Source organism: Chelonia mydas, chromosome 7 (assembly GCF_015237465.2).
Source record: "Chelonia mydas isolate rCheMyd1 chromosome 7, rCheMyd1.pri.v2, whole genome shotgun sequence".
NCBI classification, from domain to species: Eukaryota; Metazoa; Chordata; order Testudines; family Cheloniidae; genus Chelonia; species Chelonia mydas.
In genome coordinates this window covers 105913992-106058170 of record NC_057853.1, presented here as the reverse complement: position 1 = coordinate 106058170, position 144179 = coordinate 105913992, and the positions used below count along the sequence as shown (strand labels likewise).

Here is a 144179-nt window from a genome sequence, read left to right as displayed (position 1 = left end):
TTTGACAATTTCAGTTTCAGTTAACTGGTGACAATTTTTATATTGTCACTCTTCAGACTATAACTTTGCTTTCAAGAGCATAGCTCAGTAGAAATGGGACCCTTATTTAAAAACAGGAAAATAAACAAGCTGGAACATTCCCAGTATTTCAGAGAGACTAAAATGGCACCCCAAACCACAGCTCATGGCCTCTTATTTTAAAAAATTCCACATCTCTAAGTAACAACTATTTTAAAGTAGATGCTGAAATGTTTTCATTACAATGGGGCTATATGTTTTTCATTTCATTTTTCAATGAGAAAATAATGAAATAAAATATTGTTATTCAATCTAGGAACCCAGAGTTGGTCCTCAGAGGGGAGATGTGGGTTTGCAGACAAATTCTCTTGATTAAAACAAAAAATCACCTGTATCATCATTTTTGTGGTTGGAAGGTGTCCCTTTGCATGGCATTGATGTACCCCTAATCTGGCTGTAGGAAGTCTTCAGATCTCAGTCTTGCTGCCTCCCCTTTTACTAGTAGGAATCAGAGTTATTTCCCTTTAACTTCTGCTTATTGCTGCAGTGATTTATGCTCCAACGGGCACAGGACAAATCACAGTCACAGATCAATATTCCATCAATAAAAACTGTAGGATTCATACAGGGTTCATGCGCTTGGCAACATTCAGGGCACACCCGGAGTGTTGTGTAGGAGCTGTGCACACACAGCTCCTCTCAAGGGCATGAACCTTGGAATCTCGCCCAGATGACATGAACCGTGGGAAGCCTCCCAGGACTGGGCTCAAGGCCCGAGAGCAAGGAATGCGGTAGATAGAAATTGGTAAATAAGAATGTTAAACAAAGCCAGTGTATTCCTTTTATCTGTTGGAGAATGTAATGCGCGGGGGGAGAGAAAGAATAAAGGGGAAGGTGGAAAGCTGACAGGCAGAAGTCCGTTGGCAGACCAGCTCGCTTGCTTGCTAAAAGCTCTGTGCTGTCTTGTATTTGAACCGCCACAAAAAACCATAGAAAGAATGTGAAATCAAGGTTATCTCTGGGTTGTGATGGCATTAAAAACCTTCTGATACTTTTGCACCATAATATATCTAAGTTGTCATCAGTTCAAACTCCGGAGTGTGGAAATGGATTAATCTTATGCAGCAAAAGGAGACTGCAGTCTCTGGATGGGGGGAGCAGGCCACTGCAACTTTTGCCACTGGTGCACAAAGATCTCCACTGAGGTCTGGTCATACGTGTCTTGAGTCACTGGGGCCAAAGAATGGGGCTAGGGAGAGAAACATGTCCCTGAACATGGAAATGGGGCCTGGGAAATTCAAGAGGGGAGGAGAGCCTGAGCAGAACCAGAGAGTTGGAAAAGGGGGAGAAAAGCAGAATTGGGAGTAACAGGGGAAGAAGAAATAGGGGCAAAATCCTGGTCTTACTGAAATCAATGGAGTTTTGCCATTGACTTCAATCCAGCCAAGATTTTACTTCAGATGGGTAAATCTTGGAACTTGGATGAAACCCTGGTGTCCAAACAACTTACCCAAGATTTCAAGACTTTTGGGGGGTAAAACTAGGATGTCTGATCATGCAGCCACCTATAAATTTTAACTTGTTTCAGTTAACTAGTCTTTTATTTTGTACATATAAATAATGAATATTTTGTGTGCATTTATGTGGAATCCCCAGGTAAATAATAAATATTTGATATGAGCAAAAATATCCTGATGGTTAATATAGGCAAAAGATTGTGAGACTGGATCAGAAAGGGAGAAAAGGTTGAGAACCCCTGAAAAAAAAGAATAAAACACGTTAGCAAAACTCTATCAAGACAGTTTGATCATTACAATGCGGTTTGGTGTTTTACATTTTTCCTGCACCAAACACAATGTTGGAATAATCAGTTGCCCCTCACATTTATATCATCACTACCAATACTGAGGGAAGAGAGGGATAGATTATTGTAGGGCTGACTGTATCCCTCATAATTTGAGGGCATAGTTGTTTTCATGTTTCTACAGTCTTTTTTGGAATAGCAGTTTTCTTCTCTTTTCTCTCTCTATTTTTTCACAATAATATTTTAAAGAAAAACCTAGGTATAGGGGGAAAGAAAGTTTTCCATCTCTGAATTAATGGCAAAGGCAGCCTGATGAAAGAATAATAAAGCTGTATTGCTTACACAGGAATTCTATAGTGGGCCTAATCAAATGCATTTCAAAAAATACTTTTACAAGCATTTTACAGATACTGTAAATCTATGATACTGTTATAGTGCAACCTCAGTGCAGGAACCTCTAGGATCAAGTTACCTCTACCTCCATGTCTAATTGAAGTTCAATTAAATGCTCCCTTTAGAATAAATTAGAGCATGAAACATTTCTGCAACTATAACAGAAATCATGTTATAGTTATGGACGGCATCATTACCAGAAATGTTCTTTTGTACACAGAGACTGAAAACTCAGAGTAATGTTAGGTTCTTCAGTAATACTCAACAATAAGTAGGTAATCATCATAATTCCTTTGGTATTCATTGGAACAACAACAACATTAATTATGATGAACACATTTAGAATTAATCTGAATGTAGTACAGTTATGTAGGAATGCCCCCTTGTGTAGTTTTAATTGATATCCTCTTCAAAACTGCTATCCTCTGTGATACTGTGGGTATCCACAGTAGTACCCTTTATACACACTTATAGAAGAGAAAGTGGGATCTTTTGCCAACTTCACTGTGGTATTTGCCTACAGCGATATTGGTTTCTCATAACACAATGTTATTTGGCTTTCTCTACAGGGTCGCAATTGTGGTTAACAGAATAGAATTGAAGTAGCATCTGAGTATATAAATCACAGGGTGAGATTCTGCTCTTAGTTACACCAGAGTAACCTTCATCAATACCCATGAAGTTACTTTGTATTTCCACTGGTGCAACTGAGAGCCAGTGCTTCTGATCAAACACAGAGTCAAATTCTGCCTTTAAGTTACAACCATATAACTTCTTGTAAGCAAGACATGAGAAGTAATTATTCCACTCTACTCAGAACTGATAAGACATCAACTGGAGTATTGTGTCCAGCTCTGGGTACCACACTCTGGGAAAGGCATGGAAAAACTGGAGAAAGTTCAGGGGAGAGCAAAAGAAAGGATTAAAGGTCTAGAAAACATGACCTATGACAGTGGTGTGCAGCCCCCATCTGGGTAATCCACTGGCTGGCTGTGAGACAGTTTGTTTAAATTGACTGTCTGCAGGCACGACCACCCACACTCCCCAGTGGCGAACCACAGCCACTGGGAGCTGCGGGAAGCCATGCCTACGGACAGTTAATGTAAACAAACTGTCTCACGGCCCGACAGCGGATTTCCCTGACTGTTTGCGTGTGGCCTGTGGGCCGCAGGTTGCCCACCACTGACCTAGGAGGAAAGATTGAAAAAATTGACATTGTTTAGTCGGGAGAAGAGAAGACTGAGGAGGGACATGATAACAGTCTTCAAATAAGTAAAAGTTTGTTAGAAAGAGAAGGGTGATAAATTGCTCTCCTTAACTGCTGCGGCCGTGACAAGAAGTAATGGGATTAAATTACATCAAGGGAGATTTAGGTTAGATATTAGGAAAATCTTCCCAACTGTCAGGGTAGTTAAGCACTGGAACAAATTGCCTAGGGAGGTTGTGGAACCTCTGTCACTGGAGGTTTTTAAGAGCAGGTTAGACAAACACCTGCCAGGGATAGTCTAGATAATACTTTGTTTTGACACAGCCCAGGGGACTGGACTAGATGACCTATCGAGGTCCTCTCCAGCTTTCCAGTTCTATGTTTCTATAATTCATTGTAATTGTACAGCTGGAACAGAAGCCAGAATTGGACACTAGTGTGTCAGTCTAGCTATCAGTTCGACCTGTTCCAAAATCAACTAAAGCCAATGGAAGTCTTTCCAATGATTACAATGGACTTCTAATAATTGCCTGATACATTAGTACAAATCTAAAGTGACTGTTGTGAAATTACATCAGATTGACACCAGTGTAACTGAGTGCAGAACTTGGCCCAGTGGGCTCCATTGCGCAGTTACTCTGGATTTACACCATGCCCATGCAGTGTGGGAATCCCGGAGCGTATCTGTTGCAGAACGAGCCCAGCCCACACTCACCCCGCAGTGGCGCCTCCTGCTGCTCCTGTCCCCTGGGGCTGGGCCCAGTTCCCCACTCCTTACACTGTGACCTGGCACACAGGATCACAGCGCCAGCCAGGTTTGGCAGAGGGGTGGCTGGGCCAAACCTGAGGTGTGCCACGACTCTGTGTACCAAGTCACAACGCCTGAAGTCGGGAGTCGACTACCAGCCCATGGGACAGGAGCTGTGGGAGCTGCCACTGCTCAGTGAATTTTTCTTTGTATTTTTTTTAAGTACTTTGTCATTTCATTTCATATTATTTCACATTTGTGGGGGGAAAAAACGGGGCTCTACCAACACCCCAAAACAGGTTTTTCTAGCCTGGTAGTTTGCAAGATGTCAAACCTAAAATAGTTGTATGCAGGGTTGTTGTACCTATGTTAGTTCCAGGATAATAAAGAGACAAGATGGGTCAGATAATATCTTTTATTTGACCAGCTTCTGCTGGTGAAAGAGACATGCTTTCAAGCTACACAGAACTCTTCCTCAGGTCTGGAAAGGTACTCCCAGTGTCACAGCTAAATACAAGGTCAAACAGATAGTTTACCATAAGTAGTTAGCACATATTCTAAGGGATGGCCTGTTAACACCCCAGTAGTCATAGGACAAAAAGAGGGGGGTTAGTACATTACAGATTGTTGTAATAAGCCATAAATCCAGTGTCTTTATTAAGACCATGATTTTCAGTGCCTTCAAACAACCCGCCTACCTCTCCAAGCTCATCATCAGAAGCAAACTTCCCACAGATCAGGGCATTCTCATTCAAAGAGGCACCAGACCCTGCCAGAACAAACAGATGCAAAATCTGCAGCCATATTTCCACTGCTACAATAATCAATACCCCCCACATTACATCTTTCAAGATCCATAGGTCCTACACATGCCTATCACAACATGTGGTGTACCTCATCCCATGCACTAAATGCCCCAACAACAACAACTATGTGGGTGAATTGACATGGGAAAATGATAAAAGACAAAACCACCATATCACCTGTGGGTGAACACTTTTCTCAAAATGATCATTCTATATCTCACCTGTCAGTCCTCATCCTCAGAGGAAACCTGCACAACACTTTCAAAAGATGAGTCTGGGAGCTTAAATTCATAACTTTGCTAGACACTAAAAATCATGTGACATTCCAAGACCTGAAGAAGAAGTCTGTGTAGCTCAAAAGCTTGTCTCTCTCATCAACTGAAGTTGATCCAGTAAAAGGTTACCTGATTCACCTTGTCTTCCTGAATTTAAAATATTATTCTTATTACACTCTGTGCCTTTACTCCCTTCAGTTCAATTCTAAAGTGGCCACGGTCTCTCTTTCTGTAGATCAAGAGCCAATCATGTATGTCATCTGAGAACTAGTAATCACAGTTTTCAAACATTATAATACATTAATCTCTAAGAGCGTTGGCTGCTAAAAATCTTTCTGGCATTGTGGATGGGAAAGCAATCACAATGACTTGACTTTAAAAAGAGTGGATGTCATGTAATTTACTCCATTATGTTGTTTCTGAATTTTAATTACATAAAACTTCACAGTACTTTAAAAATATAGAGAGAAATTATTAATAGTTGCACTTGAGCCTACATTCTCTCTTTCAGCAAAGTCTGCTTCTGTTCCATCATAAGAATTTCCTATCTTTTTTATCCGATAAGCGCTACAACTGCCCAGTGAAATAAAAATCTAAATCTGGATCATACCCAAACAGTGGGCTAGATCCTCAGCTGGTATAAGCTGGCGTAGCTCCATTGAAATCAATGCCAATTTAAGCCAGTTGAAGATCTGGCATAGTATTTTCTTATCCATATTTACCAGTAGCTGTTACTACTTTCGGTATATTTGGGCAAGACAAGCAAACTCCTGCTTAAATTCTGAAATATATTTGTTTGCCAAATTATTTACTTGCTGATGCAAAAACTGTAGGATTATCAGACAATGGTGTAAATTTGTAGTTCTGCACATTGTAAACAACTGTGGATCAAACTGACTAATGAATTTAACTGATGTGGAATAAGAAGCTGCTTTGCATTGTCAGCTAGAACTATACCAGATCATTTACCGAAAAAGCAGCCTTCACTTTGACGAAATGCCATAGGTTGTAGGAAATTACCAGTAACACTCACATAAAATCAGTTGTGTAGTCTGTTCCTTCGTCTGCTGTCTTGTTGCATCCTTTAATGCAGGCAAGACAAAGGCAAAGCAAAAGAAAGAAAACGCTGAGGATGGCACACTAATGCTAAAGCAAAAATAAGCACCATAGTCTTACAAGCATTTCTAGGCTACATTACAGGGAATAACTAAATTATTAATACATTTTCTGGGCATCTAATCAGTAATATCAAATATATGTCTGAATACCATCTTTATGTACTATGTAGTCTGTGTCTGTTCAGAGAAGGCAAAGCTTATGGGTAAAACAAAACAGTAAATATTGGAAATCCTTGTTATTAATTCAGTCCTAATCCTCAGCAGTGTTGTGCTCTGCCTGATCCTGGCCAGCTGTGTGCCAGTCATGTCCTGTAAGTCAAGTCAGAACAGCCTAAGGGTTGCAGCATCAGGGTTACACTGGTTGCTAATGGCCCCAAAGATTCATAGAGCAGCTGGAGATCACCAGGGTTTAAAGAGGATCTGGTCACACCTCCTTTTCCCAAATCACACCCCATATACCATTTGCAAGGAAGGGTTGGTATAGAAACCATAATGCTGGCCTTCTACCATCAGGGAATCACACTAAACTAGAATAGTTCTTCCATGGCTGACTATGCCAGCTCTAGGAGCAATTTGTTTCAGCAGAACTGGACAGGGGGGAATCTGGGCCTTAGTTCAGAGGGATGCTTGTTTCTATAACTTATTTTATTTCTACAGTGTCCCCTTCCCGCCACCACCTGACAAACACTGGGAGTGCCAAACAACATCACAAAGGCAAATTAAAATACAGGAAAATACCCTGTATGAGTCAAAAAGTTACAACCAAATAGGAGGGACCAATATGGAAAGCTGCTGCAAAAAGTTAGCCACAATAAAAAACATTTTGAGTTTTAAAGTCATCAAGTGTTCTTTAAAGGTGGGGAGAGATGGACAGAGATGGAGTTTTGGGGGCTGAAGGGGAAAGAATTCCTATCACCACAAAGGGAAAAATCACCTGCCAATTTTTTGAGTATTCAAGTTGCATGAACACTTGGAAACAGCACAAAAAGTGTGAAAACTGGCCTTCACCACAGTGACTTTTTAAAAGAGCTTTCATGGGGTTCTTTACTATGCATAACATGTTATCATGTACCCTTAATTAATTTCATGAGAAGCCAGCCGGCTCTGTCCATCTTAAGACCCACTCTGACTTCTGCATAACTATTGGGAATTCTAGTGCTTATTTAACCAGAAGGCTCTGAACGAGACGAGACATCCAGGGAAACCATAGTATAAAATACTGTATTTTTACTATTTTAAAAAACTTGATTAAGTCCTAACTAAATAACACCAGAACACCACCACCATCCCTCTTGAAAAAAATAGCCCACTTGCTCTAGTATACTGGCTACATAATATCTTTTTAAAATATTGCATTATTATTATGATTATATAAATCGAGTTAGAATCCAGGAGCCTTAGTCATGGACCAGGACCACATTGTGCTAGGTGCTGTACAAATACAAAAGAAAAAGGCAGACTCTGCCCCAGAGAGCTTACAATCTAGTATACATATTCAACCAAAGAATCTATTTCTTTAGCTGAGATGGCTGAATGTTTACAAAGAACCATCTTGGATGTTTGGCAAATAGTAAACATTCTGTCATCTTGAACACATGTTCTTTAATTCACTGCAAATACATTAAACACCTAAAACCCAGGAAATTCAAAGATTTCAAAGTAGGTTTTAACAACTTGCTTCCAATTTTGCAGGCACAAATTTTGCACTCATAATTTGTTTTGAGTGAAATATTACTAGTGAGATGCCTGCCTATTCATAGCTAGCTTGAAGCACTAGCTGAAAGGTATCACACAAAAGCATCATAGAATAAGACTGAGAAAGGTTGTGATGCCAAGATGGTCCTTTGGAAAGAAAACCCTGCAACTGGAGACTGCTCCTAGCTCTACTAAAATCAAAAGGAAGCTCTGGTGTGGCAAATCCTGTGCTCCTATATTGTGTGATCTTGGGCAAGCCACTTCACTAGAGATGGACCTGAATTGAAACATAGATCTATATGCAAGTGGGTAATGGGTTAATTTTTAGGACATCACAGAGAAAGCAAGCCACTTAAGTCCTGCATAAAAACACAATAGCCAGTCTCACAAATGTTTCATTATTGCAATGGCCAGACCTATGGCTTGCTATTACTTACTGTACTTTTTGGTTACACGAAGGAGTTTCAAACAACTCAGGTCTTCCTTGATATCATCACTGAGTTATCTTGTAACCGGCACAATGCTATATCTGGCCCTGTTGTAATACTACAAAACAATCATGAAGATTTAAAAAGTAGAATTTCCCAAAGCCTGGGGTGTGACGACCCCATAGGTTATGTGAAGGAGTAACAGTGGGAGCATTGACAGACCTCTCAATTGTTTTCCAATCTCAGCTTTCATTTTAAAAAGTCAGTATCTTGCTGTTCTGATTGCAAAGAAAACCTTAGAAATGTGACCCAAGTGGCCCAAGATGCAGCAATGTCTGCACAGAGCCTGGAACAATACCTCTGATAGGTGCACTCACGGTCTCATTTGTGTTGCTCATCAAAACGGTTTAGAAAGGAGAGGATGTACCATGTTATGAAGATGTTCACCAGCATCTGCATTTCCCCAAGTATTGGGGGTGTGAAGGTCTAGTCAGGGGAAGGAGGGAGTTGTATAAATTAAGATGTGCAGGTCTTTAACCACCCTGGGCAAGGTTGCAGGGCAGGGATGGTTTTTTAAAGGGACCTTCCAGTTCAACAAGCAGAAGGCTCTACTCACAATACTGCAAGCTGGGAACTTGCGGCTTTATTCAACTGCATCACAGAACAGAGTGGAGCAGGAAAAATTCCCATTAACCAAACAGTTAACCTCATTAAGGCCACTTTACTATAGGTGGGAGTTATTTCCTGATGGGGACTCAGCTTTTAAAGGGTTGGGAGCATTGCAGGAAGTGATCTACAGACGCTCACATGGTAACTGAACGCTACATAGACAAGTAAACAAATGCTTGACAGCTTGCATGCATCAGCTTATCGGTTCTCATTCCGTAAGCTACCAAGGCCTTTAAATAAACAAAACCTGCATTTGCATATTGGTCTTAATAAAGATCACATTAATTTATGCTTCATCTCCCAGGGCATTTCTGATGGTTTTACCATCTCAGATTGTAGAGCTAACTGATGTTGCAAGATGGCAAATTCACACCGGTGCCTTATTTTTCTGGTGCAAGGTTTCCTTATGAGGGATGACAATATTAAATATCAACTAATAGAAATCTGCAAAATCTGTCCCACACTAGTCACTTGATAAAATTACATGAGAGTTATGGGAGAAAACAATATACTTACAGATTAAATAGGATATTTTCATTTGTTGAACTCTACATTTTATATGATGGGTCAAACAGCAGTGACCTGTACATTTGTATACAAACCCGTGTATTGTGTTCTTAATGAAGCAGCAGTTCTATCTTCTGAGATGGAGGACACTTAGATCAGATTTTGCCACCTTTGGCACAAGCTGTGTGTGACATCAGTTAACAAGACTGGGTTTCCAGCCTAATAAGATCCCCTTCACCAGTGGTCTGAGAAGAAAACTGATAAAAAAAAAATCAGAACACCTTCTGTGCTCTGTCAACTTACCCCAGCGGTTCTCAAACTTCATTGCACCATGACCCCCTTCTGACAACAAAAATTATTACATGACCCAGGAGAGGGGGACCAAAGCCTGAGCCCATCTGAGCCCAGCTGCCCTGGGCAGGGGGCGGAGGCGGAGGGACAAAGCCAAAACCCACGGGATTCAGCCTTGGGCGGGGGAGGGGAGGGAGCTGTAATCTGAGCTCTGCCACTCAGGGCTGAAACAGAAGCCTGAGCCCTGCCACCCAAGGTGGTGGGGCTTAGGCTTCGGCCTTGGACCTGGGCAATGGGGCTCAGGCTTTGGCCCCGGGCCCCAGCAAGTTTAACGCCAGCTCTGGCAACCCCATTAAAATGGGATCACAGCCCACTTTTGGGTCCTGACCCACATTTTGAGGACCACTGACCTACCCAATATGTCTAACAAAACATCATCTGCATGTCCCTGTGGTCGATACAAAATAAGTGCACCCTCTAACAGCTGCAGCTTGTGAGAAAAGATTCGCTCTGCTTGTTCTGGACACAGATAGATGCACTGAATCTGACAATGACCTAGGAATTTCAATTAGGAAAGAACTTTCCTGTTAGCATTGCCTGGTCCCTGCTTTTGGAATAGAATTCAAATCTTATTCACAGGTGCTCAAAGCTTAGCAACTCCGGTTGTCACAATTACCCAGCATAGAAGCCTCTCCCTCTGTCCCCCACATTATCACTGACACATTCTTGGGTGGTGGAAGCCTGTGGAATGATAATGTAACATGATTCACAGTGGGAAATCCCCTCTGCACAGTCCTTCTGCAGCTTGAAGGTATGGTTGCATTGAATACAGCCATAGCTGCATATTTTAATTTCTTTCAGCATTGTGAAGGAGTTTTACTGTGCATTTAGAAGTGCTATTGCTAACCAGTCAGCCTACTCGGAGTGTGCAACTAAGGACTTTCTGAAAAGTAAGTACAGTGTATTGGACCAGGTTCGCCCCGGTATAACTCAACTGAAGTTACACCAGAGATGAATTTGCCCAGAGACTTTTCATTGAGAAAATATTACCGCTTCCCTTACTGTTATTGTTACAGAGGCTCCTGGCATGGGTAGAGGAATATTATGAAATGTCAAATCAAGATCAGAGCCACTGCATTATCAGAAAAGAGGAATCCTCGGGGTATGATTTCCCCTGGCATCATAACACTCATAATCCTGGCTTTCCTGAATGGAAGATGATAAAAGGCCAAGTGTGGCATCCATTAAGTTATCAGAACTCATCCCTTCTCATGTCTTCTGGGACTAGTTCCAAGTAGAGATGGGACAGAACCAAGGCTCCAGATCTGAACAACCAAAGTTCTGGGCTACTCAGAATCCAAGACTCAGATAACTTTTATGAATGGCCCCTTGCTTTTACAATATGCCAAAAACACCCCAGATCCAAACTCTCAGGGGTTCAAATTTTGCAACTTGTTTGTATTTCAAGAGGTAGCCATTCCATTGTATTGTTATCTCATGGTATTAGCATTATTCTTTCTTCCTCCTTTAATTCCACCCGAGTTTTACATTTCCTATTTAATGTAACTTTGTTCCCTGGAGGCCAACTGTCATTTTTCACCAAATGACCTGAAGAAGAGCTCTGTGAGCCCGAAAGCTTGCCTCTTTCACCAACAGAAGTTGGTCCAATAAAAGATATTACCTCACCCGCCTTGTCTCTCTCATTTTCAACAAAGTGAGTTTGCTAATCGAGGGTCAGATTCTGATACCATCACACACTTAACAGCATCTTAATGCACAAATAGCTCCATTGAGGTTATGCTGTAAGGTTCGACTAAGAGTAAGGATATCAGAATTTGGCCTCAAGTGAGATTTCCCTTTACTACCTTGGAAAATTGATATAGTTTAACTTGGAATTACAATAACTGCCAACGACAGGTGTCAGAGTAGCAGCCATGTTAGTCTGTATTCACAAAAAGAAAAGGAGTACTTGTGGCACCTTAGAGACTAACCAATTTATTTGAGCATAAGCTTTCGTGAGCTCCAGCTCACTTCATCGGATGCATAGCTCACTTCATCAGATACATTCCGATGAAGTGAGCTGGAGCTCACGAAAGCTTATGCTCAAATAAATTGGTTAGTCTCTAAGGTGCCACAAGTACTCCTTTTTGCGAATAAGTGCCAAGAAGACAAAATGGTTGCATCTTGGGGGACAATAGATAAAGTACAGAAATGCAGCAACAGTGAAGTCGTAGAACAAGTAAAATCTCATTTGTACCTAGGAAGCTTGATCAGTGCCGATGGCTCCATCAAGGATGAGGTATAGAAATGATGTGCGTTAGCTACAAAGGCTGCAGAGAAGCTGATGAAATTATGGATTGATAGAAACATTACATTTGGCACCAAAGTGAAAATTTATGAAACCCCCTGCTAACAGTATTACTCTATAGTCTGGAAACAGCTGCATTAAACGAAACAGACATCAGAAAGCTGCAGGCAGTAGAGATGAGAGTTCTTTGGAAGATGGCAAGTGTAAAGTGGAATAATATTAAGGCAAATGAAAAAGCTAGAAGGTGAGTAGGATGTGGGTACAGGATTGGCTTCAACCGAGAAGATTGTGGCAGTGTGGACACAATAGAAGACAGATGATAGTATGGCCAAGAAAATAATGTGAACACAACCAAGGTCAATCAGAGGCTGGCCACTGATTAAATGTCAGGATGTTGTATGCAGGGACATGACCAGGCTGGAGGTAATGGAAGAACAAGCCACGGACATAAATGAATGGTGACCTCCATCTGTAAGGATGCTTTGTGATGAAAAGTGATTCTCCTATTACATACAACCCTATGAATACTTTAATATAGTTCACTGTATATTATTGTTACAAAAGTAGATTTAACACAGGTATTTGGGATCATTAATTGGTTTTATGAGCTGTAAGATCACAACAAAGTATGCAGTACATACCGTACTGGAAAACCTGCTGACTGCAGTGCCATAAATAGCCAAATGGCTCTTAACAGGATATATGCATTGCACCATTTAGCTCTAGCTGTTTTGACTGGCGTGTAACTTAAATGCAATTGTTGTAGCCTGAAAATATATCCATGTCCATCGGGGCAAATGTGGAAATACTGTTGACCTATTTCAAAGCTTTTATTCCAAAGACAGGTGAGAAATGACAAAGTCCACTGAAAATAATGTTACACTCTGCTGGGCTTTGTAATTACGGGAATGTATAGAGCTTACTTTGTTGATATAGTGGAATGTAGCACTGTTGTATGTGTTAGTAAATTTTCTCTGTGTAGGTAGATGCAGTGAGTAACTATACTTACTGCGGTGTAGTTCTAGGCCACAAGATGGCTCCAAGCGCATGCATTCAGGGCCTAATAAATTTTCAGCATGTGCACTTGACATGATTTCATTAAATGAGGAATAGTGAAATACTTTAATGTTCAGAATAACTGTCTAATTAGACATAATCATGAGACAACTAGAGACATTTATACAGTAACTAAAGAGAAATGTTAACAATTGTCTTGTATAGAGATTTAAATATGATATTCATACAAGATAATTACATCTAAAGACTGTTTGTAATTCTTTTGAGCTGCATTCTTTGAAGTTTCTTTTGCCCATTAGAGCCCTCTTTAGGGTAAGAAACCATCACCAATGGACAGAATAGTAGTTATTTAGGCACCAAACCCTCAATAGTTGCACTCTGCATATCCAGACCAAAAGGCAAATTCCATCTGCCATGTGCATCAAAACATTTTCTGCCTTGATTCTGGTTCCCTGTACAAAAGTCCTTCATGACCAGGGTAATGGAAGAGAAGTTCTAAGGTAACATCTAGGGTTAAGGGTTACATAGTATGCCTGTGCAATGCAACGTATACACTCTATGATGTGGCAGTGGCAATTAAGTGTCTCTACCTGCACAGGCTATTCTTATTCCTAGCAGGAAAAAACTTTGTTTGGGGTAGTGGTAGAGTTACAGCCAGAATAGAGGTGTTTTTTCAGTGATGTGCCCATTTCAAAACCATTTCCATAAGAAGACAGCTATCCTGAACTATGCAAAAATGTATATACTGCAAGAACATGCAGCCCAAGGAACAGGTCTTGTTGGCAAAATGTGCGTATTTTATGGAAAATTAATTTGCTAGATACATACAGCAGACAAATCACCTAATGTCTTAAAAAATTCTGTCCTGTGGAAATTCTGTAACTACATAGAAGTCTTTAGCTAATTCAGTGGGCTAAATCCCTCAGTAACATAAACTGTGGAAGTCTGAGATACAACTTGTTTGCTGCCACTTCTCCTAGAACAGATCCCTAGAGATCCTTCAGTCCTGATTGCCACACGTCAATCAGCACTGGAGGGTGTGATGTCAGGATGACTTCTTGAGTATGTACAGGGAATCCTAAATATGAGGGGTGTGTGTGGGGGGGGGGAGAGAGAGAGAGTGAGGTTTCCCTCAGTGGCTGCTCAGGGTATGTCTTCACTACCCACTGGATCGGCAGGCAGTGATTGATCCAGTGGGGATCTATTTATTGCATCTAGTCTAAATGCAATAAATCGATCCCCGAGCGCTCTCCCGTCGACTCCTGTACTCCAGCGCCGTGAGAGGCGAAGGCAGAGTCAACGGGGGAGCGGCAGCAGTTGACTCTCTGTGGTGAAGATGCCACAGTAAGTCGATCTAAGTACGTCGACTTCAGCTACGTTATTCACGTAGCTGAAATTGCTTAACTTAGATCAATCCCCCGCCCCCAGTGTAGACCAAGGCTCAGAATCGATTGGTCAGGCAGCCATCCAGAAAAGAGAGTGAGGGACAGTAGTCCCCAAATTAAAGAATGAATAGCTCCAGTATCATTGAAGGCAAGAAGCCCAGGGAGAGAAGGGCTACAAAATAATGCAGTTGAAAGATGTGAGTTCGGTTCATTTGGACATTTTCTTTGTTTCTAATCTGTCTGGGCTCACCCCAGCAATTTTTTGCTTTGAGTGTCAGATTCAAATGGACCTAATACTCAAAGAAAAACTCACTTTGCATCAAAACTGTTAAGATTTGTTTGATTAAAATGAAAAGCTAGGCCCAACTTCACTGAAAATATTTTCAAATCTTAGCAAATTATTTGACAAACTTGGGCTGAATGAAAAATCAAACTAGGTGAGACTTTGGTTTCAGACTTCATTCCAAACATCTTGCATGATTTTGATGGAGAATTGATATTCTTGTCTTTTGAGATATTTTTTGCTCTGAGGTATAGAGGTCACTTATAGGTAGCAGCAAATAGGGCTGTACGGCAGGCTCTCTCAACAATGGGCCCAATTTTCCCTTTGTGAAAGTACAGTTTCCATTGCCTTTAACAGTTGCACCAGTGTAAACAAATGTAGAATAAATTCAGCTCTGTTACACCAACAACAGTGACTTTCATTTGATGGCTTCAGCTGAGTGAAGTAATTCAATGGAAAGGCTTATGTAAATGTGGCATATTTTCACTAAGTGCAAGATACAGCAGAGCATGTCCCACAGGAAGCAAGATTGTCTCAGATATTCTAGTTGTATTTGCCAAGTGTCTCAATATCTAGGCTTGGCTTTCCACTCTGGAGGACATCTTTGATATCCCATATGCTCACAACTAAATTATACTTGCAAATATTGTATTGGTCATTTTTTTCTTTTAATTAACAGGTGGTGCTGGCTCTGGCCCACTTTCTATGACACAAATGTGTAACCATATACTTTTTCTCTTCACAACCATCTGAAACCATACCTCAGTAAGTATGCTTTCTCTCTATGACCTTATATAAGCAAAAATACAGGTTAGTTCATTCTGGAGTGAATTTTAGTAACTAAGCAATGACTTATATAGGTCTGAAAGTTCTCCCATGAGATGATTGTCCATAAACATAAGGATTTAGCCAGAAATAAATGGCATGAAGAAACGTATTCCACATTTTCCATAATTTTCACTGCTTATAGTTCTGGTTTTGATAAATAACCTGAAATAACAGATGGTACATTGTGTTAGGCTATGGGACTTTTCATCTACAAGGCTATGCACAAAGTTCAGTCCCAGGCTACGGTGACAAAATTGTTCTAGGATGCATGTGAAATGAGTTGGTGGCGGCATTCCAGTTCCTAAAGCCTGGGTATTCACATCACCATCTCAGATCCTGGTCTTTCACTGAGAAGGTGTGGGTGGATTCCTGTGGCCATACCTTGACTTCAAGGCTCTGGGTGGACACGGGGGTCTGCCTGCACAGTTCTCAATGCAGGGTCAAGGTCTCAATTTGCACTTTTTGGTAACCTTGTTGGCAAGCTCACATTGGAGGCCTAGGGCAGGGTTATGAAATCCCTCTTACACTTCAAGATGGTCCCTTAACTTAAGGTTCAATCACATTAGCAGGGCAGTTTAAGGAAATTTACACTGCTACTGGCCAAGCAGTACCAGTTCCATGTATAAACTGGCCTTGAATTTCTAGTGCTATCAATCCTTTTCACCATCATTAAAATCACTAACTGTATAATGGGAGAGGAAAAGACAGAAAGTAGACTGGAAAAATGCTTAATCGTCAGACTACAGAATTTTTCAACAAAAAGTTTTTATTAAAAAATGCTGGCTCAACGAAACCAAAACTTGGCATAGTAAAAAGGACAGCTTTTGATTAATTTTTTTTCTAAAAATTTTCACAGAAAAGTTTTGAAGTTGTTAAAATGTAACATTTTAATGTTTGCAAAGTGAAAAGTCCAGTTTTCTTGGTTCAAAATGACTTTTTGTTTTAAAAACCAAAGTTAATTTACAGTTTAAAAAAGTGTTTCAAAATAAAAAAAGGTCAACATAAAAATGAAATACTTCTATTGACCCAAACCTATTTGTGTTTTTTGTAGAATTTTAGTTTGTGAACGTTTTTGAGGTTTTATAGTTTTGTTCCAGTTTGGGATGGGATGGGATGGGATGGGATTCCCCCCCACCAAAATCTTGAACATTTTCCCAGAACAGGAAAATAGTTTCCCCATCCAGCTCTACTTAGGACATAGTTCCTCAGATGAAAAAGCTTTCAGTTATAACCTCCCATGTTTATAGCCCCACAGTGTGGCCAAGGGAGGTAGTAATTTCTATTTAGAGGTGGGATATTAGCAGAAACCATGGGGTCAAATACAGGAACAATTCAACTGAAATCAATGAAATCTGCTTACAGCAGGGCTGAATTTGGCATATGAACTTTAATGACAACCTTGTGTTGTTATCCCAAAATCAATGCTAGTGGAATCTGACAACCAAACTTTTGGCATTATAATGAATGATATCAGAGTGTGTTTAAATCCTCATCACATATAACCGCGATACTCTTAAAGAACTTCTGTGCATGGTAGAAAAGTCAATTTACTGAGAAACAACACCTTGTCAGCTGCAGAGATGTGAAGAGAGAGAGAAAATGCAAATCAGAGTATTTGCATAGCCCTCAATTGTAAACAAGAGTATCCTTTTCATTTTATTTATTTGTTTATTGTTATTGTGACTGATTTGACTGTTTTTGATTCTGCTCTCAGATTTGGGAAGATAAGGCAAATCCTCCCCTGACTGAGCCCAAATATTGATACCTCAAATCTCCCTCTCCTGAAGATAGATTTGGTGAAACCACAAGGAACTGCTGGGAGCACAGCACTGCAGCAACAATATTAAAGCAAAGACTGAAAGAGCTGTTTGATTTTGACTCCCTACGTCAGTTACAGCAGTTCGTGTTCCGTTGGGGGATGAACTACCTTATTCTTGCTTTCTGCTCAAAGGTGATTTTTTTTTTAAAAAAAGTCATTATTATTTACTATTTACATTGCAGCAGCACCTAGGAATCCCAGTCATGGACCAAGACTCCACTATGCTAGGTGCATACCGAATAAAAATATGGTTCCTGCCCCAAAGAGCTTCGAATCTAAATATAATCAAAATCCACAGAACAACTTTAAATTATTCAAGCATGAAGAAACAAGTCACATTTCACAGCATAAGATATTTTTACTTAGTTACCACCCCTTCCTTTTCCAACCCCATTTTGAAACTATAAAATGTGTAATCCCCATTCATTTGATTAGCCATCCTTTGTTTTCAGTACAATAATCATAATAATGAGTCACATCATGGCATAAGTTTTAAAGCAGAAACCTGTGGTCAGGCACAATGACAAGGAAAATACATTACTCAAGAAACCACTGATAACTTGAATGACTGTTCATTCTAAAGCAATGTGTACGGTCCTGATCCAAAGCCCATTCCAGTCAGTAGAAAGACTCCCATTGACTTCAGTGGGCTTTAATTCAGGCTCTCAGGCTTTTACTTTTTTGCAATGATGTGGAGATAAGAGTAGCTTTGAAATAACAAACTTCATTCAGAATTCTGGGTGCTCTGATCTATGATTCACCTTGTTACCCTCCTTGCCTCTGGAGACAGAAAGATTTGTTTGTGCTTGACTGGATGTCAGCTCCCTGATATCACCAGTTTGTTAGCCACCCAACAACCTCCTCAGGGCTCTGCCAGCCTTTACTACTGTTAGCCTGCAAGGCAAAGATGAACTTTAGCCCCCGAGTCCTTCTGAAAGCAGCCCCTTGTCGTATCTAGCCCCGTGAATGGACATTCACAGAAATTACCATGTTTGCTGTCTCCAAGAGACCAGTATATACCCAACTTGGGTGGTACAACTCAGGATCAGGTCCTTTAAAACATCATAGCACTGAGATACTAGTTATAATGAAAACAATCATAAGTTTATTATCAAAGGCTAAGATTTAAGAGATAGTAAATAAGAAAAATAGAAGCAGAAATTGTTACATATAAAACAAAAACATCAAACGCAAACTTGAGTCTACACTTATTAGTTATCTTTCCTGTATTATAAATCAGATTTTCCCCCAAGGATTCAGTCTTTCATGGAGCTAGCTGGTTTTCAGTTAGCCAGGATTCATGGATATCAGTGAATGGATAACAAAATGTTTTTTTGCTTCTCCTTTTTGTCCACAGCCAGCATGACCCTCCCTCCCTACTCCATGGTTCCATTTCCGGTGCGCTGGCTCCAAGTTGCCGTTCACATTTTCATATTGATCCCTTATGCAAAAACAGGGCTTTGATTGTGTTGGTGTACTATGAACCAGGGCAGACAGGCGATTCTACATTCCTTTGTCAGGCAAAACCTGCTTGTCTGCCCTGCCTAGGACATAGATTTTAAAAATCTTTTCAGTACATATACACAACTCCTTAAATATCATCTGTACATACATCTCACAAAAAGAAAAGGAGTACTTGTGGCACCTTAGAGACTAACCAATTTATTTGAGCATGAGCTCACGAAAGCTCATGCTCAAATAAATTGGTTAGTCTCTAAGGTGCCACAAGTACTCCTTTTCTTTTTGCGAATACAGACTAACACGGCTGTTACTCTGAAATACATCTCACAGCAATTATGAGAATTGGTACCTCACAGGATATTCTTTATAGATAAATACTAGGAAAGTGGTGTGCTCGGTACGGTGAGTTTGTCAGACCTGTTGGGAGTTGCTGACACAGAACAGTGAACCCTTTACCAGCTGGCACCAATGGGGCTCTGTCTCATAAATTCCTTTGGGAATCAGGAATTGCCCAACTGTGAGAATGTAGCTTCCAGTTCTTCATGGAAAACAACTCTGATTTTCATCCGTCAAAGATCAGGGAAAAAATTTATATCGATTATCCTGCAGACTGGATAATCTTCTTGCTTCTCGTTAGTTATTGTACATGGCAGTGGTTTAATTCTCCTCTGGCACAGAAAGTTTCAAAATATGTAGGATGGTGATGGTGTTGTTATTAAATAATCCAAGCATAGTAGATCTATGGTTTGCTTCTTGACCTACATAACTACCAATGTGTAATTATCTAACTATATAAGAGCAGAAAAGTTAGATGTTCTACCACCTTTTCAAAGGATCTCAAATTTCTCTGGGCTCCATTATAAAAGAGATAAACCTTCTAGCCATCAGTCCACGAAAGCGCTAAGGGATGCAGAACTACTGCAGAGCCGAGGAATGAGTCAGACTACATTGTATTACTGAGAGACATTTACTTTTTAGAAGCCCAGGAATGTTGCACTCACTTAGGTCATGGTCAGCAAAATGACTCTGTAAAACTAGGATCTAGATGGGCCATGTTAAGGGCTGAACTGTGCTGGGCCTTGTGTAGGTGCACAGTTGCAAGAAAGGCACCAAGATCCTCCATCTTTGTGCCCCCAAGGAGGAGCCACGTACAGTTAGAGACTGCGGCCATTCCTGAGCAAAGGGACCGAGTGTGGTGAACCCTGTTAAGAGCACCAGTAGCCTGATAGCCACTCTAAAAGAAGGAGAGAGAAGTTGGGATCTTGACCTCATCTCTACACCTTGCTAGCTCGCTGAACAGGGCAGCCATTGAGAAAAGCACATGCTGCACTCCTTTTGAGGGGTTGGGCAATGGCCAAGCTCCCACAGAAAGTTGAGGAGCTCCAAGAGGCCTAGTGCCTTTCAGAGGCACAATGCCTGTAGGAAAATTCTGCTGGTGCAGGGGGCTTTGCACCGCTCCTAATTCAAGGCTGTGGCTTAATGACTCAATGTCAACTTTATTATATTCCCCACCAATTGTCCCTATACCTAGTTTGCGTGACTGAAAAGTTGAAAAGTCAGATCAAGTTAAATCCAGATTCTAGCACTGCAAGTTCAACTTGGTAACAGAAAACCAATCTGAGATATTTAGCTGTAAGGATTTTGGAATCAGACCTTAACAAAAAGATAATTGCCATAGGACAGCTTTTATTTCATTTTAAAATTGTTATTTTATGTTCAAGTAAAGGTTGACTAACCCCAAATGAAGACATATAGTTAATACGCTGGTGAGAAAAAAAGAACTCCCCCAGGCAGTAACGAAGGTAAGGACAGGAAGTAGCTGCAGGTGAATGAGATAAATATGTTCAGTTCCAAATATTACAAAAGTGGCGGGGGGGAGAGAAGAAGAAAGGAAAGAAGAGGAAAAAATAAACTTTTCTTCTGCCCCCAAATCTTATATACTTCAGGACAGATCTGAATTACAGCTGGTGTAAATTGGTATGACGTTCCCCAGAGGTACCCAGGGTGTGAGACACCTCACTCCCACCAGCCCTTAGGGTGAGGAAGTCATGGCTGTGCCTGCTGTGGATCAGTTTCCTGAAACCGCCAGCCTCTGGCGGCACAAGCACTGCCTTCCAGGCCTCGTTCTCTCTGTACAAGCCATGATAAGCACACATCAACCCTTGAATCCTCAGAGCTTTCCATGCAGGGTCCAGCCTCTTTTCCACTGAACAGTCACAGAATTACAAGCCTGTTGTTACCAAAGGAAAAGTAGCTTGTAAGATTCAACTCAGGATCACCACTTAGCACTAGAGCACTTTGACATATTTACAGTGAAAACAAGACTGAGTGTATTATCAAAAACAGAGATTCAAGTGATAGTGAATAAGAATAATGGAAACAACTGGTTACATATAAAACAAATCATAACATGCTTTTTAGATGCTAAACTAACAGGAGTTACTCTTGTATCTAAAAGCAAGCTTTTCTCACTCAGAGAAGGTTATCTCACCCAAAGTTCTCTCCAGCATTTTCAACCAAGCCTGGTAGCGCGTTTTCTTCATGAAAGAGGGCACTCAATCTGTTCACTTCCTAGCAGAAGGTTGACAGGGTGTCTTCTTTGTGTCCCAGATATACTAGAGCAAATCTTTGATATGCATCTTAAGATAGCATTCTCTTACCCCCTTCCAACCCCACCTATTGTTTGTTTCTTCCTGTTACTTTTCCTCTCAAGTTTTTCCACAATCCTTCATTAGCGTTCAGTTCGGTTCATACAGGTGGGAAGAGACCCATTGTGAAATAATACAATACTTAACTGACATGTAAACAACCAGATAAACATGTCTTGTCTGACAGAAGACCTTTTCTTCACCTTTGCTGGTGACCAGTCCCTAAAAAAATAATTTTCAATGTATATACGTGACTCCTTAACCAACATACACACATGAGTTTCACAATGATATTGATGACCGGAGCAACCCCAGTTTTTCGTTGAGACCTCACATGACAATCTTTGGTGAACTAGAATGTACACGACAGACTAAGAACTTAGGCTTGAATAGAGACTGGGAGTGGTTGAGTCATTATAAAAAGTAACCTATTTCCCCTTGTTTATTCCTCCCCCCCCCCACTGTTCCTCAGACATTCTTGTTAAAAACCGTGGATTTGTGCTGGAAACGGCCCACCTTGATTATCATACACATTGTAAGGAGAGTGATCACTTTAGATAAGCTATTACCAGCAGGAGAGTGGGGTGGGGGGAGAGAAAACCTTTTGTAGTGGTAAACACCCATTTTTTCATGGTTTGTGTGTATAAAAACATCCTCACTGTATTTTCCACTTTATGCATCCAATGAAGTGAGCTGTAGCTCACGAAAGCTTATGTTCAAATAAATTGGTTAGTCTCTAAGGTGCCACAAGTACTCCTTTTCTTTTTGCGAATACAGACTAACACGGCTGTTACTCTGAAACCAATAAGAAATCCCTGTAACTCCTCTACGTCCCCTTGTCAGTTGGCATTAAGAGGTTCTTGTGTCACAATTAGCTTAGCTTTGTTGAAGTCAATGAAGCTGTCCAATTCCCATCACCACAGTTTGCGTGGAATTGTAGCATAGTCAGGAAATATTACATTACAATCCTGTAATCTCTTGCTTATCTGAGTAGTCTCACTGGAGTTGATGAAAACTATTCACATAAGTAAGGATTAGTATAGTATGGCCATCCCAACATCTTGATGGATTAAACAAAACATGATGAAATCAGTCAGTGGTGCTTGACAGTAGTGTGGGAGAAGAGCCCAATGCCCGAGCGGCAGACCTTCCCACAGTGGCTACAGGTCCACTCGCCAGATGGAGGTTGGAGCACACTCTGCTTCCTGGTTTGTCTGTGGGCCTCAGCCTGGGCTCTCTGATGGCTCTCCATGGTGACCGCACCAGTCTTAACCCAGCTTCTCTTTTTTGAGACCTTGCTTGACTTTGTTGCTGTATCAAAGCTTTGGCCTTCCTCTGTGTCGCAGGCAGTTCTTGAGTTGGCCATAGAGCACAGCCTCCAGCAGATGATCTTGAGACATATGCTCCACATGTCCCCGTCAGTGAAGGGTGTGAACATCCAGCATGGTCTGCATAGACTGTAGGCCCGTTCTCTCAAGGATCTTGTTGTTAGTGGCCCCAAGTGACTCCAAGGATTTTTCTGAGACAGTGAAGGTGGAAGCTGTTCTATCTCTGCTCTTACTTGACCCAGCTTTCACAGCAGTAAAGGAGGATACTGAGGACACAAGCCTGATAAATGGGCACCTTTACATTCAGGGTTAGCAGCTTGTTGCTCCAGATACAGGAGGTAAGTTTGCCAAAGGTGACAGCTTTGCCGATTCTCATGTCAAGTTCTCTATCAAGGCTAAGAGAACTGGTTAAAGTTGAGCCAAGATAGAGAAGTGATCCACGTTGTCTAGCATTTCATTATTGACATAGATTTGAGGTGGGATGTTGGTGCCCTGTGACATGACTTCTGTTTTCTTGATACTGATTACCATGCCGAACTTGATACATGCATCAGAGAATTTATTCATCAGGCGAGTTAAGAGATGAATGAAGCGTCATCTGTGAAGAGCAGATCCCGAACAGTGAGTTGGGTGACATACTTTTTGCTCTGAAATTGTCTGATGTTGAACAAGCTGATGTTTGTCCTCGATTCAATTAATGCTCCAGACTGAATGTTTCCAAAAGCATACTTAAGAAGAATAGAGAAAAAGATGCCAAAGCCATTAGACATAAAGACATGGTCTTGCTTTATGCCAGTATCAATGCTCACCTCATTGCAAAGAATTCTAGCCACGTTGAAGGCCTTTTGAAGGTCAACAAATGCTACATAGAGAAGTGCCTGTGGTTCATGGCTTTTTTCTTGCAACAAGTGCATTGTGAAGGACGTCAGTCTTGGAGTGTCCAGCTCTGAACCTGCACTGACTCTCAGGATAAATTCTCTCAGCAAGGACTTGAAGTCTTTTCAGCAGGACCCTTGCAAGCACCTTGCCGACCACGCTGAGCAAAGATATCCCTCAGTAGTTGTTTCCCCTTTATTTTTGTATAAAGTAATTGTGTTTGCATGTGGCTTTCTTCCCAGCAGGTGCAGAGAAGTGTAAGGATGTCGCTCACAAGCTTTTTCCCCCGCTGCCTTTAGGAGTTCCAGAGATATCTGACCAGATATGAGTAAGGATTAGTCACATGTTCCACCAGCAGTGATGCACATACACAACAGGTAGTATGTTATATACACCAGTCATCTAGGAGCGAGGTTAGAAAAGGCCCAAATGTTTGACAATGGAAGACATGTCAGTTGAGACTTTTCAATGGAGAGGGAGATGAGCTTCATTTAAAAGGACAATCGGGTAAAGAGGCCTCATTGGGGCTACTCATGTACTTATAATTAAGCACGTTTAAATATCTTGCTGAACTAGGGTCATAATTATTCAAAAAACAGGGAATGTGGAAGGCAAGCCACTAGACCCAATTTTGCACATGTGGCCATGCAGGGGACACGTTCTATCCTTAAGGTAGACCACATGCTTCTGAAATTTATTTTATGGCCCTAGCTGCAGCCTCTCTCAGATCTGCACAGCTCGCTTAGTTAGGCACAGGTGAGCATATTATTAGTTTGTGCAAGGACCAAAGATAGAAATGGGAGCATAGTGCAAGTCTAATGACGTATCTCCACCCAAAGCAACTCTGATTTTTATTGAAAATCAGTGCATGCCACAAATAAACAATAATAAAACATGAGGTGGATCTTAGCTAAATAACAGAAATGTCTTTTCAGTAGCTATGCTGATGATGACAATAAAAAGTGATTTCTCCCAATGGGTCAATGTTCCAAATCAGGACTGCCACGTGCACTGTGCTTCAACCACTCTTCTTAGAAATGCAGCTGTTGTGCATTTAATCAAGTATATATCAAATTACTACTTATAATATGTTGATGTGGCAATTTATGTCTCTCTTAGGCCTGATCCTCCACAACTATAGATCAGTGGGAGTTTGGCTATATGGTAGCTCATACAGAGCCTTAAGAGGGGGACCTGATGTACAACAGCCACCTGAAATGGGGAGGCACTACGAAGAGGGACATACGTATTATACATGGACCTGCTAGGGTAAAGATCACAACATAGATATGAATAATCCAGAGCATACAATTAGTCATTAAGTATGAATATACCGAAGTGAGTTGGTGCCCACATGTTGCAATGATGTTTGCTTTGTAACTGTGTGCAGTAATAACAACCATGTACACTTTCCAAAGAACACATTTTTCAAAGGCCATGAGAGTAGGTTGGGAGTTTATGTAACTAAATGTGAATTACTCTTTTGCATTAACTGTGGTGATCCTGAACTTCCAGCACAATAAATATGCTAAAAATAATTCAAGTCCCAAGTGCATTCAGGAGAGGGGAATCTAAGTGAGGTTTGTGTTTGTCAGTTTGCACAGGGACTTTGAGCCAAATACGCACACATAAATCTAATCTCAGATATTAGTTGGAGACCGTCCACATGCAGAAGAAATGTAAGTCTGAGAACACACCCCATTCCAAAAGCTACAAGAGAAGAATTCAGACAAACTCTCTGCCTTGGGTGTACATAGAGATCCATAGGCAATAGGGAAGTTTGCCTTGGATCAATTTACAAGGAGGATTTCCTCAGTGAAAAGGGGTCAAAGGAAAACTGCTGGGTCTAGATTATCACAAACTGAGATGTGGAACATGAATTTCATTGCTCAAAAAACAGAACTACTGGTTCGGAAAATGACCACACATTACCAACTGCTTTATGGAACTGAGATACACATAATACTCTATTACTATCATGGATGTTACAATGGACATAATGGAATACATAGTGGAAACAGCCTCATGTTGCATCTCTTTGTCTGTTCATTGCCTATATGGGGCCAGATTCTGCCCTGCTTGCTCTACAAATCCACTGAAGTCAATGGGGCTACTCACTGAGCAAAGGCAGCACAATTTAGCACTTAGATTATAAATACAGGAGTTGTCTTTTTACATGTCTGTAAAGCATCTAACACACTTTCAAGTGCTATATAAATAATAATAATATACATATGATCAGAGATTAAGATGTTACTTGCACTGACAGCAATAAATGTGGTTTAGAAAAAGACATCAGTGCCTAAGCTTGGTAGAAAACCCTACTTTATATGCCAAGTATGGTGAAGAAAGTATCCAGACACTGTTAATCCATTAGGCAAATATTATCCCATAATGCTGCCAAGCACAGTATCCACATCAGTTGTTTGGCCTGTAACTGCCAGCTGCACAAGTTACAGCAACAGTAGCCTTTCCTCTCTCCCCCTGCCCCCCTTTTTTGGGAGGTGCACCATTTCATATTGCAAACTCCTTCTTTATGAGCCAGTTGCAAGCAAAGAAATTCAATCCTGCTGAATCCTGATCTTAGATGCTATTTATTGAAATTACACAGTATCAGAGGGGGAGGTCAGGTGAGTCAGCCTCCTGCAGCTTGTTCCATGAGTAGATTCCCCACCCCCCCAAATGGCAACACTCTATGATAAAGGCCAAATTGTTAATTTCTTTCTCACTGAGAATGCAGATTTAAACTGAGAAGTATTGTACCTTCATTCACTTACTTCAAGGCAGTACGACTATACAGGAGCGTTCTTGCCAGGTGTTACCCAAATACTCAATACTACTAGGGGGTGGTTCCATGATTTTGAGCAACCTTCACTGAGCCAGTCCCACTCCTAGCAGGGGCGGGGGATTTGTACTAGCGTCCTCACCGAATATTCATTTTGATTTAGACCTAACAGCCCAGTGTGGAATCCCGTGCGAACGTGAAAGTCCCTAGGCCCTCCCTTTGCAGAGCTGTCCCTATCCACCGAAATGAGCCGCTGCTCCGAGAAAAAAAAAAAAAAAAAAAAATCAATCTTTCCTGACCGCAGCGGAGTGTCCTAAGCACAGCGCCTGGTGCATGACTCCAGGTGGGTCCAAACGAAGGAGGCTTTGCAGGTGTCTGGGAGCTGGGATTCGCCTTTCCCAAGAAGCGTGGGAATGCCCAACTTCACCGAACCAGCGGGAGAGTCTGAGCGAGCGAATCTAGTCTGTCGGGCACGGTAAAACCCCCCTTGGGGGAGGAGGGCTGTCTGGATAGGCAGCGGGGCGTGGGCGGTGACATTCTTGCTCATCAGAGACCAGGGGAAACCACCGCCAAGCCTGGGAGCTGCAGGCTGAAGGGTGGGGTGAGCAAACGGTCTATAAAGCACACAGCTAGCTGCGGGGGGGGGGGGAATGAGTTCCCTGGGGCTGCTGGGCGGAGCCTGAACAGCCAGAGGCAGGCAACAGATAGTTCACCGAGTAGGAGGGCAGGGAAGGGGAGTGGAAGTCCCCGGGATTCTCCCCCGCCCCCGCCTGGAAGTTAGTCCCGGGGACCCTCCCCCTCTCTGCGCTAGGGCACCGGCGGATCGATAGCCGCCGCCGCCGCCGCCCGGGTGGATGTGTCAGTCTGGCGGCGGGGGCTGGCAGTCAGCACCGCCCAGCGCCAGGTGCCTGCAGTCCGGCCCCGTTGCTCCGCGGGAAGAAGGTTGTCCGCGTCCAGCAGCTGCAAGAGCGCCGGCCCCGCTGTTGACCCTCAGCCCGGGCGGGGAGGGAATGGACAGGGCGGGTCTGGGGCTTGCTCGGGCTGTGCGGGGCTGCAGATTTCCCCAGCACGTTCTTCCCGGCGCGGGTGGGGAAGGAGCCGGCTGCTGGCCGATCGCACGCCCCGGATTCCCCCCAGCCCGCTCCGCCTGGTTTTGCGGATGGAATTGAAGGCGGGGTGCTGAAGTTGCCGAAGCCTGCCTGGATCCTCCCCTCCGCCAAACCATGCGGGATCTAGCTATCGAGATCGGGATACGAGTTCTGCTCTTCGGTGTCTTCGTGTAAGTACCGGACCGAGGGAGAACTAGCTCCTGACCCTCCCAGCTGGCCGCCCGAACTTTTCTCTGCCTCCCCTTTCAGTTACCTGGCTCTTGACTTTCTTTGGTCACCCCCCTTACCTTGATAACTACCCCCCCCCCCACACACACACACTCTCCATCCTTTACACCTCCCCCCCCCCCCCCAATCATTTCTAGGGATGAAGCCAAATCACGCTCAGTGCCGATGGCAGGTTAACGGCTTAACGTGTCTGGGCTGGCGTGTTTCCTCCTAAATTCCCTCTCTGCCCCCTCGCCCCATTTGATTTTTAAAGCACAGATTTGATCAACTGCGGCAGGTGGGATTGGGATGGCCCTAAGGAAAATAGGACTTAAGGGGCAGGAACTGCAGGACGGGGCTTGTACATGCATGCCAGGCGCCTGGCAGTTCCCCTGTCCGTCTGTCCTTCCTCCTGCCTTTGTCCGGCTTCCTTCTTAATACGCTTCCGGCTTTAGCTGAATGTCGAAGGTGGGAGGGAGGGGGAGAAGTGCAAAGAGAAGAGTTAATCACCCCTATCAAAATCGATGCATGCTCCTAACAACGGTTTCCTCACAGCCTTACTAGCCTTTGACTGAGAGCTGCAGTGTTGTGCTTGTAAGGGGGAAGCATTCAGTCTATCTGTGCATGGTCGTTTTCAGCAATGGTTTCTGTTTCAGTGGCACACACTGTAGCTTTAAGCAAGTGGATAACTGTTGCTATTCGCCGATCTACGAAAATAGGACCGCAGGATAGTAGGGACCGGTGGTTCGTACCCCTCTCTTGTCAGACGTTTTTGAAGGCACCAAAGCTGCTGCAGTGAATTTCATTTTGTCCCGAGGATAATCTTCTGTAAAGAACATGAATAAAAAGACAGGGATGCCCAATCTATGCTGGGACAACAGTGATGTGTCAAGGACCTTAAGACGTTTGCTATAAAAAAAATCCCAAGTTGTGTCTGAGACAGTGTGTGTGTGTGTGTGTGTGGAGTTCCATCAGGTATTATCTTTGTTTAGAGCAGTGTTATTTTTAATTGCATAACTAATGTATCACAGACTTGAAACAACTAGCTGGGTGTCATGTTTCTTTCAGAATCTTCAGGGTGCACTCAACATTCCAAGGACAGGCATTCATGAGAAAAGAGCAATATAATGATGTCATGTTCCTAAGACAGACATGAATATCAAAATATTGTAGTTTACATTGTGAAGCATGTATATGTTTGTATAAAGGAAGCTAAGGAGTTGGAAAACTGACTTTTAAAGATTCTGAAAGAAGTACAAGTACTTCTATACCTACACTATTTCTTTAATTCTTATTCCTTGTTAAATAGTGCTACTCTAGTAGAAAGTCATACAAGAATTCTCTGTTTAAGTTATGCATCAACTATCAACCCAATAAAATTTAATCCTTCCCCCCCCCCCTTTATGGTAGAATCCTTCACTCTTTGGACACTTGAACAAATGAAAAACTTATGTATTTTAAATAAGTTCATATTTCAGCTGCTAAACATTTACAGATTTGTATTCTCAAACTTTGATCTCTCTGCTGTGCATTAGAAATTGCAGCAGTTTCTTTGATTGAATGAAGGTTACTGCCACCGGATGGAATTTTTAAAAGCCCTGTTTGCTTCTTACCAACTTAACTATGGCTCTAGTTTGACACAAAACAAATACAAAAACAGTACAGGGTATCCATTAAGCCATGACACTGCCTTACAGCTAGTAATATTTGAATCCTTTGATTTTATTTCTATCTGGGCCTGTCATTGCTAGTGAGTCATTTGCCTAATATACTTCTAGCTGATATTCTTCAAAGCTCTTTTTTAAAAATATTGAGGCAGATCTTTTATTAGAAATGGAGCATGTTTGATAATGTGACATCTTCATTTTGATCTAAATTCTGATACTTTTCATAGACTCATAGAAGTGTAGGGCTGGAAGACACCTTGAGAGGTCATCAAGTCCAGACCCCTGCACTGACGCAGGACCAAGTAGACCTAGAACATCCCAGGGCAAATGTTTGTCCAACCTATTACCACCAACCTCCAGTGATGGAGATTCCACAACTTCCTTTGGAATCCTATTCCAGAGCTTAAACTACCTTTATAGTTAGAAAGTTTTTCCTGCTATGTGACCTATATCTCCCTTGTTGCAGATTAAAGATCATTACATCTTATCCTACCTTCAGCTGACATGGAAAACAATTGATCACTGTCTTCTTTATAACAGGCCCGAACATATTTGAAGACTATCAGGTCCTCCTGTGAGTCTTTTCTCAAGACTAAAAATTGCCTGTTTTTTTAATCTTTCCCCATAGGTCAGGTTGTCTAAACCTTTTATCATTTTTGTTTGCTATCCTCTGGACTTTCTCTAAGTTTTTTATATCTTTTCTAAAGTGTGGTGCCCAGAATTGGACACAGTACCCCAGATGAGGTCTCACCAGTGCTGAGTATAGTGTGACAATTACCTCCTGTGTCTTACATATGACAGTCCTGTTAATACATCCCAGAATATTATCCTTTTTCTTAACTGCACCACATTGTTGACCCATATTTCATTTGTGATCCATTATAACCCCGAGATCCTTTTCAGCAGTACTGTCACCTAGCCAGTTACTCCCCATTTGTAGCTGTGAATTTGATTTTTCCTTCGTAAGTGAAGTACTTTTCACTTGTCTTTACTGAATTTCATCTCGTTGACTTCAGACCAATTCTCTAATTGATCAAGGTCATTTTGAATTCTAATCTTGTCCTCTAACACACATAACACTTCACAGTTTGGTATCATTTACAAATTTTATAAATATACTTTCCACTCCATTATCCATGACATGAATGAAAATATTGAATAGTACTGGACCCAGGTCTGACACCTGTGGACTCCATTAGATATGTCCTCTCAGTTTCACATCTGATCATTGATAACTACTCTGAGTACAGTCTTTCAACCAGTTGTATATCCACCTTATCGTAATTTCATCTCGACCATATTTCCCTAGTTTGCTGATGAGAATATCATGTGGGACTGTGTCAAAGCCTTACTGAGATCAAGATACATCACATATACTGCTTCCACCCCATTCACTGGGCCAGTAAACTTGTTAAAGAAATAAATGATTTGTTTGACAAATCCATGCTGGCTATTCCTTAAAACCCACTATTATCCTCTAGGTGCTGACAAGTTTATTAATTTGTTTGTCTCCTTTGGGGTATTGAAGATACGTTAACTGTTCTATAATTCCCTGGGTCCTCTTTGCTCCCCTTTTTAAAGATAGTCTTCATCTACCCTTCTCCAGTCCTCTGGGACCTCACCCATTCTCTGCGAGTTCTCAAAGATAATTGCTAACGATTCTGAGACTGCATCAGCTAGTTCTTAGGATGAATTTCATCTGGCTCTGCCAACTTTAATATCTCATTTAGCAAATGATTCTTTAACCTGTACTTTCACTAGTTTGGCTTGCATGCCTTTTCTCTTGTTATTAATATTAACTGTGTTGAAAGTCTGGTCACCGTTTACTTTTTCTAGTGAAGACTGAAGCAAAATTGGAGTTAAAACACCACAGCCTTCTTAGTGTCATCAGTTATTGGCTCTCCTTCCTTGCTAAATAGGCATTCTCTTGCTCCTAATATATTTAAAGCCTTTTATGTTCTGTGCATTTTGTGCTTTAGCCTTTAAGGTTTTGTCTTTGCATGCTTATGTTCCTCTTTTATACTCCTCCTTAGCAATTCATCCATGTTTCCACTTTAACGATTTGAAAATCAAAAAGAAATCCTCAAAGTACTCCTGATGGAGCCATGTTGGCCTCTTATTATTCTTCCTATCTTTCCATCACAACTGACTAGTTGGCAGTTGTACATTTAATACTGTCTGCTTGAAAAACTGCCAGCTGTCCTGAACTCATTCATTCCTTACATTTTCTTCCCATGGCACCTTATCTACCTGTTCTGAGTTTGTTAAAGTCTGCTTTTTCAAAGCCCATTCTACTTATTCTGCTACTCTAATGTCTTCCTTTCCCTAGGATCATGAAATTTATCATTTCATGATCACTACCCACCAAATTGCCTTCCATCACCTTAAGATTTGCTATCCTGTTGGTCAGAATCAAGTCTAAAATGGCTGTCCCCTGGTTACTTCCTCACCTTTCTGAAATGAAAAGGTGTCCCCAATACATTCCAAGAACATGCTGGAAATTTTGTTTTTTGCTATATTACTTTTCTAGCGGATGTTTGGTTAGTTAAAGTCCCCTATTGCTACCAGGTCTTGTGTTTTGGACATTTGTTATTTTGTTCTAGAAATGCCTCTTCCTGGTTTGGAGGTCTATAATAGACTCCTACCATGACATCACCCCATTCCCCCCACTTTTATCTTTTACCCAGTGACTTTTGACTCATCTGCTTCTGGACCTCAGAACAAGCATATCTATTCTTGATGTATAATGCAACACCTCCCCTTTTCCTTGCCTGTCCTTCCTGAACGACCTGTACCCCTCTATACTATTATTCCAGTCATGAGATTTATCCAACCAAGACTAATGTCAATTAAGTAACAATTTAGCTTATGTATTAATACTTCCAGTTCTTTCTGTTTATTCCCCATTGTTCTTGCATTTGTGTATAGACATATAAGATGTTGAGCAAATTTCCCCCTGATTTCATTCTTGCAGTTCCTATGACTATTGTAATTTTCCATGTCCCTCCTCTGCCCCCCCAACATCTAGCTTTCTGTCAAGGTCACCGTTCTTTAATGCTTATTAGTGGGCTTTTGTCCCTAGTTTAAAGCCCTCCTCGCTAAATTGATGAGTCAGTGCATGAAGGTGTTCCTCCCCTTCTTGGTTCGGTGGACCCCATCTTTTCCCAGCAGATTTCCTTCCCACAACAGCATCCCATAATCTGGATTCAATAACTCACAGCTTTCAATGGTGGAAAGAAATGAGTTATGTAAAGTCACCAAAACTCCAAATGCTTAACTTAACAAGTCTAGCACTTTCATATGGCTAGTCTTCCACTCTTGCCTTCTGGAGATATATACACATTATGACACTCTAGTAGGTAATTTTCAGCATCTGTTTGGCAAAGAAGAGATCATGACTTCTAAAAGTACTGAAGATTTTATCATTTGCAATTCACATCTGGGTAGATATTGTTTTATGAAAGCTTGTACATTAGACTAATAGTTGTAAGGATACGATCCCTGGGTTGAATGAGAATATACTGACTTTGTATTCTGATAATCTTAGCCTCAAGCAGCTCTTTGCTGCTGATGTACAATATTTTCCAATCTCTGTTTTTCCTTTCTAAGTTTTATTTTTTGCAGTGAGAGAAGGGGGAATTATGCTTTTGAAACTTCCTTCGTTCATACAGCTTTATATTCGTTTTATGTTACACCTTGTTTTGTAACACAATCAATGGAGTTATTATGGGGATGGGAAGATCTTTCTGATTTTTATTAATAATTATTCTACCAGTGTTAGTGAAATCTGGCATATTGACAGTCCTCTGGAGTCTCAAGCCCTCTGTCTATCCTGTCAGCAGCAATACAAAATTATCCTATGCTATTCCACAGTCCTGGCCTGGAATAACCATCTAGGATTGAGAATCTTTAGGATTGGGAGGGCTGTGTGGTCTCCATCCTTCATTAGGGAAAGACCCCCATGTGCATTCCGTTTACAAATATGCTGTTGATTTTGTATCACTACCAATTTTCACAGAATTAGAATGTTGACTTTAGGAGAAAGGTACTAAACTATGGAACCGATCCTGAGAGCTGTTTGTTCCCCCCCAGATGGCTTTTTAGCTTCAACCTTCTAACTCAAAATAATATACTGGAGCATTTTTCATTATGAGACACAAAAGAGAAAGATGCACTTTCTGTACCATAACATTGGCTGATGATGAATGTCACATTTCATAAAGTGCTGAAATATGTATAAGTGGAATATTTAATATCATTCGTGTAACTTTGCTGACAGTTGTTGAAATCCACTGTATTTCCAGTTTGAAAATACACTGCGACAACTGTCTCTCCTGTACTTAAAAGACTGGCACTTTTTCTTTTTGCGGTGGTGGTAATCACCATCTTAGACTCTTCTGATGACAGCAAAAAGAAATTGTCTTCTTGAAGGTTTTGAAAGTTTTTTGATCAAATGAATACCACAAACCACCATGATTTATGCACCTGTTTGACAGTTCTGTATTAGCATGGAATAGGAATAATTCTCAAGTCCAGACTAATAAAATAATGAGGCAGTCTGAGAAATCATTTAAGTTGATATCTTTATCGATGCTTGATAAATAAATAATTAAGGAACACCTTAACTATTAAATCAAATAAAACTCCTGTGCCTTTATAAGGACCATGTGCTGAAGGTTATTTTACTCCTCAGGGTTTATTGCTACTGAAGCAGAGAGGAGTTCAATAATAATTATTTGAAGATCTCTGCCTGCCTACAGTTCTGAGCCACAACTTACTAAAGTGTTTAAAAGGAAAAAGGTAGGATGATGCACACTTCCCTGGAAGCAAGGATACATTTCCTTTGAGTACATTCAGTGAAACAGCCCTCAAGCCATAACTGCAAACAGAAGAAACTGTAGTGTTGTTTTGTTATTCTGTACAGTTTTTCCTGGTTCTCATCTGATTAACTAAATCTCTTTCCTTTTTTGAAAAATATTCAGGATCATAAAATGGGCTGTCTGAACCCATCCTTCTATGAATGGATGTGATGACTTGCAGGCAAAGAAATGGTTTTAACTGTAGGAGTTCATCAACTTTATAAAATTTAAGTGTAGGCAAATTTATATATGGTTCTACAAAATCAAATACCTTTTAAAATCAAAGTCAACCAATTTATCTTCATGATGCTTTAAGTTACTCTGTATTAAAAAGAGATACCATATTGTGTTTACTAGGAAAGATTTTTAGGGTAGTGTAGGATCATTGTTTGATATAACAATCATAGGAGTTTAATCTTATTCTTTCAAGAATAAAAAAATAGTTTGAACAGATCCATGATCTGAACATATTTTGTGCCTCATGCATTTTGTAGTTATTCCTATGACTCAGTATTTTTGATAGTGCCTGACTGATGCTAAAGTATATTAAATTTAACCTTTCAACCATGTGACGGGGTCAAGACTCACCACCGCTGGCGCCTCCTGCTGGTTGCTCTGGGAATTAGCTCTGTCCAGTCATAGAGCACCTTTTGCATGTGGTGCCTTGCCCTTCGTCTGCTCTGCTGCTTTGGGGACCTGCATTGCTCCCAGCTCAGCGGCGTCCTCTTCAGGACACTGCCCTCCAGCAGTGCCCACTGTGCATTGGAGGGGTGAGGTGTTATCAGCAGTCTTCGATCTACACCAGCTCTAGTGGCCAAATGCAGCCTCAGAGTCTAGCTCCTTTGTTGCAGGGGCCAGCCACAGCTTGTATCAGGCCACGCTCCTCCTCAGCCAGGTGTAGTACACAGGGGAAGGGGGGACCCAGGTCCACCTGCTACTCTGGGTCCAAACCCAGGGACCCTCTAGCCGGCAGCCTCTCTGCCCTCATCAAACTGTTGTCCCTGGGCCGCTTCCCCTTCAGCCCTGTGCACCTGCTCAGCCCTTTGTAGCAAGGCCTACAGCCTGGGGTTTTCCTTGGCCGGAGCTCCCCAGCTCCTTCTACCCTTCCCCAGCACTGTTCTGTCCAAGGTGCTACCTTTCCACTCAGGAGCCAGTCCTCCTCCCTTGCCAGTCAGGGAGAGACTACCATGCATTGTACTAGACAGCCTTTATATAGGGCCTACCCTGGCCCTGATTGGCTCTCCCCAGGCCTTCTCTGATTGGCTGCGAGTCTGCGCAGCCTCTCTGGCCTGGATCAGCCCTTTTTCTCAGGGGGTGGGGCCCCACCCCACCCCACCCCACTACACAGTGACTGTGACTTTTGCCAGTCATTGGAGATTTGATCAGGCAGACCTGACTGACTTGACAATTAGAGCAAACTAAAAAAACATCTCAGGTCATATTTGGTCTTTCACATAAAAAAGGAAGTGGTACTGGCAATGAAATATGCATGGAGTGTGCTATTATACTTTAAGGATGATTGCAGATAGGAGTTAGCTAGTAAGCTAGTTAACAAGATCAACCTTCAGTCTAAGCTATATCTTGAATGGGGGTCCTTTTAAATGTTTCTTGGACATTTTAGAACATCACAACATTGTCTTAAAGTGAGGATATGAGTACTGGTGTCCATTGTTGAAGGTTTAGCATGGTGAGTTTTACATGTCTCCAATGATTCTAGAGCTGCTTCTAACTGATTAAAAAGAAAGTCTTTCAAGACTGCTTCATCAAACCTTGAGCTCTTCAATGAATGTGATGTAATTACAATATAAATGCCACTCAAGATAATTGGATATCTTTTCGACAGCTCAATCTTGTTAATAACATCCCTTGAAGATAAATGTTTACACACAATGCTTCCCAAACTATTGATTGTGATCCACTTCTGAGTCATAAAGGATTTACAGTGGAAAGTGTCAGTGTATTCTACGTTATGTTAGAGCAACTGCTTCAAAAATTATCTGAATGCCACTGTCTTCATTGGAGCAGACAAAGTGGCCAAATCTTTTGTGGCACTTGTAATGTATTTTCAATAGGTTTTCAGGTGTCCAGGATTTTTATATTCATGTTTTGGGTTTTTTTGCACTCAGATAACATCGTTTAAATATCCTGTATCTGGATGTTAGTGTGGGAAAAAGAAATCCCAGACCTGGATGCATTTGAGAATGCTTATGGGATCCAGCTAGGTGTATTTGGGATAGCACATTTTCTCTAGAAACAATGGGCTAGATCCTCACTCAGTGTAAGCTGGCATATTCCGATTGTCTTCCAGTTTATCTGGCTTAATATCTTCATAGCCCATATTGGGAATTATTATAAATAATACATTTTATTCTTGTAGTGCCCAAAGCACTTTGTCAGGGTGGGTAAGTAATGCTAGTAGAGATTGGTGAATAGTGCAGAAACTGAATTCTGAAAGGTATAGCCATCTTACCCATGTTCAGACTCCTTTTCATTCACTATTAACGAGTCTCTTTGTACACAGTGTCTTTGTTCACACTGAAGTCTGCAGAATGGCTAGTCTTGGTATACCTGGATTTGCTTGTGAACAAGTCTGTTTGTTCTTTATTAGGCTACTCTTTCTATCATTATATGAGGGAGCAGAAATAATACCATGTGATTAAGGTGACTGATTACACATCATGAATAATGAAGCATGACTCCTTGAAAATTGTTGGCCAGGTCTAGGAAAGAGATGGACATAGCTACTTTTATGTTCATTTCTCCTTAGCTGAGCTTGAAGTCCTTATGATGTGGGACTTTGAAGAAGGGCAGAAAGGGGGCAAATGGTGGAATGTTGTCTCCAGTATGTAGAAAATGTAGTCATTAGAGCAGATGATGCCCCTGGACAAGCTGTCAGAACTACACAGCTCCTTCCAGTTTATTAGGATTGGGTGAATGGAAGCCAATTGCTTGAGTAGGCAGAGTTCTGTTAACACAGGAATGACTCTTGAGGCATTCCCTTTTTTGCTGAAAGGTTGTAATGGATTCTATCTAACCTATCTAGTCAACCATCCCCTGCAATCTGTTTACATGCATTCAGGGGATTCCCTAAACTGCATCAGTATCTTATTTGTTAAAGTTCACATGATGTTTCTTACAAGGCTCATTCTGCTGGTTAACATTTACACCATCTTCTAGGGCCAAGTATGACACAATTGGTCACTGATTCTTGACATGGCATGGAGTCTACCTGCCTCTTCCCTATTAAACAGAAAATCACGCTTCTGATCTGCATTTTTTGTGTAGCAGAAGAGTGGAAGCTGAAGATGTAATGACATCACTAAGCCTTTTCATTCACTCACATAGTTATGGCTGCGTTCCGGTGAAAGCTACAAAAGGAAAATGTTTTTATAGCCCCAAAAAAGAAAAACATAAAATAACACATTCAAAAGGCTTAACGTGCTTCAGCAGAGCAAACTGTACAAAGATCAGCTGTTTGCCTTCACAGGGACCTATATAAAAATGCAGATCTCTCCTTCAGTTTTGATATCTGCATGTTGACGCCACCTGAGTTTTGAAACTCACTCAAAATTTTGTCCTTTCACTTCACACCAAAACCAAAGGAAACCACAAGCCATAGACTGAAAAGCCCTAAGCCTCAACCAATGGCTCAAACTTGGCATGCAACAGAAACAGATCAGCAGTGGGACCCAACACAGTTCCTGCCCCAGCATCAGTGCCCAGCTATTGGATTTTAAAGAACTGACACAAGAAGGGGGGTGGGGGCGGTATGTATCAGCTTAAAGGTTAGCATGGAGATGACGGTGAAATACAAAGGGACCTTTAGCAGGGAGGTACTGAGAGAATGAAAGGAAGAGAGAAGGAAAAGTTACGGTCACCAGCAGAAACTAAATATCCTTGTTTATCTTCCCTGTTTTTTCAGTTTCTCATTTTATAGCCAACAAGATGACAATATACAAGTAAAGTTGGAGTGTGCGCTGTTTTATCAAAATATCTGTGAACATTAAGCAAATGTTCTAGGGAATTCTGAGAGTAATGTGGTTGAAAACAAGGACTCCTTGATGTGTAAGAAAAATCAAACATTAAGAAGTCTCAACAATAAAACTTTTTGGCTGTCAGCAATATATTTTGATTAATGATTAGTGTACTTGTGTGATTAAGTCTATAATATGAATTATGTTTTTCAGTTAGTTCTGAAGAATAGAAAACTGCCTGCTTTGAATTAATCCCCTGGCAGAACAATGTCTTATGAAATCTTCTACTGCTGTGTCAGCATTTTAACTACTTAGGATTGTGTTTATTCTTCACAGAGATTAAAGGGACACTGTTAAGTAGTTTAGGCCCCCAAATTAAGTTTTGTCCATAAAAGAGTATGTGGGCAACTGTACTTAGCATAAATTAAGAATTGATGCATAGAATGAAAAATAATTTAATAAAAATATTAGCTGGTAGGATGAGAAATAAGGTTTCACTTTCTTGGTATCTGTGCTACCACAAGCCTGCTATTATTATTATTTCTGTTACACCAGTGCAGAAATGATACATTGGGCTAGGTGCTGTACATACACATGGTGAGAGAGAGAGTGCTTGCCTCAGAGGGCTTGCAATTAAACAAGACAAAGGGTCGGAGGAATTATGATCCTCAATGGCTGAACTAAAGCACAGAGCGATTAAGTTATTGCATCGAGTCAGACAGGAAGTCCATGGCACAGCTAAGAATTGAACCAATGTCTCCCTGAGTTCCACTGCCACTCTTCCTCCCTATTAGCAGGTCAGTCATGCACAGAATCTTGTAGGAAGGAAACACTAAACAAGACCTAAAGAAAAAAAAAGCCTTTGAGGTTTTCTTTATACATTGTGAAAACAAGCAAACAAATAAACAAGAAGGCACAGACTCATTCTCCCTCACCCACTTTCCAGGTCATGGGCACAACTATACCTTGATAAAGGTCCAGAATTAGGGATAAGTGAGTCAGTTTGGGTAAAATAAGAAATAACCAGAACTTTTCCTGTAAACTTTACCATTTGCTTGTTTTAATCTTTGCCCTCACTTCCCATTTGTTTTCATTTGCACCTCTGCTTTCCCAGGCTCTCGCCAGATCTGGAAGCAGAAATGTCAGGAGTAGTCTTAGAAGATTTCCAGCCTGATCTTGTTTACTTCAGATATGATGAGAATCAATATACAATCAATATACAGTATAAATCTGAACTTCCGGATGCTGTCCCAAACCAAACCTCTGAACTCTTCCCCCATCAGGAGCTCACGCCCCTCTCAAGACATACATCCTGCTCACATGGGGCATGCGGCTTGTGGCTTATTGGCAATTCAGTGGGTACAGATATATATCCCTAATCAATAGGGAGTTTTAATGTTCCCGACTCAGGTACTTGAAGGATGAGGGTTATTTTGTTGCTTGTCAAATGAGCACTACATGTTTGCTGGAGGAAGAGCTAAAACCCCTTTATGAGATTTCAGCCCATTGTCCTGTTCCTTCCAAGTTTTAGACTATAGCCCAACACAGACCACCTGTTACAGAAAGGAAATGAGATAGCTATGGGCTATTTATTGCTGTCAATTTTCACAGTGGATCAGTCTATCCACAGACAGTCTATCGTGATTAATCTCAGATGTTTCTTGCAATTCTGACAGTTGGAAAACATCAGATGTTTGACAGACTTTAGAGCTACACTGTCCCCTGTCACGTGTTTTGATGTTAGGACTCTGGACTAGATTATAAAACACAGAACAGTCGATGATTTCAATTTACTAAAGCATTTAACTCATATCATCCCCATAATGTCTGCTATTAAGCCCATTATTAGGCAGCCACAAGCACATGAAATTATATTATGTATCACCTGATCAAAATTAATTTTAATTATAATTATTATTGTAAAAGGGGAGCGATGACTGTTCAGAGTCCATAATATATTAACTCATCCCAAGTGCAACTCAGTTAAGAATTTTTGCAGATATTTAAGGTACTGTAGTGGCTCTCAACCTTTCCAGATTACTGTTTCCCTTTCAGGAGTCTGATTAGTCTTGTGAACCCCCAGGTTTCACCTCACTGAAAAACTACTTGCTTACAAAATCAGACATAAAACTTCAAAAGTGGCACAGCACACTATTACTGAAAAATTGTTACTTTCTCATTTTTACAATATAATTATAAATCAATTGGAATATAAATATTGTACTTACATTTCAGTGTATAGTTTATGGAGCAGTATAAACAAGTCATTGTCTGTATGAAATTTTAGTTTGTACTGACTTCACTAGTGCTTTTTATGTAGCCAGTTGTAAAACTAGGCAAATATCTAGATGAGTTGATGTATCCCTGGATGAGCTGAATGCTCACATGGGGATGTTTTTATTTTAAAATGATTCTTACATATTGAGTTGAACAGGAAGCAAATGATGCAAAGACAGAATTAAATAGGTTAAAAGAAATTACATTTGAATAAAAGAAGCAAAGAGAACCAAAAAATATGAGAATTGGACCAGTTCTGCAGTACTTTTTCCTATTTCATCATAATCACCCTGTCATCTGCTACCTTGTTCAGAGCTGTGGTGTAGCATTATCCAAGTTCCCCCTTCTTCTTCCTTTTCACTTTGATCATTATCCTCTAAAAGGGTGAGACAGTTACGAAAAGGTCCAAGTAAAAGTTGTCTAACTCCCACATAAGAAATCTCTTTTGCTTTTCATTGAATAGAGGTTTTCATGTTCCAGTTGTTTCCCTTTGTACACACTGGAAATAATGATACTTAGCAAGATACAGTGCTATTCATGTTCCATATGTTTTACCAAACATTAGCTAATTAATAGGAAGAGCTTCTAGGCTTTAGGATCTCAGATTCTTTTGGCACATGTAAAAGAAATGTTAGATCCATGTCAGTGAAATTATCCTGCTGTGTTTATCAAACGTACTTGTGTGGTTCATGCATGTTCAGTTAACCATTGCCTTTTCCTAACATAAGAATATTTCCTCTTAGGCTTGATAGGACTGTATGAGTTAGTGCAATCATGTAGTCAGATTGGAATTGTATTCTAGGGCTTGAGAAAGCAGCAGACTTGTAACTTGGTGTTGAGAAACCTCACACTGAATTATTAAACTTCCGGCTGACATTCTTTCATAAAGATTTCAGACAGAAAGAAAACTCAGCCATTCACCTTCAGAGCCTTATTTGAATTGAACTTTGCCAAAAAAACCCAACAACATAGAATGCCCTCTGAAACTTTCCAACTCCCATTCCTTCTGTGTTTGTGTAGGTGCGTGTGTATAGCAGGTCCTGAGACAAAAGATCCAATCTCCAGGCACAGATCTAAAGGCAGATACTTATTATCATGTATCTATTATCTTATGTATCTATTATCTGCTTAGCACCAGGAGGCCCAAACACCATATCAGGACAGGCCCAGTAGCTAGATACTGATGATAGATACAAGAATGGGGATCAAAAACACCACCATCATCCACAGTCTGAGAAAGAACGCCATCTGGGTTGCGTTTCTGGGATAGTCTTCTTGCCCAGTGCTAGTACAGCTCACTCCTATTAGGCTACTCTGTGAAACAGGAGACCAGACAGTGAAAATGAGGGGCAATGGCCATTGAGATGTAAAAGATGCCCCATTCCAAAACATACACCCGGTATGTGAGTTGAGGGACAAGGCCAGTTTGGAAAACCTGCTGATAAGACTCTCTCAAAGTCCCATTGTCTTCCTGCCCTAGTCCAGTGCTTAATTTGTGCCAGGGCTTGTCAGGGCTGAGGCCTGGTACCTCTAGGCTTGGCAGTTCATAGCCCCGGCACCTCTGGGCTTGCCTCATCAGTTATGAAAATAAAAATCTTGCTTGAGCCCCAGCACCTAATTGCTTGAGCCCCGGCATCTCTTTCATTACAAATTGAGCACTGCCCTAGTCCAACAATCACCTCCTTCAGACAGTTATCAGGGCATGCCTTTCTGTCCATCTGGGAGATGGGACAATTGTAATGATCCACATCTAGCAATTCATGGGTTGAGTGAGCTTCAGAGGGCTCTGATAGCTGAGAACAGTGTCTAGCTGTAGGATCAATAGACTCGTAAGACAATACAACCAACTGCTTCACATTCCACATCCATTGAAGCACTAGTCACTATCAACCTCACAGATCGCCTGTGTTCACAGATAGCTCACGTCAGCTAAAGCGTAGGGGTAGGAGATTAGAATGATGATGTCATAAGGCCCAAACCAGATATGACTGACAGCAGCAGAAAGTCCTGTGGTTGCAAGCGGTTCCAAGAGTCCCACCACTGACCTTGCAAACTGCCGATCAGTGGAGATGTCCTAGAATGTTGACTAATCAATCCAGCTTGCCTGCAATGATTCCCAGGCCCTAGTCATAGAAGTTGGTGGTGAACATGACACCTGCCCTGGAAACATTTGACCCAGTTAATTTTCTGTTTCCCAATTTAACGGATACTCTATAACCACACACCAAACATTCTCCTCTCAGCCACAAAATGAAAAATGGAATAAAGTCATCTGTGTTACCAGCTTTGCCCATTACTTTGTGGTATGGTCATTTATTAGGGTTACTCTTCTGGGCGGAGGGGTCTGTACTTCTATCAATGTACTAATTGTGTCACTTGTGTTCTCATACGGAGCTCTACTTCTCCCTGCTGCAAGTTCCCTCCCAGTGGAGCCATTCTGCAGGACCTACGTTCCCCAGAGCTTGGTTCTTTAGCCCCAGAATCAGACTCACACACATTAACAGAGTGCATCTGAGAGGACCGGGTTAATAAGCACTCCCAAGCTGACCCCTTATATGTCCCTGGATTCAGTAGGCTGGGTCAAGCGGCACTTCCAAGCTGCCATCCTCATATGTCCCTGGTTCAGCATGTCTCTTTCCCCACTTTCACGTTATAATTGTCTGGTAGTAACCCAGCTGATGAGCAAATCCCATAGGATTTTTGGGTGTTGCAGGGATCTTGTAGCTTAGGTATGAGGAGCATTGCTGCAGAGTGAATGAGGAAACCAAAAAACGGCCCATGAGGGGGAGAGAGAGAGGGAGAGAAGCAACCAGCTTAATCATGAAAGTTATTTATTGCCAGGTAATAGCCATAGGGGAGCCAAACAAACAAAACAGTTACAATATTAAATTTAACTTAAATTTGAATATAAAAGCCAGGTTTACCGAACTATAACTGATCACACAAGTCAGGGTTAGAAGGCTATACCTAGAGAGAGAGAGAGAGAGTGAGAGCGAGCTGGGTTCTTACCACTCCATGAAGCTTGAATAGATTGGGGGTCCCAGGTGGTGGTGGTAGCTGAGAGTCTGGAGTGCTGGAGACAGGCAGAGCCCCCAGCATGATCAGTCAGGGAAAGATGAAGTTCCAATGGAACTGATGCAGATTTTGGATCTCGGCATCAGAGCACTTACTTGAGCATGGGTAGGGGTTTTTGTAGAGAAACAACAATGGTTCAAGTGAGAACACTAGATTTATTTATGTGTAAACAAGGGAGAATACCAAAGTTGTTTTGTTCAGGCTAGACCATGGGATTCCTGATCATTTCTGGCTTTGGGCGGTGTTCCTTGGAGGGAGCTTACAATGCAATTAGGGAGCTTCACTATTTTGGATACCAATAAAGGATTTATTACTAGAATTGGGTCCGATAACTACTGAGCTGGATGTGTGCAGGCATGGATTCATTAACATCTGGAGCAGAGATCCTCCATCATACAGTGCTTCCCTGCTTTTCTGGTCCCAGAGTTCCGTGCAGTTCTTGCCTTTGAATCTCTGTTCTCCATTCTGTATGCTAATGGAGATGCCTCCCTGTCCCATCTTCGATGCAAATGAGGCTAGGAGTGTTTCCTTAATTCTGTTATCCTTATCCCAAGGGTTTAGGTATGTCTCCCATTGCCTTTTCATTGCTTTTTGTAAGTCTTTCTTCTGATGCAGATTTGGTTCAAGCTGTGGGGGGGCCAGCGGGGTCTTTCGTAAGTCAGACAGGCTGGGTACTGGACCCTGGTTCCCCAAGAACACAGAGCTGCTAGGTAATATCTGCATTCCCTTTTTAATGTCTGTGTGGTTTAAAACTCATGTTACAACTGATTTTAAATAGGATTTTAATTAAAATGAGGTTCCATAAATGTCAAGGTCTAGTGGGGAACTGGTGTGTGCACTGATTAAATTTAGCACGACCACCTCTGATTTAAAGCATTGAAAAGTCTTTGGCATCAACTGCAACCTATTTATCCTAGCCAGATCCACACCTTGAAAACCAGCATTCTGATTTTCAGTGGCATTAAATCAAAATATTCCTAGCAACTCTCTTACCTTTCCATTCTTTGATTAGCATAGGAACAAATTGCTTTTATGGCCCTTTACCCCAGTCCCCAATTCATTTCTCTTTTGGTTCATAATTATTTGATGCTTTCTCTATTGATTTCCTTCAAACATCTCCTGGGCAAAAACATGCTGAATTTTTGATGTTTTAAATGGAGCAAACTTTGATGCCACAGAGGAAACACTGTTAATTTTGTATAAACACTAAGGTCACTGCAGCTTATTTATTCAAGATACCCAGGAGAGTGTGAGGATTGCAAATTATTGGGAGGCTGAGTAAACACAATTTCTCAGTGATAAAAGATCATCTGATCACGAGTCCAGGGCCACAGCTTAGAAAAATTAACTGGTCTTGAAAACATCTGCACTAGTCTGTTAGCTATATTCCTGTCACAAGGTACCAGGGAGCAGTGCTGCCTAGCCCATTGTCGTGGTGTCTCCAATTAAGCCTACCTCCTTTTCTGTGCTGCAGCAACCTCAGTGACACAGTGCCACTGCAACTCTCTTTCCCACACGGTTTTAGCAGCTAATTGTTATTATTTATTATAGAGCTTGTCTTATTGCCCACCATATACTAGGTACTTTCTGAGTGCGGAAGAAGTCACTGTTCCTGCCCAAAGAGCATATAGTCTATAAAAAGAAGGACAGTTGAGCAGGGTGTGGGGAGAAAGGGATGCAACATGCAGAGGGCTCTGGGTGATGATAGGGACACAGCTAATTATTTACAAGTTCTCCTCTCCTCATCTTCTCTCTACCACTATGCACCTTTCAGTTCAACACAACAATCCTCAGAGTCAATTTCAGTGACCTTATGGCCCTTTCATACAACATTTGACTCCTTCCTTTCACATAAATGAACCATTCAGTGGTATGCAGTGCTGTAGCTATGGCGGTTCCAGGATATTAGGCAGACAAGGTGGGTGATGTAATATCTTTTATTGGACTAACATCTGTTGGTGAGAGAGAAGCTTTTGAGCTTACACAGAGCTCTTCTTCAGGTCTTAGAAACTTACTCGCACTCTCCGACCGCACAACCCTAGTTGTCACCTACCGCCCCTTACTGGAACCCATACAGGGGATCATCAAACAATTACAACCTGTACTCATTGGGAACCCCATCCTGAAAGAAATTTTGCTGAACCCCCTCTTCTGGCCTTCAAACAACCTCTCCAAGCTCATCATCAGAAGCAAGCTCCCCACAGAATAGGACACACCAACTCAAAGCGGTACCAGACCCTGCCAGAACAACAGATGCAAAACCTGCAGACACATCTCAACTGTTACAATGATCAATACTCCTCACAACATATCTTTGAAGATCCATAGGTCTTACACATGCCTATCACAACGTGTAGTGTACCTCATCCAGTGCACTAAATGCCCCAATAACAACTATGTGTGTGAAATCAGACAATCACTGCTCTCAACTGAACTCCCAAAGGAAAATTATAAAAGACAAAAATACCCTAACACCTGTGGGTGAACGCTTTTCACAAAGTAATCACTCTATATATCTGACCTATCAGTCCTCATCCTCAAAGGAAACCTGCACAACACTTTCAGAAGATGAGCCTGAGAGCATAAATTCATAACTTTGTTTGACACTAAAATTCATTGACTGAATAGAGACACTGGACTTACGGCTTATTACAACAATCTATAACCCACTAACAATCGCTCCTAGCTCCTCCCCACCTCCACTTTCCTTCCTATATCTGAAGGGTTGTTAATTCACCATTTTATCTTGAATGGTCCCTTGAAATATGTGTTAACTACTTATGCTAAACAATCTGTTCCATCTTGTATTTAGCTGTGACACTAAGGCCTGGTCTACACTGGGGAGGGGGGCGGGGGGGATCGATCTAAGTCATGCAACTTCAGCTATGTGAATAACGTAGCTGAAGTCGACGTACTTAGATCTACTCACCGCGGTGTCTTTACTGCGGTGAGTTGACTGCAGCCGCTCCCCCGTCGACTCCGCCTGCGCCTCTCGCAGCAGTGGAGTACAGGAGTTGACGGGAGAGCACCGAGGGGTCGATTTATCGCATCTAGACTAGACCCCTGCTGGATCAATAGCTGCCCGCCGATCCGGTGGGTAGTATAGACATACCCTGAATAAGTTTCCCAGATCTGAAGAAGAGCTCTGTGTAAGCTCGAAAGCTTGTCTCTCTTGCCAGTGGAAGTTGGTTCAATAACAAATTTAAAATTTTTATTAAAGCCAATGTTAAAAAAATTATATACTACATAGGTTGAGCAAAGAGTGCCTGTACATCTGGGTATATAGTGCTTAGATTATCCACATATTATCTCACCCACCCATTCAGTGGTAGACAACTGAGATAAACAACTAGGTGACCTAGCCGAGTGATTCCTTGTTGGCATCACAAAAGAAGTGAATGTTTGGGAATCCTTTAAAGGGCTCAATCCTGCAAGATACATTCTGGCCCTGATATACCAAAGCACTTAAAGATGTGCTTAACTTTAAGCTTGCACACCATTTTGTTGAAGTCAATGAAACTACTCACATGCTTAAGTGCTTTGCTGAATTGGAGCCAGAATTCTTAATATGTTTAGGGGTCGAGCCCTAAATAGGGAAAAGGGCTTTGTGGACCAGCTCAGGAAAGGCATTATGGTTTTGATACAACTGCCATTGACTTCAATGCAAGTTGGATCAGGCCTTATATCAGTGTTTCTCAACTGGTGGGTCACAATCCCTCAGCAGATCATAAAAGGCAATAAGGGTGGCCACAAGGCATTGCACATGTTATTATAATCTAAAGCAAAGAAAATCATACTGCCCTGCTCTACACACAGCCTTTCCCTTCAAGATCAAATATTCTCTGTCAACCTCTTGAAACACACATAGAAATAAGTGGAGTAAGGGGTCGCCAACCTGAACAGGTTGGGAAACACTGCCCTGCAGGTATTGGTAGAAGCATGGAATTGTGGGAGAATCAGAACTGCTAAGTTAATGATAAAAGGAAAGGGCATAAAGCAAGCATTTTGAGCTCTGGCTGCTCACAAGATATAGGACCTTAAAAATACAATCAGCCTACCCTGATTCTTCAGTCTCATGCTGCCCTATTGGCCATTGATCCAAGATTGGCTATAAGCAGTCCTGTACTTTGTAGTAGTGTAATTTCCGATCTCTTTTTTTCTGTTGCTGTCCCTATCAGTCAGAATAAATACCAGCCCATAATCACAGGGTCACTATGAATAAAGGGAAGCACCAGGCTTATCATTTCGGGAACAATAAAAACAATTTCTGAATACTCTTCATACAGTGTTTCTGATTAATATTAAATTGCCTGTGTCCCTCAGGACAAGCAAAGCCAGTAAAGTTGCACATCAGGATTATAGACTGTTAATCAAAAGTGAGAGTAAACATTGCATATCACTGTATTTGGAAGTATATAATGCAGCATTTTAGCTATTAAAATGAAGGAGACAAAACTCCCTTTTAATAAATATAGCTGTTTCTTTATCTCCTTTCAGTGCAAGTGGAAATTTGATATTTATTGAACCTATTTGTTCCAGTGCAGCTATAACAACCTTCTATCAAATAATCGCACAATACTTCGCAAACATTAATAACTGAATCCTCACAAGATCCTTGTTAAGGGATAGATATAATAATGCCCCATTTTATAGATGAGGAAACTGAGACACTGAGAAGTTAAGGCCAACGTTTTCATACTATGATACCTGTCAGTTGTGGATACTCCACATCTGTGAAAATTAGAGCGCGTGTTGGGGTGCCCAAATACGGACTTGGGTGCTTAGGTTTATGCACCGAACTTTTGGCCTAAGTGACTTGAGCAAGGTCTCACTGCAAGTCAGTGGCACAAAGGGAAAGGATCCCAGATCTCCTGACTCCCAGTCCTGTGCTTTAATCACTAGGCCAAGCGCCCTTTTCGAACTAAATAAAAGTTTAATTGATTTAAGATTTAATGATGGTGTCAGGTTTCTTTTAATGAGATTACAGATCATCAGTGATAATAAGACCTTAGTCTTTTCATTGTACTTCCAACATATCATTTTCTTTTCATTTGCTTCCAGCTAAGGAATTCTTAGTCTCCCAAATGACTGCATAAAAATCTAATTAGAGGCAGAGCTCCCTCCTGAGACTAACCTTTATGCTAATATAAAGCCAGGTTATCTCCCCAATGGTGACAACTGTTCAGTGGCATTTTAGTAGCTTTGATAGAATTGTTCCAGCTTCCATGTGGCGAGCAGAATAGCAGTGATAACCACAGTCCTCACTACTTATCTTGCCTTACCACTGCCCTGCCTATCGACTTCTGCTCTGTGAATGCCGCTTTACACCACAGCCACAGTCCATCTCAGGCATTTAATATTTGCCCTTTATTTGCAGAAGTCCACAAAGTAACCAACCCTCCTCCCAATAAATCCCCAAACGCCTGTTTCCTTGAATAATATTAAATGCATAGAAGACATGATATTTTGATACCATGAATGAAAAAATCTACAAAGTTATTCAGTAGGGAGGTGGACTGTCATAAATATAAAGGGAAGGGTAAACCCCTTTAAAATCCCTCCTGGCCAGAGGAAATCTCCTCTCACCTGTAAAGGGTTAAGAAGCTAAAGGTAACCTCGCTGGCACCTGACCAAAATGACCAATGGGGAGACAAGATACTTTCAAAAGCTGGGAGGAGGGGGAGAAACAAGGTCTATGTGTGTCTGTCTATATTCTGTCTTTGCCGGAGATAGACCAGGAATGAAGCCTTAGAACTTTTAGTAAGTAATCTAGCTAGGTATGCGTTAGATTATGATTTCTTTAAATGGCTGAGAAAGGAATTGTGCTGAATAGAATAACTGTTTCTGTCTGTGTATCTTTTTTGTAACTTAAGGTTTTTTGCCTAGAGGGATTCTCTATGTTTTGAATCTAATTACCCTGTAAGGTATCTACCATCCTGACTTTACAGGGGGGATCTTTTTTTTTTTATTTCTATTTACTTCTATTTCTATTAAAAGTCTTTTTGTAAGAAAACTGAATGCTTTTTCATTGTTCTCAGATCCAAGGGTTTGGGTCTGTGGTCACCTATGCAAATTGGTGAGGCTTTTTATCCAACATTTCCCTGGAAAGGGGGGGTGCAAGTGTTGGGAGGATTGTTCATTGTTCTTAAGATCCAAGGGTCTGGGTCTGTAGTCACCTAGGCAAATTGGTGAGGCTTTTTACCAAACCTTGTCCAGGAAGTGGGGTGCAGGGTTTTGGGAAGTATTTTGGGGGGAAAGACGTGTCCAAACAGCTCTTCCCCAGTAACCAGTATTTGTTTGGTGGTGGTAGCGGCCAATCCAAGGACAAAGGGTGGAATATTTTGTACCTTGGGGAAGTTTTGACCTAAGCTGGTAAAGATAAGCTTAGGAGGTTTTTCATGCAGGTCCCCACATCTGTACCCTAGAGTTCAGAGTGGGGGAGGAACCTTGACAGGACAAATACTGTAATATCAATACCTTTTAAATTACTATTTTGGAGGGTACAGGGGGCTATATGTTGCACTTGGAGGAGATGATTTAATCATCCAAGCCTCATATTCAAATCCTGGCAACTCATTCCTTACAATGAAAAATAGAGTTCATTACAGTTTAACAACATAAGGTTCCATCTGCTATGCAGACATTAAAGATCCCAGGGCATTTTTTTTAAGATTAAACATTTGCCCAGTGGTCTTTGGCCAGCATTTTCCTCTCTCCCCACCCATTGCCCATTGTACATGTATAAAGAACATACACATATCCTGTAATCAAATCAACCCATACAAAACCTCCTGGACTCCCCCCACCTGAATCCAATTGCAGTATCAAGGTTACAGTTTGCAAAACAGTTTGAGGTTAAAGATGTGCTCTAAATGCTTTTATTATTACACTCAACTACTGAAATCCACAGTGGTTGTGAAAATATTCAGGCAGAGAGGTGTCCATATAATACCTAATTCACTGAAAAGGTAATGAGTCCAGTACATTGCTAGTCTTTGTCAGTGAGGTAAATATTGATAAGTTAACTCATGCTGAGAGTTCTGAAGAATATTAGGTAGCCAGCTCATTTTAAAAGAGTGAATATTTTTCTTTATTTAAACTGAAATTACTTCAATTTCCATTCTTTTACTTTAAACAGCCTTCTTATGTTTTATATGAGAGCTTCATTGACCTTTATAATTTTGCTGTTACCTCTCTGGTATTTAGTAAGGCGTATAGGGAACTATATTCAAAGCAGTTGCAGGCTTAGATCCACTTGCCTACAGGTATTGCTTAGAAGAAAGGAGATCTAGTATCTTGGTATTTGAGGATAAAAGATTCATCAGCAACAAAGACCTACCATAACCACACCAAAAAAAAAAAACCCAAAGGATCCCTCCCCATTTTATTTTTACATTACTCTATTTCGAATGTTCTTTCTTTCTTTCTCACTTATATGGTATCTGGCTGGACTTCCTTTTGTTTCTCAGCTATTGTAGCAGGCCGGGGCTGAGGGGTGGGGCGGTCAGGGGGGCGGGTTTGGGAACCAGATTGCATCAGGGAGGGAAAAGAGGAATCTGAACACTCCAGTTCAGTCACAAAATAAAGGCTTCAAAGTAGAGACAAAAAGGCTTGTGCTTCTTGTGGCTCACAGTCAGTAAGGGGGAAGCTTCCCATGTCTTGAAGTACACGAGTGGCATCTATGAGTAGTAGACCCATCTGGCCTCCTCAAATTCTCAGGAGCAAGCCCTTCAGTCTCCTTCCTGCTGGGTTTATATCCTCTGAGAACAGGGCTACCCACTGGCAATTACCATCCGGGGCATAGCAACCTAATTGGTGGGAGCTGTGGGAGGTGCTTGGGCCAGGATCTTAACCTCTAATTTGCCAGGCATCACGTTGAGCCCATCCATTCTCTCAGAGTTACTATTACTAGTTTTATATATACTGAAATATATGATACTACCCAGAGGGATACCATTTTGATGACACTATTTTATGATGTAGACACCTCTCTGTAATTCCTTTCAGAGACTACACTTTATTTCCTGATATCCAATCACGTTATCGCGGGTCAGGGTGACAAAGGTCATATGACAAAACAGTTCCTTCTGCTTTGGCTTGTTCAGCTGCTAAGATTGAACTTGGGTTTGCTTCTCTTTGTATTATGCTTTGTTGGTTACTCTGTGGGCAGGTGTTAGTTGTCTCAATGTAGGAGCACTGCCAATACCAACCTGGGAGCCAGTGTCCTCACATGACTGGGATAAGTATCCATTGCCTCAAGTGACTAACATTATGCTGTCCATTAAGAACTGGACTGAGACCAGCAGATTCATTTCACGTAATTCACCAAACAGCACACAACCACTTTCAGTAACTACCAATCTGGGCAGAAAGAGGAGCCAGCTTGGTATATCATTTCTAGTCTCTTGGACCAAACACTCCTCTTTCACCTGAGCATTTTTTTTCTTGCCAGGTGGGTGTGAGAGACGAGCTTGGTCCAATAAAAGATTTTACCTCACCCACCTTGTCTCTCTCTCTAATATCCTGGGACTGACACGGCTACAACTACACCTCATACAACTATAGGTGGAGTTTGACTTGTATATTTGGGGGAGGGGCAGCTCAAGCCAGGCCCACTGCGGGAATTCCACACCTGCCCGAAGCTTGCAGTTTGGGTGGCAACATCTCCCACGCTCCCCCAAACTACACCCACGCACACATCATTTTTTCTTGTGCAGTTTATTTGTTTTAAATCCCTCGGCCTTAGTCGATATCTCTTCATTATGCGCTTCAGATTCCTAAACTGTGTTTTCTGGTGGCAGTTTTTTCCTGGCTCCTTGTCTCACTATGACTGATGGCAGATGCTGTCCCACTCCTTTTCTGTTTCTTCCTCTCTTTTTGTTTCCCTCTACTTTCTCGTCCTTTTCCTTTTTCACACCCAATTCTCACTTTCCATTTTTCCCCTCTCCCAGTTTCTTTCTCTTTCTCTTGTTATCCATGTTCTCTGCAACCTCCGTTGCTAGTTGTTTCTCTTGAATTATGCCCTCTGCCTCCAGTCCCTCTCTCCTTTTCGCCTGCTGTCCTTCTGACTTCACATTGGAGTCACTCAGCTGGACATAGCACCATGGGCAGAAGAGTGGGAACTAATATGTCACTTTGTCTTCCTGATTGACAGTGGGCAGTGTTCACCTGAAACATGTTAAGCTCAACATCATGCACGTTCTGCAGGATCAGTAAGTGGATGATAAGTCCCAGGTTTGCAATGGACGCATGATTTTAAATTGAAGTTGGAGGGGGACCTATTTCCCCACCCATTTCTCCCTTGATATGAACTTGTTTGCTGGCAAATAAAACTCATTCACCTTTGTGAATATTTAATTCTTCTGGAGTCTTAACTCATGTTAGTTTGTGCACTTATCCATTCAGAGTGGGCTCCTTTCCAGTACACTGGAGTGGAAGCCTGGTCTTGTGGTTAAGCTACTACAGTGGGTGTCTGGGAACTAGGTTCAATTCCTGACTTTGCCACAGGCTTCCTGTGTGCTGTTGGGGACTCAGATAGGGCTTGATTCTTCACAAAGTCAAGTGCCTCAGTTCCCATAGAAATTCAGTACTTTTTGAGTTCTGGTCTGAATTCACAAACATTTAGGGGATGGAGGTTTCATTTCCAAGAATGTTTGTAGAAAAAGTTTAAACCATGCAAATGCCAGCAGGAATAAATATTTGCAAATATTCTCAGACTGGAAGAGTTCCCGCTGGCCAGTTTGCATAGTTCTTTTTATTCCCAAGAAGATTTAGACAAGTGCTTTTGATTTATTCATTTTGTGGGTCATTAGCTTTGGTTCTATGGGTGAGGAAGCACAGCTAATGTTTCTAGTATTTTTCTGGCACACAGGCATTTTAAAAATTGGATGTATGTATTGATTATAATAAATAAATACAGAAATAAATATGAATAGTCGACAAATTCCTCAAGCTCTTGACCAATTTGGAGGTAACGGACTCCTCTTGTTTATAAAGCTTAGGTTGTTGAATCAAGGAACAGAAAAAATAACACGGGGAAACTTTTTAAAAAGCACCTAAGTGACTTAGGAGCCTGACTTTCAATGGGTAAACCATCCAGGGATACAGAATTAACCAAACTTCCTATGGGCGTCACAAAAATACCCACAAGGAATCTGGGAATTGTGCCTCCTCTGTAACAACTGCTTCTGGCATTAAAAACCACAAATGAGGGCTAGGGTCGCCACTTGATGCATAACCTTTTATTGTTTCAAATTGACTGCGTAGGCTATCTGCAATCATAGAATCATAGAGCTGGAAGGGACCTTGAGAGGTCATCTAGTCCAGTCCCCTGCAGTCAAGGAAGGACTAAGTATTATACGCGTTGGCATTCAGCAGTGTGAAGTCATAAGGAACCAGGGACATCAGAAAGTGGCTGAGATCAGAAAGAGTGGAGATAAAAGTAGAACAGAAAGCAGAAAAACATCTCAGGAGAGTGACAGCGAGTGCAAAGGCAGAGAGAGATCAAAAAGAGCCCAAAGCCTACTAAACTTGTAATAATGTGTGGCTTCTGCTACCCAAATATTAATTGTGTCACACAGGGACAGAGACTGCATGTTTTAGTATGACATTACATTTAAGAGGGCTAAATGTAAATGTATACATCAGAGAACAAAGAATATAAGCCATATTTAGAGTATGGAGGACTCTATCCTGGCAAGTAGTGACCCTGAAAAAGATTTGAGGGTCGTGGTGGATAATCAGCTGAACATAAGCTAAATGCTAAACCATTTAGAAACTTTTGAAAAATTTTACCTTGTGATTCATCATGTGGCAGGAAATGCAAATATAAAATACAGCTACCAATTTATGGATAAGCCATAGTGCGTAATTTGCCACTCCCCTTGGAATGTCTGGCATGTGAGTAGACCATGTGGTGTCCTATTGAAGTCAACGATTCCCTGTGCTACACATTTCCATCAGTTATTAGATGAGCAACTGCACATTGCAACCGGTTCTTGGGACTATTTGTGAACAGAAAAAATAAAGATCTAAATTTATCAGATGAATTATTTGCAAGAAATAATCTGATAAACTCTAGTCATAAATTCCAAAACAAGAAGGGGCCATTGTGACTATCTAGTCTGACCTGTATAACACAGGCCATAGAACTTCCCCAAAATAATTCCTAGAGCATATCTTTTAGAAAACATCCAATCTTGATTTTAAAATTGTCAGTGATCAATGATGACCCATCGTAAATTGTTCCAATGATTCAAAATGTACGCCTTATTTCCAGTCTGAGTATGTGTAGCTGCAATTTCCATGCACTGGGTCATGTTATACCTTTCTCTGCTAGACTGAAGAGTCCAAGTTCCACATGTAGATACTTACAGCCCAATCTAGCCACCCCTTAACTTTCCCTCTGTTAAATTAAATAGATTGAACTCCTTGAGTTTATCACTATGAGGCATGTTTTCTAATCCTCTAATCATTCTCTTGGCCCTTCTTTGAACCCCCTCCAATTTGTCAACATCCTTTTTGAATTGTGGACACCAGAACTGGGCACAGTATTCCAGCAGTAGTCACACCAGTGCCAAATTCAGAAGTAAAATAACCTCTACTCCTACTTGAGATTCCCCTGTTGATGTATCCAAGATATCGCATCAACTCTTTTGGCCTCCGTGTCACACTGGGAGCTTATGTTCAGCTGATTATCCACCACGACCCTCAAATCTTTTTCAGGGTCACTACTTGCCAGGATAGAGTCCTCCATACTCTAAATATGGCTTATATTCTTTGTTCTTTGATGTATACATTTACATTTAGCCCTCTTAAATGTAATGTCATACTAAAACATGCGGTCTCTGTCCCTGTGTGACACAATTAATATTTGGGTAGCAGAAGCCACACATTATTACAAGTTTAGTAGGCTTTGGGCTCTTTTTGATCTCTCTCTGCCTTTGCACTCACTGTCACTCTCCTGAGATGTTTTTCTGCTTTCTGTTCTACTTTTATCTCCACTCTTTCTGATCTCAGCCACTTTCTGATGTCCCTGGTTCCTTATGACTTCACACTGCTGAATGCCAACGCGTATAATACTTAGTCCTTCCTTGAGTGCAGGGGACTGGACTAGATAACCTCTCGAGGTCCCTTCCAGCTCTATGATTCTATGATTGCAGATAGCCTATGCAGTCAATTTGAAACAATAAAAGGTTATGCATCAAGTAGCGACCCTAGCCCTTATTTGTGGTTTTTAATGCCAGTAGCAGTTGTTACAGAGGAGGCACAATTCCCAGATTCCTTGTGGGTATTTTTGTGATGCCCAAAGGAAGTTTGGTTAATTCTGTATCCCTGGATGGTTTTTATTGACAACATTATTTAGGACAAACATTTTAAACCCTAATATCCAACTTTAGGCTCTTAAATCCATAATGAGGCACCTACATACAACTCATTTCAATTTTAGAAGTGCTGAACACCCTTAAATCAAACTGAAGTCAATAGGAATTGTTGGTGCTCAGTGCCTTGAAAATCAGACCACTTTTATTTAGGTGCTTAACTACCAGTTTAGGAGTGTATTGGTTAGACCCTAAAGCGGGGATTTGCAAAGAAGCCTAAGTGAACTTGGCACCCAATTTCAGTTGACTTTTAATGGGATTAGGGTGTCTAACTCCTTTAGGCTTCTTTATATATCCTAAGAGCTTGATCCAAGCCAGTGGGAGTCTTTCCATTCACTTAAGGCTTTGAGTCAGGCTGTTACATTTGAACATTTTGTCTGTCTTTTTGTCTGTTAGACTATTACTAACAAATGTTATACATTTTTCCAAACCTACAAAAGTATGGAAAGGGAGGGAAAGAGGAAAGCAAGTAAATCGTTCATAAGAATAAAGTTAAACTTTCTAAGTTACAACCCAGGAAACATAAGATTTGCTTTATTTAAGGATGGAAGTGCCTATGTTTTGATTTATGATACAAAATATCTAGAAACCATTTTTCTTTATGTAAGACCTGGCAAAAAAGAGTATAGCTATCTATTACTAATATACATACTCATCCAAACAAACTTGTGGTAGCTTATGAATAGTAATAGCCTGCACTATCAAACAGGACCAAGGAACATAAATCATTCAGTATCAGGAAACTTAGGAAACCAGTGTATCCACATGATTGTTTAATAGGACATATACATTCAAAGCTGGTGAATTCTTGCCCACCGGTGATGTGAACTGGTATGAAAAATAATTGGTCTTTCTGTACAAAAATGTGATTTTTTTTCAGGTACAGTCTCTTTTTTTTCATTCCCTCTCATTCTATTGTTTCTTTCTTTATTGCTCACACAACAACATCCACCTCCACTTCTGCTTCATTTTGTTCAGTTATAATTTTTCTAATTGATTCTTGTTCAGTTTCAGCAAATTGCTTTCCTTTTTGTTCATTATGTTCCAATGCAGTACCTGACCACGGTTCATAGAAACAATTAAAAGAAAGCAACATATTCATAATCAAATTTAATAAGCTATGTGGACACAGGATTGTTTTTACTAATTATATAATTATAATTGTTGGTTAAATGCTGAGACAAAATTAAATCTGTTGTTAGAAGATTACAAAGATTTTGGAAGCTTAAGAATCAGAAAATTCAGTTATGATTCCTGCTAGAACCAAAATATGCTAACATTAATTACACTTTGTTCTCCTCTGAATATGTAGTACTTCACATTACCTTTAAGGGGTTAACTTTTATGCCTTAATATGTATTTGCAGTGTGGTTGGGTGTTGATTGCTATGAGAATTATACATTTGTATTTCTTTACATTTGTTTAACTTCTCAAACAAATGTTTAATTAATACTTTTTGTTTTTAAGAGGAAAAAAGGAGACAGAAGGCAAAGCAGCAGAAAGCCCCCCAAACCTTTAATGTTTTTTCGTTTGTTCATGTGCTCAAATGTGTGTTTATATAAATGTGTGGTCTAATGTGACACATTTCAAGAAGTGCAGTGATGCTCATACAACTAGATGCCAGAAGCAATGCCTTGAAGCATCAATGCACATGTATCCATTGTTCTTCATAGCTTGAGGAAATTCATCAAGGTCTAGACATATCAAAGAGTGTGTCTGTGCTTCAAGGCATTCCTTGGCATGTCTATCTTTTCCAATGCCTTGAAACAGATCCTTGAGTCACTGAGACCACTAGATACCTGGGGGAAGGTGTCATTTAAGATGTGACCTTACAATAACTGCATTCACTGAAATTCTAGCAGTAGCTTTTGTTTCATCGTTTGGATATCCAGACGCATGTGCTTGTCTATATATGTATGTCTGGATAAGCACTCTCAGGAGCAATCCGTGCTCTCCCTATCCCACTCCACTTTTACAATCAGGGGTGTGAAGTGCATTAGATATAGTAGAACTGTGATTCTTGGTGGCCTTCAACTTTCCCAGAATGATTCGAATGACAATACTGCTATCCTTTCCAAACCATATGGAATGCCCTCAGTTGAGAATGCTTCACCTCCAACTCTCATGCATTTTCTCCTCGGCTCTGCCTAGTATAGAGGAGTTTACTTCTCCAGATTGGCTACTGATGGAGACAAAATCACTGATATATTCATAGCAGCCTGCTGAGGAGGCCGGCAGCCATAGTCTGCACAAGCTGGCGCCTTTGCATATTTTCAACATTCAGCCTCTGATGCGGTGTGTTACCGTAATCCAGCGTGGGCATAACTAGCATATGCATCACTGTGGCCAGATCTGCAGTCCAACGGGAGGGTGGCATTTCCTACAGAGCTGCGGGTATGGAAAGGTTTTTTCACCACTTAGGGTAGGTCTTCATTGGAGCTGGGAGGTGCAAGTCCTATTTTGCATAGATGTACCTATGATAGCTCTGCTTGAGCTAGTCCTTAAAAGTAGTTGCAACTGTGGCGGCATGGATAGCCGCTTGGGCTAGCTGCCCCCAAAACAATCCAGTCCTAAACCCCTGGGTACATTCTCAGGTGGCTAGCCCAAGTCGCTGGCTGTGCTGCTGTGGACACATGGCCATTTTTAGGTACTATATCGAGCAAAGCTAGCATGCGTATGTCTACACGAGCTGGATTCACACCTCCCAGCTCAAATGGAGACATACCCTGAATCCACCTGATAGTTAGCTTAACAATGTGTCAAACTGGACTCCAAAGCTTCGTTCCGCTGTCATGAATGGTGTGTGTGTGTTTGTGTCCGTGCGTGTTAATAGACAGGAGGAGAGGGTCCTGGCTAGTTATCTGAATTTTTTCACAACCACTGAGCAACAGTATTGTATCACAATTAGATCTTAACTGATCTTTTTCAACCGTAGCAAAGCACATATTTCTTAGAGGACTGTACACTTTGTAGCACACGAGGAGTCAGTCTCAAACATAGCCATACTTGAGTTATCTGAGCACAGAAAAATCATCTGTAAAAAATTTTTACAACAAAAATCTTCTTAATCTGTTAAGATACCATTTCACTGTTTGAGCTAAACAGACTTGATTAGGCCCTACCGAACCAACAAGAAAAATATTGTATGGAAAGTGTGTGTGTTGTTTGTTTTAACCTTAGGGTGCCATTTGTCCCTTTGAAAATCTGCCACTGAATCTATATAAAATATTTGCCTTAACAGAGAACGTTTAAAATCTGACTTGAAGCAATTTTTGTTTTTAAGAATGTCTCAATATTTATACAGCTAATACATTCAAAAGAAAATAAAATTTGCTGGAAACAATCATTTAATCCCTTTCTTCAAAGCAAAACCAAAAAGCATTTCTTAGAATATCCTTTATTTGCCAGTCATCCCACAAAAAAATTAAAAAAATATAAAAAATCACCAGGCGCATGAGAAAGTGTGTTGTTTTTCTCGACTCAGCAGATTTCTTTTTTTAGGAAGTAACCTAAAGGGAAAAGTTTTATTATTTCTAGCCTTTTTAATGTTCTTGGGTTTATTGACCTTGATTATAGAACTAGCAGAATCCTAAAATCATTGCTACGATTCATTTAATTGCAGTCCTTTGAGAGAGTTTCTGGTTTTCTAAAGTATCAGCTTTATTTCATTTAGTTTTTGGCCCAGACTCATTGTAAATGGGGCTCAATGTATTGTGTGTCACAGATTTGTAAATATTCTAGATTTCTGTTCAAGCTTTTAAAAGAATTTGGGTGGTTGTGGGGAAGAAAACGGGGGAAAGAGGATTCAGCCAACAAATTAATGTGGGATTTTTTTTGCATATATTATTTGTCAGCCTGTATTGTATTGGGCTTTCTTGTAGCCTTAGCCATGACATTGACAAGCAATTTCAGGTGGATTTCTGAAAGAGCTATGAGACCTGGATGAGAGTTTCTGTTGCAGAGCTTGTGTTCCTATGGCCCAGATTTACAAAGGTATGCAGATAGATGCCTGATTGGACTTACAAAAGTGACTAAGCAAGATAGGTGCCTAACTTCCATTGACTTCAATTAGAGTTAAGAGCTTAAGCACTTTTGTACATCCCACTAGGCACGTAAATACTTTTATAAATGTGGCCCTACATTATTTTTGACTATCCCATTTCCTTCCAAATCCTGCTTTTCTTAGTTGGTTCACATCCCCACCTCCACCTGCATTCCACAATTGTAAGATAAACATCCTTTCTTCCTCTTGAATTTTTCCATCTTTCTAGCATCTCACTTTTGCCTTAAGATGGACAGGTCAGAGGACATGGAGCAGTGATTTTAGACTGATATATTTTCAAGAACTACAAATAAATCTAGACCTCCAGGTTATCCCCAAAGTTCAGGAGGACATTTCTACCCAATTAAAGTATTCAGACTCTAAAAGACAACCAATCAAAGTTATCTGAACAAGAGAGGAGGGACTTACTTGACTTGACTTCAGTAATAGCTCTTTCCATCTTCAAAGGCTGGACACTGTTACTTGCCCATATTCCAAATCTAAAGAGCTTGCCAACTGGGTCTTTTTGGGGACAAGTGTCTTTTGGAAAAGATGTTTTGTAAAGATTATCCTGTTCTTTCTGTCAATGGGAGAAATTCTCTTCATTGTGTCTTTCTATCTGCCTAATGACTACAGGACTACTAGTTTTTGAACCTCAAACTTTGTATCCCAAGACTTGAAATTTGGATGCTATGACTTATCAATTAGTGTTTTTCTTTTTCTGTACATGGCACCTTCTTCCCATGGTATCCTATTCTAGTTTGTACCTTGAGTAGAAAATAATGGTAATTTATCCCCTTGAGTGCAGTTTAAGATACTCTTTAAAAGGTGCAATTCATGCAATTTTCCGAACCATTTTGCTGAGTGTATATGTATGAAGCTTATATAACTATAACACAGTGGTGTAGGGTGGCAATATGTATGGATGATTAATGGCTGTAGTGTCCTAATTAGTTTTGGGGAGGGGGTTCTGCAAGGCTATTATTTCAATATCCATCATCTTTTTGAACTGGAAAAAATATCTTTTATTGTTATGTTTAGTTTTACAGAGTTTTTGGATCCATTCCAGAGAGTTATCCAGCCAGAAGAAATCTGGCTTTATAAAAATCCTTTGGTACAATCAGACAACATACCTACACGCCTCATGTTTGTAAGTACCAGAGATTTAATGGATCATTTGACAGCTATATGAACTGTAAACTAAACACACTTTCATTTGATAACAGGAAAACTTGTGTAAATATAGGCTGTTCCTTGGGTTCTGATTATGATAAGATTCAAAACCATGTAAGCCTGAACGTATTCATAATATGAGAAATGTTACAGAGCATGCTTAGAAGAAACACAACAAACAGTGCAGGAGGAGCAGAAGTACCATATTCTGAATTCTATATTGATGGTGCTGTTTCAGATTTAAGCAAGAGTTCACTAATGGATGTGAGGTATGATAGAAAGGCTCCTACATTACGTGTCTGGGCACTTTTGAAAATCCCACTAGGCATCTATCTGCATCCCTAAGCACCTAACTACCTTTCTTAGTGCCCTTTGGCACCTTTGAAAATTTTACCCCAAATCTCTACATTGTGATTTGCTCACGTTCACAGCCCCTTTGTGTTGGTTTTCTGTGAACAGTCAAGGGGTCAATGGGAGATGAGGGTGCCCAGTATATCACAGAATCAGGCTTTCAAGAATCCTAGCACTCACCTGACATGACAGTGTTATTGTTCACCCTGCCACGCCCAGCAGAGTTCATGTGCACATGCAGGAATGGTTTTAAGCTAGTGGGAGCAACTTATATCAAGGTACCTTTACAATACTAGCTTTCAGCACTTATTGTGGAGAGATACTGCACTTATTTAAATAAGTCCCTGGCACTGAGTACCCCCCCATCATACCAGTTACCTCCACATACAGAGCATATATTTTTAGAAGTCAGTGGATATAATTCTACGGGTGGATTAATTCCTATAGTATCTCCACCAGCTTGTGTGGAATTACCTCAGGGAAATCCTGGTTCCCTTGAAGTCAAAAGGAGTTTGCCACTGATTTCAGTGGGGCCAGGGTTTCCCTGTGAGTCTTTTGTCTTTAAGGTCAGTGGCTTTAATTCAGAAGGAAGGCAAAACAAATGATGTAGTTTGATGATTTTTGTCTTTGGACAAGAGAGTAAATCCAAAGTTAATAAATATTTTTAGTTATATAGCTGATAAATTGAGCGTGCTTCTTATTTACGAGACAATAATCCTATTCTGACCAAACAAAGTCAAAACCTGAAGGCCAAGATGTTTAATTGTCCAGGATACAGTTATTACTAAGTTAGGAGGAAGCCTCATTAAGTATTTCCCCATCACAATAGGGTGAAAAAGTTAAATGAAAAGCAGACATTTTGAACAGTGTAAAAAGATAGAGACAGATGGAGCCAGGAGCCTAATTCTCACACACAGTGGTATCTTGCTTCATGAGCAGCCCCACTGAAATCAGTGAAGTAAGGTACTACTCTTAAGTGTGCGAGGGTCAGCGAATCCTGCCCAAAATTTGCTTTGGGCATATAGTTGATGAGTTCTTAGGGCAGTAGTGAATAACTGTGCACGGGGTTGCAGCAATGTGGAAATCACATTAAAAAAATAAAATGGCCGGGGGAGAAGTAGGAAAGATAATGCATTAGATGTCATAGAGGACATCCAGTGGTTCATAAATAGCAAGAATGTAAGGGTGGTACATTTGATCCTTATCTTTCTCCTACCCCAAATGCCAGTTTTTGGCATACTGTAGGGCAGCTGAAAGCACCATTGCAGCTGTGAGTCAGTAACCATGTGCTCAGATTGGCTTAGACCGGGGTGGGCAAACTTTTTGGTCAGAGGGCCACATCGGGGGTTGCGAAACGGTATGGAGGGCCAGGTAGGGAAGGCTGTGCCTCCGCAAACAGCCTGGCCCCAACCCCCTATGCTCCTCCTCCCACTTCCCGCCCCCGACTGCCCCCCTCAGAACTACCGACTCATCCAACCCCCCCTGCTCCTTGTCTCCTGACCACCCCCTCCGGGGATCCCCTGCCTCTAACGGCCCCCCTGGCACCCCACCCCCTATCCAACCCCCTCGCTCCCTGTCCCCTGACTGCCCCGACCCCTATCCACACCCCACCCCCTGACAGGCCCCCCCGGGACCCCCGACCCATCCAACGCCCCCCCACACTCCTTGTCCCCTGATGAACCCTCCTGGGACCCCCGTCCCTAACTGCCCCGCCCAGGACCCCACCCCTATCCAACCCCCCTGCTCCCTGTCTCCTGACCGCCCCCACCCCCCCAAACCTCCGCCCCATCCAACCACCCCCTGTCCCCTGACTGCCCACCGGGACCTCCTGCTCCTTATCCAACCCCTGCCCTCCCTGCTCCCTTACCAGGCCATTCAGAGCGGCAGGACAGGCTTATTGGAAAGCCTGGGAGGTGGGCGGGCGCAAGCCATGCTGCCCTTGTGGTGGCATGGCTGCAGGGGAGGGGGGACAGCAGGGGAAGGCCCGGGGGCTAGCCTCCCTGTCCAGGAGCTCAGGGGCCAGGCAGGACGGTCCTGCGGGCCAGATGTGGCCTGCGGGACATAGTTTGCCCATCTCTGGCTTAGACTATTTCACTCAGTAAAAGGCAGCTCATCTGTGAGTGACTCCTTGAATTAAGAAACTTGGTCTTATTTCTTTAATTAAAACAAAAACAAAACACACACACACACACACACACCTGTTATTTACTTTCATAATTGAAGGTGCTTCCTGTTACCAGCGCCATAAACCAATTTTAAAATGAATGTCCAAACAAAGAATTGTTTAGCATTTGTTACAAAGTCCTACATTTAGAACACTGGGCGGTTTTAAAGTCCAGAGGAAAGTCATGAATTGTCTAGCTCCAGACTCAAGTTAGGCTAAATCTGTATGTTGGCAAAGGGGAAGAACAGGAAGGGACTTCTTCACTGTTCTCTGTCTTCAAGGACAGGCATGCATGGGATATTCATGGCTGACCCTGCAAAGTGCTGAGTACCCTCAGCTCCCACTGAAGGTTGAGGGAGTGCCCCTCCCAGGAACTGCTCAGCACAGCACCTTGTGGCTTTAGGCATTTACACAGTCCATCACATCTGCTAACTGTTTAATAAGACAAGTGAGTGCTTTACTCAGTACCAGGTGTTTGCTTAGGTGGATTCCACTCTAATTTCTATACTATAGAAAAATATGCCTTCCCCCTTCCCCAATCAATGGTTCACAACCTGCAGCCCGTGGGCCACTTGTGGCCCAATCAGCACACAGCTGCGGCCCATGTGACATCATCAGGGCCATACAGGTAGCATTGGATGCGGCCCACATAACGAATTGCGGGCCACATATGCAGCCCACAGTGGTAAATAAGTTGAGAACCACTGGATCATAGCCTGACCAACCCATGTGCATGCTTCCCTGCTTGAGCTCCTGAACCATGGTCTCAGCCCCTAAACATTCCAGCCAGTGGGGCTAAGCTGGTGTGGTGCAGGAGGGGTAGTATTCTGGCATGGGTAAGTAGCAGATTACTACCCCCCTGAAGTAAGGGGAGAATATGACTCCTTCCCAATGCTGCTTCCAGGACCGCACTGCTATACTGCCCTTTACACAGGCTCCGAGAGTGAGCATACAATCTAGCCCTAAATCATTAAAGTATGCTATCAAGCAATAAAGCAGCATGGAAGTGAAAAATCAGTATTTTTCACCATACAAATTAAATCTTGTGTGCCAATGGATTTTATTGAAGTAATCAGAGACAACAACAAGTGCTTTTCTGAGGGATTTGTGCAACTTCCATTTATCTTTAGGCTGCCAAGATGAATAATGAATGTGCTAGACTTTTACTGGTGTCTCACCCATCAAAGCAATATTAGAAGATTTCACTGAATCATGAGGGGGATGTTATTATCTAGACCCTTGTGACATATATTATAGATGTGAGCCCTGCACGGTTCTATTATGGAAGTAAAAGGCAATCTCTTGTAGGTCAGGTTTAGCTTATACATATATTGCACTGATGAGTAAATTGACTTCCTAACATAAAAACGGCCATACTGAGGCAGACCAATGGTTCATCTAGCCTATTATCCGGTCTTCCAACAATGGCTGGTGCGAGATGCTTAAGAAGGAATGAACAGAACAGGGCAATTATCAAATGATCCGTACCCTGATGCCAGTCCTAGCTTATGGCAGTCAGAGGTTTTGGGACACCCAGAGCATGGGGTTATCAACTGATGTTTTCAAATGACCAATAACAGCCAACACAATGAGTTGCAAATGTGAACAGTTCTGAATCTCCATCACAAATCCATCAGTTTGTTAAAAATATATGAAAACCTGGAGTGTTACCAGATGGATTGTGCAACATTTTGGATTTAGTTTCTGCTTTACTTCTATCCTTTGTTGATATCTTCTGTTGCTCCTGCCCGTTCAAAAGATTTCTAACTCCCCTGTTTCATCTGTATAAGCTATAAGCCTGTCAGCGAGGCTATAGTTTGACATGTTATTCAATAATGGAAGACAGATTTGGTTTTTGTGTGTGTTGGGAATCCTTCTTTTTACAAATAATAATAAGCCTAGATTTTACACTAACCATTTTTTTCACTGTCTCTGATAATAGGGTTTAATTTCTGTTTTCAGAGAGAGATGGAGATGTTTGCATTCCTATGGTAAAAGAAATAAAGTCCATTCTTAGCACTGTATTCTGCCACCAGTTCACACAGGAGATTCAACTGGAACGAAAGATGTTCTGCACAAAAATTTATGGCATGCTTAATAAAATGTAAAAATAGGGAGCCATTTCCTGCTGTCAATTTCACCCTTATTATTCACTCAAGTCAACGGGGTTGCACGGATATAAGAGAGAGTGGAATCTGGACCAGGATAGATTATAACAGCAATAAATACTTTGCACTTTTATATAGCTCACTACGTCTGATGATTTAAAAGAGCTTAATATTGGCTCTGAGCATGGGGTATTATTTCTATTTTTCAGAAGGGTGAACTAGGACACAGAGGCCTGTTCGTCCTAGTTCCCCAAGTCTCCATCAGTTTCTCCATCTTTTATTTAAATGGGACTACTCAAGGAGTAAGATACTACTCAATTTAAACAAAGGTAGCACAATCTGGCCCGGGTTAAATGGCCTGCCCAAGCTAGCATGGCAGACAAATCAGTACCGTAATGTACAGTTTAATTTTCAGGTTCTCTGAAACATCCTAGGCAGCTTATTTTCACTTTGCTCTGCTATACAATATAATTAACTCCCTGCAGTAGCAGAGCTGTACGAGCAGCATCCCTGCTGAAGGACACGCCTCACAAGAATCCAGACTGCGTCTTTGCAATCAAGCATTTATTGCAACGTGATTCATCCGCCAAAGGCCAAACTCTTCCTTGAATGGGAGTGTCATTAAGGTCCCCAGGAGTCATGCACATGCATCCAAGGTAGATTTTGACTGCAAGTTCCTTTGCCAGACAAGAATGGCACACAATATGCTATTGCTGTACCTTGCTTCCCTAGAGTTTAGTTGTAGATCTTTGGGAGCTGTTCCCCCCCACCACCCCACCCCCCACAATTTTTGACCCAGATTAAGCAACCTGCCATTGGCTCCACTCCAGTACACTTGTTCTGTACATGAAAGAATCATAAGGCTCAGGTCCCCTAACGCTCCAGAAAAGTCAGCTCAGTGCACTTTTGCAGATTTGGGAAAAATATTAAGAAAAGATTTAAGCATCCCCAAGCTCTGGAAAAGCTTGTGCTGGATTCTTCTACCCTTATTCACACTGAGTAGTATCTTACTCCACAAGTGGTCCTTTTGAAGTGAATGGATTTTCTTACGAAGAAAAAACACTATTCAGCACAAGAAAATTGAGGTCTGAATATGAGTGGGGGTTTTTTTAACCTGAGGCAGTAGTAAAGAATGGCAGCCAAATTCCAACACTGATGGATTTTGTGAGATTTGTGATAAGTATGATGGGATATGTGACGGACTATGTGTTTCACAGCAGTGAGCCCATGCATTTCCAAGTAGTTAATCCCTAGATCAGTGGTTCCCAGACTTGTTCCACTTCTTGTGCAGGGAAAGCCTCTGGTGGGCCGGACCGCTTTGTTTACATGCCGCGTCCACAGGTTCGGCCGATCGCAGCTCCCAGTGGCCACAGTTCACTGTTCCAGGCCAATGGGAGCTACAGGAAGCGGTGCGGGCCGAGGGACGTACTGGCCGCTGCTTCCAGCAGCTCCCATTGGCCTGGAGCAGCAAACCACGGCCACTGGGAGCCGCGATTGCCGCGTCCGCAGTTTCGGCCAGGTAAACAAACCGGCCCGCCCCACCATGGGCTTTCCCTGCACAAGTGACGGAACAAGTTTGGGAACCACTGCCCTAGACTGTAAAGTGACCTATAATCCTGTTGTTTATGGAAGCCAGGAAAAGGACGTTTTTAGATATATGAAGCAAGTTAGCACAGTGAGTTCAGTTAGAAGTATTTTTCTGTTAGGAATCTGTACAGAGGAAAATATTGGATCAGCAAAATAGTAAGTAGGCCGTTTGCTTTTGTGCACCGCCAGTTACATATGCTAAATAGTTCATTCTTTTCAAACTACAGTACAGTATATTTATGGTGAGTTGTTCAGCAAGAATTTTAACTGTGACCAGCCTGCATGAAATACAGCACAAATAATGCACCTGTCTGACATGCTTTGTCACACTGAGCAGTAGCGTTCTTTGTGAATAGCCCCACTGATGAAATTGGGTTCAATGAGATTACCAACATACTTAATACAAGGGTGGCAGAATCAGGTCCAATACTATTTTCTAGTGTCTAATTTGCAAACTGTGGTCCGGACCCTTAAGCACATGAGCAACTTTACTCAATAAATAAAGTTACCTATTTGCTTCTTTGTTTGCAGGCTCAGGGTCTACAACCTGACATGTTTTACTCTATTAAACATTACTTTGTTGAGTGTGATATATGTGTTTCTTAATAGACCAGAAAGATGAAGAACTTGCTTATCTACTTCTAGAAAACAAACGTACAGAGATGTAGTTGTTGGCAATACTGAGTCATGATCTTTATTCAGTGTTCTTTTTAATTTGCAAAACTGACACTTTAAATGTAGCTCCAAGTAATTACAAATCAATTATAACCCATAATTAGGTTACAATTTTTAAGTATATTCATTGCCCTCTAGTTACAGGTATAAATCGTCCCACTTTGCTCAAGGTCAGGAGTTCAATAAAGATTATTCAGCCATCCGGTCTAAATGGCGCTAACTGGAACTAATTATTAATCTGTGGGGATGACAGGGAGTTGATGCTCTCACACGTGATTATTTGTTATCTCTCCCAGGCAATTTCATTCCTCACGCCACTGGCTGTCATTTTTGTGGTGAAAATAATCCGGCGGACAGACAAGACTGAAATTAAAGAAGCCTTCTTAGGTAAAGTAGATTGATTTTTAAGATGGCAAGTGCATAAGAGTTCCTACCGGTGATTGTTCTAATTAGTATTCCAAGCCCTGAAAATGTGGGTGAAATGCTGGTTCCATTGAAGTCAAGAAAATCTTTAAAAAATCTCTCTCTTTTACATACTTTTCTAAGCCTATGAATTCCATGCCTTGTTTCTACATTCTCCTGATCAAATCAGATTGTGGTCCTTGCTGGGTAAGGTAATGAAACTCAGCTGAGATCTTTCTAATGTTGATTGGCTAGAGTCTGTGGCAGTCAACTCCTTTATTCTCTCTGCCACAGTGGATTCCTGTTTATTTCCATGTGCAATTTAAGGCAGTGGTGTTAATTTGTAAAGCTCTCTGTGGTCTGGGTCCTTACTGACTACAATAAGGGACTTTCAAATTGTCTCTGTACACTTCACCCTACAAAAGTCTGAGATCAGCCAAAGAACTTTTGCCAGTAGGTTATGGTTTCAAACATTTGGAGCTTAGTGGCAGGGTATTTGTAGTGAAGAGTCCATGACTGGAATTTTTTGCCCTTTTGCTGGTGAAGCAGAGCTTGAGTTTGTTGATTTTCAGATCATGGGCTAAGACCCATATATTTGCCCAGACTTTTGCCTGTGCTAGACTGGATGTAGAGGGTATTAGTGCTAAAATCAATTTTTGGAAGAGTGGAATTCTCTTGGAGCTTGTTCACCTGTTCTGGTGTTATATCAGCTGGAGAAAAAATCTTAGAGATTGTTTTCTGATGCTGCCAGTACTCGGCAGTTTGTTGTTAAATTTATCATGAGCGATGTTTTATTGATGAAAATGTATTTAGTAGGCAGGGGGAACATGCATTTATATATATAAAAATATATAGTCATGGTGCTGGTTTTCATTCTGTCTCTCTCATTTCAAAAGCAAAGGAGCTCTGGATCTGTCTCCATGGTTTGTTCTCCCTCCATGGCTTAGGGATACTTTAGATTGGTATTCTCTATCTTTTTTTTTCTTTCCCTATTTTGGACTGCTGATACCATTAGCCCTAAAATGCCCAGATAATAAAAAATATCCTCAAAAAAAGACACCAAATCACACAAGACACCACAATTTTAATGTTTTACAAAATATCCCAGTGTTCAATATTTGCATTAATTCAAACCTTTTATGGGCTGGTCATATTCAAAGAGATAATTCAGACTCAAAATGGGCATGATCTTCAGCTGATGTAGATCCACTGACTTTGATGATGCTATGCTGAGTTACACCAGATGGGGATCTGGCCCATTGCATTCTGCCCACAACAAAAAATAAAAAATAAGAAACTGTTATTCTACAACTATTATTTTCTTTTGGAACTCTTTAATTCTTCTGGGAAAATGTTTGAAAATGCTGGTTGTGATTCTCCACTGCTTTGCCCCTGGTCTAGCCATTAACATACATGTTAACTGAACGCAGGTCTTAGTTCTCCAGCCACTTACACTGATGGTAGCATTTTATAGCCAGATTCCACTCACTTTGCATAGACGTAAATGGCAACACAAGATGGAAGGCTGTGTGCAGAATCACACAGTGTAACTCAGGAAATTTCATATATATGTTTCTCACATTTTATTACCATTCTCTTTAAAGGGAAATACAGTGCTGTGATGCTACTGGTCAAAGGTATTTGATCTTATAGAAAATTTCTATTGAGCACATGCAATCATCATAAAAAACTGAGAGAGTAAGAGATAGCAAATGACCAGAGATGTTGAAAGTAGAAGGTAGGGGACTGTGTTGAACAATACTGCTGTCCTTGGTATCAATTTGTTCCTTTATTTCTGCCAGCAGCCTTGTAAATGGCTGGAAAAACACCATCCCCCCCCTTCTCTCTGAAAGACCTAGTATTTGATTTTAAAAAAAGAGAAAAAAATAGACAAAACGTATGATGTACAGAGCCATGAGGCAAAGATTTTGTGGATACAGAATGATAAGTGCTAGTGAAGTTCTGGAGTACAACAAGTAAGACATCGATGCAACGAGATAATAGCCTGATATCTTCTTCTTCTAGCTTTACTCACATCTATATAGGATTGGCCTTCGAGTCCTTCCTCTCCATTCCACTCTTTACATAATAGCCTGATATAGGTGTCATAATCAAGTCACATTGCATTGACTGTTCTACGAAAATAAGAGATCTGCCTGATAGGCTTGCCAAGAAGAAATGCAATGCAATGGTTCTTGCATTACGCCATGTAGCTATAACACAGACTGCAGCATTAAAGCAGTTTAAATCCAAACAGAAAGGAATATATGAGCCTGATGAAGCCAATGAAAAAGCTTCTGTGGGAGTTAGATCAGGCCCTTTGTGAACACTGGTGAACTTTTCTTAAATACAAATAAAAAGTAGGATATTTCCATACTATAATGGATTGACATTTAATTAGAAAGTTCCTCATTTATTATTAATTATTATTACTTATTATGTCAGCACTATGGCTGGTTCTTTTTTTTTTTTTTTTGCAAAATATATTGTTCCTTTTTTCCCCTTTAGCACAACAGAATCAGACCAGGATTATTACCCTGTTCTGCAGTTTACTCTCAGCCAAAACAATGGGGTTATTAAAATCTTTCAGCTATACTGAAGAATCCAATTTCAATCTGTGAAAAGTTTCAGTTCATAAATCAAACGCTGTAACACTAGAATTTATAACTTGTTACCTAGGTTGTTGTTGTTCTCTTTGTTCATTTTGTTTTTTAGCTGTTTCCTTGGCTCTCGCTCTGAATGGAGTCTGCACAAATACTATTAAATTAATAGTGGGGAGGTAAGTCTTGTCATGTTCTAAGTGATGGCTTAAACTGTCAAATTAAGATTGTCTATCTGTAATCCATTTTAATATAAAGACTAAGCAAGGCTCCAGAACACATTGGATTAGCAGAGATTCCTGTTACCCTGTCCTCACCCCCGGAAAGGATGGCGCATATCGTCATTATGTGACATATGACTGTGGCAGGATTCTTTGCTGTCAACTTTTGGAGTTTGTGTGGCAGGTAGACTAGTTTGAAGATCCAGACAAGCAAGAAAAGGTGTAAATTGAAATCTGTACATTTTTCTGGTGTCACATAAGGGGAACAGTCACAGTGTGCGGGGGTTTAGTTGCCAGTTCCCACTAGCACAACTAAATTTAAATCAATTCATGGTTCTGCATTTCAAGTATACATGCTACTGTCCATGAGATCTTCCATCAGTAGCAGCATCCATCAGGATTACCAAACTCAGGAGTCCATTACTAATGGACTCCTGAAAGGGCTGTCTCATATTGTTTCAGGAGTGGAGCATACAAAGTATCTCTGCTTATATTTTGACACACATCCTGCTCCACCCCAACACTGCTCTGCTTAATAATACTTAGCACTTTTCACTTTAAAAGTGTTTTACAAACATAACTAACTGATCCTCACAAGAGCCCTGGGAGGTGGGTAAATATCACTAGCTCCATTCTACACATAGGGAAATGGAAGCGGAGAAGTTAATTGCCTTGTCCCAGGAGTCAAGCCCAGATCCTCCTAAGTATTTAGGTGCCTGACTCCCACTGAAGTGACTGGCAGTTAGGTGCCTAAATGCCACTGAGGATCTGAACCTCAGCATCTGGGCTGGGATTAGAATTCTGTAGTTCCTTGATCCCAGTTCTTTAGTCTAACCAGCAGGCCATACCTCCTCTTATAGTAACAGGTAAGGGTGCTACTGAGCAGAGTCAACAAGCCCTGTGCAACCCCGTGGAACATGTGTGGTAATTATTGCTCTATTGGGTAGCCTGCTTGATCACTGAGCATGATGAGCAGGTTGACTGAGTTATGGGATATGCAATGAGTAGCCCTGCATATTCCCTTTCAGGATCGAGCCTATACATGTCCATCAGGAATGAGCCTATGAGAAAGCAGAGATGCCACCATCCAGCTGCTGCTAGCACACTCTGCTGGAAGTTTTCCTACAGACAGCATGTGTGCAAAAGTTTGGCAGGAAGGAAGGAATAAAGAAACATATCTATTGCTACCACATGCAGAATAAAAAGAAGGAAGTAAACTCTCTCTATGTGATAATCAGTAAATTTAATAATCACTTTGAGGTTCATTTATAACTACAGCTCTTATATTTCAAATGTCCATGGTGTTTTTTGTAGACCTCGTCCCGATTTCTTTTACCGCTGCTTTCCAGATGGAGTAATGAACTCTGAAATGCACTGCACAGGTGATCCAGATCTGGTGTCCGAAGGCAGAAAGAGTTTTCCCAGTATCCACTCTTCCTGTAAGTTCGTTCAAATACCACTCATCTTTGGCAATGTTATCCTCATCTATGTGTTAGCATTGCTATTTCTGATGGATCATGCACCTGGTTTTAGCTGGAGGGAACAGTACTTTTGTAGAAAACACCTGGCTTGAACTTTTTGACATTACCCCTTTTAAACACTTAGGCTCTGCTTCTGTGACCCTTTCTTATCTTGAGCACTACCTCACTCCACAGGCCATCTCATTCAATTCATCCAGACTATCTGTAGAGTAAGGGACTGCTCAAGGTGAGAGAGGATGACAGAATTGAGAACTGTATGTAAGATTTGTGTCACAGGTTTCCAGCATTATGGGACCCCAGCCTCTGACTGGGGCAGGGGAAGGTGTCTACAAACATTAAATTGTGTTTTATTTCATTAGTTATATTCAAATGAAATATGCTTGAATTGAGCAGGAGTTGATTAATTTATTTATTGAGTTTTGAAAAAATTGCAAATAATGCATCGTTAGTTCTTTTTTAGCACTACTTCATGAACACAAAGTTGAGTCATTAAGGTGGCTTATCTGTACAGGTTGACATTTATCCATATCTTTACAGTTTCACAGTGATGTTTCCTTACAGTATTCCATATCCTAGAGTTTTTACTTTTGTTTCAATGTCATGGGCTGGACTGTGAGGGGACAGAGGGCTGTAAAAGGGAATAAGACTGCTTCCCCATCCTTACATTCTTGTCTAGTGTCAAAGCACACACAGGGATAAGTAAGAGCTGTGTGCTCATTCCAAGGAGGTAGATGGGGAGCTTTGACTCCACCCTTAATGTGCTAGCACAGATGATTCATCACATAATGGGAGGCAGTAGATCAGTAGCAAATTACTATCCCCTGGAGTATAGCGGGAATTGAGGCACAGTTCTTTCCATTGGCTGCTCCTAGAACAGTGTAGCTTCTCACCACCCCATCAATAGGGCTTGTGGCAGGCTCACAATCTAGCTCATATATGGTGAGCAGTGCATGTGTATAGTACATGATATGTCACGTTCAAGTAACTTGAAGTATTTGCAATACATCCCCAGATGCTGGTTCCTTACATCTGGTTGCAATCACCTTGGTTCAGCATAGTGAAAAATTACACCTATACAGATTTTGATAACTGCATGCTTACTTCAAGTACTGTAAATATACAGAGATGTACTAATGAGGGACCTGTGCTGAGCGCATATTAAAAATATAGCACCACGTCTACAGAATAATGTTCCACACTAATGTTATGTGAATTACAGTGTCACTTCCCCATGCTGGAACATATTTCAGTATAAATTGGGGGCTGCAAAGCTTAGGTACTAGAGGACATTCAGTGTACTTTTCCCCAGAGGCTAAGAACATCATGGCTGTAATGTGCTCCGGTCTGTATTGTCGCACAGCCCAGGAGCCGACCACTGTTCCCATACCAAGATTCTCTGTCATATAGCAAAGTACATTATTGATGTGCCCCGGGCCAGAGTGTATGTTTGGGATCGATTTTTTTAAAAACTAGGTTGGATTTATAAGCACTGAGTTGTAAACTGACTTTATGCAACATCAGTAGGGGTACAGACCGAAATTCTGAGAACACCTTTTTCCTTCACCGGTTAACATAACTTTATTATACAGTTTAGATTATTATATTTCTAACCACAAAACCTTTTATTACGAAGTGATACGACTGAGAGGATATTATATACACAGCAATTTGTATCTGTTGGTAATCCTGTGCTAAAGTGCAGCAGTTCGGAAATTGCTACAAATCCTTAGTTGTTTCCAATTTGATGCCATTATATGGCAGTGTTGTATGCTCTGAAGACTCAGAAAGCAGTTTATAATAAATATTTTATTTCCACACAGGAAAAAGAAACTATTCTAAGATTACATTTTTACTTCGGTACCCACCAAACTTTCTACATAGCAAGGGGTATCCAGATTATAGGATTAACAAGAGTTTATAAAATTAAATTTAAAAAATCATAATCATTGTAAATTAATTTCCTTGCTGCCACTTCATCCTTAACTTACTCCACGGGGCGTAAGTGTGGCAAGCAGCAAACATCATGTAAAATGCAGCATCACATCATGTTCTTGGTGTGATTTAAGCACTGGGACAGGTTACTTAGTAAGACTGTGGAATCCTCATCATTGAAGGGTTTTAAGAACAAGACAAACATCTGTTAGGGATGGTCATGTATATTTAAGACTGTCTCAGTGCAGGAGGAAGGATTAGATTAACTCTTTAGGTCCCTTCCAGTTCTACATTTCTATGTTTCTATGAGTTGTTCTCTTTAGAGCTGTTACTACAGCTATACATTTCCTGGCTTTCTTCTGTGTAACATGGTGAACTCCCCACACAACTCCTAACAAAAACCACACACTCATCCTAGAGTCAGAATGCTAACCTCCTCTGTTTTGGTGTTATTAATATAAAGTTATTTCCAAAATTACCAAAGAGCCAAGCCTAAGCCTTCTCCCTAGGCTTGGCTGTGTTCCTTCCCTTGGGATTTCTCTTGTCTTAGACCCTAGCTCTCTCGGTCAGAGGACTACTCCCACTTCCCTTTCTGTAGAGCATGGAATCTAATCAGCCACACCAACCCAATGATTTACTAGTAATTAACCAGCAGCTCCTTGCCTGGACCTAAAACCTGCCAACAGGATAGGACAACAGGAGAATCCATCCAACCTGTTACAGATGTGTAAACCTAGCTCTTAGGGCCAAATTCTAGTCTCACTTACACCAGTGTAAATCCAGAGAAACTCCTCTGACATTAGTGGAATTGCACCATATTTACAAAGGGGTAAATGGAAAAGGATTTAGTGTTGCATTAGCTCCTTCAATGTTATGTTCCCTTGCAGCTTCTGTGCTGTAACGTGTAGAGTGGATGGAGCAATACTGAAGGTGAGTTTTACCCCAGGTCCCTTTCCTTTTAGGCTGCATCAAAGAAGCTTATAGTTTTTTCCTATGGTTTCATGTAGTAAAAATATATAACTCACCCTGGGAGGAATGAGAGTTGACATAATAAACCATAGCATCTCTCTTGGAATGATAATTAAAAGTAGCCCACGGCAGTTTGGCATTTCCTCTTTCATTTGGTCATATGAAAGAAATAAATCACAAGTGAAAGTAACATGCTGCTCAGAAGCTGGTAAAGAGAGATTAAAAGCCTCGGTCAAAAGCTATTTTCATTCTCAAACCAGCATTCTTGCCAGTATTCCTTGGCCAGGCTGTCAATCAAAAGCCTTGTTGTACAAGGATCTGATACTGGATCCAGGCAGACAAGACTTTTGACAGGAAGATTTGTTTGTTGTGGCTGTGGTGCTACATAGATGCAGAGCAAGGTCGGTCACACTGACAGATCATCAATGGAGGAACCTGAAACTACATGTGCAGTAACACCATGTTGAATGCCACCCTACTTGTACTCTGAGGTTAACTGGTGGCTCTTGCGTGGCTTGCTTCTGCACTTGGAGAGTTGAACAAGTTTTATGATGCTTAAGCTGCCTGGCTATAAGTACGTATCCCATAAAAACCTGATTCTCCCTGGCAGGGATGCAAACTGCTAGGAAGTTGTAATTTGCTTACGTCAAGTCAGAAAATGATGCCACTTACAGAAAACCCTTTCCAGAGTCATATCACTGCAGAGTACAACTAATGAGAGCCAGTCATATGATTTCACTAAAGGAAGCACCATTTTCAGGTCTGATATTTCCTGGAGTGATGTGATTAAGAATGACAGTGCATTACGCAGGATAAAAACTGGGCTCATGTTACTTTGTTATAGGGGGTAGATAAGTCACGTATGGTGATAACCCTGCTCAGGGGGGTGAGAAGATCAGCAAAATTTCCAAGCATCCTCCCATGCATCTTTCTATGCTGTGTGTCTGTGTTTGGGGTGGGTGTGGGGGTTGGTTGCAAGCATCTGTATAGAGGATGAGGGTCCAGGTCCTTAATGTTAAAAAAATAATTGTACCTAGGGTAGAGTGAGACGGTTGGAGGAAGCGCATTGTGTTGGATTCTGCTTCTGGTTTGGTCTTTCTTGCTGATTAAGGTCAGGAAGGAAGTGGGCACCAGAGAATTCTTGCAGTCACAGATGTGTTATGTTGGTCATCTGTGATTCCAGTGAGACTGTACATGAAGTAAGTTACTTCTCTAAGTGTGTAAGAGTGTCAGCCTGATGCCCTACTTTGAAGGTACCCTTATCATACAGGAGGGTGTTTAAACAGGGTAAAGGATTTGACTACTTTATTTTGCAGTTGAACTCAAAAGCTGGTGACAGCAAGAGCTAGAAGCACGTAAAGTCTTTTTTTCATTGTAAAATACGTTTCACTGCTTCTTGCAAGCGGTGTAGAATTATTTTTAAGTGCATCTGGAAGGTTTATGCAGCTTGGATACTTTTTTTTTTTAATCTCCCCCAATTTAACTTTCCAGGTTGAGTGGCTTTTTCTTCTTGAGTACAGGAAATAGTCTAAATAAATGACAAAAGTCACCTTCTTTTTGAGCAGCTTGATGGTACTTAATGGGAATGCCAAGAAGCTAAGCATCTTTGTAGTAAAGATTTTGGAGGCCAGTAGTAGGGTTGTTTACAATTTCAGAATTTAATATCACTACTCTGTGGTTACTCTATTAATTTATGAAGAAATGGAATAATATACAAAAGCATCACATGCTGTGTTTGTACTGCAGTTGTTTGGCAGACACACTCTTGAGTAAGAGTGGAGAGATTATAGTTTATCTCTGTATTTGGAACTGTAGAGATCACTACAGGAGTACTGTATCCAGTCCTGGTGTCCACAGTTCAGGAAGGATGTTGGTAAATTGGAGAGGGTTCATAAAAGCCACAAGAATGAATAAAGAATTGGAAGACACTTCCTAAAGTGAAAGACTCCGAGCTCAATCTGTTTATCGTAACAAATAAAAGGTTAAGGGGTGATTTGATCTTCATTAATACCTACAGACAGAACAGAAATTTGATAGTCAGCTCTTCAGTCTAGTAGAGAAAGGTAGAATATGATCCAATACGATCCAGTGAGCTGAAAGTTGAAGTCAGGCAAATTCAGAATGAAAATTAGGTGCAAATTTTTTAACAGTGAGAGTAATAAACCATTGGAATGCCTTACCAAAGGTTGTGGTGGCGTTTTCTATCACAACCTATTTTTAAATCAAGACTGGATTCTCAAAGGTATGTTCTAGTTCTAGGAATTAATTCAGTGAAGTCCTAGGGCCTGTGTTTTACAGGAAGTCAGACTAATTGATCACAATGATTCCTTCTGTCCTTATAATCTATGAATAGTCACCAGCAGAGGCAAAACACACTGTGACTGTCATAGTGGAAAGACACCAAATTGAATTTACCCATAAACATAATAAAATTCTCCTGATTCAGTGCCAGGAAAAAAAGTGCTGCAGTATTGTTAAAACTTCAGAGACGGAGTTAGGACTAACTCCAAGTGCTGAGGTGGTTTGCCAATGGGCATGTGGGCAATATTCTGTCCATCCATTCCGATAAGCAGGCAAGGCACTGAAATATACAGGTGGCAGGAATCTTGTATAGTCAACACCTTTGTGTTCTCACAAGGATGGAAGGACTGCTAGGATGGTGGGCACAGAGCAACATGTACCAGTCCTGAGAATGACCCTTTACGTATTTGGAAATTTTGGTACCTGCCAACATTTGGGAAACCATAGGTTATTCTTCTCCTTTATTCAAGAGCAAACACAACCACTCTGACACCAAGTAAGGTAAAATTGGATGAATTTCTCCACAAACAAATATTATATTTCTTAGATAAGCAAATCATACAATAAATCATCACACTGGCATTGACTCAGGGCAGTTATACTGGAGACTAATTATATGCCAATGTTCGAATATTTACAGCTTTGAAAGAGCACACACCTGTTAACAGCTGGCTGAGAAGTAGCACTGGCTACTGCTGAAAACTGCTGTCCTTCTCTCTCTGATGGAGGGATAGGTACTGGGAAGTGCCTCTGTTGCATGAACAGTCTGTGTTCTCCAATGGTTTCCTTTTTCTAAACTCTTGATTGAGGCTTTTGTAAATGATGGGCCAGATCAGAGCTCACTGCAGACAATGTACTTCAATAGAAACTGCTGGATTAGATCCTTTAGACCAGGGGTCTCAAACACGCTACCCAGGGGCCGCATGCGGCCCACGGAGTTATTTCCTATGGCCCGCCAAACTCCCCTCACCCCTCGCTTCCCCTCCCCAGCATGCTGCATCCCTGCTCCTCCGCCGACCTCCCAGCGCTTTCCTGCCACCAAACAGCTGTTTGGCGGCACTTAGGACTTTCCAGGAGGGAGCGGGGAGGGGAGTGGGGACGTGGCATGCTCAGGGGAGGAGGCAGAGAAGAGGTGGGGCCAGGGCAGGGATTTGGGGAAGGGGTTGGAATAGGGGCAGGGAGTGGGCAGAGTTGGGGCAGGAACTTTGGGGAAGGGGTTGGAATGGGGGCAGGGAAGGGGTGGGAAGAGGCGGGGCGGGGCCTCATGGAAGGTTTCAGCGATGCGGCCCTCGGACCAATGTACTAGTCCTCATGTGGCCCTCGTGGTGATTTGAGTTTGAGATCCCTGCTTTAGACTAACCCCGTGGCTAAAATGATGAACAAAGCTGACAACCATATCATGAATAATGACAGAGCATGGTTCCTATTTTGCATTTAAACACCAATTTTATGGTATTTTAGGTGAATTGGCTGGTTGCAGATCAAAACACTGTGGAAAATACAACCTATAACTCAGAAAAGGTCTGGGGAAAAGTTCCAACAACACAATTCTTTGCAAACAGCTGGTGAGATTCACTAGTAGTGGAACAGGGAGGTGTAAATTATGGCTGCTTGAACCAATAAAGCCATCTGTGCCCAGAGTGGGAGGAGTGGGTTGACCCCAAAGTAGACAACGATACTGCTACCTTCTCTGAATGGGGAAGCTTTGATTTGTGGTTAGAGCCTCACCTATGAAAGATGCTGAGACGATGCTTGGAATCAACACAACCCCAAGAAATCCTAATCCCCCCCACTCTCCCATGCTATGCCTTATATAGGACAACTGAGGTTGTGGATTCTTTATACCAATGCAACCTCTTACCCTGGAGAACTTTTCATCTGGTTGTCCTGCTCTGGAATTGACCACCGGCATTGACCCTGCACTGAATCCAAGCAAAATCCTTCTGAAATGCAAGGCTACTCTTTGAATTTGACATTCCAATGCTACTATATTTTATTGGCTATTTTATTTACGCTCTTCCAAATTACTACCTCTGAAGATATGTCAAAGCACACAGGAACAGAATAAGTTATAGTACCCTTGGAGGTAGCTGAGTTGGAGGAAATCAGCCATGCCACTGGAGATGGCTGTCAGTAATGTGCCTTCCAAAGGCATAATTCCTGCTGAGCGATGGGTGCGTGTGCTGGGAAATACCCTTTATCACACCTGTGTAACAGATCCAGCTAACATTCCCCCTCATCCCGAGTGCAGCCGCCCCAGTGTAACAGGGGGAGGAGAATCTGTGTCCCTTCTGGGATCACTCCTCCCAGTGCTAGGAGGCAGATTATTCCTCCTTGTGAACAGGTGAACTAGGAAGGCAAAAATGCTCCTTTTGCTATTTTCTCTCTCTCCTAGTATGAGGCACAATTCAGCCCTGTAATGTAGCAAAATGAAAGCCAAACAGAATAAACAATAAAGGACAATATGGACAGACATGCAGACTTGATGCTCTGGTACATTTAGCACTACAAATAGCATGAATTGGGCAGAAATCAGTAAAAGCTCTCATGGTCAGAATAAATTGGATTTAATGATACCTATAACAGAATGATCATCTGGCATATTGAGTGGGGGAAAATACAACGTATAAATAAAGTCCACTTAATTGATTAAGCCATGCACATAGCAGTGGATGATTGAAAAGCACACTGAACTTGCAGGCGTACAGCATACTTATGGGGTGGACAGAAAGCCTCCTATAATTGATTTCTTCCCCTTTATCCTGTGACTGATGTCATTTTGATGTCTGTGTCAGGTCCACAAGATCCTTCCATAAGCAAAGTGTGAGCCTGGAGTTCTGTCATGTAATTTATTGAACAATCAGTAATGTCTGACTCTTGGAATCTCTGTTGTTAAAAAGTTACCATCACACAAAAGCTCCTTGTTAAGTTTCAGGATTGCCTTAGACAACAGAGTGCACAGGAAATAAACCCTTCTAATGCCAGTTTTACATGCAGTAAAGCAATTCTAAGCAGACCAGATGGCCAGTGATAAAGACTGGAAATGTAATCAGAAAGGTTCTTTTCAATATCTGTCACCCTTTGTTACTGTAAGTAGCTTTGTGTTTACCAATTCAAGAGAGATTTCTCAAAGCATCAATTCTGTGTATTATGCTTGCAGTGAATATTTGATATTAGGCTTCAGCTAGTACTTGGGGGGAAGAAGGGGGATCTGAGTTTTATTAGGTTAGAAAATTTGGAAGAGAAGAGTAGAATACAATTTTTCCATAATTTCAGTGACCCCAATTTCCAGTTTTATAAATGAATGGCCACAGACATTTATGACGAAATAAAATAATTATGCTTTAGTAGGAGGACATCGCAATATATCTTTATTGCATTATTTTATCGCTTACTATCACCATGGGACCATGAAGAATGAAGTCAGTTGTCCAGCTCCCTGTTTCCTCTTCAATGCAAATAAACTGAATAGCTTGCAAAAAAATAACTCTCCATGTCCGCCATCACTCTACTCAGGAAGTGAATTCCCTCATTTAGGGAATATTTCCGAATTCCTTGTACACTCAAAACTCCTGTTGAATTTAGTGGGAATATTGGAGCTGCAAGGCATGCAGGATTGGGCTCTTTGTCTTTCCTCCCCCTATTAGTGAGCTTCAATAGTATGACAAAGGGTCTTGACTTTCTGCCTGATGGGAAGGTGAGTGGCCATATCTCAAGCACCTGGTGAACCAATGTGACAAGAATCCAAAACAGGTTCTCCACCATGAGGCCTCATGTTTCTATAAAGGAGATGCGGTCACAAGTGAAACTGCAGCTCACCTTTCATACAGAAGACACAGGAGAAGATTAACCTGACTTCATGATAGAAATCTTCAGGGGTTTCTTAGGGACAGAGACTCCCAAACAGAACTGGGAGAGTTGCAAACACCGAAGATAACTGTTACTGCTAAATTAACATAAAATATTGTAAGACATACTTACAAGCTTTGTTTTAGATTGCATCCAAATTCTAATTCACTTTCTTCCCTGGGCTTGGAAAATCTCTAAAAATGTGTGTAGTCAACATGGGAGCTCCTCCTCCTTTATACTGCAGGCTGACCCTCTAGTGACAGTGTACCTCACTTCTCAAGAAGAGGAGACATCAAAAAGCCTAACTCTTATTTCTCCTCTGGACTGTACCTCCAAGTCACTGTCAGGCATTAGTAGAGGCTGTAATGTTGTGTGTTGGTGTCTGCTTGACCTTCAGTGGTATTCCATAGGGAAAGGTGGAGTGGACTGCCTTGGTCACAGGCCAGGAAGCTATGCTCAAAACATAGGCCACTTCAACCATTTCTGTATTATAGAGCAGAGCATATCATCCACATTTGTATTTGTCTAAAACTTCCATCCTCAAGCCAGCAACATCAGTTTGCAACAAAGCTTTGCTGCAATTAAATTGGAGGAAGAATTTATTTCAACCGATAGGATTGCAGTATGCAAGTGAATTGAAGATCATGACAGTATGTGAGAGAGAATAAAGGGGAAAAGAGAATAGGAGAGTTAATCTAGTCCTGATGTCACAATGCCACCAGTCAGCAGGCCATAATTCAGTGAGGGCAGGAAGAAAATGGAAGGGGAAATTCTGCCTTGATTTAACAATCCCACCAATGTATCACAGGTACAAACTAGTTCTAACATAATTGATCAGTGTTACTAGTAATGGGCCTAGAATATCAATGGGTATTTAACACTCCAGAACCTTGAGGAATTTGGATTTAGAGTTTTAATCTGAACGTTTCTGTTGACGCTTTTCTATGTAGAGTGCTATATCTAAGTAACCCTCTTCCCGAAAAACTTTCAGAAAATTTGGATACAGAACCAAACTTTCCAGTTCTGGTCCATCCTGAATCTAGATGTATTGAAGCTAGAGATGCAAAAGCCTTATCAAATTATTTACAGTAGATTAGTCCCTTGCTAGTGGAGGATTGTTCCCAACAAAATATATTTTTTGAGCTTTTCCAGCCTAATTTTAAGCATTTTAACTGATAGGGTTTCCAGCAATTCCCTAGGAATATTATTATACAGTTTATGTGTTCAGTATAGGGCACATATTTCTCTCTGATCTAATCTTGAGCCATGTAATTGGATATTTCTCTTTTGTACTTAATGCGTCATTTCAGAATGCTCTGAATTCATTTCAGTATGTTCTCCCCTATTAAGCTATGCTGCGTTATATGCCAGTTTACTAAATGCTCCAATTATTTGTTACAAAGTCTGCTTTTTGCTCTTGTGGAAGTACAGCATATGCAGTTACCACAGATTTCCTTTGTAGCATGTCACATGTTCTTGTCGCCTGAACAAATAGTAGTTCAGAAACGAAAAGTTACAAACACTGCTCGACTGATCTATTCAGGTATCAAGCTCAATGGGAAAAATCCTGCTCTGACCTGAAAGAGCCAGTTGGGGATTAGTGCAGGGAGCAGAGCTGGCTACCAACCAGTGCAAGAAACCATCCTGCACTTCTGGGCAGAATGGCTCAGAGTGGGGCACTGAAATATATAGCCAGAGTCTGTTTATAACTCCAAATATACTTCCTAGACCCCTTTAGACTATTATGGAGACCTGCCATGTTGCTTACATAGAAAAGAATTCTCCCTCTAATCATCTCCCACCAGGGCAGCACAAGAAAGGATTTAGGGATAGATTTTCAAAGGTATTCAGGCACTTAAAAATGAAGATAGGCATCTAGCGGGAATTTTGAAATTTCCTTGGGCCAAGATCCTCAAAGGTATTTAAATGCCTAACTCCCACTGATTTCAGTTCAGTCTGGGCCTATGTGAAAATCCCATTAGGAATGTATCTGCATTTTTCCTATTGTGATTTTATTCTTGTAGCTTCTTTCAGGAAGAGCAAAACGTCACCCCAGAAAAACTGTAATTGAAACTCTCGTGGAGCTATTTTATGCAACATACTGTAATTAAAAACATATTCTATAAGACTAGGTAAAGTTTTGCAAAGAACTGATACTTGAATCTCTTGAACAACAGAGTATGATGTTTCAAGAAGAAATTCTTCCCTGAAACCTGCCAGCTAGAATTACAAAGGATATTTTTAATATTCATTTCTGTGAACTTAGCTAGAGAAGGGCTTGATGTGTGAAGCCTCTATCCAGATCCAGTGTTTTTCCAAGTTTGTGATGTTGAGTTTTGGGACTGAGGTCTCAGCCAAATGATGGAAGGCCTGACCGCTGAAGTTTAGACCAAGATCTGTGTATGCATCCTTTCGCAAAATGGAGATTCACAGTTTTGATTTAAGCTAATCTCTTGTAAACCATTTCCATGTGAAGTTTTAATTGAGTCTGTACCCGGCTAGGGTCATGGTTTGTGTCCCCCCCACACAACATGGTAATACACAATTAGTAAACATAGCAGCTAACAGCATGTCACCCTTGCTAGAAGCTGAGGCTATCTCATGAAAGTCTTTCTGTAACACTGTTACCTTGGGGTGTAGACAGGATTTCTCAGTGTTAGGGGGCTTATTCCTTCACCCACTTACTTCCCTGGTCCTTCTCGCATGAACAGAGAGCAACAATACCCGAAGTCCAAAGGTGCAAACAGTTTGATGCTTATTGGGGTGAACTTCCAGCAAGCATGATTTCAGTTTCCTTCCTGAGTGTCCCCATTCCCAGCTCTGACACCACAGAGCCTTACAACTGTGTCCCTGTTCCCATTCCTGCCCTTAGCCAAACATGATTCCAATTTCCCCACCCCCATTCGCTGTTCCCATTTCCCCTTTAGCAAAACATGATTCCAATTTCCCCACCCCCATTCCCTGTTCCCATTTCCCCCTTTAGCAAAACATGATTCCAGTTTCCCTACCCCCATTCCCTGTTCCCCCACCCACACATCCACCCCCTTCCTGATTAACTGCAGACTATATAGTAAAACTTTAGTTCTGCTTAGCTATACCTTAACCAATCATTTTACTGAAATTTAACTAACCAATCCTAACATATTGTAACATGATTTAACCAATTATATCCCACCACCTTAATTAGTTTACACCCAGCAAAATTAATTATACAGCAGACAGGAACAATCACAGAACCAGACAGAGATTATACAGACAAACAATGGCAAAGTGGGAACTATAATGACAAAACAATACAGAAGTGAGGATTTTACATCCCAGCTATTGATAAGTGAGTTCTTGCCAGACAGGATGCTATCAAACTAAGTTTCCTTTTACATCTTCTAGGCACTTCCCTTTCTCTGGAGGCGATAGGCATTATCGGGACAGGATTGTATCCTAACAGCCCAATAGCACCTTATTTCAATGTGACTAGGTTGGAATGTGAGGATGTGCCCTTTCGCTTCCCAGCTTATGGCTGCCTCTGTTGCTTAGCTAGAGATCTCAGCCTAGGAACAGGGCCTCAGACTGTCACAGTAAGAGAAGGACCTTACACCGGCAGACAGAGATTTTCATTCTTTCTTTTATACCTCTATAACTAGCTAAGTGATAAGAATACACCTAAATTCTTAGAGTATAGGCCTTTACAGACAGGCCTGAATATCTATATCCTAACACTCAGCAGTGCCTGTAGAGCCAGTTCAAGCTCTCTTCTTTCCTCCCAGCTCTCTGGGTGATACAACATCCCTGAGGGCTTTGCCCCATGCAAAGCTGGTCCTGCTCTGTGTATGTGTCATAAGGGCACTTTATCCCTCACTGAAGCACTGTGGGATAGCTGCCTAGATTTTCTCAGAATGCACTGTTACAAACATGGTTGGCTGTATGGTAGGTGTGGACACAAACATAGTTGTGTTGTGAAAAAAAAGTGTGTGCTGTGTTTGTTTGAACCACATCAGATAAGAGCAGCATGATGTGTTCCCAAAAGTTGGATGCACATGCAGTCTGGATATAGCCTGAACAAACAAGTGCTCAGATACATATAGATCAGTGGTTCCCAGACTTGTTCCGCCGCTTGTCCCTCGGCCCGCGCCACTTCCAGCAGCTCCCATTGGCCTGGAGCAGCGAACCGCGGCCACTGGGAGCCGCGATCGGCCAACCTGCAGACAAGGCAGGTAAACAAACTGGCCCGGCCCGCCGGGGGCTTTCCCTGCACAAGCGGTGGAACAAGTCTGGGAACCACTGATCTAGATCAATAAAGATTAAAAAAAACTCAGACACACTTGAGCAGGCTGCCAACACCATTGTGCCTCTAATCTTCCCCCTGAGTAGCTTTGCTGCCTTGGTTCTGGCTCTGAACTTCATGAATTATTGCTACAGGGAAAGCTAAGGGAAGTGTGCGATTCTCTTTTTCAGACTGTGGGACTCTAATTACCAGTAGCTGCTGCCTTCTTCACATGGTTTAACTGTTCCCTGGGTAGTTATAAAAGCTGAAGAAAAGATTTTTCAGACTAGCTTTTCAAACTAAGATAATGTACCCAGCCAACTGCTATACAAAGGGTGTATGCAGATCTATAGACTAATCTACAAGGGCCCTGCCATCTCAGCTTAATAACCAAACGGACATTTTGAGTTAGCTCTAGCTTTTAGTATCAGCAAGAAACATCTTCATAAACGCATATCAGTTCTTTCCTTGCACGTTGACATACTTAACACATACTGCTGGGGAAAGTAGCTAGTAAAAGCTTTTTAGGGCGGTGCAAATAAATACTAATGCAAAATTACTGCAAATGCTGTTTTACTATGGAGTCAACTATTAGAGCTGATTCGACAATTAGTGTCAGTGTCTGGCAAGCAGGCCCTCCGACAGCAATTCTGGGCCCCAGGGCCAGGGCAAGGGCTGTCCCTGGTGGTGCGGGGCCTGAGACGGAAGTGACGAATCTGTTACTTCCAGGACCGACTGCACTGGCCAATCGCGCTGGCCCATGGGGCCCCCCAAAGCACGGGGCCTGGAGCAGTTGCGGATGCCTAGGAGCCCTGCGGCCCACCGAGGCGATTTAAAAGGGCCTGGGGCTCCCAGCTGCTGCCGCTTCTACCGGACCTTTTCAAATCGCTCGGGCCCCTGGGCAATTGCCCCCTTTGACCCCACCCCTGTCAGCAGGCCTGCTGGCAAGTCTGTCTTCTCCAGTGGTTTCCTTTTTTCTAAAATCTTGAAGGAGGAATTTGTAGGTGATGGTCCAGATCCGGAGCCCACTGAAGACAATAGACTTTGCTGGAAGCTGCTGGATCAGATCGTTAAAATCTTCATAGGAGTACGTAATAGCATTGGTATGGTATCTTTTATTCCAAAGGCACCAAAAATGCTTTGCAGATAACATGTCAAATTCTAGCCCTATTTGCTTACTCAGTAGAAATGAATGACTAATTTGTGATGAATAATTTATTCCTCTTTTTCCTGCTCAGAAATAGCTGTGAGCAGATTGTGGTTGTTTCAGAATTTTTTAATTATTCTAATTCATTTACTGAATGTTTTTAAATGTTTCACTTATGGATTGATCAAGAAGATTTAACCCTTGAGCTGTGTTTCTTAGAGATCTTTCTCATACAGTATGTGATATTGTTTCTGCTCCCTGTTTGATGAGCACAGAAGTACTTTTAGTGGGAATACATAAACATGCACATTTAAAAGACTTGGGGCCTGACTCTTCATTCTGTTACATCTGTTCTCTGCATGTTTTATTCTGTAACTCTGTTGAAACCATGTTTTGTGGGTGTAATTCTGGTGTAACAAGCAGAGAATCAGGCTCTTGCGTCCCATGAATACTCATATGTGCAACTTCTAAATTTGCTAACTTCATTCATTTTTACCAGTAAAATTCAATCATGAAAGGGACTACGTGTATGAGTGCGGCTCTCACCAGTCTGATCGTTACTGACTGGGCCTGATCCAAAAACGATTGATCCTAATGGAAAGACTTCAGTTGACTTCTGTGGGCTTTGAATCAGGCCTTAAATGAAAAACAGAACTGATACAAATAAAAGTTGTTGGAGAGAAACAAAGTTACAGACAGGTGATGTTTAGTTTATTTATAGTGATACTAAACTTAATAGAAAACATATTGTTTTGCATGAAACAGTCCCACATTGGCAGGAACATGAATGAAAATGTCCTAATGGGTCTTTTGCGTATGCCACTTCTGTGATTCTATTATTTTAGCTTGAATTCAGTAATCTAAATGAATTTGAGATGTTGACCTTAGGCCATATAGCCCATGGAATCCTCATTTATTTCAAAGGCTTCTTGTTTCCAGAGTAGCTTTTAGTAGCATCTCAGTTCAACTTGATCTGCTTCCAGCATGAATCTTAAACTCCTGCTGTACATGAAACCATCTCTTTCCTTTCTGCTTATTTTCTTCTATCCCTGGATTGTATTATACTGGCTGAAAAATAGTTGTAGCAATTATTGTTGAGTACAGCTGAAGGATTCAGAGAATTTAATTAGAAATCTGAGATGAAGCATGTAATCAGCATGCTTGGCTGTAAGTGCAACAACAGTGGCTTTTGTGTCATATGCTTTTTGAATTAGTTACTCCCTAATGAATGGAGGGCTCGTGATATCTCTGAAAGAATTATGACCCTCTGGAAGTGGAAAAGAAATGATCTTCTCCCTTTTCCAAAGCAAGGCATACATTTACCTCATCATCACAACAGCAAACAACTGGAAAAAAGTTCATTGATATATATAATCCTAGCATGACCCTTTCTTCTGTAGAAAATCAATGCTTTCAAAAGCAAGCCTTAGAACTGTACGATTGAAAGTTAAACAGTCCTATTCAGGGACTATTTTTAATAACCCGAAGTGGCATTTTTTCATGCAAAAAATTCTACATATTAACACATCACTGAGAATGTTTTAAATTTGCTATTGATCATTTCTGCTGAGACTTCAACATTTGGATGGGATACTATTGGGGTGATTTGGGTTTTGCATCACCTCATCATTCATGATTATGTTTTGCAAAATTAAACTCAAACCCAACTGGGTTTTGAGTCCAGTTCCATCTTGGAGGGTGATCTTGCTCCAACTGAAATCAATGGCAAAACTGATTTGCTGAGTTTAATATGAAAATAGCAATTTATTATTAACTACTGCTAATGGTTCAAAAAGGAATCAGTAATTGAAGACAGTGACAAGTAATAACAGAAGAATCAAACCCTTTAAAACATGCTTAAAGCACTTCAAAGAACCACTGGATTCCATGGAAGTTCTGTACAGTTGCTGAATTGGGCCCCTGCATGTTATAGATTATTTTTGCATTATGTGTCTGAGCTGCACAGCGGATGTTACTGGGCATTAAGACATCTTTGCTCAGACTTGGGGAGAAATAATAGAATTTCCAAGAAGAGGGATGAAGACAGTAATTGAAAAGAATCCATGTTACTTTTACTGCTGGAAAATTAAATGAGATGACATCTCAAGATCACAGTTTTGAGTAGTAATTCCTTACTTAAAATAGACAGATTCCATACAACTACAGTTGCTTACTTCAGCTATTGTAACAACCTTAAATATATTTAAGTAAAATTCTTCTTTGGAGATCCTTCCTCCCCCCCAGTTGGAAACTCCATGGAAGGGGAACAGGGGAGAAGAAAACTCCCCTAGGCTCCTCTCACAGGATTTCCCTCAGGTGCTCCTTGTAAGGTACCTCCCTGCAGAAAATACAGGGGTTGTCCCCCAAGACCTGCAGATCTTAGGGAATACACATTACATCCACATAAACACCAAGGGCCTCTGTTCTGATGTCTGGCTTCTAGACAGCACAGCTCTGTTATGTCACCAGTGACTGCCTCTGGAGCCTCCCTTTAGAGGGATGCTCCCCAGCACAGAGGGGGGCTATGATGAACAACTAGTGCATCTTTGACAGGTTTCAGAGTAGCAGCCATGTTAGTCTGTATCCACAAAAAGAAAGGGAGTACTTGTGGCACCTTAGAGACTAACAAATTTATTTGAGCATAAGCTTTCGTGAGTTACAGCTCACTTCATCGGATGCATAGAGTGGAAAATACAGTGGGGAGATTTTATATACACAGAGAACATGAAACAATGGGTGTTACCATACAGACTGTAATGAGAGTGATCAGGTAAGGTGAGCTATTACCAGCGGAGGGGGGGTGGGAGGAAACCTTTTGTAGTGATAATCTTTATTCTCCTTTTACTTTTTGGTGTATTTCCGCATAGACTGCTGATGGTGGCCGGGGCGGGGGGGACGGGGACCATGTGCATCCAGCACTGAACCCACCCTCAACCCTTCCCTTTCCCCCTTTCTACAGAAGGCTGCCCACTGGGTTCAGGAATGGAAGGATGCTGACACAGATGCACTGTGGAGAGTGTAGCTCTGCTCTGCGGAAGGGTAGACTGCACAGAGATGGTCCCCTGTTTGTGGGGATCCTGTGGGTATGATCCCCTGGTGACTGGTCACAAAGAAATAAACATGCTGCTCCATGTTACTATTCAGCACCCACCTGCAAACAAATGACAGTTAATTTCCATGGGCTATTAAGTTCTTGAGTGTACCGGACCAGTGCCAACCCACAGCTTATTAAGTGGAAATGTATTACAGTGGTATTACAGTGGTAGATAATGTGTGCAGTGTAGTTGTAGCCATTTCGGTCCCAGGATATTAGAGAAACAAGGTGGGTGAGGTAATATTTTTTATTGGACCAACTTCTGTTGGTCAGAGAGACAAGCTTTTGAGTCACATAGAGCTCTTCTACAGGTCTGGGACAAGTACTAAAGCATCCCAGTTAAAAGCAAGGTGGAACAGATTATTTAGAATAAGTAGCTTGCACACATTCTAACGGACCATTCAAGGCAGAGTGGCGTGTTAACACCTCTGCAATCATAGGACAAAAAAGAGGGCTTTGGTGAGTTATAGATTGTGGTAAGAAGCTATAAATCCAGTGTCTCTGTTCTGTCCATGATTTTTAGTGTCTCGCAGAGTAATGAACTTAAGCTCTCAGGCTTGTCTTTTGAAAGTGTGCAGGTTTCCTTTGAGGATGAGGACAGATATAGAGTGGTCGCTTTGTGAAAAGTGTTCACTCACAGGTGATAGGATGTTTTGGTAGAGAAGGAAGCTTTCCAAAATCATTTCCTGAGTTGTTTTGTTTACGAAATGGACATAACCACACTAGTATGCCCTTTATCTGACTCATTGTAGAATACTTACCTGTCTGATGATGTACTGAATCTTAAGTGAAAAGGACAATGTGTTCTTATCTTTCTATTACAGGCCTTCTATTGGTCTTTTATACTCTCAAGAACCATATCTTTTAACTAAACACATTGAAGGAATTGTAACACGAGATGTTCTGTATCTCTTCTGTCTCAACAGAAATCTACAGAAGGCTATCCAAACGAAACCAAAAATAACTTGATTCTGCCCAGTCACACACATTCCTTACCAATACCAAGGACATCTCCAAAATTAGACATTGTTTATACTCTTTTATCAAGTTACCTTCTTGACTCAAGTGTTGTGGTTTGCACCCCACCTAATCACTTGTTCATTTAGCTACCTGAGCTGTGTGGTATGGTTTATCTAAATCTGAAAAAAACATCATGCAGAGTATTCAGCAATGGAAAACAAAACCTGAAGGAAGGGATAGTTTTAGTCAAGTGGTAAACCAATTCAACATGTTCGACATGTATTGTGAACCAACATAAACCAATGCAAACCAGTCAATGGTGTTGAAAGGAACGTGCCGCTGGGCAGCAAAGGCTGGAGAGCAAGGGTGAGCAGTTCTTCTCAACTCCCCCTTCTCCCAGCTCTCTGGTCTGGTGAGAGCTCTCCTTCCTGGTTCAATCTACTTTAAGCCCTTCTGGGCAGGAACCTAATGATCTCTTCACTCATCTCCTCTTTAGCTTCATCAAAATGTTTCTTGTAAAACGAGTAAGTTAGGTTTGGAATGTATCCCAAATTTCACATGAAATCCCCCCTTGTACACGTTGCAGTATGAGAGAGATTTATGTGGTCGGAGTTGTTGGCATCGATGAAGCTGCACATCTGTGTTTCCTGTGTGTCGTTTGATGAGCACATCTGCCTCACATTCTTTCCCCCACACTGCCCCAGATATAGGGTTGCAGGGTGGGTGGGTTTGTATATTTTCTATTTCATTTTGGCTTCTGGTGTGACAGCACCCCAGCGTAGAGAGTCTCCCCTTTCCTACAGCTGGCCTTGATGATAGGATGAACATCAGGTGTTTTCTGCACGTTCCTGCATTCTGGATCGTCCAGTTTAGTCTCTCCCCAGTTCAAGGTCTGGCCACCATTGTGATGGTGTGTTATTTGCTGTGAGAAAGGGACAGCCATTGAATGCACCCTCTTAATTCAGACAGGAGGTGCCACTCAGAAAATTGACTAAGCAGCACTCATTCTCAGAAACTAAGCACATCACTCTCACATTGTCTGAACTCCGCTGATCTGAATAGCAAGGATCCTGGAGGTGGCCTGTGAACATTCCTGAATTGTTTAGTATTTGGGGGAAAGAGGGACAACTCTATTGCACTGTACCTCTTTAAAACAGTTCCAAAGTCATGAACAATCAGGTGGTGGATTGGGAGACAATGTGAAATGACTTTGTGGTTTCAGCTGACTTCCTAGTGAAGACTTGTCTGCACCGCTAAAATCACCATCACAATTGGCACTGAAACCCCTGTTGGCAGCCTACAGGCTGCTGAGTCTAGGATGACTAAATAGTCCATTTTCCTGTTTGGTTTGCCATTAACTATTCTCCTCAAAATGGTGACATTTTCCACTGTAGAGTTCATTATCATCATATTAGCCCTGGTGTAGCCTACCCCTATTATTATATCAAAGCCAATTATGCTAGCACCATGTTTGTCTTGTGAACCATTAATCATAGAGTTTGTTGCATGTCTTGCTGTGCCAGTGAAAAGAAAGGAAAATGGATGACTGAAAAATACGGCACAGCAGATGTAAAAGGACTACAAGATCCTTGTTCCTTTTTGAAAAGTAATTGGAAAGCTACTGAATTGTAGATAAGACAATATTTTTACATTTTAAAACAAATTGATTAGTTAAAAAATTTAAGTGGCATGTTGTAGAGTGGAAAAATATTTAATTTTAATCGGATTGTTTGCTGTACTCAGAGAATTTATATCGACTATTACTCCAGCCCATGTAATTGTAGTTGGATATCTGAATTTGAGCTGTTAATTATCTTTCCTTAGTAATTTCATGGAGCATAAGCATATTACCTTCTGCAATGAAAGTTCACTTTAAGTAATAGTTTAGCTACAAACTCCAGGTTCTTCGCTGTAATTACTGCTACTTCCATATTTTCAAGATAAATCTGTTAATTAATAACTATACAGCAATGCCTGTCTGAAATATTTCATCCTCTTAAAGAAGAGTCCAGGAAAATAAGGAAATAATTTCTCAGATATGCAGAAAGAAATCTCCTTTAGAGATTGTTAATTTGACCCTAGCAATATGCAGAAATTTTCCTGTTGTACCCATATTTGCCAGTCAAATACGCAACAGTTTAGGGCTTTTTGAATTCATGAGGGACTTGTAAGTTAACACTACAAACTTTAGTTCTCAGGGACTAGCAATGAACCAACTCCAGCAGATCTATATGAAGATGTAAAACTTCAGGACGAACCCACTCCTCCCTCTGCACACAGATGCCTTGCACCCACTAGGGAAAATGTGTGCTTTTAACAGTGCTTAATTTGTGCCACGGCTGAACCCTGGCACCTCTAGGGTTGGCAGTTCATGGCCAGGCCCTTGTGGGCTTGCTGCATAAGTTATGAAGGTTAAAAAAATTGCTTGAGCCCCAGCACCTCTTTCGTTACAAATTAAGCACTGGCTTTTAACATGTGTTAGCGGCTTAAAGTAAAACCTAGGGTCGCTAGAGATTACCTTGACCAGTTAACGTGTTAAAATTACAGCTTGCCTTGTCTACACTAGACTATTAACACATGTGAACGAATGTGTTGCAAATATACCTTTTCTCGAGTATAGACATGGCCAGAGAGACCCTACCTACTTCCAGACCTGCTGTTCACATTTTTTTTGGTTTGGTTCCTTCTGTGGGTCTGATGTGCATTCCCAGATCTTGTTCCCGCACCAAGATTTTAGGGAACTGGTCCACTCCAAAGGTTTTTTTTTTTTGAAGGGAATAGAGTAGACATTATCTTTTTCCACCTTCTAGTGCATCAGGAGTTGGTAAAACACTCTTTCTTGTGCTGCAGGGCCTCACTGAATCATCTTCCACATAATCCTTACTGCAATAGCTAAAAGCCCTGTGGAGTTCCCCTAGCTTCTGGGATTATGTACAAACAGCATCAATGCTGGTATCCCAAAAGCACTTCTGTGCTTTCTCCCAATCTGTGTCTGATGTCTGGTATGATCACCCTGGCCCCATCTCAGGCAAAATTCCCATCTTCCACATCACTCTTCAGAATGCACTTTTGACTATCTTTCCAGTACTAATCCACATTTCTGCCCCAATCCAATACAAATAAAATTTAAATTAAAAATACCAACCACCTTAAAGCACACACAGCAATGAACTAGCATGAAGAATACGGTGCAAGTAACTGAGAGAAGAGCGCAATCCGTCATTGCTGGTTGCTAATGTGGTATATTTATTGCCTTACCAGGCAGCAAAAGTTCCAAGCTGTTTGAAATTTGGCATATTCAGTTCTGGAGCAGAAAAATGCTGCTTGATAATGGTTGTTTGATACCTCACCTCAATACCTCACATTATGCTAATGCTAGTAACTAACGCTGTTGGGAATCTGGTAACCTAAGCTTTTCACTGATATACAACATTTGTGTCAAGGGCCAGTAGCACTTTAAAGACATTCTGATTACAAGTTTTCTTTCCTCTTTAATTTGGTTCCAGCATTTATGTGGCAATCAACATTTTGAGAATCAACAGACAACCCAGGGCTAGAAACATTATGTTAAGCAAATAAAATGCAGTCTGACCAACAAACTTTTCTATGCATAGATCTTGGAACTGGGATCAGAAAGGGAAAATTCAGTCTCTGGTTATCATCTTATTTGACAATAAGATGTCTGCCATTTTCTCTCTGTCTTAATTAGCATTGTAAAACTTGATTTCAACTTAGGCAAGTCTGATAAAAAACTGGAGACTGATCTTCGGGCTATACATTATAACTGGAGATAGATAGATATACACATCGGTACAACAAAAATATGATGCCAGTGCTTGGTATCTTAGATGCCTGCAGGGAACAAAGTCCATTATCGAGGCACTACACCTGATTCTTCTCAGCCTTATCAGGTATAATCAAGGCCTGATTGTATTCCCATCTCATCCTCTCTTAGGCTGTTTCTATGATAATCTGATATTGGTCAGCTGGAGGGATCATGGCGTAATTTCAGCCACCCTTTATGACTGGTGTAATGGTGAAGCACTAATATCTAGCAGGGTGGAAACGATGCTGTCCGAAGACCCAGTAATTCTTCTAAGCAATTTAAGAAGATATTTTGAAATTAATTAAAAATGCGGAAACCCCAAATATCATTGTCTGGGAAGTGTATGAAGCAGTCATAAAAGGAAAACTCATGAACATTGCTTCTCGGGAAAAAGCAAGGGAAATTGAAAGAAAAGAGATTTTACAATGAAATTGAACCATTAGAAATAACACATGGAAAAACCCCAAGCCCCCCATGATCCAAAAGAATCTTAGGATGCTTGTGATCTCCAGAAGCCAAATTCAATATCTTTCTATAAGACAAGATAGAGCTATTCCATTGCTAGCTAAAGGAACGTTGTTATAATGTGGTAATAAAGCCCACATTTTCTTTGCTTATAAACTCAGACAGGAGAAAGGACAAAAGATCAATATCAGTTATCAGCTACAGGGCAGGCTTGATAAAATATAAATTCAAAGAGATTTGTTAACATTTTCCAGTTCGGCTCTCCCCACTATTCTAGTGAAAGTCAGTTTCTGAAAAGAACATAAAATAGCACATTAACAGAACAAATCTACCTAGTCACTCAAAAGGTCTGAGGACTAAACTGGAAAGTGCCATTGAAAATGAAAAGGTAAAATGCTTAACCTCGATGGCTCATCCTGTTTTAGTGCCCTTCAAACAAATGGACCAACCTCTTAAAATCTTTTGAGACAGTGAGTGACTCCCTCCTGCTAAGGGAAGCAAATATTTTGTCATTCTGGACCAAGGATATGGTGTAGAATGTTTCCCTTAAGATTCTGCTTAAGATTTTTGCCACTATTATGAGATGGAAAAGAAGAACCAGATTGGCATGTCCAAGGGCATCAGACAGCATCAGAAGAGTCTGGAGTGACCCACTTGGCTCAGTCATAATTCATTCCTAAAGTAGATGTACACAGTTATCGACAGGTGGGATTGAACCTGGGATCTCTGGAGCTAAATGCATGAGCCTTTACTGCATGAGCTAAAAGCCACATTGCTTTTAGCTAAGTCTGTGGCAGACTCATCAATCTCTAGGTGGTCTAGGTGCCACTAGTGAGGGACAGAGCACCACACCAAGCAGGCATGGGATATGCATACATTTGTTATATCAGTATGCTTACACTTTAACATCTCTGCCATGTTGTCTCTGCTAAATTGTCTTTCTTTGTTACTTCTGAAAACAAATAAAATTAAACCAAAAGAAAGATGGTTGACTATCCTGCTTATTCAAAAATGTGCTAATGCCTGTGACACAGAGCTCAAAATGTTCTCATGAAAATGTACTTCTATCAAATTGTCTTTGCACTGAGTTTCAGCATTAAAATTTACACAACCATCTGGTACCATCCATTTTCCTTCAGGAATGATAAATATCCATTCTCTGAACAGTCTGAAACTGAAAACATACACCAGTTGCCCCAGCTAAAATTGCAGCAGGCTGCTGTGCAATTCCAGTGATGAATGGTGTCTGTTTGTATTTGGAAAATATACAGTAATCATTTCAAGTATAAAGTGTTACAGATAAAGAGACGGATCATTTTCTCTGATTGTTATATAGGCAGTTTTGTAAATTGTTGTTTTGTAATGTCATAATTTGTTGCTATTTAGATACGTTGAGAGTTTTTCTTCAGTACAAAAGCAGCTTTGAGTAAGGAGACACATATAATGCCACATTTAGTAAAGCAGCCATTAAAACTTCATAAGATTAGGATTCTGGATGGGGTAGTTTACTTCTCAGCAAACACCAACAAAATCATTTTTTTTCTCAGTAAACTTCCATATAATATTAACTTAACGCTTGTACAGTGCTTTCCTTTATGATTATATAGATATATTCCAATGAACTAAATCTACCAAACTCATGGGTGATAGGTTATTATCCCCAAACAGGGAAAACTGAGATTTGAAGTTAAGTGACTTCCTCCAGGCAATACAGCACATTAATGGTAGAATGAGGGTTGGAACCCAGCTGGGACCTGATCCAATTCCAACTGAAGTAAATGGAAAACATCCCATTGATTTTAATAGGTTTTAGATCAGTCCCTTGTTCCTTGCTTCTAGTTTTATGGGTCTCAGTCCTGCATTAGGATCTGTGCAGATGGGTCTTTGCACTCATGCAGAGCCACACTGACTTCATGGATCCAATTGCAGGATGGAGCACATGGTCTCGCCACTAGAGCAAACTGCCTCTAGATCGTACTTTTCCTCTCTAATGACTGTTTGGGGAGGGTGGAGGGAGGAAATTACTGGAAACAAAACAAGAACAAATAACACTGTGATGTATGGTTTACTGCGTTAAAATTACAAGCTGTCACTTTAAATGTAAGGGGTTTCCTGATCCTTGGGGGTTCTGTAGGGAAGCATGCCATCAGAGTCAGTCTGCAGAAAGCCAGCCTATAGTAAGGCGGGGGGAGGGTGTGCATGTCTTGGAGCAGCCTGCTTTGTGTTTCACTGTTTTTAGGTTCTTGTTTTTTGGGGTTCTGAATTCTAAGAAAAGAATTAGTGTTACATTGCAACTTTTCAGCAAGATCATTTTGATTTTTTTTTTTAAATCTTAACTTCTTTGCATATATCCGTGAACACAACACACACAGAAGGCTGAATCTAGAAAGATTTATTTATGTGGATTCTTAAAATGTCAAAAAAGAGTTCCTATCCGTACATTCCAAGGCTTCTCGGGACCTGGAATTCCCATGGCCTGGGAATTTGAACATTTGAAAACACAATTTCATTCGGCATTAGAAACCCCCGTGAAATTTTGCAGTTTCCCATTGAGTGGGAATTGTGAAATTTTATTTCAACAAATTGAAACATTTCATTTAGACTTTTTGAAACAAAATTGATGAGGCTTTCAGAGCTGCCCAGAGACCTTTCTACGTCTTGCTTCCATGCTCCCTTCTATGCAGCAGGAAGCTTAGAATCCCTGAGAACCCAGCTCCAGCCAGGGTTTCCAGGCTCCTGGCGCCATGGTAGTCTGTCAGGTTGGCTGCTGAAGAGGCAGGTGACATTTCCTTGGGAAACTTGCCTGGTTTCTGTTGGAAGATTTGATGAAGTTGACATGTTCCTGTGGGATGTATCAATTTAATTGAACTGGTATTTTCCCAGTGCTAATAGGCACCCATGGGATAGCTTAAAAATCCATCCTCCATTCAGCACTTTGAGATAGCCCACCACAAATCTCCCTCCTCTTTAAACAACAGAGGGAGAGAGCTGTCATAAGCCATTTGAGGGCTTCAAAGGTCAAAATCAGGACTTTTAACCTCACTCAGAAATCCTCTGGCAGCCAGTGTTGCTCATGGAGATGTGAAATCACCATTCAGTTACTTGCTTCTACTTAAACTGCTTCTCCCATCCTATGTTTATCATTTAGACCAGGGGTGGGCAAACTAGGGCCTGGGGGCCACATCTGGCCCTTCAGACATTTTAATCTGGCCCTCGAGCACCTGCCCGGGAGCAGGGTCCGGGGCTTGCCCCGCTCCAGTGCTCCAGTTGGGGAGCAGGGTCGGGAGCTTGCCCCACTCCGTGCATACGTGACTCCATGCAGCTCTGGAAGCAGCGGCATGTCCCCCCTCTGGCTCCTACACATAGGGGCAGACAAGGGGCTCTACACGCTGTCCCTGCTCCAAGTGCCGACCCCACAGCTCCCATTGCCCGGGAACCACAGCCAATGGGAGCTGCGGGGGCAGCGGCTGCGGACAGGGCAGTGTGCAGAGCTGCCTGGCCGTGCCTCCGCCTGATTTAGACCCTGATCCCTGTAGGGGTGAACCTGCACGTGTTCAGAAACTCATTAGCTTCAGTGGATCACTGCATGGAGGCAGGGATCTGCCTGTTAGGATCCAGTTGCAGGATCAGGGCTTACACTGTAAATTCCTTGGGCACGGACCTTGTCTTTTCCCTTGTCTCTAAAGCGCCTAACATACTTTATATCTATAAATAATAAATAAGCATATTTAATAATTTCAGTTCTATATACGTGGGTACAGTGGCTCACTGATGGCAATGGAAAACAGTGATACCCTGTCACTCTCAGATCACTGTCAGCAATTATTTCTTACCCTCTCCCCTCCCGCTGTCATCAATGATCTAAAAATTCTGAAAGTTAAAAAGGAAGAGAGACATCTTTTTCCAAGCATCTTTGGAGACACCTCTCTGTTTCACAGCCAGATCATCACATAAATATTAACAATCTACCACCTCCAGCGAAGGCATCTGGTGACATCTCAAACAGACAAAATTCCAGTCCTAGTTTTCTTCATGTTCCTCCACACTATTAAAATAAGATATTCCTAAATAAATTATTGATTGTTCAAGCACGCTATCATAAATAACACTATGTCCTGCAGGCCCAAATGTCTCAATCTGGACTGACACGTCATTGCACGAGTGGGATCAATCAAATCACCATAAAGATTTTGGCACTCAAGGACTCTCGCTCCCACCTTGTCTCTTGTTTTCACCTTGCTTTACTCTGCTACCCAGAGAGCCGATTACAGCAATTCACAAATACTCCCATGTACGCTAATGGAAAGGAAATATGCGAGCTCCAGGACATCACCATCGTCAAGCTGAAACTCGCTGGGTTTCAACCCTGGGTTGTGCTGCTGTGCAAATCAACTTAGCTGCATTTGAGTGGTTTATGACCTCAGCAAAGCCCCTATGTGAATGACAGCCTGGTGCTCATTCACATCTATTCTGCTCCTCTACTGAGTCACAAGTTAAACGTTCAGAAATACATCAGGTCTGTAAAACATAATGATGTAAGGCATGAATAGCATATCTGATCATTTAAATGGCAAGTAAAATACATACTGTAATTTGCTAGGTAAAGAGAGTCAAGGTGAACATTCTGAATTTTTTTAAAATAGCCAAAGGGCTGGAGATTTTGTTTTAGATATTCTTGCAGTGTCTCAGTATCATGTCAGAGGATATGTTCAGGATGTTCACTGTACACCAATAGTACATTCAGCTTGCTCTTAAAATAAAAGGAGAGGTTTTTCCTTTTTAACAGGTACCTAAGAGGGCCCTAGAGGGTACCAGCTGGGCCCTTGTTGCAGAATTAGGCCCTAATTAGCAAGGCAATTAAGAATACATGTAAAGATGCATGTGAGTAGTCCTGTTGAGGTTGTGCATGTACCTCATTACTCTGAAGTAAGACAACATGTATTGATATGTTGTTTGAAGGATTTAAGGGATCGTTCTCTAGTTCCTTGCTGAAGCACCTGGTATGTGTCTGTTCTTTCTTTGGTCCTACACTAAGTACTTTGCTGAATCGGGGTCTTAGATAATAAGCAGAAAGGGCCCAGAGTGGCCCTGATTTAGTCTTCTTTTTGGTCAAACCAAGACCAAGTCAGGTGTGGTTTGCTTCTGACTGAGTCCTACTTCATCTGCACCTTAGGTGTTCAGGAGGAAGGAGTTAGATAAAAAATTCTCTTTCATTCCATCTCTAGTACTGATCACATTACTATAATATTATTAGCATCAGAACAGCAAGCTGGTAGCAAATCAGGAATGCAAGCAAAAAATGAGCCAGCTTCATTGAGCTAGCTGACTCATAAAGTCTATGAATATAAGAGGTTGTGTTTTGATCAAAGGAGACTCTTTTACAGATTCAGAACATTTGTGGATGTGTTAGTTCTGAGTAAATTCCTGTTCCCTCAAATTGATATTCCTCAGATTTGCTCATTTGCTGGTAAGGAGCACAGAATCAAAGTGTTCATCTCAGTATCAGTGTCTTGAGAGCAGGATGGGGATGTGATTGTGAGAAAAGGAGTGATAAAATGTACATAAAGCATCATATAATTTGCGGATCATTTCACACAGCAAGTGTACTGACATACCCAATCAGACAGAAACATACTAAAGTAAAAACAAAAGACAAAGAGGAAGCTTTACTGGGAATTGTATAAAGGGCCCTGTTTGGCTAATGAGATAGGCAGTGGTCTGAACAATGTAAGTCACAGGGGGCTGTGTAAGCTCAATGTACACTGGCCCGATATAAGCCAGTGACAGGTTGGTCCAGTGTGTACTGGTACTCAAAAGAGACTTGTTCTGTGCATAAGAATAGGGAATTCCTATGATTAGCAGAGAGATGAGTGGTCAAGATTCCTTTGTAACATCACTGAGGTATGGATTGTTTGATGGAACACATTGTACAGTAAGTAAACGAATAGGTTTGCAACCATACTCAAAGCAAAATCAGTTAGACTCCTGTAACGATCTTGGGGTTCATTAAATAACAAACAAATGAATGAGAAAGGAATAAAACTTAATACAACAAACTGGAGAGCTGTAGTGAGCTGCTGCAACAGCCATACAGTGGTCCCAACCCCTGCCTCCAGGGCACATCTCCACATTCCTATGTTCATAATACCGTCCCTTATGAGGGTGTCTCTCTAAATTATAATCTCCTGCAAGCATATCCTTACAACACTTCTGACTTGCAGGTCTGCATAACCCATAAGGCTGTAGTAGCAAAAATCAAACAAGCAAAGTATGTATAGAAAAGAATGCTAAGGAATTTAGTTCACCATCCAGAGAAGCCTATATGAATAGCTGGGCACTGAGAATATTATCCTAAAAGCAGTATTTGATCCTTTTTACAGAGTGAATTGCCTGTATTAATGTTGTTGACTAACCATAGTCTTCAAAATATAGCCAGCAAGCAAAGTAGCAGCCTACACAGAGTGCACAGCAATCCAATGATGTCAGAGTCTACTCTTACTTCTCTTTTTGATGCTCCTCCATCTGAGAGCTGCTAACTGCTGAGTCCGTGTTCTCTCTGCTGCTGACAGTACACACTGAGGCCATGGGGACACGCAGCTGGGTTCTGGATGTACACATTCCAGGTTTTAGAAAGTCAATCTCACAACACTGTAATGTAAAGCTTGGCTGGAGAATATTGGTTTCACGGCCACACGCTAAAGCATCATGACTTTACTTTTTCATCTTATGTGGGGCATAAGTCCCCCCAGGAGAGTTTGTGAGTCAGTCTTTATTTCTGCCCTTGAGTTCAGAGTTACAAGCTAACAGCCTAAGGCAAAATGTGTCTTTCCACCTACACTGCAAATACAGATCCAACTGTGTATTGAGCATTCTTTTATGATAGGAACTTCCACTGACCTCAATGGAAATTTTTCATGCTCTGAACAAATACAGAGCATGGGAAAGGGACCAGTAATGCCATGAGCATTTTGATTTTTTTGTACCAGGCTCTTTGATTGGACTTGATCCAGGCTTCATCAAGATAAATCTACCACTATATTCCACCATACTTTTAAAGGGATGATTTTTTATGTTATTAGATTCTGCCACCAATCTTCAGAACAATATAACACATCAATACAGTTCTGGACATTGCATTGTGGATTAGATTGAATAGAACAGAATACAAGGCAGATGTGGAGGTTCCTTAATAAAAGTAGGGATGGTTTGCCTACATTCTTTTGAATCAGATACAGTTTGCTGTGACTTGACCTCTTAGCCTATGCTTTTAATTACCTTCTTGCCTTCAGAATTAAATGCATGTAATTTATAACACTCTCAGTCACCCATATATTGTTTATATGGAGTACATTTAACTACAGCTCTATCTGCTTTTCATTTATTTATGTATCACCATGAAGGGAATTCTACAGAAGAATCCAAGCCCACAAAGTGGAAATTCACAATGCAAAAGATTTTACATATAGGAAGGTTTTTAATGATCTCCCTAAAGACTTCACAATGGGTTCAGATATTGTATAAAGTATAAAAATGTACATGGATCCTTTGTCTAAGGGGCACCTGCATGATGATAATGTGCTTAAATTATTCCTTAGAGCTGGGCAGAATTTTTCATCCAGAATTTTTTTTTCCTGAAAAATGTAGATTTGAGACAATTGAAACATTTCACAAATTCATGTCAATTTCAGTGATTTTTTTTATTGGAAAAAAAAGGAAAACAATTTCAGAAATGTCAGAACCATAGAATCATGACTGGAGGGGACCTCGAGAGGTCATCTAGTCCAGTCTCCTTCACTCATGGCAGGACTAAGTATTATATAGACCATCCCTGACAGGTGTTTGTCTAACCTGCTCTTAAAAATCTCCAATGATGGAGATTCCACAACCTCCCTAGGCAATTTATTCCAGTGCTTAACCACCCAGACAGTTAGGAAATTTTTCCTAATGCCCAGCCTAAATCGCCCTTGCTGCAATTTAAGCCCATTGCTTCTTGTTCTATCCTCAGAGGCTAAGGAGAACAATTTTTCTCCCTCCTCCTTGTAACAACCTTTTATGTACTTGAAAACTGTTATCATGTTTTCTCTGAGTCTTCTCTTCTCCAGACTAAACAAACCCAACTTTTTCAATCTTCTCTCATAGGTCATGTTTTCTAGACCTTTAATCATTTTTGTTGCTTTGTCCTCACTTTCTCCCATTTATCCACATCTTTCCTGAAATGTGGCACCCAAAACTGGACACAATACTTCAGTTGAGGCCTAATCAGAACAGAGTAGAGAGGAAAAATTACTTCTCAGGTCTTGCGGACAAAATCCTGCTAATACATCCCAGAATGATGTTCGGGTTTTTCTGCAACAGCGTTACACTGTTGACTCATATTTAGCTTGTGATCCACTATAACCCTCAGATCCCTTTCCACAGTAGTGCTTCCTAGACTGGAGTGGCCAAACTTTTTGGCCCGAGGGGCACATCTGGGTATGGAACTTGTATGGCGGGCCATGAATGCTAACAAAATTGGGGGTTGGAATGCGGGAGGGGTGCGGGCTCTGGGGTGGGACTGGGGATGAGGGGTTGGGGGTGCAAGAGGGTGCTCCAGGCTGGGACCGAGGGGTTTGGCGGGTGGTAGGGGGATCACAGCTCGGGCAGGAGGTTGGGGTGCAGGAAGGGATCAGGGATGCAGGCTCCGGCTGGTGCTTACCTCAAGTAGCTCCCAGAAGCAGCGGCATGTTCCCCCTCCAGCTCGTACGCAGAGGCGCAGCCAATGGGAGCCCTGGCCAATGGGAGCTGCGGGGGCGGTGCTTGGGGTGGGGGCAGCGAGCAGAGCTCCCTGTTTGACCCTCCACATAGGAGCTGGAGGGGGGGACATGCCGCTACTTTCAGGAGCCACCCGGAGCCACGGCATATGTGAAGCGGGACAAGCCCCCAAACCTGCTCCCTGGCTGGAGCTCCAGATTGGAGCAAGCCCCAGACTCTGCTCCCTGGCAGGAGCTTGAGGGCCGGATTAAAACGTCTGAAGGGCCACATGCGGCCCCTGGGGCATAGTTTACCCACCCCTGTCCAAGACAGTCATTTCCTATTTTGTATGTGTGCAACTGATTGTTCCTTCCTAAGTGGAGTACTTTGTATTTGTCCTTATTGAATTTCATACTGTTTACTTCAGACCATTTCTGCAGTTTGTCCAGATCATTTTGAATTTTAATCCTATCCTCCAAGGCACTTGCAACCCCTCCCAGCTTGGTATCGTCTGCAAATGTTATAAGTGTACTCTCTATGCCATTATCTAAATCATTGATGAAGATATTGAACAGAACCAGACGCAGAACTGATCCATCTAGGCTGTATTTTCCTAGTTTGTTTATGAGAAGGTAATGTGAGACCATATCAAAAGCCTTACTAAAAGTCAAGCTATATCACATCTACTGCTTCTATCGTTCATTTCAACATTTTCAAAATGAAACATTTAGATTTTCCGGGCTAGATTCACAAGGGGACTTAGGTGCTGTTCACAACATTGAGGAAAAGGAGGGCCCTCTCTGTTTATATCAGATAGGCTAATGCACTCACCTGGGATATGGGAGAAGTGAGTTCAGATCTCTCCTCTATGGTAGTGGCTGTTCTAGGATGGGTCTTAATTTCTCCTATTGAAGCTATTCTACTTTGTATAAATAATTAAATATTCACTGGAGCAGGGACTGAAACCCAGGTGAGTGCGCTGACCACCAAGCTACAGAATCATTCTCACTCTCTGGCCCAGTTTCATATAAAGTGTGGAGATCTGAATCTGGGTTTCCTACATCCTAGGTGAGTGAGGAAATAGGGGGTTGGGGGGTGCTGAAAATTCTGAAAAATGTTTTTTATCAATTTTCAAAAAAATTGGAACTGCCAGCAAACTTAAAAATCAGTACTTGATATAGCTGTAATATGCTTTGCAACAGACTGAATGTTTATAATATACATGGCCTGCCATGACTCAGCTGTTCAAATCAGCATTAAAGGTCTCTGACGCTAATTGCATCACACTGCCCATTTAATCCAGTAATACGTCATTTCAGTCCAAGTAGAATCACTGTCAGTGTTTCAAAATTACAACATTTTCTCTTCACAGAAGAGAAACTTTGAAGGAATTCCATCTTAAGAGGGTTTTGAACCCCAGTTGATGAGTTGTTTCCCTTTGTTTTACTTTGTAATGTATTTGAAGCTAGAGGCAAGTCTACACTACAGTGTTACATCGGCGCAGCTGGAGCACATCTGGTGCAGACACGCTATGCCAACGGGAGAGCGCTCTCCTGTTGGCATAATTGCTTCACCTCTGCGAGAGGTGGAAGCTATGGCCTGGTCTACACTGGGGGATGGGGGGAATCGATCTAAGTTACGCAACTTCAGCTAAGCGAATAACATAGCTGAAGTTGACGTACTTAGATCTACTTACTGCGGTGTCTTCACTGCGGTAAGTCGACGGCTGACACTCTCCCGTCAACTCCGCTTGCCTCTTGCCCCGGTGGAGTACCGGAGTTGACAGGAGAGCGCTCGGCGATCGATTTATCATGTCTAGACTAGATACGATAAATCGACCCCCGCTGGATCGATCGCTGCCCATCGATCCAGCAGGTAATGTAGACAAGCCCTATGTCAGCTAGAGAGTGTCTCCCGCTGACATAACACTAGTATGGACAGCGCAGAACTTGCATCTCTTGGGTGGTAGGGAGGAGGTTCCCCCCCCACCCGAGAGACATAAGTAATTTGACTTAGGCTGTAATGTATATCTGCCCAAAGAGTCTCCAAATTTTGATACCCCTCTGTCACTAAGTTCTCTGAAAAAAAACAAGGAGTCCGGTGGCACCTTAAAGACTACCAGATTTATTTGGGCATAAGCTTTCGTGGGTAAAAAAACACTTCTTCAGATGCATGGAGTGAAAATTACAGATGCAGGCATTATATAATGTAGGGTTACCATACATCTGTATTTTCCCAGACATGTCTGGCTTTTTGGTTCTTAAATTGCCATCCGGGAGGAATTTTTAAATATCTAAAAACATCCGGGATTTTGCCATTATTATTTTTCCCCAAAGAAGAGTTGATCATTCAAGGAAGAGAGTAAATGTTGATCATTCGAGAAAGAAAGTGAATGTTAATCACTTGAGAGAGTGCCCGCTTTTCCCCCCTTGTTTCCAGCGTTTGTGCCATGAAACAGCTGTTTCGCGTGGCTGGGAGAGAGCGGGGAGGAGGGAGAATGCGGCGCTCTCAGGGGAGGAGGTGGGGCCGGGGCGGGGATTTGGGGAAGGGGTCCAATGGGGCAGGGAGGGGGCAGAGTTGTGGCAGGGACTTTGGGGAAGGGGTTGGAATGGGGGCGGGGAAGGGGTGGAGTTGGGGTGGGGTGGGGCTGGGGGGCGCGAGCAAATACCCCCCCCCATGGAGTGTCCTCTTTTTTGAATGTTCAAATATGGTAACCTTATATAATGACACATGAAGGAAAGGGAGTTACCTCACAAGTGGAGAACCAGTGTTGACAGGGCCAATTCGATCAGGGTGGATGTAGTCCACTCCCAGTAATAGGGAAAGAATAAATGGACACAAATCGGACATCAGGAATGGTAACATATAAAAGCCAGTAAGAGAACACTTCAATCTTCCTCGACATTCAGTAACAGATTTTAAAGTAGCCATACTTGAACAAAAAACTTCAGAAACAGACTTCAAAGAAAAACAGCAGAACTGAAATTCATTTGCAAATTTAACACCATTAGTTTGGGCTTGAATAGGGACTGGGAGTAGCTGGTTTATTACAAAAGCAGCTTTGCCTTTCCTGGAATTGACACCTCCTCATGTATTAATGGGAGTGGACTACATCCACCCTGATCAAATTGGCCCTGTCAACACTGGTTCTCCACTTGTGAGGTAACTCCCTTCCCTTCATGTGTCATTATATAATGCCTGCATCTGTAATTTTCACTCCATGCATCTGAAGAAGTGGTTTTTTACCCACAAAATCTTATGCCCAAATAAATCTGTTAGTCTTTAAGATGCCTCCGGACTCCTGGTTGTTTCTGTGGATACAGACTAACACGGCTACCCCCTGATACTAAGTTCCCTGAGAATCCCCCTGAGATGATACAGCCTATGCAAATGATAAATATCAAGGAAGTTCTGTACTTACCATCCTCTTTTTGAAACTAATAATGATCTTATCTAAAAAAAGCTTTGGTTAGGTCCTTTGTCTTTAGGGGCTAATTAAGTTCATTGAAATGCAACACGGTGCTTTTTTTTTTTTTTTGGTGGGCACCGCTGTCTATGATTAATATTTGTCTCACTGCCTTTGCAAAAATCTATGGCCCTGGAGCATCTTAATAGAACCCAATATTTCTTGCACTAGGAATGTGAAAATTACATGCCTGAAAATAAAAAGGTTTAGATTAAAGAAATTAAGGAAGAAACTCCCATTTTTTAAATTGCATGATGTATGGAAAGTAAGACTGTTCCTGCATCCCCTCATAATGTACAAATATTGAGACAGGCACCCAGAAATCTGTTTTTCTGAATACCAGGTGAATTTTATATTCTCAAAGCATTAATAAAATATAGGGGCTGACATTAACATATTAACATATTTTAATTGCTGTTTTTTTCCCTTCAATGTTGGTCGTGATCCTAAGAGATGCTAAACAACACCTCGCTGGAGTTTTCACTGTGGGAAAATACGTTGCTCCCCAGACTAAAATGTAAATTGTGTTTGCTGCTTTTTTCTGCATTGGAATTGTCTTTCAAACCACAGCAATTCTGAATACGAGTAGGGGTGACCTGAAGACCTACATTACAAAGAGCGATTGCTGCTGCACAGGGGTACTTCTCAACTGTTCAGAGGCTAGGTTTGGAAAATCAGTACAAAATTCAGATGCTTATCCAAACTCTCTGAACTGCTAGGGGCTGCAAATATCACAAGTGGAGGCTCGCTAGTGAAATTTATTACATTATGTGCTTCCAGATGGATTGAAGGAAATACCATTGTCAATGTATTTCAGCTTTCCCTTTTGCAGTCATGGAAAGAACAAGGAGGTGGAAAGGCACACAGAAATTGTAGGGTGAGGGGGGAAAGGAGAGACATGGGAAAAAAAGTAAACCTACTTTTTTAGTATTATTTCAAAAAGGGAATCTGATTACATTTGAGTGGTGATGAACATCTGGGTCAGATTCTGTTTTATACCCTGCTAGTCCATCCTATTATTACACATCTCACTTAGGTCATCAAGTAAAGAAGATAAAAAGCATGCATCAAGTTAAGACTAGCTTTGAACATGGGAGGAAACCACCACAACATGTCCTCTAGAGCAGGGGTTCTCAAACTGCATTGCACCGCAACCCCCTTCTGACGACAAAAATTACTTCACGACCCCAGGAGGGGGGAACTGAAGCCTGAGCTCGCCCAAGCCCCACTGCCTTGGGTGGGGGACCAAAGCCCAAACCCCACCGCTCCGGGAAGGGAGGCCAAAGCTGAAGCTCAAGGGCTTCAGGCCCAGGCAGGGGGCCTGCAACCTGAGTCCTGCTGCCCAGGGCTGAAGCCCCTGGGCTTTGGCTTCAGCCCTGGGTAGTGGGGCTCAGGCTTGAGCCCCAGACCCCAGCAAGTGTAAGCCAGCCCTGGCGACCCCATTCAAAGGGGGTCATGACCCACTTTGGGGTCCTGACCCACAGTTTGAGAACCACTGCTGTAGAGATAGAAGGATGTTGCAGTAGAAAAATACCATTTTTGTACCCTTTTTGTGGAGCAACAAAAGACTTTGTTTTCCAGTGCTGTCTGTTTTACTATCCATTGATTTGGGCACAGTCTATACCCACATCCTAAAAGCTTTTTTGAAATAATAATTAAAAAGTAGGTTTACTATCTATAGGAGACTTTTCATTGTGATGGAGTGTATTAGACACTTACCTGGGTTTCAGAGTCCACTTCCCACCTTCTTCAGCCAGGAAGAATGTAGTGAAATCACCAAAGGCTGAAGGGGGCTATCCAAAACTAAGTGTTTGGTGCCCCTGTTGGATGCTTAGTATGCATCCCATCTCTATCTGCTACGTCTGTTCAAAAGAGACAATTCATTTGTGAGTTTAAAAGTGAAAAACTAGTCTTCAGTAACTACATTGTCTGCATGGTTGAAATGTATGAAAATGCTCCACTGTGGTATCAACTAAAATTGACCATTCCATAGATTCATCTGCAGAACACAAAGGTAATTACTTTATTTCGTATTTCATTTAGCGATGGAAAGTATGTGAAGGATATTTGAAAGCCCTAAGCATAAGTTTAGTAAACAAATCTGGGCTTGATCCAAGATCAATGAGAGTTTTGCCATTGAATTCTACGAGAGTGGGATCGGTGGCTTTTATCATATGACGGTGACTAATTCATGTGTCAATAAACGAGTAATGCCTAGTTCTTACAGTGACAAACGCATAACAGATGTCACAGGGAGGTACACAGGTAGTTCTTTACAATTATTTTTATTAGGTACCCCATGAATATTCAGGACTCCATTTACTTCCGTAATGGCAGTGTATTAATTAGACTGTTTTTCACTAGACACATGCATAAATAGAATTCGAATCATAACCTCAAATCAGAGTGAAACCAATATATTTAAGTTATGTGGAATTATCAATGAATTAGTTGCAACTTCCTTCATCTTCTTAGAGAAGGTACTCAGCAATTTACAGGATTAGAAAATGAATATAAGGATCTGATCTGACACTCACTGAAGTCAGTGGAAAGACTCCCATTGATGTCAATGGGCTTTGGATCAGCTGTCTAGAGAGCAATGTCTGCTATCGTTCCTACAGCTGGTCCTTCCAGACCGTAGTTAAGGCTCATAGGTGAGCCTCTCTGTGTTACTCTGTGTTTGTACCCTTTTTGTGGAGCAACAAAAGACTTTGTTTTCCAGTGCTGTTTGTTCCATGCCTTTCATCAGCACTACATTTACTACAACAAATGTTTAAAATGTATAAGATACATATTTTTATTAAAAAGTAAAAAAAAACTTTTTTTTTTTGGTTAAATCACTGCCCAGATCCATCACCAGCTATCTGGAATGTGAACAGCAATCTGTATAAAAACATTCGGTATATAGAAACTTGGCATTTGGATTCTGTCATAACTGCTAGCTAAGAATGTGATATAGAAGCAAGTAAACGGAACCCAATAATATCTTTTAAATATATCAAAATATCTTTATATGAGTGAATCCTTTTACACCATCAATCATGGACTTTCCAGCAAAGGCTCCAGTTCATCAGAACTCTTAACCTTGTGCCTAAAGTTAAGCATATGCTTAAGTGCTTATTGGAACGGATGCCATAAAGCAAAAGATAAATATGTAATACTGGATAGGAGATCTGGCTTTTCCAGAGGAAAAGAGTTCACTGTTAAAGAAAACTTTACTGAAAAGATTAAAAAATAAAGAGAGAGATCACAGTATTCTGGGATTTGGTGGGTTATGTGTGAGCTGCACATCTTTGAAAGGCAGGTGGATTTATTCTGAAGTATTTACTCAACCTCATTACCTTGTATTAGTGTATAGATGTATATCACAGATATGGAAAGCATGTATTAATAATAGGCCCAATCTTGCATGGGACCGAGTAGCCAAAACTCAGAACTTGTAGGCTTGAGCCTAAGATTTGTAATGTCACTATTGCCTTTTAACAAAAAACATTTAAAAGTCAGCTGTTAGGAAGGTTAATTTTTTATAACTAAAATAGCCAAGATATATCAATACTGTTAAGATGAAGGCGGGGATTATTACTGTGCAAACTTCTCAATTATTGTGTGTGCAAAGTTTACAGGGGTTGTCAATGGGCAGACAATTGGCCAAATCCGAACTCAGAGATGACCTGTGCCTACCAATAGTGGGGGGACAGAGTGAGGACAGCCGGTTTCAGTGGTGTTACTGAGCATGCTCAGTTCTTGTGAGCATGCTCGGTACTGCCCATGCAGAAAACCTGGCGGGGCACGTGACTCCCACATTCTGCCCCCCCCCCCCCCCCCCCCCCCCCCCCCAACACACACACACTTTGCCTCTGTCTGGACTGCCAGATGCTTTTGAACAGACCGCAAAATCTTTATATTTACTTATTATTATTATTTATTATGATTTTATTATCATTATTGTTATTGTTATTACTTTTGTATTATTTTCTCTGGAGTCTGGACCTTGATTATTCCTTGACCGAGAAATTTGGACCTTGACAGAAAACAATAGATTACTCCGGTTTACACAGTGGATATGGGCCTGAGACTAAAGAGTGCTGTGTGCCTCCCACCAGATACTCTGCACCCGTGGCTCCCCCATATGGTCATTACAGTTTATCTCGGTTCAGGATGCATGGCCTGTGCTTTGTGTATCCTTCTGGTTCTAATATCCGAAAACCTAAAAGGACCTTAGGACCAGGACCATGTTGCAGTAGAAAGATACCTGTCATAAAGTCATAGAGTTTAAGGCCAGAAGGGACCACCCTATCATCTAGTCTGACTCCTGTATATCACAGGCCTCTCACTTCTCTGTTAAACCTCACAGGATCACACTCTTACTCCAGTTGTTAATTACATGATTCTGTAATTTTGTGTTTTTCTTCGGCAGTTGCATTTTCAGGCCTTGGCTTTACGACCTTCTACTTAGCTGGAAAGTTGCACTGCTTCACCGAAAATGGCCGAGGGAAAAGCTGGCGGCTTTGTGCAGCAATTCTGCCTCTGTATTGTGCCATGATGATTGCCCTGTCACGCATGTGTGATTACAAGCATCATTGGCAAGGTGAGTCATGGTGATACCTTTCCTTTTTCTTATCCTTGTATTTCTGCAGTGAGAGCTCCAGGGATGGAGTGGTTATAGCTTGTTTGGCTCGCTGCTAGTTCTAGGCATCATTTTAGTTCCAACAGTGTGTGTGAATATGATGGGGCCCAGTATATCTGTGTGTTTTTATATATGATTGAATGCATATAAACATGTTTTGGCCCATTACTGCAGAACAGAAAACTACAGGACTCTTTCTGAAATGTTACTAGGTGGATTGTGGCATCGTAAGATATATAGTATAGAATACGGATGGTGACAACTTTTTCCCACGCTCAAAGCTTCATGTCTTACAACTTCTTAGTAGAACAGATGTTTGGGTAAAAGGCTACAGTCATAATGGCTTTGGAGGAATGAGAACCTCTGTTTCCAAATTAATCACCTAATTTAGTAAGGAAACTATATCATAGTCACATCATGTCCAATAAAAAATAAAATTGATTTTCCATAGCTTCTGGCAGATATTTTTGATTCCAGGATTTTACTTCAGAATGCACTAATTCTCAGATGTTAGCTGGGTGGATTTAATATGTACAATGTAACATTGTACCAGTGTATGTTCACTAAGTCGCAACTGCAAATTAAAATATTCAGAACGTATTTTATCATGACATGGTCTTTATTGCAGGAACATGCAGTGCTTTCCTCATTCTGCAATCAGATCTCAGAGTCAGAAGATCCTGCCACTGTCATATTGATTTACATGGAATAAATGGTTCAAAGGTCTTAACATAAGCCAGTCACTGTCTAACATTAAACAGCCTTAAACAGTTTTTGCTGTATAGAAACCTGAGCCTGCTTAGTACCATGGCAAACACACCATTCAAAATCATTTTAACCTTTTATTAAAGATAAAGAAAAGTAGGCAAAACAATTAAAGCATTTGAAATGTAGAGTATTAAGTAAGGCTTTCATTTTAACAGCACCCCTTGTTCATTTTCCCTTTAGCTAGAGAGAGTTTTGGAAGGGAAAAAAACCCGTGTTTGACAATCTTTTAGATGGTATTAAAGATAGTAATAATTGTCCTTTTGGGTAAAAGAGAAGAAGTTAGCTGAGATGAGCTGGAGCTGTTGCTGCTGCTGTTGTTAAAGTCCTATTTTGCTTATTCTTAGAGGTGTTTAGGATTTAGCTCAAGCAGGGATACCAATGTCGTCTGAATCCCTCCCTCTGGCCCGATCTGGTCAGCACATCCCTCAGGATTAGGACGAAGAAGGCCCAGGGTCCCAGGAAACACTGGGGATGGCAGCCATGATGGTGCAGCTCGCTCCAGTAGCTTCGTCTGTGCTTTCTAATTTCCCCCCCAAAGTCTTTCTTTAAGGTTCCCCCCAAAAAGGGAGTGATGGGTGGAATAGCTCATCCCCTCATTATTTTGTTCCTAATATAAGACCTAATATCCGACATACCAATTGCAGTTCATTATAATCCAGTTACATACCTTTTGTCTTTACCAAGCATGATTTTGACATAGTCCTTGAATTATATCAGTAGACTTTTCTGTTTTGACTAATTCTGAGGTTATTTTTATCAGGTTTTTTTGCATCTGTTCCCATTAACATTTGCTATTATAGGTTATTATGACATTTTATGAACTTTCACATATCCTTTACAATGGAGCTCACAATTAGAATAAATTTGTAAGCCCAATTATCATAATATAATCCCTCTTTTTTATGAACGAATTCCGCCTGGGATCAGACATTTGTTCATAAAATCACAGTTACTAAGAAAAACCTTATTTTATCTCAAGCATATAGGGGGGGAAAGGAAAAGAAAAAGGTACTCGATTATAGTGTAATTTGCACTATAAGGTTGCAAATTTCTTATTCCAAAACTGGGATTTACAAATGTTACTTGATTAAATGTTACCAAAATTGCACTTAAATTTTCCAGATGTTAACAACAGTAAGAACTCAAACTCACTTAATTTGTAGCTAAAACTGGTGCTGTTATATATTTGTAAGATGTTGAAGAACAAACCAGTTCTTATCATGTCTTTGTCTGTATGCCCTGGATGGGTAAAGATGGGGGGGGGTGCGAAATCCCCTCTTTTGCCACTTACACAGTTAAAGCTATCCATGTACACAAACCACGAATATTTTAGGCACTAGTGGTTAATCTTGGACAGTTGGAAAAAAATCTTTAGCCCTGATGGTGTTCTTACCCAAGTTTGTTGTCTCCTTTTAAAAGAAGCAACAAATTGATGTTTTTTTGGAACTACATTTGCATTTCTGAGCCCTTTGCAACACCCAAAGAGAGCAAAAACAAAACAACAACAAAACATTTTGAAAACAAAACATTCAGACAAATCACCAAAAAGTTTGGTGTTGCAAGAGCCCTTCATTCTGGTGGCTTGATATTCAATTCACAGTCAGTGCAGTAGCAGCCCTGATGTTTTGTTAACAAAGAGGGGTTACCCAAGAAGTTATTTCAGGAAAAAAAAGTAAAATCTGCGCTTTAGCAACTTAACCTTCAACAATTTAAAATGGCAAAATTGAAGTATTTTTGCTTTTTCTTAAAAATAAGTTTTTGCTAAACCTGCAAAATTATTACCAATCATTGACAATACAGACCTCAAAATAATAATTAAAGAAAATGAAACAAAGTGTTTGTTAAAGAAATTTTAAAAATTAGAAACTTTAAAAATGGTTTGCTTTGCATGCTTATCTCAAACAACCTCAACACATTTAAGAATTTTAAAACAAAACATGGAAAAGTGGGTTTATCCTATTCAAAACAAAATTTTTCATTGTACTTTTTCTGATTTGAAAATTTAAAATATCTAGTCAAAATCGATTTAGATGAAACCATATTTTCTGACAGAAAAAAAATTTGGTCAAACAACATTGATCAGCTGTACAAGTAATGTACAGTAAAATAGCAACAATTTCAAGTGTAGACAGTCATTTTTATAGCAATTTATCGACAAGACATTTTAAGGATAGTGGAACATTCTAAATCAATGAAGAAAAATAGAAATTAAATTTTAAAAAATTCAGATAACCACTTGAAATTGCAGACTAATTATTTCGGCAAATTCATGTGCATAGAGATAGATATGCTGTGGAATGTAGTATTAAAACTGTGCGTGTCTGTGAGAAAAGATTCAGTAATTATTCTCTAGCTTGGTCTATGCATGTTTGCAGTGTGTTTTATCCTGCCAAGAGCAAGAATTATTTATGGACTAAAATATGTGCTGTGAGGCAGATAATTATGGTGTGTTTTATATGTTGTGGAAATAGATTACACCCAAGGGGTTACCACTATGTCCATTACAGCTGCATATGTTTGTCTTTGAAGCTTAAGGAGATGATGCTGAAAACTCGGCTGGCTGCTCACAAACCAGAGATTATTCAGGCAGCCATGTTATCCTGCAAGTGACCTTAGCTCTTACCTGAGAAAACCGCAGTCTCCAGGGAGGGACGAGTCACTCTGTAAAATTTAGCATTGTAGCTCAGCCCCTGTCTTTTGTGCTCAGTGGAGACAGCCAATTGTGTTAAATTATTTATGGTGGCTTTGTGATACAACCTTAACTGCCCAGTGGGGAATGAGCAAGGACTATCAATATACTGTACAGGACTTAGTGAACTGTAGGTGAAAGAGGAAATAGCATTACCTTACATTAAAAAGCCATAGAACGGAATCTCAGAATCAATATTATGAGCTTTCTCCGAGCCGCCTTCAGTTGTGATGGAAAGGATAGTGTTCATTATCTTTGTGCTGGCATTAGTGAACTATAACAGATTAGCATATTTCATATAAAATCCCAAATACATTGACTATTTTAAGACCCTAACTCAACACATGGCTTTCTCTAATCTGAAAAGATTCCAATGAATTTATTAACTAGATAAATGGAAATATATAGAACCGGGGTAAACAAGGAGTCTGGAACAATGTTCCCTTTCTATTGTTGGTAAATTAATTAAAAATAGTATTTTGCAAGACTGTCTCTACTAGGATCTCAAACTAAACACAGGCGTCTTCTTGGAGAAAACCAGACTGAAAATGCTTACTCTAATTTTGTGGAGTACGTGGGGCAAGATCAGCAACCCAGAGATCTAAAGCACTGCAGTCATGTGGTTAGTTTGTATTGTGGTAGTTTCCATGGGCCTTGGTCAGGATCAGAATCCCTCTGTGGTGGATGGTGTACAAACATACAATAAAAGCAGTCCCTACCCCAAAAAGTGTATGAATGGCTAGATTGTGAAACACTTGGTCATACTGGTGAGCATTTACCCACACAAGAATGTACCCACACAAGCAATCTCTTTGACTTCAGTGGGGCTGTACATGTCAACTTGTGCTCAGCAATGTAAAGGTTTGTACAATCTAGCTCTAATTAAGGAGATGTAACAGGTGGGTGTAGTGTACAGTATAGAGTAGTAGGAACACATGATTGTGTATCCTCGCTACATATAGCAACTTGTGAGTAGTAACAGTGAAGTCCATCAGAATACTCATGAGTAAGGTGCTACTTACTATATGTAAGACTGGCAGAATTGAGGCCTGAGTTATCAATCATGCCATATCAATAACCTAAAGAAAAGGTACTAATCTTCATAATTCAAAAGCCTCCAGGAAGGGTGAGCTCTTTTTTAAAGGACAGAGAAAGGACAAACACACAAGGTTTCCCAGCTGCTCTTGTTTGAAGAACCTGAGAGAAAGTAAAAACACTCCTGCCTGAGCTGTAAAGTCCAATGCTGTCAGGAGAAGTTTGAGTCAAAAGGAGGTCATTATACTGAAACTAACTAAGTTGATCATAGTGGAAAGGACATAACATAATTAACAGTGTGCTTGCAGCTCTGGATACTCTGGGAGTCCTAGTATCCTCTCTAAATGAAAAGGGTGCTGTTCTCTCATCTTCATCAATATAATGAGAGTTGCCATTATATTGACATTTTCCAGCAGGAGTTCCAATGTGATGCTATCGATTAGGACAGAGGGAATGGAGATCACTGTGATAGTGGTCTATAAAATCATGAATGGAATGAAGAAAGTGAATATGGAACTGTTGTTTACCACTTCACATAACAGAAAAACCAAGGGTCACCCAATGAAATTAATTGGGAGAAGGCTTAACACAAACATAATGAAGTACTTCACACAGTGAACAGTCAACATTTGGAACTGGTTGCCAGGGGATGTTGTGAAGACTAAAAGTATAACTGGGTTCCAAAAAGAATTGGATAAGTTCATGGAGGGTAAGTCCATCAATGGTCAGGGTCACAAACCCCTGCTCTGGGTTTCCCTAAATCTCCAACTGCCAGAAGCTGGGACTGGATGACTGGGATGGATCACTTGAAATTGCCCTGTTCTGTTCATTTCCTCTGAAGTCTTTGGCACTAAATGGACCATTGGGCTGACCTAAGGTGGCCGTTCTGATATTCTTATTAAGGCCCCAATGCAATGTCACTTACACTCATTGGGAACCTTTCCACCTCTTGGATGCAGGCTTTAATTCCCCCCATCCACCCCCATTGATATTGGCTGCTATTTCAACACTAACATGCTTGATTTTTTGTTGCTTTTCCTACCTAGATGCTTTTGTCGGAGGAATCATTGGCCTCATTTTCGCTTATATTTGCTACAGACAGCACTACCCACCTTTGGGTAACATGGCTTGCCATAAACCTTACGTCAGCCTCCTAGTTCAGACCTCAACGAAGAAAGAAGAGAGACCTACAGCAGATAATGCTACCAGCCTGCCTCTAGAGGGAATAACTGAAGGACCAGTATGACTAATAACTGTGCACAATGAACTTTTAGCCCTTCTCACATTCCTCCAAACTGGTCTCTTAACATGATGTTTCCTACAGTACATTTGGGCAGTGATTTTTTTTTAAGATATTCTTTTTCATACAGTAACATCCTCTTACTTTTAAGGTTCAGTTTTCAGTGCACACTGTTTTGTCCAGCTGTCTGTTTTCAGTCCGTTGCCAGAACAAAAAAAATCCAGGGAGGAGAAAAGTGTCAATAGAAAGAACATGCCAAAAACAGGCTAGTTAACTGAATAGTTTTGAATGAGAGGTATTTGAAGATACAGTCAATCTGAAAACAGTGGATGCTGTGTCATGCTGAGCACCTCCTAGGAAGCAGATTGTCCTCAACTGTCCATGACTTCAGTGAGTGTTGAGTGTGGTCATCACTTTCAGGAGGTTTTCAGCAACCGCCATAATCAGCCCTTGGTCTATTTCTTTATATAATTTGATGTGTAAGGGGTAACTTCCTTATGTTTCTGTTGTAGTCTTCTAACATAATATATCTTCCACATGATGTTGAAGTGCTAGTTATCAAGTTTTGGCAGGGTTATTCTGGGCTGGTAATTAAACAGTTGCTGAAATGTATGAAGAGCAAGAGTGTGAAAAGAGCCAAGTCTACTCACATCAAGGGTTTTGGAGGATGAGGCTGACAGCAGAGTGAGCCAAAGCTGTGGAAATTGTCAGCTTGCAATAACATATGTTCATAGGCTGGATTAGAAACTGGATATTAAAATATTAGCATTTTTTTCTGAGAGCTCGTGCAGGAATTATTTTCAAAATTGAATGAAACTGCAGCAACTCCCATAGCATACAACAAGCTGCAATCTTAAAAACAAACAAGCAAAAATCCTAGAACTGCACAGTTGAAGAAACACCATGTTTTCTGTGAATCTCAATGTGCCACAGCTGTCCTGGTAGAATTGTCTCTAATGACTCACTCCAGCATTGGTTGTGATCTTAAGGAATGTAAGGACTTTGGTTCATCAGCATTGGTTTCACATGTATGAATGCTTCAGCCAGTTTCCAGCACTGTAATATGCCTGGCTGAATTCTGAGAAAAATATTCCATTTGCTCATTTCCCCATTTTCAATTCATCATATTGCTAAGCCTAGCATTTGTAAGGGTCATCTTGTTGCCTGATCCAAAGCCCATTAAGTGATTGGGAATCATTTCATAGTACTCCAATGGGCTTTGGATGCAGTGCAGAGGGGGTAACTATGTGTATGTCCAACCTATGTTAGTTAATTTATTTTTTTAGGTTCATGTTTCCATTCATTATTCATGCAGTATGACATATTAAAAACATATCACACTCCAGTGAAATGATGTACCTTTGAATGGCAGAGTGTCAGCTTCCAGCATTTCTTTTAATAGATGGATTAGGAAAGAGCAGGTAAAATGTTCTAAAAATCACACCCTGACAGTTGAACATTTCTTGGCTAGATCAGCTCTTTTAGGTGATCATGACAGCTTTGATCAACAATATCCATTATGGTGCTTTAGACTGGAGGAGACCGGTGCCATAGCTACCTTATAACTAATGTGTTCCTGTTGGAATATGTATTGGCCTTGTAGGCGTTTTGTGATTCAAAAAAGCTGTGTGTCTCAGTGTAAAGGCTTGTCATTTATTTTTGTCAAAGGTACACTTTGTAGATTTTTTGAGAAGAGCTATTCCCTGATTGGCAACATTTGAATTTTTATAGAAGAAAAACGAGTTATGAATCCTTTTTCTAAATAAAAAAAAATGCACGCAAAAGAATGCTGCCAAAGTCATTTAATAAAAACATATACAAAATTGTGAAATATACATTAATAGGAAATGACCTTATGGAAAAGTCATAGAAAATGCAATAGGAATGAGACCAATAGGGGATCCACAGAAATTAGGCCTGGTTTATACTGGTGCTATAGGCCCTAGTGTAGATAAAATTATACCAGCATAACTGTTTTTATATGCCACTATAGCTTATGCCAGTTCCTCAGAATGACATAAATTAAACCAATATAAGCATAGTTATGCCGGTTTAACTGCATCCTCACTAGGAGGGTTTTCCCAGTTTAGCTTTACCAACAAAACCCAGCTATAGTAGACCAATCATTACTCTAGAAACCTAAGCAAATGTAATAAAGAATTATCTCCTTGCTATAGAGTTTTTACACCATTCTACAGAATTCTAAATCAGGGATATAATTTTATATAGGATGATTAAGAAAACTAGCAAATTTATCATTTCTATAAATTTTGTAGGACTTTTCCATTAGCTTTGTCTTTTAGTGGAAAAACCTGGCTTCTGGCATGTATGCAAATATTAAAAACATTCTTAAACTGAAATTGAACTTTTATTATTGAGATATAGTGCATTTTACACATTTTTATATAAATCTGGTATATTCTTAAAAAATGAGTAGGGCCTCCTAAATGTGCTGTAAAAATCCCCACTATTTTAATGGACTTTGATACAAGTTAGCTATATTCCCCTTCTTAGTTGGGATGGGAAAGGCTGACAAAGCACTTAGAAGAAACGCAACTGTGAAAATGCTGGCATATGAAATGTTGTGCACCATAATACTTATATTGCAAGATAAATGGGTGAAAAGGACTTTGCAATGCAGCAAAGAAAGTATTTTTAATGGATGTAATTAAATTGAAAGTAATAAAACAGACCATGGAAAAGCTTTGATTAAGGTGTAATTAAAATTATGAAAAATGTAATAAAATGAAACTTACAGAAAAGGCCATAGGAGCTATAATTACCAGTACAAGTCAGCGTAAGGAAAGCATTTTTGTGGATCAGTGTATTTTAATTTCATGCTCTCTTAATGTGAAGGAAATGTAATGTTGTAATGCACCAATAAAACTGCACATGAATGTGGGTTTTTGTACATCTGCGTGTTATCATTTTTTGGTAAGGAGAAAGGTCACCAATTTGGTTTCATTAGTAAACCATAACGAGTATTGCAAACCACCAGCCCTAAAATAACTGCAGTCACTTAGGAGCAAGGAACAGTTCCAAGAGTCAGTTACCTTTGCTATAAGAAAGGATCTGTCCCAGAATTCAGCTAGTACACATTATCCAATTTCTATCCAGGAAAAACACACAGTTTTAGATCTTAGAATCCGAAGTTCATCTCGGAACATCCAATCAGCTGAACTACAACATGCCTCTTTGTCTGTGAAGTTTAGAGAATTACATACTTCATAAAACATCGGATTAGTATAAGAGGAATAATAAACTGCTATGGAAAACTATGGAGTAATAGTGAAACCAAGAGCAGTTAAGAGTCAGATGAACTTGGAAAATGTCTGCGGGGGTGGGTGCACGTCTCAGACTAGAAACAAATCTAAGGGTGTTTAAGCCATTTTTTTCACATTTTTCTTGACTGCAGATTCAGGTAGGTTCAGGAGCTCTGCTTTTTCCAAAACAGCACAATAAGCCCTTGGTTTCTAACACAGTGAGAATGTTTGTAATTTGTTAGGAGGTAGAAAATACTGTGTCAAAGATACAAGGTAGAAATTAGGGGCCTGGTTCTGGTTTGACATTGGTATAATTCCACTGACTCAGATTTATACCAATATCAGCAAGACCAGAATCAAGCTCCTAATCCAACTTTTGACCGCATATTTTACAAATGGTTTTGTGGGTAAGGGTGAATCTAATTAGATTTGGCTGCAGTTTGGGGTTCTTGGGACTACTTAGAGCTGGTCTAAGAGCAGCCCTGCTCTGACCTCTGAAAGGGGAATAGCCTTGAACAGAGCAGACGCAGGAACAGGGGAGTGGTCAGATCAACTTTGCTCTGCACAGATCAGCCCAGAAAGTCTGCTGTTCAGAATTTATGAGACAGTACAAGAAACATACAATACATTATTATTTTTATAGTGCCTACTCCAGATACATAATTACTTTATAGTAGCCCAGTGTCTCCCAGAACAAATATGGCATGATCCATGCACTGAAGAATTTACCCTCCTGTGCTCATACTAATTCACAGAGAAAGAGCCAAAATTCTGCTCTTAATTAAATCAGTGCAAATACAGAGTAAATACAAATCCATTGTATTACTCCAGAATTACACCATTTTAATACAGCCCTAAGGCTTCAGGTACCATGGAAGTGCTGACACAGTCATTTTGTGATGCAAAGCTATAGCATACATACAGAGCAATGTATAAGAAGACCTGAGAGCAGAAGCTGAGAGAGTAGGAACTCAGGAAAGACATCTTCCAGTGTTCCCAAGCATGCATGGGGATCATGCCTATTCCTACCTCCCTGAGAGGGTGGATGCATCTAGCCAACCCCTTTTGGGGTGGCTAGAGTCTACAGGGGAACTTGGAGAGGCAGCCATTGGGTCTTACCACTGTAGAGGAGATGCAAGTGATGCAAAGGCTTCACGCATCCTTTGCACACCTGCACTGTAACTGGGTTCCATCTAGCTCTCAATAATTACCTAAGAGTGTTCCATAGACCCAGGGGGAAAAAAAGTGCCTTGCTGTTAAATGGGCATTAGGCTTTGGCAGTGGAACCTCTTGGTCTAATGTAACTATGGTAAACACACAGCCATTAGTGTGCAGTTTACAGTGCAGGTGTTCTGTTTGATTAATGCGCCAGAGGTGTGCATGGCTCTTTAAAAAATGGACCCAATACTGCTTCCAGGGAAATCAGCGGCAAAAGTTCCATTTACTTCTATGGGAGCAGGAGCAGGGCCACGGTCCTTTCCCATGGTGCGTGTGTTTGTTTGTTGCAGCACAAACAAGACTGTAATAAAAAATGGAAGGATTTATTACTTAGCGCTGGCATTTGGTTTCACACACAGTCAGATCCTGCCCTAATTTAACCTTGGTACGACTCCATTAAATTCAGTGAGCTGAAGGAGGTTTACATCAGTGCAGAACGTGGGACTGTTCATTTTTAAAAGGACAGTTTACTCTTATATCACTTGAGACCTAATCGTAAAATTAAACAATGGATGTTACAATACAACTCAATATCTCATCTTTCCTCAGAGAATGGGTGCCTTCAACAGGTTTTTAATATAATCTGATGGCTGCCAACAACAGCCATTTGGAGGGGGATGGTGGAAAGGAAAACTCAAGGAGGAAAAGTTGATCAAATGGAATTTGAGAGGGCAGCAAAAGAAAGAAGCTCCCTGTAAGCCAGAGAATAAAGAGGAAGAGACTCAGAGGCAATGTGAGTATTGGCAGCAGATGCAAGAACATCTTCAATTTCAATAGAAGCCATTGTCTAAGTGGGGAGGGAGAGGAGGAACTGCCAGAAGAAATGTAAGAAAAGAACTAATAGACGGAAGAGGAAATAAAGAAGAGGTCTGTGACCCAGTTAGTGCTCACTTGTAAGATGTCAGCATGGAATTAGGCCTGAAGAATAGCACACGTGCACACAAATAGCTGCGAATAAAAGTGAGAGGAAGGGAAGGTGATTTTTTTCCCCTCTGAACTGGACCATGATCATAGACCCCCCTAGGAAGGAAGAAAGCCTTAGGTACTGCAAGTTCAGTTCCTTCCTCGCTGTACAACATACAGCATCACCTTTGTCTGATCAAAGCCATAGGACCAAATTCATCCTGGGCCTAATGCCAAGGATTTACACTAGGATGAACTAAGCCCATAGAAACTAGAAAATTAAGGGCTGGCTCATCCTCTCTCACAGAGAATTCCACTAGAGGGCTACTAGGGAGTGGGGAATAAAGGGGCCAGGAAGCAGTTTGTGATTGTGCTCTCAGAGTTTCCCAGTAGGTTTTCCCACGGGGGAGAGGCTTTGTGGAGAGCACAGTGTGCAGTAGGTGCAGCCTGCAGGCCCTGTCAGTGCTGATGAGAGAGGAGGAAGGTGAGGACAATTGTACCAGGGCCTCAAGCTCAGCCTCCTCCCTCCTCCCCCACCAAAGATCTGCAATGTCTGTATAAATAAAGTGAAGTGGGGAGGGGGCAGTGAACATAATGTACCAGGGCCCCAAATTTCACCTGTAGCTCTTCAGATACAGTTGGCTAGATACAGAAACACTTGTGTGGAGGGGTTGGGTTAGCCCATTTCCTCACTGATAGCTAGGCTTCCTATCAGCAAGTGATAGCAACTACAAAAAGGACCCCAGTAAGAGTTAATGCAGCTACAAGTAACATCAGTTCCTAAAAGCATATTCACTTTGATATCTGTAGACTCATCCAGGAATGAGCTTTGTTTCCCTACCAGCATTTCTCTACCAGGATTGCCCCCAAATTTATGCAGAGGAAACTGGAGTGGAACTGTTGCAGGGTCCCAAGACAGGGATCAATGCTCCAGGTCCCTTCTGCTCGCAGAAGCGGAAAAGACTATCCAGCCCATAGCTATTACACAGAATACATTTCATGAGCCTCAAACTAACATGCAAAAAGTTTGTAGCTTCACATTCAGGGTCCATCTGTACAACAGAGAACAACTACTTCAGAGAGGTAAAACCTCCATGAACATCTGTTCCCACTGTACCTTTTTCTAATGGAGAAAAAATCAGCTTGCAAGAGAAAGTAGCACTGAAGTTTGGATAATTTTTTTTCCAAAAATTGCCACCAGTCATGGAATCCAAACAAATATTTTCCCCTCCAGATGTTTCAGTGCTTTCTTTTTAAATTCTTTTAAGGTCTTTTTTAAGGTCTCAGAAAGTTATCCATATGTTCAGGGAGCTCCAGTTATTTAGTACATGCAGATTACATAAATATACGATACACAAAAATTTAAAATAACCATTTAAATCAAAATAGGTAAATATGGTTTTAGACAGATATAACACAATTTCATGTTAATAAAAATGTTCATTAAAACCATCTGTTATGTATAATAATGTAGTTGCTACATTTGTAATCCTTAGCAAATATTTTAATAATAATTTTAACACAGTACTAATATACCAAAAATCCAGAAGGGCCAAACAAAACTAGTTAAATGGGCAATAGGATCTCAAATGAAATACACAAAAAATTGGCCATTATCTTTGAAAACTCATGGCGATCGGGGGAGGTCTCAGATGACTGGAAAAAGGCTAATGTAGTGCCCATCTTTAAAAAAGGGAAGAAGGAGGATCCTGGGAACTACAGGCCAGTCAGCCTCACCTCAGTCCCTGGAAAAATCATGGAGCAGGTCCTCAAGGAATCAATTCTGAAGCACTTAGAGGAGAGGAAAGTGATCAGGAACAGTCAGCATGGATTCACCAAGGGCAAGTCATGCCTGACTAATCTAATTGCCTTCTATGATGAGATAACTGGCTCTGTGGATGAAGGGAAAGCAGTGGATGTGTTGTTCCTTGACTTTAGCAATAGCTTTTGACATGGTCTCCCACAGTATTCTTGCCAGCAAGTTAAAGAAGTATGGGCTGGATGAATGGACTGTAAGGTGGATAGAAAGCTGGCTAGATTGTCGGGCTCAACGGGTAGTGATCAATGGCTCCATGTTTAGTTGGCAGCCGGTATCAAGTGGAGAGCCCCAGGGGTCGGTCCTGGGGCCGGTTTTGTTCAATATCTTCATAAATGATCTGGAGGATGGTGTGGATTGCACCCTTAGCAAGTTTGCAGATGACACTAAACTGGGAGGAGTGGTAGATACCCTGGAGGGTAGGGATAGGATACAGAGGGACCTAGACAAATTGGAGGATTGGGCCAAAAGAAATCTGATGAGGTTCAACAAGGACAAGTGCAGAGTCCTGCACTTAGGACGGAAGAATCCAATGCACCGCTACAGGCTAGGGTCCGAATGGCTCGGCAGCAGTTCTACAGAAAAGGACCTAGGGGTTACAGTGGATGAGAAGTTGGATATGAGTCAACAGTGTGCCCTTGTTACCAAGAAGGCCAATGGCATTTTGGGATGTATAAGTAGGGGCACTGCCAGCAGATGGAGGGACGTGATCGTTCCCCTCTATTCGACATTGGTGAGGCCTCATCTGGAGTACTGTGTCCAGTTTTGGGCCCCACACTACAAGAAGGATGTGGAAAAATTGGAAAGAGTCCAGCGGAGGGCAACAAAAATGATTAGGGGACTGGAACACATGACTTATGAGGAGAGGCTGAGGGAACTGGGGATGTTTAGTCTTCAGAAGAGAAGAATGAGGGGGGATTTGATAGCTGCTTTCAACTACCTGAAAGGGGGTTCCAAAGAGGATGGCTCTAGACTGTTCTCAGTGGTAGCAGATGACAGAACAAGGAGTAATGGTCTCAAGTTGCAGTGGGGGAGATTTAGGTTGGATATTAGGAAAAACTTTTTCACTATGAGGGTGGTGAAACACTGGAATGTGTTACCTAGGGAGGTGGTGGAATCTCCTTCCCTAGAAGTTTTTAAGGTCAGGCTTGACAAAGCCCTGGCTGGGATGATTTAGTCGGGGATCGGTCCTGCTTTGAGCAGCGGTTTGGACTAGATGACCTCCTGAGGTCCCTTCCAACCCTGATATTCTATGATTCTATGAAAACGGAAAGACCAATTTGAAATACTCATCCTATGTGCTAATCAGTTCTGAATCAGCTGGTTTACATTTAATTTGCTAATTATTGCATGTTATTTAAAATACACAATGAAAACATTTATAGAGATTTTTTGCAGTTATCTAACAGTTGCTAAGCATCACTTTATTTTTGAATAATCAAGAATATTATCAGTATTAACATGCGGTTGTATTATCCTCATTATTCCACCTTTTCATGATCTGCCTTCTTGTCTGCCTTTACGTACATTCTGTATAAGCTGATCGGAATGACTCCTACATCCCTCTTCCAAAAGGTTAGAACTAAATTAGATATATCCAATATGTGAGGGCTCTTTACAAAAGATACTGTAATACATTCTCTTTTCCATGGAGAGTAAATCATTTTCCATTCCACCACAGGAAAATACACAGAGTGGAGTAGAAACCCCATGAGTTCTATTCTAACTGATCTTTCCATCAAGAGGTAGAAGTTTGCTCTATCCCATTGAACGGACAGGGGACATTGTCCCAAAAGGCCAAGTTAGAAATGGGGGAGTGCAGATACAGGAACCAGAGCATAGATTGGGCTGTCTACAGTTTTGATCATTTCTGAAGCAGCAGACTGGGACTTCACCAAAAGTCAGCAGAATACAAATATTAAACACATATAACATTGCAATGACAAGGCTGTGTGGAGAATTTGTGATATACTAAAATAAAATGAGAATCCTTCCCCTTGTGCCTAGATTTCCCAACAGCTGCCTCAGTGCTATGGGATTTTGGATTAAAGTCACAGGCACGACCAGAAAGTCCTCAAACCACCAATGCACACCAGGGGCCAGATTGTCGTCGGATATAAATTCAGTATAATGGTATTGAAGTCACTTGAGTTACTCTGGATTTACACAAGACCAACTGAAGTCAGAATTTGGCCCTTGCTTTATGCAGCCAACTTGAGAAAACTTTCCAAAAAGAACAAAAAAGTATAACCAGGTAATATATGGTAATGTCAGTTTCTGAAATCCAAATTTTGAATGAGGCATGAAATGGAAAATCTCTGTCTGGTGCAGTGAATGGATACAATTATGTGATGAACTGAACTGGTTTGTGTGTATTACTGAGTGTCAAGCACAAATTACAATTAAAAAAACCCAACCAACCTAACCTCAAAGCACTTAGGATGCTGTTTTCCTATTAGCTGAGATTTTCAAAGCTGCATCGGGATTTAGAAGCAAAACTCCTATTAATTTCAATGAGAACACTAGGTCTAAAACACCATGGCACCTTTGAAAATCTCATCCGTTATGTGTTAGGCTCACCACAAATTTATTATACTCATCCTGATTGGAATGAAACAAAGTTTATTGTCAAAGGTTTTTTTAAAACCCACTTCTATTATTTAAATATTTTGATCTAGCAGTCACAGATATAAAAGCCAAATTTAACATCTCAGTGCTCCTTTGGGTCCCTCGCCACTCAGTCTCCAGATCCTTCTTTCGGATGCTGCACGAAGGAAAAACAGAAATGTTTTCTGAAGCCTGAGAATAAACTCTTTCCTTTCTTGGTGTTGCTCAAAGGATTTCAAAGAGCTCTTTTTTGCTGCAGTTCAATCCATGCGTTCATTCCCTTGTCATCTCTGTTTTGCTGGTACCAGTGCTTTGGCTGGCCTGATCCACATTCAAAAACTCCTCACTTTTAGAAGGAAAACCCCATGTAGTGGCTGTACTTGAAGGTAATGGCCATTAGTTTCCACACTCGGTGAAGTCCATCAGGACTGAATTTAAAGTAGGCTTTAAAAAAAAACAACCACCAAAAACTCACTCTCTTTTTCTCAGATAATCACCATTGAACTTGTCTGCTCATGTCTGACTGGCGAATAAGCTTACAGCAGTGCAAATATAACTCATAGTCAAATTCTGCCATGCTCTTAGATTCATAGATTCATAGATATTTAGGTCAGAAGGGACCATTATGATCATCTAGTCTGACCTCCTGCACAACGCAGGCCACAGAATTTCACCCACCACTCCCACAAAAAAACCTCACACCTATATCTGTGCTATTGAAGTCCTCAAATTGTAGTTTAAAGACCTCAAGGAGCAGAGAATCCTCCAGCAAGTGATCCGTGCCCCATGCTACAGAGGAAGGCGAAAAACCTCCAGGGCCTTCCAATCTGCCCAGGAGGAAAATTCCTTCCCGACCCCAAATATGGCGATCAGCTAAACCCAAAGCCATGTTATCCCATCATACCATCTCCTCCATAAACTTATCGAGTTTAATCTTAAAGCAAGATAGATCTTTTGCCCCCACTACTTCCCTCGGAAGGCTATTCCAAAACTTCACTCCTCTGATGGTTAGAAACCTTCGTCTAATTTCTAATCTAAATTTCCTAGTGGCCAGTTTATATCCATTTGTTCTTGTGTCCACACTGGTACTGAGTTTAAATAATTCCTCTCCCTCTCTGGTATTTATCCCTCTGATATATTTATAGAGAGCAATCATATCTCCCCTCAACCTTCTTTTAGTTAGGCTAAACAAGCCAAGCTCCCTGAGTCTCCTTTCATAAGACAAGTTTTCCATTCCTCGGATCATCCTAGTAGCCCTTCTCTGTACCTGTTCCAGTTTGAATTCATCCTTCTTAAACATGGGAGACCAGAACTGCACACAGTACTCCAGGTGAGGTCTCACCAGTGCCTTATATAACGGTACTAAGACCTCCTTATCCCTACTGGAAATACCTCTCCTGATGCATCCCAAGACGACATTAGCTTTTTTCACAGCCATATCACATTGGCAGCTCATAGTCATCCTATGATCAACCAATACTCCAAGGTCCTTTTCCTCCTCCGTTACTTCTAGTTGATGCGTCCCTAGCTTATAACTAAAATTCTTGTTATTAATCCCTAAATGCATGACCTTACACTTCTCACTATTAAATTTCATCCTATTCCTATTACTCCAGTTTACAAGGTCATCCAGATCCTCCTGTATGGTATCCCTATCCTTCTCTAAATTAGCAATACCTCCCAGCTTTGTATCATCTGCAAACTTTATTAGCACACTCCCACTTTTTGTGCCCAGGTCAGTAATAAAAAGATTAAATAAGATTGGTCCCAAAACCGATCCCTGAGGAACTCCACTGGTAACCTCCCTCCAACTTGACAGTTCACCTTTCAGTAGGACCCGTTGTAGTCTCCCCTTTAACCAATTCCCTATCCACCTTTCAATTTTCCTATTGATGCCCATCTTATCCAATTTAACTAATAATTCCCCATGTGGCACCGTATCAAACGCCTTACTAAAATCTAAGTAAATTAGATCCACTGCGTTTCCTTTATCTAAAAAATCTGTTACTTTCTCAAAGAAGGAGATCAGGTTGGTTTGGCACGATCTACCTTTTGTAAAACCATGTTGTATTTTGTCCCATTTACCATTGACTTCAATGTCCTTAACTACCTTCTCCTTCAAAATTTTTTCCAAGACCTTGCATACTACAGATGTCAAACTAACAGGCCTATAATTACTTGGATCACTTTTTTTCCCTTTCTTAAAAATAGGAACTATGTTAGCAATTCTCCAATCATACGGTACAACCCCTGAGTTTACAGATTCATTAAAAATTCTTGCTAATGGGCTTGCAATTTCTTGTGCCAATTCCTTTAATATTCTTGGATGAAGATTATCTGGGCCCCCCGATTTAGTCCCATTAAGCTGTTTGAGTTTCGCTTCTACCTCAGATATGGTGATGTCTACCTCCATATCCTCATTCCCATTTATCATGCTACCATTATCCCTAAGATCCTCTTTAGTCTTATTAAAGACTGAGGCAAAGTATTTGTTTAGATATTGGGCCATGCCTAGATTATCCTTGACCTCCACTCCATCCTCAGTTTTTAGCGGTCCCACTTCCTCTTTCTTTGTTTTCTTCCTATTTATATGACTATAGAACCTTTTACTATTGGTTTTAATTCCCTTTGCAAGGTCCAACTCTACTTGACTTTTAGCCTGTCTCACTTTATCCCTACATATTCTGACCTCAATAAGGTAGCTTGCCTTACTGATCCCTCCCTTCTTCCACTCCCTATATGCTTCTTCATTGATGCTTCTGACCCAATAGGTAGCGGAACTGGTGCGGGTCTGCTGTACAGCAAATCTGCACAGGGAGTTCTTCGTTGCCCCTTAAGCATCATAGAGCACTGTTCTGTGGGGGTTCTCTCCACATTAGCGGTGGGGGAGTATGGCTGGTATATCTGAGATTACAAGTGTTCACGAGCCAAACCCTTTGAATGGAGTCTCCAGTGAGGATGCAGTTGTGGCCACAGAGCCACTTTTGGGCTACTCTGCAGCTGGGGAAGACAGGTTTTCCATTCCCTCCTAGTCCCCAAGCAATTCCCCTATGTACAGCCCATGTTCCAAAGCTGTGCACAGGGACCAGGGTTTGCAGCTCAAGAATTGGAGAATCTGGAACAAATACAGACAGTAAAAATGATGTACTTAGAAATCATGACATTTGGGTGATGTTGGCTGTACAGGAAATAATTATGAATAAATAATGGAAAGTCATAATGAGAAAAATGTCAGGAACATTCAGGTTTAAATACATAAATACCACTTCCCTGGCTGTGTCGCTGATCCCGGAGACAGTGATGCCATGTGTGTGGTTTTCGTTTTCTTTATTCAGTAGACAACTTTAGTGTTTACAAGGGATAAACTACAATTAATTCAATCATTATACAGTCTAAACTACAATTAGCCTCAAGGTATAATTGTAGCTCATGACAGACCAGGTATTCCTCTAAAAACCATTTAAAACTCAACTCTTTATAAAAAGAAAGTCTTTACACACCCCAGCAGGACAACTCATCTTACCCCTAAGTCCCTGAAATAGTCTGCATCTGACTCTTCAGCAATGTATTAGAAAAAGGCATGTTCACTTGTATACTCCTTAAAACCTCAGTGAGAACAGCTGATGAGCAAGGACAGGTGCCTAAATGTAGCCCTCTTTTGTTCTCAAAGTCCAAGGGAGTTTTACCACTGAGTTCAACTGGAGAGGATCAGGTTCTTGTTCTTCACATTTATGATCCACAGTCTGCCACAGAGCAGAGCAGAGCAGCACACGTCTGATCTACCAGACATATTGGACTGTTCTGTGTGTATATAAATCTCCTCACTGTATTTCCACTGAATGCATCCAATGAAGTGAGCTGTAGCTCACGAAAGCTTATGCTCAAATAAATTGGTTAGTCTCTAAGGTGCCACAAGTACTCTTTTTCTTTTTGTAAATACAGACTAACATGGCTGCTACTCTGAAACCTGTCTATAAAATGTATTTCATGGCCTTTATGGATAGGAGTATCTCCGTTTGGAGACAATTCTCCAAATCCTTCCTTAAGACTCACTTCTGCCATGATGCCTACAAAATCCAGTCTGCTGATTATATAAAATCAGGATCACCTCAAGCCCATAATGGACTAAGACACTAAGATATTAATAAAAAGAAAAGGAGTACTTGTGGCACCTTAGAGACTAACCAATTTATTTGAGCATAAGCTTTCGTGAGCTACAGCTCACTTAAAGCTTATGCTCAAATAAATTGGTTAGTCTCTAAGGTGCCACAAGTACTCCTTTTCTTTTTGCGAATACAGACTAACATGGCTGTTACTCTGAAACCTAAGATATTAATATCAACTCCTCCCTGACACATATATATATTCTCGTTACATTTCCTCGCTCTTAACCAACCTGGCAGATTCTCATCTCTTCAGGTACCTAACTGTAGATGGGATAGAAAATGTCCAGTAATGCTGATCTCTTTTGGCACATTGCTTGCCATACTAAAATTATATTTCTAGCATTATTGCATAAAATATAGAGGTTTAGTAAAATAATTAGTGTGTGATTCCAATGGCTGCTGCCAGCTCTAGATTTCCACCGCTTGGAGTTATTGCAATTAAATTTTACCTGGCTCTAGCTTCTCACTCTGTGATGCCTGTGGAGAATGGAACCAATTCTGTGGGGGGGAAAAAGGGGGTTCTGTAACCTTTCCTCATTGCAACCCTTTTGCATAAAAACCATTCTGTGCACTATGGTATGAAATCTGCCACCCTTATGTTGAGTAGTACCTTACTCTGCAAGTAGCCCCACAAAAACTAGTCAGAAGCAATGGTCCTGGAACAATTTTTATAGTGGGGGTGCTGAAGATGGAAACCATGTATTTGGGTTGTTATTACTACTTCAAGCCAGGGGGTGTGGCAGCATCCCCAGCACCACTGGTTCCAGCACCTATGATCAGAAGGGAGGGGACAAGAGGTTCCAATGTTGAGAAACACAGTGCATGACCCCTGTGTACATCCAAAAATGTATGTTTGATACCTCAATCAAAGCATCAGTCCAGAGCCATGTTTCTTGCCATGCACACACAATGCACTGGTGGCTAGCAGTGATGTTTACTCACTGAGAGGAGCTCTGCAGTCTTCTTTCTGTCACAACCCTCCTCAGTTCTTTTGCTCACTAACATGTACCAGGGCATTCGGTCAAAGCAAACCCCTCTTTATTCCTAGCAGCATTCTCATTTGTAAATAAAGTAACATATACTATTCTGCAGTTGATGTTTTCTAAATAGTTATTAAAATAGTACATGGAACAGATTAAATGGAAGATGTAATCATATTAATCAGAATTTGGTATCTATCTTTTTTTTATCAGCATTATGGTGCCACACTGCTGAACTGCATCTTCAATGTCAGGATCATGCTTCAAAACCACAACAGCAGATTAAGATTGTAATCCCTTATTGAAGCTCTTAGTAAAACTGCAAAAGAGAAGGGGAAAAGGAATAATATGGCAATATAATTCTTTAAACGAACACTCTTGATATGAATCAATCTCTGGAGCAAACATGCTGGAATTTGTATCTGCAGCATTCTCCAAACAAGCAAAGATAAAGCATTTTAATACATTCTCAGTGCCACAGTGAATATAAAAGAGGCTAAACACTCTCTCTCTCTCTCTCTCTCTCTCTCTGTAATAGTTTCATAAAGCAAAGAGCTAAAATGTGTTCACTTAAGGGGCAATTAAATATTAGAGTCCCTTGAATGCATGTTTATAGAACTCCAATTAGTGTTATTGGGCGCTTACCAAACACATATAACATTAGAGTAAGAATAATAAGTAATTATTATTATTAGGGATGTGAATACAGGTTTTTGTAAACCATGAACATTACTTAGCAATTCACTAAAAATACAGAGGAAAGTTTGTGCAACCTAAGACCCTCCTGCAAAATTATAATCATGTCATGGCTGTTTACTAAATTACAGCAAAATCCTGTGCAGCATTTTGCATTTGGGGGCTGAAGTATTTATTACCCGGTAAACTCTTTTAGGCAAAGAAAATCATGGAAACACTGCTTGGTTATTTTGTGATAATGCAGTAAATAACTGGAGTCACTGCTGTAATTAGTATTAATGTTCAGCCATGTGCATAACTTACATGCACTAGTCCCAGAACCTTGTGAGGTTTATCAAACATTAAGCACTATCATCCTGATTTTCATTGTGCTAAATTTTTGCTGGCAAAAGTGCTGCCATCCACTGAGGAACTTGTTTAAATACAAGAATTAATAGGCATAACACAATTTGAAACAATCCTGTGAGCTGAATTTCAATGGGCTTTGCCAGAAGACACTAGGGCAAAAATGCATCTTGTGTCAGTTGGACTCAGATAAAAGCTTTTATATCATGTCCTTATTGGGTGGAATTTTCATTTTTCTCCAAGAGATGGTGGCAATTATCATGAACTCTTGCAAAGTTTGTTGAGGGAGTTTGTTGAGATGGAGGGAGGTGGGGCTCACAAACTGTTAAGATGAGCAGAGAAAAATTATTAACAGTGAGGAATAAAGATACTCCCCACCACCCAGAAAACACCACATTTACCTGCAACGCTGTCCAGTGATGCTCTTTCTTTTAGCAGTTTAAGTGGGCATATACCTTTCCCAGACAAAATTATATTGGTATATCTTGGGGTCATTTCAAAATGCTGATACTAAAAATCTCAGCAACTTCCACCAGTTGCTAAAATTTGTATTCAGCAAAAATAGCTGAAAAGGGGATTTCACTTAGATCAGGGTTCTCAGACTTTTGTACTGGTGACCCCTTTCACACAGCAAGCCTCTGAGCGTGACCCCCCCCATACATTAAAAACACCTTTTTATATATTTAACACCATTATAAATGCTGGAGGCAAAGCAGGGTTTGGGGTGGAGATTGACAGCTCGCGACCCCCCATGCAGTGGTGAGCTGGAGCCGGTTCGCACTGGTTCACGCGAACCGGTTGTTAAATTTTGAAGCTGGTTTAGAACCGGTTATTAAAGGGGTGGGCAAACTGTGGCCCGCAGGACCATCCTTTCCATCCCACCTGAGCTCTCGGCTGGGGAAGCTCCCCTGAGAATTTTGACTCACCCAGTGGCACTCCGGGCCTTCGGCGGCATTTTGGCGGCGGGTCTTTCACTCGCTCCGGGCCTTCGGCGGCACTTCGGCGGCAGGTCCTTCAGTGCCAATGAAGACCCGGAGCGACTGAAAGACGTGCCGCTGAAGACCCGGAGCAACTGAAGGAACCGGTTCTTCAGCTTCTGGCAACTCATCACTGCCCCCATGTAATAACCTCGCGACCCCTTGAGGGGTCCTGATCCCCATTTTATGAATCCCTGACTTAGATTAAGGTTTGTTTTCATTGCTACAGTGTTTATATTTTTGTGCAATGATTGTTCACCATTATTAAACACGCATCCCCAAAGGCCCAACTCATCCTTCTGCTGCATAGCATAAGCCTTTACCACTTAAGTTAAACAAGAACTTATTTTAGCTATCAGCTGTACAGGGCATGTGACTTCCACTAATGATCAGCCAACAATGTCAACCTCTATTCATCTACTTGTTAAATTTTTGGAAAACCAACTCTGTGCTTTCTCGCATGCTGCCCCTCAAGCCTGGGAGAAGCTCTATGTAAATATCAACTCATTGTCCTCCTTAAAACTATCCTTTGCTGCGTGGCTTACAAATAACTTGACAACAGCTAGGCTGCTGTTGTGCTGAGACCCTAGCCTATCATGCAGACCAGTATTGTCTCATTGTTTCCTTGTATTCCACTATTGATATATCTGTGTCCATCTGTTTGTCTCTTTTCTTATACTTAGATTGTAAGCTCCTTGGGGCAGGGACCATCTTTTTGTTCTGTGTTCTTTGTGCAGCACCTAGCACAATGGGGTTTTGTAAGCACTATGATAACACAAATAATAAATAAAAAAGTCATTGGTCATTATATGTCTTATAGGGATAATAGTTTCATTTTTCTTCATTAAATGAGTTCATTATTGATAAATGAACAATACAGATATAAAACAAACTATGGGCCATATGCAGAACTGCCTTTGACCCACTGTGGAAATCCCATTGACTGAGAATGTGGTTATATACAACATATTTAAATAGTAATAGAATTATATACAGAAGAGGAAGCCATTTTTCTCTTAAACTATGTCCCATGGTAATGAGAGGTGGAACATAAGAACATAACATAAGAATGACCATTCTGGGTCAGACAAAAGCTCCATATAGCCCAGTATCCTGTCTTCTGACAGTGGCCAATGCCAGGTGCCCCAGAGAGAATGAACAGAATAGAGTGATCCTCTGTTGTCCATTCCCAGCTTCTGGCAAACAGAGGCTAGGAACACCATCCCTGTCCATCCTGGCTAATAGCCATTGATGGACCTATCCCCCATGAACTTATCTAGTTCTTTTTTGAACCCAGTTATAGTCTTGGCCTTTACAACATCCTCTGACAAGAAGTTCCAGAGGTTGACTGTGAATTGAGTGAAAAAATACTTCCCTTTGTTTGTTTTAAACCTGCTGCCTATTAATTTCATTTGGTGACCCCTAGTTCTTGTGTTATGAGAAGGAGTAAATAGCACTTCCTTATTTACTTTCTCCACACTAGTCATGATTTTATAGATCTCTGTCATATCCCCCCATATTCTTCTCTTTTCCAAGCTGAAAAGTCCCAGTCTTATTAATCTCTCCTCCTATGGCAGCTGTTCTATACCCCCAATCATTTTATTGCCCTTTTCTGAACCTTTTCCAATTACAATATATCTTTTTTTGACATGGGGTGACCACATCTGCAAGCAGTATTCAAGATATGGGCATATCATGGATTTATATAGAGGCAATATGATATTTTCTGTCTTATTATCTGTCCCTTTCTTAATGATTCCCAACATTCTGTTAGCTTTTTTGGCTGCCGCTGCACATTGAGTGGATGTTTTCAGAGAACTATCCACAGTGACTCCAAGATCTCTTTCTTGAGTGGTAACAGCTAATTTAGGCCCCACCATTTTATATGTATAGTTGGGATTGTGTTTTCCAATGTGCATTACTTTGCATTTATCAACATTGAATTTTATCTGCCATTCTGTTGCCCAGTCGCTCAGTTTTGTGAGATCCCTTTGTAGCTCTTTGCAGTCTGCTTGGGACTTAACTATCTTTAGTAGTTTTGTATCATCTGCAAATTTTGCGACCTCACTGTTTACCCCTTTTTCCAGATCATTGATGAATATGTTGAATAGGACAGGACCCAGATGCCTGGGGGACACCACTGTTTACCTCTCTCCATTCTGAGAACTGACCATTTATTCCTACCCTTTGTTTCCTATCTTTTAACCAGTTACCAATCCATTAGAGGACCTTCCCCCTTATCCCATGGCAGCTTACTTTGCTTAAGAGCCTTTGGTGAGGGACCTTGTCAAAGGCTTTCTGAAAATCTAGGTACACGATATACCCTTGTCCACATGCTTGTTGACCCCCTAAAAGAATTCTAGTAGATTGATGAGGCATGATTTCTCTTTACAAAAACCATGTTGACTCTTCCCCAAGAAATTATGTTCATCTGTGTCTGACAATTTTGTTCTTTACTATAGTTTCAACCAGTTTGCCTGGTACTGAAGTCAGGTTTACCAGCCTCTAATTGCTGGGATCACCTCTGGAGCCCTTTTTAAAAATTGGTGTCACATTAGCTATCCTCCAGTTATTTGGTACAGAAGCTGATTTAAATGATAGGTTGAAACTACAGTTAGTAGTTCTGCAATTTCGCATTTGAGTTCCTTCAGAACTCTTGGGTGAATACCATCTGGTCCTGATGACTAATTACTGTTTAGTTTATCAATTTGTTCCTCTAATGACCCCTCAATCTGGAACAGTTCCTCAGATTTGTCACCTAAAAAGACTGGCTCAGATTTGGGAATCTCCCTCGCATCCTCAGTTGTGAAGACCAATGAAAGAATTCGTTTAGTTTCTCCGCAATGGCCTTATTGTCCTTTAGTGCTTCTTTAGCATCTCGATCATCCAGTGGCCCCACGGGTTGTTTAGCAGGCTTCCTGCTTCTGATGTACTTAAAACATTTTTTTGCTATTACTTTTTGAGTGTTTGGCTAGCTGTTCTTCAATTTCATTTTTGGCCTTCCTAATTATATTTTTACTCTTCATTTGCCAAAGTTTATGCTCCTTTCTATTTTCCTTCCTAGGACTTAACTTCCACTTTTTAAAGGATGCCTTTTTGTCTCTCGCTGCTTCTTTTACTTTGTTGTTTAGCCATGGTGGCACTTTTTTGGTTCTCTTACCATGTTTTTTAATTTGGGATATAAATTTAAGTTGACCCTCTATTATGGTGTCTTGAAAAAATTTCCATGCAGCTTGCCGGGATTTTACTTTTGGTGGTGTACCTTTTATTTGTGTTTCACTAACTTCCTCATTTTTGTGTAGTTCTCCTTTCTGAAATTAAATGCTACAGTGTTGGGCTTCTGTGATGTTTTCCCCACCACAGGGATGTTAAATTTAATTATATTATGGTCACTATTACCAAGCAGTCACTATTCATCTCTTGGACCAGATCCTGTGCTCTTGACTAAATCAAGAATTGCCTCTCCTCTTGTGGGTTCCAGGACTAGCTGCTCCAAGAAGCAGTCATTTAAGGTGTCAAGAAACTTTATCTTTGCCTCCTGTCCTGAGGTGACATATACCCAATCAATACGGAGATAGCTGAAATCCCCCATTATTATTGAGATTTTTATTTTTATAGCCTGTCTAATCTCCCTGAGCATTTCACAGTCACTATCACCATCCTGGTCAGGTGATAGGTAATATATCCCTACTGTTATATTCTTATTATTAGAGCATGGCATTACTATCCATAGAGATTCTATGGTAGTTTGGTTCATTTAAAATTTTTACTTCATTTGATTCTACACTTTCTTTCACATATAGTGCCACTGCCCCACCAGCACAACCTATTCTGTCCTTCCAATATATTTTGTACCCTGGTATTACTGTGTCCCATTGATTATCCTCATTCCACCAAGTTTCTGTGATAGTCCGTGGCCCAAATAAAGCATGACAGATTACAAGATTCCCTGAAGACGCAATGTGGCTAAGTCAAGAAAAGATGTCCCATTTGTACAGAAATTATTATCGATTATTCACATCAATATTCAGCTCTGGTACAATCTCGTACACTTTTCTACATGGAAAATGTGTAGGCTGTATAGTCATTTTGGGAACAGACCTATTGAGCCTGGTGGGATTTCTTTTTAATACACATACAAACGTTAAAAAATGACCCAAAGTAGTTTTGCTATTCTCTAAAATCTCGAACAAAAGACATGAAAATGTTTATCTAGTAATAATGCTTCCTTTCTCATCTTACCCTAGTCTTCTCTAGATTTTAAACTCTTCAAAGTAGGGACTGTCCCTTACTCTGTGTGTTTGTACAGCATTGAGCATGATGGGAATCCTAGGTACTACACTAATAATCTACTGTCTAGATAGTTATATAACTGCATATCATTGTATTATCCGAGCTCAACTTCTCATTTTCAGTAGGATTTTTGCCAAGATAAAGAAGCAAATTAATCACATTTTTAAGCCTTTTCAGGTGACAGTAACATGATGCCAGGAAATTCGTTAGAATCTTACTGTTACAGGTTGTGCTATTATAATAGTCTGACAAGCCCTGTTTAACCAAATGTAAAACCAATTAGGTCTTGGGAGAAATGCCCATTGCTAGCTGTAATGCAGTTCTTTTTAGCTGCTAAACCTATTCCCAATAAAAACTTGTTCACTGCCTAAGTCTCTGACTAGAATAATTTCTAAGGTGGAGAGCTGTAGCCTTCAGAATATACCTATGCCAAGTAAATAAAGATGTTACTTCACACCAAAAAAATTACAAGAATGTGGTAGCAAAATTAGATTGAAATTAGGGCTGTCAATTAATCGCAGTTAACTCATGCTATTAACTCAAAAAAAATTATTGCAATTAATTGCAGTTTTAATTGCACTGTTGAACAATAGAATACCAATTGAAATTTATTAATTATTTTGAATGTTTTTCTACATTTTCATATATATTGTAGTTTGTGTTGTAATTGAAATCAAAGTGTATATTACTTTTATTTCAAATATTTGCACTAAAATGATAAATAAAAGAAATAGTATTTTTCTAGAGTACTCATACAAGTACTCTAGTGCAATCTCTTTGTCGTGAAAATGCAACTTACAAATGTAGATTTTTTGTTGTTACATAACTGCACTCAAAAACAAAACAATGTAAAACTTCAGAGACTAGAAGTCCACTCAGTTCTACTTCTTGTTCAGCCAATCGCTAAGACAAACAAGTTTGTTTACATTTACAAGAGCTAATGCTGCCCTCTTCTTATATACAATGTCACCTGAAAGTGAGAACAGGCATTTGCATAGCACTTTTGTAGCTGGCATTGCAAGGTATTTATGTGCCAAATATGCTAAACATTTGTATGTCCCTTCATGCTTCAGCCACCACTCCAGAGAACATGCTTCCAGCTGATGACGCCCGTTAAAAAAATAATGTGTTAATTAAATTTGTGATTGAACTCCTTGGGGGAGAATTGTATGTCCCCTGCTGTTTTACAGCAGTCTCGGATGATGACCCAGCACGTTGTTCATTTTAAGAACACTTTCACTGCAGATTTCACAAAATACAACAAAGGTACCAATTTGAGATTTCTAAAGATAGCTACAGAACTTAACTCAAGATTTAAGAATCTGAAGTACCTTCCAAAATCTGATTGGGACAGGATGTGGAACATTCTTTCAGAACTCTTAAAAGAGCAATGCTCCAATGCGGAAAATACAGAACCCAAACCACCAAAAAAGAAAATCAACTTTCTGCTGGCATCTGACTCAGATAATTAAAATGAACATACGTTGGGCCGTACTGCTTTGGATTGTTATTGAGCAGAACCTGTCATCAGCATGGAGGTTTGTCCCCTGGAATGGTGGTTGGAGCATGAAGGGACATACGAATCTTTAGCGCATCTGGCATGTAAATATTTTGCGACACCGGTTACAACAGTGCCATGCAAATGCCTGTTCTCACTTTCAGATGACATTGCAAATAAGAAACGGGCAGCATTGTCTCCTGCAAATGTAAACAAACTTGTTCGTCTGAGCGATTGGCTGAACAAGAAGTAGGACTGAGTTGACTTGCAGGTTCTACAATTTTACATTGTTTTATTTTTGAATGCAGTTTTTTGTACATAATTCTACATTTGTAAGTTCAACTTTCATGATAAAGATATTTCACTGCAGTACTTGTATTAGGTGAATTGTAAAATACTATTTATTTTTTACAGTGCAAATACTTGTAATTAAAAATATATAAAAAGTGAGCACCATACACATTGTATTCTGTTTCATAGTAACAGCCGTGTTAGTCTGTATTCGCAAAAAGAAAAGGAGTACTTGTGGCACCTTAGCGACTAACCAATTTATTTGAGCATAAGCTTTCGTGAGCTACAGCTCACTTCATCGGATGCATATTGTGGAAACTGCAGAAGACATTATATACACAGAGACCATGAAACAATACCTCCTCCCACCCCACTCTCCTGCTGGTAATAGCTTATCTAAAGTGATTACTCTCCTTACAATGTGTATGATAATCAAGTTGGGCCATTTCCAGCACAAATCCAGGTTTTCTCACCCTCCGCCCCCCCCCCCACACAAATTCACTCTCCTGCTGGTAACAGCCCATCCAAAGTGACCACTCTCTTTACAATGTGTATGATAATTAAGGTGGGCCATTTCAAGCACAAATCCAGGTTTTCTCACCCCCCACCCCCCACCCCCCACCCCTTTTTCCAAAAACCACACACACAAACTCACTCTCCTGCTGGTAATAGCTTATCCAAAGTGACCACTCTCCTTACAATGTGTATGAAAATCAAGGTGGGCCATTTCCAGCACAAATCCAGGTTTTCTCACCCCCCCCAAAAAACACACACACACAAACTCACTCTCCTGCTGGTAATAGCTTATCCAAAGTGACCACTCTCCCTACAATGTGCATGATAATCACGGTGGGCCATTTCCAGCACAAATCCAGGTTTTCTCACCTGTTGTAGTTGAAATCAATATATTTGAAAATGTAGAAAACATCCAAAATATTTAAATAAATAGTATTCTATTATTAACAGTGCGATTAATTGCGATTAATTTTTGTAATCACTTGACAGCCCTAATTGAAATGCATCTTTAGTAAGAAGCAAGATGAATGCAAAGAGTAAACTCATAGACATTCTAACATCACACTCATCAATATTGTATTGTGGCACTGGAAAGAGACTTCTCAAGCACATATTAGCTCTGGCTTCCCTGAATGCTTATGAACCATATATTTAAAAGAGCTGATGACATCAAATATTAAATTCAGGCATCTTATTATCTGGAATCATTTAAATGAATTTTTCATTAAGTGTTAGGTGTTACACAGTTACAGTTTTAAAGGCACTTTCATCTTGCCTGCTTAATTTTTAATGACATTATCATCACTTTTTTATTGTCTGTGTTTTTGTGTCTTGGTATTATGCGAAAATCTTAATTAAAAATGGAAACTTGAGAAAAATGGAAAACCGGTCTGTTTTATCTGTTCGTTTCCTCCTTTATTATCTTATTAGAAGATAAAAAGACATTTTAATTTTTCAGTGCTTGGAAACTGTGCTGGATTCTGGGTTCTGTCACTCCTGTGTAAAAATGAAGTAACTTAGCAGACTTCCAAGCAGTCACTCCTATTTACACCAATATAAGTGAAGTCGGAATGTGGGTCCATCATCTTTTACTGATATTGAAAGGGACTGTGGACCAGGCTGAAGTAGCTGAGGCTGAATAGGTAGATTCATTAGATTTTGCTCTTGATTTTAGACACTTCCAGAGTACAAAGCCTTATCATATTTTACATTTGTACACAAGCAGAGTGTAGTGACAACTAAAATGAGCAATATTTTCTTTTTGAGCAGCTTACCTAAGTTGTTGTAAGAGATCAGGGATTCTGGGGATTTCCTATGAAAAGTTTTTGTCTTTTTGGCAATTTTAGAACCCTTATCTGAATCAAACTGCAATTTTATAGCACCTTGTGTGTAATGCATAGCAATTACTCAGTATCCACAAGACTAGAGTGTCCCTGCCCAAGGAGAAAAGAGAACATGAGAATGGCCATACTGGGTCAGACCAAAGGTTCATCTAGCCCTGTATCCTGTCTTCCAGCAGTGGCCAATGCCAGGTGCCCCAGAGGGAATGAACAGAACACGTAATCATCACGTGATCCATCCCCTGTCACCCATTCCCAGCTTCTGGCAAACAGAGGCTAGGGATATCATCCTTGCCCATCCTGGCTAATAGCCATCAATGGGTCCCTGGTCAATGGCAGCCTCTGTGGTTGGGGACAGGTCTATATACACTGGTCTGTCTGAGTACCCCTGCAAATCACTGTGGAGCGGGTGGGGAAGGTTAGAGTCCTTGCCTTGCCCTGACATGCGGGCCCATGTAGCAAATGAAGAATGCCAGGGAGCAGAAATGAACCATCCACTCCCTTGTAGACTCATAGTCTTTAAAGGCCAGAAGGAACCATCATGATAATTTATTCTGACCTCCTGCATATTGCAAGCCACAGAACCTCACCCACCAACCCCAGTAACAGACCCATAACCTCTGGCTGAGTTACTGAATTCCTCAAATTGTGATTTAAGGACTTCAAGTTACAGAGAATCCGCCATATACACTAGGGTCACTTGCAGGTTTAAATGTGGCCATGTGAATGCATCCGATGAAGTGAGCTGTAGCTCACGAAAGCTTATGCTCAAATAAATTGGTTAGTCTCTAAGATGCCACAAGTACTCCTTTTCTTTTTGCGAATACAGACTAACACGGCTGCTACTCTGAAAGATGGACTA

The 144179-nt window shown here is 41.0% G+C and overlaps 1 protein-coding gene across 2 annotated transcripts; it reads left to right on the top strand.

The window, feature by feature from the left end:
* The first annotated feature begins 27342 nt into the window (after positions 1-27342).
* Positions 27343-119303, top strand: PLPP4 (phospholipid phosphatase 4). Of its 2 annotated transcripts, none has more exons than XM_007064215.4 (7): positions 27343-27976; positions 61329-61437; positions 68642-68732; positions 71463-71526; positions 72883-73007; positions 112467-112637; positions 118215-119303. In XM_007064215.4, exons 1-7 carry the CDS (start codon positions 27921-27923, stop codon positions 118412-118414), a joined length of 816 nt encoding a protein of 271 aa, XP_007064277.1. In that variant the 5' UTR covers positions 27343-27920; the 3' UTR covers positions 118415-119303. The 2 variants fall into 2 exon arrangements, with proteins under 2 accessions (XP_007064277.1, XP_043407791.1); XM_043551856.1 differs by lacking the exon at positions 118215-119303 and adding an exon at positions 113305-113870 and having other exon boundaries at positions 27356-27976.
* The last annotated feature ends 24876 nt before the right edge of the window (positions 119304-144179 follow it).

What these genes read in the sequence shown, in the direction of transcription:
- PLPP4 (XM_007064215.4), top strand. Translation starts at nt 27,921, where the DNA reads ATGCGGGATCTAGCTATCGAGATCGGGATACGAGTTCTGCTCTTCGGT. An exon ending in AATTAAAGAAGCCTTCTTAG is followed by an intron (nt 68,733 to 71,462) that starts GTAAAGTAGATT and finishes TTTGTTTTTTAG; the next exon opens with CTGTTTCCTTGGCTCTCGCT. An exon ending in TCCCAGTATCCACTCTTCCT is followed by an intron (nt 73,008 to 112,466) that starts GTAAGTTCGTTC and finishes TTTCTTCGGCAG; the next exon opens with TTGCATTTTCAGGCCTTGGC.